Here is a 137949-nt window from a genome sequence, read left to right on the forward strand (position 1 = left end):
AATATTGTGCAAGTACAACAATATTTCAAATCATTGGGCGGAGTGTCGAAAAAAATTAGACCAGCACTATCTAGTGATCAATACTAAATTGTATAATTCGTTAATGCAATTTGGAAGTTGTCTTTGAACCACGTGTTTTTATAATGTATTTCTGACCTTTCACGATATTTATTTTTGTTTTTGAAGTTTCGCCAGCAGCGGTTGAATGTGGGAGAGACACTTTTTCAAATCAAATCAAATCAAAATATACTTTATTGTCCGAAGATTTGCATCTTATTGACAAAGTCCAATAAATACAATGTTGATATAAAAAAAGTACTAAAAAAGTATAAATGTAAATATAAAAAAGTTCCAAAAATGAATAAATATAAATATAAAAAAAGTTCTAAAAATATATAGATAAAATACCACCATGTATAAAGTGATAGTAGAATAGTAGTAAAAATATTAGTAATATATTATTAAAAGGATTCGCTAAAATACTCTTCCAAACTATAATAGGGTCTATCCACAAGTAGGTTCTTCACCGCCTTTTTGAAATGAACGTTGCTTAAATTTGCAGATCTCATTTCTAATGGTAAATGATTAAACAATTTACCACCATTGTAGTATATGGAATCCTTGATTAAATTAGAAGTTGGGATGGGAAGTCTAAAGGTATAATTGCTATTGTGAGTAGCATAAGGAGTAGAAGCAAAGTTGAACTTCGATTTATGTTTATAAATAAGGCAAACTGTCTCTAAGATAAAAAGTGCGATGACTGTTAACATTTTATTGGCAGTGAACAAATTCCTGCACGATTCTCTGGGTTTAACTTTACAGAGACATCTTAGTGCCCTCTTCTGTAATATCAACACAGAAGAGAGGAGGGATGAGTTGCATGCTCCCCAACAAGTGCATGGTAAACGGTCTTTGCGACATGGAAACCCAACTCATTTGAAACCACTCTAACTGCATAACATCCTGAGGAGATCTTACTCTTCAGTTGTTTAAGGTGCTCATCAACTTTCAGCCTATTATCAATGAATACACCGAGAAACTTTGTGTTTAATTTATTTTGCAATACGTCAGCGTCTATTAAAATGTCATCAAGCGAACATTTGAATGATATTATATTTGTTTTGGATGCATTTAGAGAGTAAATTTGCATCGCACCAGCTCTTCACTTTCTTCAAGTCAGATGTTATTATTTCAATTAGCTCCATTGAGTTTTTTTCTTTCCACAATATTGTAGTATCGTCCGCGAATAGAGTGAAACTACCAGATATGTTAATCATAGATATGTCATTCATATATAACAGAAACAAAATAGGGCCTTACACAGAACCCTGTGGTACACCAGATTTTATGGCCCTGTTCTCCGAGAGTTCCGTTGTCCTCACCATTTGACTCCGACCTGAAAGGTACGATTCGAACCAAGTGTTCGTTACACCTCTACATTGATATTTATGAAGTTTTTTAAATGAAATTTTATGATTAACGCAATCAAACGCCTTTGAAATATCGCAAAAAATTGCGGCGGCTACTTCACCAGCATTCAATTCAGAGTAAATTTCATATAAAAAAGAGAAGATACCATCATTTGTATCTTTTTCCTCTTGAAACCCAAACTGCCACGACTGATCACGTTTTAACATCGATCCATCAATGTTTACAAGTGAATGGCCAGCATTTCAAGCACCTGAGCTACTGAATTTTTGTCATGTCAGTATCAAATATCAAATAATTGCGAAGCTAGTTTCATAATACCATCTCTTGTTTTTTAGAATTATTTTGGTTGTCAATTTAATTTTGAACAGTGTTCGTTCTGTCGAAATAGTAATGTTTGTCTTACACCCACTATGAAGGTCCATTGATGTATTCCATTAAACCTTTCTGAACTAATATGAAGTTATTATTTATCATTCGATGTGTTCAATAATACATTTTTACCGAATTTTATATTTGAAATGTTATATTTGTAAAGACGCAAAAAAATTATAAAATAATTCATATCTCATAAAGGGTTATGACGTCGATCTATCGAAGTTTTTAGGTGAATGGCAAGCATTAGGGAGGGATAATTCAGTATCAAATGTAACCACCAGAAAATCAAACCTCCAAAAAAATCTAGCTTTGATTGTTTGTCATTTGATTCACTTGATTTTTAATTTTATTGGAAATTATATGCTTGCATACTTACATAGGAGCAATTTTTTTTAAATAATTCATATCTCATAAAGGGTTATGGTCGTTTATCAAAGATACAAATTGAGACGTGTTTTTCAGACACTCTGTATAAAATAAGATTTGAGTTTTGTTCTGAAATAAAAACCACTATAACTTATTTCAATGTTGCCAGAATTTGAGTTCGGTCTATCAGTTAATTCATGCGATAATAAATAATAAAATAACCATGGTTTGGCCAAAAAAAATTACAAAATAATTAATATTTGGATTTCGATGCAGAATTCAAAAATGATATAATATATAGGGTGTTCTATTTGAAATTTCCAACTTTCCACATCTGTAGATGTGGCAACAATGCGGAGATGAAAATATTTTCAAACGATAGATCACAGCCATGTACATCAGTAACAAAAATTTAAAACACTCATTTTTTTTGTTTTCTAGATACTTCTAATAGACCATCGGATATGGAATACCCTGTATAAACCGCTTATTCCAAATTTTATGCATCAAAGAGGAAACTTTTTTATTATTAATTTAAAAAAAATCAGTTAAAAGTTGGTGCTTATCAAAAGGACCTCTTAACAGGTAATCGAAAAGTTCGACAGAGAATTCACTGGTAATATTTCTTTGTAATCAAGTGAATTATTCAGACCTTGAATATTAGGAAGGTCCTCATTAAATTGTGTTATAATTTTTTTTCAATCTCACTGGTATGTCATCACCTCATTATTCGAATCATTTTCGATTAATATTCCATAAGTCCGTAGTTATTGAAATATTTGTTGTTTCATGAATTCATAACAGTATATAAGAGATAATTGCTTTTGATTTTCGTTCTTTTTTTGAAACGTTAAAATATTCCCAATGATTTTTTCTGTATTTTCAAAAATAGAGAGACTTCTGAATGACTTTTTAAAGTATTCTAAAAACACTTTATTGTGAGATTTTCAGTAGATAGTTTTACAAAAACGCAATACGTGTTTCGCCATATAATGGCTTCCTCGGGCGTGTTTTATCAACTACTGACTTTTTGAAAAGAATGATGTTTAATGCACAAACCAAGGACTCAATACAACTTTTCCCATCACCCATCATGGAATTCCTTGCGAAGCACCAACTTCTATCACAAATAACTTTTTTTGTGACATTCAGAGTAAAATAGGTTTTAACTTGTTGCATACTTCTTGTGACATACTGCATTTATATATAACACAGTTACATTCATTATTTTGCACGTTGTTGATTCACTTTTCTTGATGCAATAAGAATATGATGAAAATAAAAAAATGTAAGGAACCTACATCAGATTCTTGAAGGAAATATTGTAGTTCTATGAGTTGTGATATAAATAAAATATTGGTATCACGGAAATAAGAAATTTCATGTTTACAAAGATCATGATTAGCTTCTGCCCAAAATAAAACGATTTTTTTCTGGAAACATGGAGTTTGAGACCTATGTGGCTGGATAAAAAAGTGTTTCCATTCCAATACCATACCAAAAACATGTATTCAAGTATATACTCTTTATAATTACCACCTGTTTTGTTGAATTCGTTCCGATAAACAACCTATGTCGAGTACATAATAACATCTACCAACATTTCTTGGGTTGAAATATCAAGAAATTACACGAAATTTCTTCAAAACTTTGCTTGGGTTGAACTTCAATAATTCACCAGAACTTGGACACTTATCTTTCGATTTAATACTGACAATTCGTCAATAACACTCAAAACACCAAAAATTCATTAACTCACTTCTTAAGATATCCTAAAAGCACAGTATGAAAAATGAATGTGGAATTAAATATAAATACAAATATACCCTGTGTGGTCTATGATTACAGTTTACACAACACATGTTTTGTGACTCAAGTGACACTGCTTGACGATGTCAAGCCGGTACTTGGAATTCAAATGTTTATATTTGGAAATGAATTTGATATTGAATTAAAGTTTTTTTACATTATGGTATAAATTATAGATCTGAACAAAATACGCGCGACAGATTTCGAGTCTGGCACCGCATATGATATGTACAAAGTTGAAGTCATTTTAATTTAATATCTTGCATCCAGTTTCTGACAAAACAAAAGCAGATCTATTAAAACACCAAGGTTTCTATACATTTCGGGAAATCCAATACAAACCGATCATTACATTCAAGTTGTTGGCTAGTCGAAACATGATCGCAACAGGGGCCCTAGTGGTTGTTACCAATCAAGGTGTAGTGAACATAGCAAGTGTTCCAAATTTATGAGAAGGTACATTACATTTGATCAAGGCTAACAGTTCAGGGAAATTTATTCTGATGTTGATAATTTCGTAGAGAACATCCAATATGCAAGATGTTACGAGTGTGAAGGCAGCCACGAAAATGTGTTGGAAATTCGAGAATAGAACGATTTTATTCAATAGTAGAATAAAAAATATTCTGAGAAATAAATATCAATTCAATGTTCATGTCCCTCACAAATTATTTGGAATTTTTGATGGTCATTATACTAACATTTATTCAAAACAAAAATCAATAGCTTCTTTAATGTATTCATGGATGCTTTTTTGCATTTTTCTATGTGCTGAATTATTTTGCCGTTCCACCCTTATATTCTTTTAAAATGAAATTCAATAACTCCAGTGCAAGGCTGGCCACCACCCCATCGGAGGGGGTGGAGGCCAGCCTGGCCCAGCCGCGGCCTCACACGCCTCGACAACGTGATTCGCAATTTGTTATGACTTATTTACTAGTTTAGTGGAAAACAAGCTGATCTTTGAGGTCACAATTTGTTTACATAATCAATTACTTTATTGCATTTCACTGGTAATAAACGAAATGAGTTGATTTTCGAGTTTTTGATTTGAATAATTATCATGTGTATAATAAAAAACTTAGAAAAGAAAATGTAATTCACCAACATCTTTTATTAATTAGTAAATATTGCCGGGCAGCAAATCAACCCCCACCCACCCTTAAATTTATTCAGAATATAACCTAACATAATATAACCTAATAAAACCTGTATATCAGAAAAATATTCCGATATATAGGTTTTATTCAGCACATCTCATTTATGTAATAATAAAAAAATCCCTACCCATGATAATTGTGACGGAGTTATTGAATTTCATTTCAAACGCATGTAAGCGTGGTAGGGGTTGTTTTTCTGTCCGGCAAAAATTTCAATATATGCTAAAATGAATACATTCAAAGAAAACAATCCCCATTCTCGAAATATTTCAAGAAATTATAGATTTTGATTCAAAAATCATTATAAACGCAGTGGGGGTTGATTTTTTCCCCGACAAAATATATCAACATATGTGTCTTGTTCTGAAATAATAATGAAAAAAAAAAGATTGACCAAGTACTTGTTGATATTAGCTTAAAAATAAAAGATGTTAGTTGTCGCGCCCTCTAGTAGCATATGTAGCAGTTACTTTGTATTCCCGTTCCTTTTCTAATAAAGCAGTTTCTTGCTGATAGTTGAACAAGTCGGAGTGTTTTTATTGTTTCCTTCCGCCTGCTTTTTAATAGGTTATGGGCCCAGAACACCACGTGTAAATAAAAACATTGAAACAAGTGTTACCGCAGTTTGTTCATTCAGTAAAGTGAAATGTCGATCAACTATTTAAACAGTTGTCCAAAACTACTCGGTCGCGAGAACTTCGACGAGTGGAGTTTTGCACTGGAAAACATCTTTGTCTTGGAGGGCTTGACCAAATGTATTGATGGGACCGAGACGGACACAGTTTTAATCGCGAAAGCGAAGGCAAAACTCATCCTTACCATTGATCCCTCTTTATATATGCACGTTAAAGATGCCGCTACCGCAAAGGACGTCTGGTTAAAAATTAAAAACCTCTATGAAGACACTGGTTTTGTCAGAAAAATCGGGCTCCTGCGTACGTTAATATCCCTTCGTTTGGAAAGCTGTGAAAACATGGAAAGCTACGTCAACCAAGTCGTTGAAACGTCTCAGAAATTGAAAAGGACAGGTTTTAACATCGACGAGGAATGGATCGGTTCTCTGCTTTTGGCCGGTCTCCCAGAAAGGTTTGCACCCATGATCATGGCAGTGGAGCATTCAGGTATGAAGATTACTACCGATTCAATTAAAACAAAGTTATTAGACATGTGCACAGATGGCACCACCAGAGGCAAAAGTGGAAACGCTTTCGTAGCTAAGCGAAACTTTACGACACAACCAAGAGATGGCAAGGCAAAGACATTTAACAGAAAATTGTCAGACAGTTGTCAAAGTCAAAACGACAAATATCAAAAACAAAAACAAAAGGATTTAACCGAAATTATTTGTTTTAAGTGCAAGAAAACTGGGCATTACATGTCTCATTGTCCGGAAAAATCAAATTCATCACAAAGAAATGCCTTTAGTGCAGTATTTCTTAGTGGCAAATATAATAAATACGATTTTTACCTAGACTCCGGAGCCAGTAAACATATGACTCCTAATGAAAGTTGGCTGCATGACTGTTCAGAAGCAACTGTAAAAGAAATTTTAGTGGCAAACGAAGAAATTTTACCAGTAAAATTCTCTGGGAGTTTGAATATTGTCACAGATTGTAATGGAAAATCTCATGAAATAGAAGTTGAAGAAGTTTTGTGCATACCAAAACTAACCACAAACCTCATATCAGTAAGTGAGATTATTGCTAAAGGTAACAGAGTTATATTCACCCACGAAGGATGTTCGATTGTTAATAGCTCTGGTGTACAGATAGCTACAGCAAGCTTAGTAGACGGCGTTTATAAACTAAACTTGAAGATAGAACAATGCTTATTGGCCATATCCCCTGAAACGTGGCACAGACGATTAGCTCACATCAACAGCCAAGATATGTACAAAATGAAGGATTGTGTGAATGGATTATCACTAAAAGAGAAGGTAAACATAGATAAATCTAACTGCATAGTTTGCTGTGAGGGCAAACAAACAAGATTACCTTTTTCAAATACAAGTAAGCTTAGTCTGAACTTATTAGACATAATACATGGTGACATCTGTGGTCCCATGGAAAATGTGTCCATTGGCGGCTCTAGGTATTTTCTACTTTTAGTCGATGACTGTAGTCGCATGTCATTTGTGTATTTCTTAAAGTCTAAAAGTCAAGCTTTTTCTAAGTTTAAAGAATTTAAAGCTATGGCAGAAAAACAGAAAAGCAAAAAAATAAAAGTATTCCGCACAGATCAAGGTGGTGAATTTTGTTCAAATGAGTTTAAGACATTTTTAAAAACCGAAGGAATAATACACCAAATGACCAATGCCTACACGCCAGAACAAAATGGGGTTGCTGAGCGCCATAATCGAACCCTTATAGAAAAAGCAAGATGCCTACTGTTTGATGCTGGCTTAGAAAAACGTTTCTGGGCAGAAGCAGTCAACACTGCTAGTTATCTAAGAAATCGTTGTGTAGCAAGTGGTATTGATGGAAAAACACCATATGAAATTTGGGTAGGACAAAAACCGGACCTGTCAAAGCTCAAAATTTTTGGAAGTTCCTGTATGGTGCATATACCTAAGGACAAGCGTACAAAATTTGAAAAAAAAGGCAAAAAGACACATACTTGTTGGCTATTCAGAGAATATCAAAGGTTATAGAGTCTATAACCCAGACATTGATGACATAACAACCAGTAGAGATGTCATAGTTTATGAAGACTATACAAGTAAAAGATTTGAAAATACATCAGAAGTAGTAAACTATGAAGAAGTTGTTGGAATGTCAGAAGCAGTGGGGGATTTAGATTCCAATCCAGCTGTTGAGAATATTAGTGAAGGCAGTTCGTTCACTGACTTGGACGATTTAGATCCAGACTATATTCCAAACAATGCTGATGATGTTGAAACTCGAACAGAAGTAAGAAGATCTGGAAGAGAAAGAAAAGAAAAGAAATTTGAGGATTATGTTACTTATCTGAGCGCTGCAGATAGCAACATCTATTTTGAGGAGTTCCCAACCACATACTCACAGGCTATGGGTAGAAACGACAAAGACGAGTGGCAAAAGGCCATGCAGGAAGAGATGAACAACCTGGTGGAAAATGAATCGTGGGAAGTTGTCGACCTACCATCGAACGGTACATTGGTTGAGTGCAAGTGGGTATATAAAATAAAATGTGATACTGAAAATAATAAAAGCTATCGTGCTAGATTAGTGGCGAAAGGTTTTACTCAAAGAGAAGGAGTGGACTATGGTGAAACCTTCTCACCGGTAGTTAGGTATTCTACACTTAGGTTACTAATGGCATTGTCTGTAGATTTAGGTCTAGACGTAAGTCACTTAGATGTAACTACGGCCTTTTTACACGGACACTTAGACGAAGTTGTATATATGAGACAACCTGAGGGTTTTATCAAATCAGGATATGAAGGCAAAGTTTTAAGGTTAAAACGTGCCCTTTATGGCTTAAAACAAGCGTCACGTGTCTGGTATAAAAAAGTCGAGGATATATTGTTGTGTCTAGGCTATAGTGAATCAGCTCTTGAACCTTGCGTTTTTATAAAGCATGTCAATAGTTTTCTTACTGTGATTGCACTATATGTTGACGATTTTTTAATTTTCTCAAACAACATAGCCGAAAGTACAGATTTGAAAGAGAAATTGGCAGACCATTTTAAACTAAAAGACTTAGGTCAGGCCAAACATATTTTGGGAGTAAGTGTGTGCATTGATAAGAAAAACAAAGTTATAACCTTAGATCAAAGTAAATACATTGATTCACTATTGACTCGATTCAACATGATTGACTGTAAACCTATTGATACTCCTATGGAAAATGGTTTAAGCTTAAATAAGGGTGACAAAAACTGTAACTCATTGTTACCATATAGGCAGCTCATTGGTGGATTAATGTATCTCGCCGTAATGACGAGACCTGATATTTCTTACTCAGTCAGCTATCTTAGTCAGTACAATAGTTGCTTTGATGTTAGTCATTGGAAATCCGCAAAAAGAGTTTTAAAATATTTGCAGAAAACCAGAAATTTTTGTCTTAAGTATAAAAAGGGTTCTGGTCAATTACTGGGTTTTGTAGACTCTGACTGGGGTAGCAGCACAGTTGACAGGAGGTCTTATACTGGTTTCTGTTTTAAATATTCCGAGTGTGTTATTTCCTGGGAAAGCACCAAACAAAAAACTGTAGCACTCTCAACGACGGAAGCCGAATATATGGCCTTGTCTGAGGCATCGAAAGAAGCCGTTTATCTGAGGAACTTGTTAGGTGAAATTAAAGGCTCATTTAATTGTGTTCAGTTATACTGTGACAATCAAAGCGCAATTAAATTGTGTAATAATCCTGTATATCACAAAAGAACAAAGCATATAGATGTACGACACCATTACATCAGAGATGTTGTTACTAACAAATTTATAAATGTTGTGTACATTCAAACAAATGAAATGGTGGCTGACATCTTGACTAAGGCTTTACCTTCTGTTAAGCATTATAAGTTTCTGAAGACTCTTGGAATAGAATGATTTTTATTGTTTAACCTAGTGGGGGTGTTGATATTAGCTTAAAAATAAAAGATGTTAGTTGTCGCGCCCTCTAGTAGCATATGTAGCAGTTACTTTGTATTCCCGTTCCTTTTCTAATAAAGCAGTTTCTTGCTGATAGTTGAACAAGTCGGAGTGTTTTTATTGTTTCCTTCCGCCTGCTTTTTAATAGTACTTTGAGGACAATAAGTTCATTAATAAATCACAATTTGGCTTTGGCTTAAATCACTCAACTACTAGTGCAGCTACAAGGGTTGTGGAGAGGCTGATTGAGAGTCTTGAACAAGGTCACCATATGGGTATTACTCTCTGTGACTTGTCTAGGGCCTTTGATTGTGTTTCCCATGATATACTTGTATGGGATTAGAGGGGTAGCTAGTCATATGTATCTACTCGATCTCAAGCAGTATTTTATAACAACAGTTTGTCCAGTTTTAGGGATGTGAAATTTGATGTCCCACAGGGTTCCGTATTGGGCCCACTGTTGTTCATCATATATATAAATGACCTAAGTCCATTCTTATCTCCATATGCAAGTGTTCTATTTGCTGATGACACGACACTGATATATTCTCATAAAGATTACAGCTGCCTGATCTCTTTAGCTGCAGATGCCAAGGGGAAAGCCGAAAGGTGGTTCACTGCAAACAGGCTGAAACTGAACAATGATAAATCACAGAACTAATAGTGTTACCACTAATACATCTCTACTAGTGGAAAATAATGTAAAACTGCTAGGATTTATTTTGGATGAAAGACTCAGTTGGTCAAATCATATTAAGCAGTTGAACTTGAAACTGTCCAGCTCACTTTTCAACTTACGACAACTTCGCCTTATTACCAACACTAATACTCTTAGAATCGCTTACTTCTCTCTTTTTGAAACCCATCTTAATTATGGAATATTGCTTTGGGGTAGCTCATGTGCTGCATGTAGTATATTTCGACAACAAAAAAAGCTATAAGGATCTTGGCTAATGCCAAGTATAGAGAGACTGCCCGACCACTGTTCAAAAAGTTGAAGATCATGACTCTTCCTTGTTTATTCATTTTAAGTACTCTTGTGGAGATCCATAAGAATCTACCAAACTTAGTTACACAGTCTGATATTCATCAACATAATACTAGAGGAGCATACAATATCAGAATAACCAGATATAGACTCACCAAATCGGCAAATAATTCTTTAAATTTTAGCTTATATAATATACTTCTAGATGACCTAAAAAAGGCCAACATGTTCTGTTTCAAAAAAATTATCAAACTTTTTTTAATTGAAATTTCATTTTATACACTAGATGAATATGAAGAAAAGGTGAAACAAGGTGGAATAATTTGATTTATGCTCACTGAGACATTATCTTTAAATTATTTACTCTTATATGTATATTCTGTTCATATTCTATTGTGGTATATGTCTAGTTTTATATCTACTTAATGTTATTATCCAATGAACAAACTTTTGTGACTTGCTACAAATATGCAACTGTATATAAAGTGGTTAAATAAAGTACTCACTTACTTACTTACATGCTAAAATGAACTTGTGGCTGTTTTCACACTGATCGTGGATGGGGATTTTTTGCCTGATTACGTACTATGCGAGGTACTGAATAAGACCTATGAGCCAGAATATTTTGCCAGGCAGACAAACAACCCCCACCCAGCCTTAAATTCATTCAGTATAAAATTTAAAAATTTTATTGAAATATTCGTTAATGGGGATTTTTTTGCATAATTAGAAACTATGAGATATGCTGAATAAGACCTATATCTCAGAATATTTTGCTGAGCAGAAAAACTACACCCCCACCCACCCCTATTTTAATTTAGATTCAAATTCACTAACACAATCAAAATATTCGTGTCTTTGTATTAGGGTAAGTACAAGTATAGATTTGTATTAGGGTAAGTACAAACCAACCAACAAAATGTTGGCAACTCATTGATGGATTCTAGCTATATATTTATTGGATACAGCTTTTTGATATATGTTTTTAACAATAATGATATGTGTCTAAATAACGAACCGCTGCCTGTCAAAACCAAATTCAGTTTTTAATTAAATTTTGAAAATATTGTTGCTAGTGTTGCTTTTATAACAAATGGAGGTGGTAGACAGATACTTTCAAAATAATTATTGATGATAATCAGTTTCAAATGATGATAGTGTTTTAACGTAATTTTCTCAGATTGTGCACAATTAATGAACTTGGCAGTTGTTCTAGGATATTAAGCTACAGGTGATTCGTCTACTAGCCTGATGTATTTGTTTGAATTATTGAAGCAATCCATATCCTTGATTGTACCCGAATTGTGTGAAATTTCGACACCTGCAGTGTTGATGTAAACACTTTTTCACCATAAACACTTTTCCATTTCATATTGAAAACATAAATACAACAAACTTTTTCGATGTCGTGCCACCCGATGTTGCCATGTGTTTTTTCAGCTTATAGCTAATTAATGGCTTTTTATATCATTAAATATTTTGTGTTTTTATGTTAACTACTTATAAATGTATCCAAATACTGGAAATTCATTTTTGGGTTGATTGTGATGTCTTTATCCGTTTCTGCATGATCGTTTGTACACGTTGTTAATATTGAACTGAAATATCAACTCATCGTTATTATTGCATAGGTTGAATTTATGACTGAAATCTGGTGCAAGAACTTCCATTCATTCTTTCAGATTTGTATTTCATAGTTTTATATTTCAGAATCCTCTATGATTTGAAAAAGTTGGGCAGAAAGTGTACTGAATTGCTACTATCTGAGTGGGGTTGCTCAGGTGTAATTAGGCCAACAGTTGGCCATCTGTTATACCTTTTGGTTAACGCAAAACTTTTTAAAGCAGCAGATTACATTGCAAAGGATTTACTGCATCAAGGAAAACCAAAAAGACCCTGCAATGGCCCAGAAGCTAAAATTTCTCCAAGTTTGTTGCAGAAAGAGATTAGTCATGACCAGAAAATTCCAATAGACAATAATCATAACTCCCGAAACATACACCAACAAATTCCAGAAATTATAATCACTGATTCTAACCAAGAAGGTATGCCATGTTTCATTATACTATTAAGTTCATCCCTCACAAAATTGTTGGAATGTGTGTCACGAAAAAGATGAGACAAAATGCAATAAGCCCATGCGGCTTCATTGATTTCCACAGAATTTGGAAAAATGAACAAGTCAGTCTGTTTAAAAGTACAGCTGCCGGACTGTACGATTTCTCCCACCGGCCATGACTCACTCCGGTAGCTGTAGTAGAAAAATTATTCATTCCTGAAAGATTCTCATATTTTTCATTCACGAGTCAAATTATATTTATTCTCCTCTGGAAACATCTATAGTATTTTGACATGAAGTTATCTAGTCAGTGTGCATTTCAGGAAAGTAAATCAAAATTCAATGAATCTTGAAATATATCAGTAGTACAAATCTGGTTGACAAGTTTCTTAATATTTTGTAGACAAGAGTACAAATCTTGAGGAGTAAAAAGATTCATAAAAGAAACCATGATATTGTCTCTCAATTTAGTAATGGGAAAAATCATAAACTGAAGCACAAAGTTAAATTAACAAGAATTAATAAAATTCATTTAGTTTTGAACTAGTTAGTGATTTGTTGATTGGCAGTCTCTTTTACAGTATTACTATTAGTACAGTACAATTTTTGTATTCCTGAAAATTCCACACACTGTGGGCAAGACGTTGAGAAACTCAGTGAACTGAAAATAAACAATGGACAGTAATCTTGGAAAGCTGTGAGAATATTATCCCTATCATAGTTCAGATAAATTTTATGTTTTTTTTCTCTCCTGAACTTCATGTTATAATACAACAATTCATATACATGAATTTTCTTTAAATTATTTATTGTTAATTATAACAGGCACTATCATTAGCTTACTACCCTTATTTCCATTCAAATATCTCTTATGGAAAAATTCTCTGTGAGAATAGTGTTAACACGAATAGAGTATTTATATTACAAAAAGAAGCCGTAGAGATAATATCTGGAGCTGGTTTCTTAGACTTTTGTGTAAACCTTATTATTTAGCGTTGAGAATAATGACGGCTTCTTCTATTTATCTGTATCAAGTTTTGATATATATTCATAAAAATAAATCAGCACAAAACAGAAACTATTTATCTGTATAATTTTTGAATAGATTTATAAAGGAAATCAACACAAAACAGAAGTTGTGATTTTCATGATCATAATACAATATGGTAAATGCTGGTCCCACCCGGCATCGCCCAGTGAGATACCATCGCAACAGCTTAGGCTTTCGGGCTAACATTTTGTTGCTGTGCCGCTGTTTCCGGTTTCAAAGATGGGGTGGGAGCTGATTCAAGGGCATCATCCTACAGAAGTTATTCGAAAACCACTATTTTTCACAGTCAACATGGTCTTCCTAACATCAGTCTACAGAGAAATAGCGTGGTATCTGCAGTTGCTAAGAGACCCACTGGTAACTTCAAAATAGATTTCTGCAACATCAGAGGACTCAACTCAAATATAAACTTTGTGCACCAACATCTGCAAACAAATAGTCCTCATATTCTTGCACTCACAGAAACCAAAGTCAGTGCTTCAACAAACCCCGTCAATTTTCTATATCCCGGCTATGGTTTCTACTCCCGATTCAGACGTAACTTTGGAATATATCTTTTTATCAGAAGCGATATCTCCTGTCAACGAGAGGAAATTCTGGAACCCCAAAACTTTGATTATATGTGGTTCAAAATAATATCACAGAAGATCACTAAATTCATATGCTGCGTTTATCGACCACCAAGCGATACACAATAAAGTGCACTATTCTCTTCACTTGCAAACACCATTCACTTTCTGCAAATCAATCATTCCAATGTCGAAATTTCCATATTCGGTCACTTCAATGTCCACAATATCGAATACCTCCAATTTTCAAATATCAACATCGAACAAGGTGGCGAAGCTGAAGCTTTTGCAATAGGCAGCGGACTGGTTTCAACGCAGATACTATCCAGAAGTTAGTCAGGAAACAAAGACGGAAATTCACTCACAGATTAATATATCCTCAGGTCAAACAACCAGAAATCAAGAAATGGGTAACGCTAACATATTTTGGAAAAAGAAATAATCGCAGGTTTCTTAAACAATGTGGAAGTAGCATTCAGACCACATGCCTGGTTATCTCATTTCCTTTTCAATGCCAAAGATAAGGTCGACAAGTTGGAAAAAAAAAATCTGGAGTGTATAAGCTTAAGTGTCCGGAGTGTAATAGTGTTTATGTGGGACAATGCGGACGAAATTTCCAAAATCGGTATGCTGAACATGAAAGGTCCTTCAGACTAGGAAAAAATGATTCGACGTTTTCAAACCACTCCTTGGCATGCAACCACAAGTTTCCGAATCTAAACGATACGGAAATTCTGCACTATGCAAGGATGGGTTGCAAACTCATTTATTTAGAATCCTTGGAAATTTACAAGCATAAACATTGCGGGTGCAACCTGTTAAATGATCAAATCGATTTAATTTACTCTCCGGTTTTTAAATTGGCACATCTGCATTGTGAACTGTAAATTCAGGTACTCAATCAAATACCTGAATGGTATATATTGGCGAATGTAATGTATAAGTTTGAAAATGTCCGTATAGGACGAAACTGCAGTAACGTTGGTTACAAATAAAAGTGGTAAAAAACATAGAACGTAAATTGAGTTATCAGAAAACATTCGGAATGTATTCATGTAGAATATCGAATAATTACATAGGGACTTTTCATTCTTTTCACTTTTGTCATAAGAACTTTTTGGGTTTTCATTTTTATCATGGATTATTTAATTTGTAGCCAAAATTTATTAATATTATTATGAATTAATGAATAATTGGTTTTATACATTGTCAAATTTTAAAAATCCAAATAACTATGAAGAAACCTATGTAACCGGGAGTAACACATCCCGATTATCTTTAGGCTTGTTCCATGGGTGAACTACTATTTTTTGGGGATCACGGCATATTTTAGCTCAATTTATTCTGAATAGTATAAGCATGAGTGAATGGTGAAGAAAGAATCTCTAGGATTGGATCTGAGATCATCAATTAGTGAAGTAGAGTTCACGACCTTTAGCAGTTTTGTTGGTAATGGTTTTTGCAGTTTTTTGGAAATTTGATATGGCATATTTTTTGACATGCAATGCATTAACTTCTGCATTCATAGCAATTTTTGAAGATTTGCTGCTCTGCATGACTGGTGGCACCATTTGGGTTAGGGGTTGATTTGGGTAGTATATATAAGATAAAATCTTATTACTTTGTACATTCATTTCTATATTCAGCTAGTGTCAAGGCTCGTAATGTATGTGAAATTGGCTTTTTATTACCCTTAATTTTATAATTTGGGATTGTCATAAACCCTCTAGGGCTGGCATCCTTAAAGATTTTGTTGGATCAAATACAATTTGAAATTGCTCAGGATACATGATTTACAAAAGGTGAAATTAGGTTAACCAAAAAAACCTGTAAATCCTTTCAAAGCAAACACCGTAATGAATTCATATGGAACTCTTAGTTATTTTTTGAATTTCTACAAAGAACCAGTTGAGTTGTATGTGCTATGAACATCACCTCATAATATTGTCGTAAATTATAAATGATTTTGGTCGAATAACTCTGAGTTATATAAGAATATATCTTAGGCCTAATATATTATAATTTTTTCCAGCAATGGCTAAGGCTGCTACAACTTCGACTGCTACGACTTCGGATGCTGATATGATTGAGTTCTCTAGTAGTTCTGTTCATGAAAATATTGAAGCAACTGTCACTAATTTTCCAGTCGTGGTTGATCATTCAAATTCAAGTTTTGAATCGAATGCAGGTGTTGACCAAGAAGTAATATCATATTTCAGTGCACCAGCTGCTCCTGAAACAACAGGAGCACTGGAAACATCTGTTTCTGATTTGATTCAATTCTCCAATTTGATTCCAGTAGGTGTTGAAGAAGTAGAGTTTACTCCTCTGGTTGGAATTAATGTCTCAAGTGTTAACACTCCTGTATCAAACGAGAGCCCAAAAACTCTAAATTTCAATGACATGAATGAATTAGTATCGAATACCAAAGAAAACTGTTCTTATACTTTTAATATTCCTAACTTGACAGAGCTGAATTTCAATTCCGGAACTGGTTAGTGAATATTCCTCCTTTGCAATTTACCATGCATGCTTTTGTGACAAGTTTTAGATCCAATATACCTCTCAAATGCTAATCAATTTTGTATTACCTGGGCAAAGTTATCAATTGATTCATTTAGAATTGAATTAACCAAAATCAACTAGATTCACATAAAACTGCTTGAAGTGCGTATCACCAACCAACTTGACGATATCAGGAAATTGTCTGTATATAGTAAGTTATAGACACTATTATATACGAGGTTTGTTGAAAAAATAAGGTGAATGTTCAATTTCGCGGGCTATTTATATTCAATTAGCGATTTTTTATGTTGGTATACTCGTCTCGAACATATGTTCACAGTTTCGGTTGTTCAGTTTATTGGTGAGAGGCATACAAGTTAGAATTGTTTTGCGTGTTCGGCGATTTTCTGCTATCGAAAAAAATGGATAAAAGAATTTGCATGAAATTTTCTGTAAAAAAATGGAATAAAGTGCTCAAAATCACTTGAAATGTGTTGACAGTGACATACGGTGATTGTACTCTGAGTCAGAAAAATGTTTACTAGTGACACAAGCTTTTCACAGAAGGTCAAGAAGATGTAAATGACGACGCTCGCCCTGAACGCCCAGCACAACAGCAATCGATGAAAATGTTGAGAAAGTGAAGAAAATTGTTATGGAGAATCGTCTAATCACTATTAGAGAAGTTGCTGAGGATGTCGGCAAATCAGTTGGTTCATGCCATGCAAATATTTTTGGGCATGAAGCGTGTGTCAGCGAACCGTCGCCTGAGCATCGCTCAGGAATTGTTGAATGGCCTCAAAAGTGATCCAAATTTACTTGAAAGGATCATAACTGGTGATGATTCATGGGTATATGGTTATGACATCGAAACCAAAGTCCAATCTGCTCATTGTTTTGATCGATTACTGTGGCGTAGTGCATCAGGAGTTCTTGCCACATGGTTGTACGGTCAATAAAGAGTATTATCTTGAAGTTATGTGCTGCTTGCAATAAGCAATACAAAGAGAACGTTCGGTATTGTGGAAAAACAGTTATTGGCGTTTGCATGACGATAATGCACTTGTCACTGCTTGTTCGTAATTTTTGGGCCAAAAACAACACTGTAATCATGTCTCAGCCACCGTATTTAATCTTTTTCTGTTCCAAAAATTGAAGACAGACAGCATATACACGGGCTGGCCCAATCAGATGAAAGTATGACAGTGATATGTAGTGGTGATGTGTTTGATAAAAGCGAAGAATATGGCATTTGAATTCGTTCAAACACATACCATTTCATGTACACCAGTTAGATAGGCAATCAATGTTATTTTGTATCATTGTATCGGCCTCCTTTTCAATTATTTTAAATCATCAGCAAATCGCAAAGCTTCACTTTCATGTAAACAGTGAATTAGATCGTTAATGAAAAGGTTAAACAACAGTGGTTCCAAATGTAAACCTTGTGGAACACCTAATGAAAATGAGATAGTATGAGAATAGTAATGAATAACCCTGAAAATTTGCGTTCTTTCCGTAAGATAACTCTTGAGCCACTGCAATATTAATCCATCAACGCCCTATAAACAATGTTTATGAATCAAGAGCTCATAATTAACTGTGTTGAAAGCTTTGGGAAAATCAGTGTACACAGAGTCATCTTGTGAACCTTTTTTCAGAACATCCAATAAAAAGTCAACGTATGTAGTCAGACCCAGTTTTGCTGACTTTTTAGATTATATGGACGGAAAAAAATTGGTTAGCAAAAAGGTCATTGTATTATATAGGTATAGTGTTACTTTCCCTTTTTCTGCTCACAAATTTCCAAAAGGATTCAACATAATTAATAACAGAAGGAGTTGGATGTAATCTGCATAATACTGTCCTGCTAAAAATTTACATCTAGATCTTGAACTACTAAATGCTGCATAGCTTTCTGGACACCGTGCACTCTTGTAGATCTTGTGAACTGATTTCTTTTCATAAACTAGTTGCTTCAGATCAGGGGAGTGCCAGCATGGGAATTTCTTTTCACAGATTTTTTTGCGGAACAAATCGATCAATTATGGAATGAAGAATGTCATAAAATATAGAAACCATATCAGAAAACTATTTTCCATATAGTGCACCATCCCAATCGATTGCTTCAAGAGACAAACATATTGCTGCATCAGCGAGAAGGAAGTCATAGTGATGAAGGGGGATGATAGGAATCTTCTGGAATTGAAATGTCGACAGCCTTCAGTACGGTAATATCTAGTGGTGATAAGATGTGATCAAGGGTAACTCCTCTATGGTTGATTATGTCGTTGGACTGAAAAATATTGAGGAAAGCACAGATGGTGGATTTCATTTCAATATAATCAATCTCAGATTGAGTAGCTGGAGGCAGAGCAGAAGGAATGGATCAATAATCTTCTACATCCCATACTGCTGACAGAAGATTAAAATCTCCAAATAAGAAAAGGTTTGCACTAGCATTTTTATCAACTAATGGTGATGAGCTGATCAAAGTAAGATAGTAAGTAAGATAAAGTAGGTAAAGATTTGGGTGGAAAATATACAGTACCCATTATAGATTTGTTATTGAAAAGAACAAACAATTATTCAATAAAAGGATCAGACTGCATTAAATGAGCAGAAAATCATTTTAACATAACTATTTATACACTCCCACCCCTGCTAAAGACACTGGATTCAGTAGAGCGGTCAGTTCTATAGACATTGTAATTGAGAACCCCAAGTTTTGCATAAATAAATTCAGGTGACAGCCAGGTTCCAGTGAAGATAATGATACCGTAAAAACAATTGCTAACATTCAAACTGAAATCAATCATCTTAGTTCTAAGACCTCTAAAATTTTGGTAATGAAGGGAAGGGCTGCCCGGTTTTAGTTTTTTAATGATTTTCGGTGTGTTGTTGAAGTATTTGCTTTTGCTTGATAGAGACTTTCATTAGGTTTGCACAGCCTAATTTAACTCTGTTTCTTAACCCTTTCAAGGCAGCTTTTCAGATTTTTCTCTTTTTCATTCGCCATAACATAAAATTAACTAAAAATGGTTCAAGAAACTTACTAGAAGTGGTATAAATTTTGTTATTTTTCACAAAAAAAAATTATGATGTGGTTTCACCGATAAATCACAAAGCACTATTAACGGAGAAAATAAATTTCAAAGTTTTGTACTTTTATTGATGAACGTTTACAAAAATTATTTTTAATTCCTTGAATGGTATTTTGAAAAGCAATTTTTTTTATCGTTCAAGCACAAACCGACTGAACATGTAGTACAAGACCCTTTAGTTCTGTGCGGTTCATCTCTGGTACTACAAAGTGCACAACGCCTTGATGTAGAATATATAGGCATATGTGCTGCTGCATCCCATCTTCTTTCCAAAGAAATATTAGGCTTGAATTTGGTCACGGATGCAGCACTACTGTGTTTTCCTTTGTGTGGAAGTATACTGCCCGATCCTGCAAGCCCAGTAACAATAGAAAGACGAAAATTTTTGAGGTCCAAAGTTCGTTCATCACATCTTTCTTTGAATATTATGAGAGAATCAACGATTGTTACATCTAGGAAATGCCATAAAATTCTGTGCCACCACTTGTGGCTTTTCCTGTCTAGTTCGTATATTTTTTTGAGCATATCTGCTTTGTCAACAAACTACATGTTGGCATTGTAATCCTTTATGATCAAGGGGCACCCGATTATCTCTTTTTCTCCATCTTTTTTTTCGCTCAACTGTTTCAGGAACATCAGGTTTATGATGGTTGCTGGCCAATGTCACCACACGCTTATCGGCCCATTTTATATATGATATTCCATCATCTGTAATTCGCCAATCAAAGTATCCTCTTTTCAGTTTATTGTCTGGAATCAAGTCAGTGGGTGTTCCTTTCCTATTCTTTTTGATTGTTCCACAAGCATAAATTTTTTCGCCTTGTAACTGGCGTAAAAGTGGTAATGATGTGAAGTAGTTATCCATAAAAACATGATGATTTTTATTTATAAGCGACCTGGTAAGGTCAGTGACAACTCTGGGACCCAAGTTTTTTTCGGATGACTCACCAATCTTTCCAGTGTAAATTTGAAACTGATCTATATACCCACTTTGTGACGCACGAACCCAAACTTTATATCCCCATTTGACAGGCTTTTTAGGCATATACTGACGCAAATGAGAACGACCTTTGAACCGAATCATCGATTCGTCTATCGAAATGTCTCTTGATGGTTTATAGTGCGCAGCAAAAGTTTCAGACAATATATCTAATAACGGCCTAACCTTATACAGTTTATCATAACCAGGATCTCCACGTTTGGGTTGTAATATGTTGTCATTCAGATGTAAATTGTCTAGCAACCAATCAAATCTTATCCTAGGCATCAGGTTGGAGATATAAGAGTCCCTTAGTTCTAATTTAGTAGACCAAAAATCTCGGTGGCTCGGCAAATGTTTGATGCCCATAAGGATGTTGATGGCAAAAAAATTTTTCACTTCATTCATATTTGTCAGTTGGAACGCTTTGCCGGAGCTACTACTAGCTTGAGTGGCATACAGGTTAGTCTGATAAACGATTAATTCAAATAACTTTTGTGGAAAAAACGCAAGAAATATGTCAATAGGTGAATTGACTTCCTCAGAAAAATTGCAATGTCCGCATTCTTCCAAAAACTCTCCAGGTGATGTGTAGTGCGGTACAACGTTTTTCCAAACAAATTTGTCAATATTAAGTTTTTTACTAAGTTCTGCCAGAGCTATTAGGTCGTCCTCACTGTATTGCTCATTTTCACTACCTTCCTGTTCGTGAGTATCTTCTGGAAAAGGAGCAGGAAAAATAATATCATTTTGAGAAGGTTCTAAGAGTCTCAAATCATTATCTTCATCACTTCCACTACTAGCTTCGGATTCACGACCAGATGGAATTTCTTCAAATATTGCGAGGTAATCATCGTAGTCCATGTTTTCGAGTATCGCGTAACTCCAAAATCGATCTAAAAATAAAATAAAGTTGGATTTGTCTTGAATTTCATCATGTGGTTCAGCTGCTTTGTGGTTTCTCATCGAAACCACCATAATCACAATCACAGTACAGATTGTTGAAATGAATTTCACATAACCAATGAAAAATATCGAAAATATGTTCAATAATCATTGAAAATTTGACACCTACCTGCCATTCTGAGCCCAATACAAAAATAATATCAGTAAAACCGGTTTGTGTCGTGACACCTTGTTAAAACACGTAAGCTTACCATATGAATATCTAGGCTAAGTTCTCATCAGTTGCCACTTTTTTGTAGGTTTAAGTAGCTTTTTGTACACAGCAAACCAATTGATGAGTGTTATCCAAGATTGACAGGATTTGCAGGCAAAAACGAGAAAATTATGCTCATGATAAATAATGTTTCCTACATATATTTGATCGAATAACTCCTTCTCACCGCATCTTAATGCTGCAAGTTTAGTCATTCATTTGTCAAAAAATTGAATAACATTGTACAATAATTAATGTATGGAGCCTCGTTCTCGGTAAAGTTGAATAATACTGTTTACTGATTTAAATGCGATATGTTTCTTTCGCTATGTATATTCATGTACCTTTGAAAAGACTATAAACTTGAACTTTCTTTAACTAAATAAAGTTTTCCATTACAACTTTTTTGTTTTTCAGATTTTGAAGGTTGAAAATACCCAAAACATTTTTGAAACTTAAAAATTACCAAATTCTCTCAGAAAATGGAATACAAAACCAATAATGTTTGGCCTCAATGAAAGTAAACCACTAAACCTTGGCAGTTCCAAACAAGGTGTTGATTGAAAATTTCAAAACATCAATCTTAAAAGAAACAGGAGATTGAAAGTGAGGAGGTTAATGTAAAAGTAGTAGTAGAATATAGTAGAGTATTTGTTATGAATGATGAAAATTAATAACACTCGCCATGATGATAATTCAACAATTTTTACAATATTTTAAAAAATTCCAGTCGCGTTTTACTAACATCGTAGCTTAATCGGTGGTAATAGTACACACTGTACTAGAATTCTTATATACAACAGTAGTAGTTACCTCTCTTAATTTGTACTTGCCTTTTAATTCACCAAGGTTTTTCTAAACTAAAAAAAGTGTGCAATTAGAACCGGCTATGCCAAAAGAAATTTACAATCTCTAAGTATTATTTATGCAAATTCAAATCACCAATCACTATAGGGTTCCAAAATTATTTCATTACAGGAAAACTCCTTATAATAATTGCATAATAATGAAATACACGATTTCCTTATTTTTTTGAAAAATTCTATTCACCGACGACCGTTAATCGTCTCCCAAAATGAATAGATAGAACTATTTTTGTTGAAAAAAATTATCTGTTTCAAAAATTCTATACAAGAACAAACTTCAGCCTTAACTGAGTTTCTTATCGTACTATGAATATTTGAGCTTCAGAGTCGTATCATTTAATTGAAGAAACCTTATTATTTATAATAAGCATTACAACTTCAACATTCAATGAAATGATGAAAAGAACATTGGCCTAATAACCTGATACAGTTGCAAAATAAAATGAATACTAAAATCAACCCAGTGAGAATAAGTTATTGATGGAATTTCAATTAATTGTTTAATTGTAGAAATACTGGTGCGACGCTTATGGCGATTTGAAGTCACACCACCAATATTTGTTCGATCGTGACTGATACTTGAAATGAAATGAATTATTAGTGGTATATCGAAATATGGATTAATGTATACCAGGGTCCTCATTATATTCATTGTTCACAGTGCTTTCGATTGTGAATCGATAACCTTCAATTATACTATTCCATCCAAAATACTACCAACTTCAACATGAGAAGGTTATGTGAAGGTTATTTTTAAGATTTATACCTAAATAATTTCAGTTACAGTCAAAAGTATTGAAACACTTTATACTATGCCATCTTCTATGAAATCCTGACTAACATCTTTTGATTGATTGTATACTATGATATTACAGGGATAATAAAATCCATCATTCTGGTAGTGTAGATAATGGAATCTTAAAGCCACCCCAAATTCATATTTCTCAACTATGATCTTTTTTTTGGAGATATTGTAAAAGGTAACTTAATCATATAGTCTGGTTCACATGTACTCGATTTAGCTCTTTTTTGTGACATTTTTCAGCCCTGTCCAAAAATTACGACCAAGGTGTCATTCGATTCATATTTTTGCTTAGAAAGTTTAAGGAAAGGTCCGAAAACGCGCCGATAAAAATTACAAAAGTTATAAACAATTAAGTGAAAAAAAATGTGGTTTCAGTTTTTTCTTAATATCTCGGAAAATTTTCAAAATTTTGGAAATTTGAAAAAAGATTTAAAAAGATCAATGAATTTGCGTAAACAAAGTCCCGACTCCCAAAACTGTATCTCGATTATTTATAATTTTTACAAAGCCCTGAAAATAGAGCCAAAAGCGGGTAGTTTGGCTTCCGCGCGCCTTTCGTCACTCTGACATAAAAACAAAAAAAAAAAATTCAAACATATTAAATGTAAGTATTAAGGAATGAAAAAATTCATGTGATGTTGGGATACATCAATAAACAATAATCCGCAGCCAAAAAATTTTTATCCCAATTTTAACGTTGATTATAAATTGGTTAATTAATAACTTTTTCTGAATTGAAAGTTAATATAAAAATCCCTCTAATTATTAAACTAAAACCCTAGCATTTTTTTCCTTTGATAAAGTTATCCTTAATAGGCAAAAAAATAGATTACAGTTGCCAAAATTAAAAAATTTTTTTGCCTATTAAGGATAACTTCACCAAAGGAAAAAAAATTCCAGGGTTTTAGTTTAATAATGAGAGGGATTTTTATATTAACTTTCAATTCAGAAAAATTTATTAGTTACCAAATTTATAATTAACGTTAAAATTGGGATAAAATTTTTTTGACTGCGGATTATTGTTTATTGATGTATCCCAACATTACATGAATTTTTTCATTCCTTAATATTTACATTTAATATGTTTGAATAATTTTTTTTGTTTTTATGTCAGAATGACGAAAGGCGCGCGGAAGCCAGACTACCCGCTTTTGGCTCTATTTTCAGGGCTCTGTAAAAATAATAAATAATCGAGATACAGTTTCGTGAGTCGAGACTTTTTTACGCAAATTCATTGATCTTTTCAATCTTTTTTCAAATTCCCAAAATTTTGAAAATTTTCCGAGATATTAAGAAAAAACTAAAGCCCCTTTCCTTAAACTTTCTAGGCAAAAATTTGAATCGAACGACACCTTGGTCGTAATTTTTGGACAGGGCTGAAAAATGTTACAAAAAAAAGTATATGTGAACTAGACTAATAGAACTGTCAGTTCGTTTCAAAATATATAAGTTTCTAATGGGAAAGAAGAATAAAAACCTGGATTCGCAAAGTAAAAGTGAGTGTACCCCACTAGAAATTTGTAAAGTGACTAAAAAATCGATATTTTTCGAATAACACTTAATAACAAAATGAAAATAACTTGAAATTCAAATAGCTTTATGTCACACTTACTTTTAAACATCATTTCGTAATAGTTTCAAAACCCTAGTGTTTCAGTGGTCTCAAGTTCAATCTAAAGTCAAATCATATCTCCGACAGTTTTTCCACTTAATTTTCAACTTATATTTGAAATTGAATAAGTCAACAAAAAATTGTTTTGAATGCTATTTCAGGATTTTTCTTGTTATAGAGTTTAATGGTATTACTCTGATTCGGGATATCCTTCACAAATAAATTATTTTAAAATATTTTTGTTATAAGTCGTAGAGAAAGTATAGTATTATTTTATTTTCGAAAAATGGTCTTTACTAACATGTTTCATATACAACAAACTCCAATTGTTCCCGCATTTCTCGCACGTTGAATAATACACTATTTTTCCTTAATTTGTGTTGTTTCACTGGTAACAGTAGTTTTGGATTTCTTAGTTTGACATTCATAAATCGTTTAAACCGAATTAGCTGTCAAAAACAACATTAAATTCCATTTCCTATTATTAAAATTAATAGATCATCAATAAAGACTGGTTATTATGAAAATATTGCTCATGGTTCAAAATATTTTCCATTGTACGAGTATTATACATTTTTTTACTAATAATTTTTTTTAGTATAACATTATTTTTAAAAATCTTTCGAAGTGTTTTTTATTATTATTCGTTTCAAAGCAAAAAGTCGACTTGGAGCCTTTTTTTGAATTACCCAACTGCTGAACTAATTCTTTGAATGGTATGTCAATAGTGAATCGTCCATTACTATCACGTATAGTTGTTTTTACAAGGTTCTATTTAACTTGCAATTTTTGTATTTATGTAGGTATGCATGTTTGCATGTATGTATTGTTAGTTTGCGTCAAATCTTAAAACCTATTTTTGAAGCAGTTATCATCAACCGATTGAAATGAAAATTAACATATATGAAAAGTGAAAAATGATAGTTTCTATGTTTTGTACCTCTATTATAAAAGTCGTTAGCCGTTACTATGACGTAGTACCGGCTACATCCACCAATTTAATTGACATACACGTTTAGTTTCGATGACAATGCATGACTACCTAAGTGACTTCGTTCTACATTCAACATCACCCAAGAAGGCGGGTCGCCCAAGATGAAGGACCAGTTTTTAATGCTCCCTCATGATATATGTATCAAATGAAAAATGAAAAGAATAGAACAAGACGCCTTTCTCAATCCAATATGGCGGACTGCAAATTACTGCGAACTAGCTTCTTTATGAGCACCAATGATATGGACATCAAATGAAGGGGTTTCCTGATAGAAATGAAAAAATAACAATGTCACTTAAGTAAAATTGAGTTTCAAACCTTTTTCTTCCAAATGTATATTTCATAGTCCTGGTTGAACTAATGCCCATCTGTCAAAATATGGTTTGCAAATGTGGAATTGGTCTTCACATTCATGAAACTATTGGCTTGTATGAAAAACTGAAATGCATAGTATACCAATCCACACCAAGAACGCTGAATAATTAAAACAGATTATCCAAAGTCAAGTCGGCCCTTTTCCGGTTGCTTTACTATTAAACAGTTATAAAGGATTCGGAGTGTTGCTTCTTCCATTAACTCAAGCCAAGCTAGAGTAGAGATACGCAACATATGGAAACATATGGCGTAGATATGTGGATGACGTTTTGGTATGTTTTACAGGCACTAAAAGGTAATTAAATACTTTTCATAGGGATATTATCAAAAGTCATGAAAGCATTAAATTCACTATTGAAATAGAAGAAGACAATTCAATCAATTTCTTGGGCCTAACAATTAGCAGAATGAACAACAAACATGATTTTTCAATTTATTACAAACCGTCCTATACGGATATTACTATACATTACGATTCTACCCATCCTTATCAACACAAAGTAGCAGCTTATAATAACATGATTCACAGATTAGCCAATGTTCCTGTTTCAATAGATAATTTCAATAAAGAACTTAATATCATCAAACAAATTGTAGTTAACAATGGGTTCAAAGCCGAATTAATAAACAAAATACTTGCCAAGAAAGTCTAAGGAAAAACGATTCGAGACGTTTTTCCTATTGATGAGGTAGATAATCAAAATTATAGAGCTTTAACGTATTTGGACAACCAACGGAAAAAGTGGCTTCATTTTTGGGGAAACGAGATATTAAAATTGCATATAGAACAAGAATAATAGCCTCTTGATTTCACTGATATAGGAGTTGCCGCCCTCATTGGGTATCCAGTGAATGCAATTCTTGTTATCGCAGTCCACGTTTGGTAGCCTGGTTGTTGTGAGGCTGCTATGGATGGGTGTTTCCGGATCTGAAGCAGGTTCTGATGTTATACTTGGACCCAATTCTTCTTATTCTTTCCGACAATCCTCTGACGTAGGGAAGGACAAAAAAAAAATCTAGTTAACGACTTAGACAACTAAAGTAACCGAGCAATTGACATGTGGAACAGAAGTTAAATAGAAATTAAAGAAACTCTAGAAAAGAAAATCACACCTCAGCCAACATCACAAGCAAATCCATCTAAGCTCAACAAGAAGAAGATAACAGGTTTTTTATGGTTGATATATCCAAGATTTAGAGATAAATTCAGCCAAAACTTACACAATAGATCACAATATTGAATGTAGAGAAATCCTACAAGTAAATGAAACAAATTATAAATTCAAATTCAAACAACAAAACATTAGGAGTATTCAAAAAACATTGATGATTTCAAAATTATCCTACGTGACATTGACGTAGGCTTCAACTCACGGAAACTTGAAAAATATCAGATTCAAATTTGTATGAAATATAGAAATATAACATATATACTGGGTGTAACTAAATAAGTGTAAAACATTTAAGGAGGTGATTTCTCATTGAAAAAAAGATAGAATCTTTCATATTAAGAAATTTCATTGAAGCATCCCTTATTAAGATACAGCCCCTTGAAGGGGGTACATAAAATTTGTATAACAATTTTTTCCACAGGCACTAAAAAAGTTACAATATTGAAATTAACCTGACGTTTTGTACTACCAAAAAGAAACTTAGCCAGTAGTTCATTTGGTTTACCCCATGGTTGTAAGGGGTGGAAAACGCAACCCCTAAAATTTATTTCCAATGTAATTTTTTGTTTTATTATTTGTTTACCATTTGAAAATTTATTTCCGATAGCCCGTTTTATTCTAAACAAAAAATGTCTCTTGGGTTTTTTGCCCAAAATAAACCAGTTCGCAGCAAAAAATTATTTTAGGAACAACTACAGAGATACATCATCATAAATGCGAAAATACGAAACTAATCTATCTAGTAGGTCGCTATTAGCGATAGTGACAATTAAATTGGTATGACGCTGGTATTAAAATGGCATACACAAATGAGGAAATGGCTGATATGCATTACGTTTACGGTCTATCGCAGGGGAATGGGTTGGAAGCTTCTAGAAGATATGCTGAAATGTATCCTCAACGACAGCATCCTTCACATAGAATATTTGCCCGACTTCATCAACGATTACGAGAATGTGGTTCATTCGACAAAAGAACGCAGGGTTGTGGACGCCATCGACAAGTACGAACACCACAGCTTGAGGAAGCAGTACTTAATTTGATTGAAAAACAACCTACTACCAGTACTAGAAAGTTTGTTTTCCAGCTAAATGTTGATCATATGACGGTACGTATTTTGAATTTTATACCCTTACCATCTGCAACGAGTACAGGCACTGTTACCGCGAGACTTTCCGAACCATCTGGAATTTTACAATTGGATGCTGGAAATGATTAGAAGAAATTGTGACTTTCTGAAGACGATAGAATTCACAGACGAATGTAGTTTTTCTTGGGACAAGATTATTAATTTTCATAATTACCACATATGGGCTGATGAAAACCCTCACGCTATTGTCGAAACTAACCATCAAGAACAGTTTTCTCTTAACGTGTGGCTCGGAGTTATTGGGGATGATTTAATTGGGTCTCATTTTCTACCTCCTCGATTAAATGGTGAGGCATACGTTCAATTTTTAAGAGAAGTGCATCCAGTACTGCTGGAGGAAGTTCCTTTGGGTGTCAGAAGGGATATGTTTTTTGTGCATGATGGGGCTCCCGCCCATTTTAGTCAAGTAACACGTCAGCATTTAACTGAAACATATGCAAATCAGTGGATAAGTCGAGGAGGACCACAGAACTGGCCCGCTCGATCCCCGGATCTCAATCCTCTTGATTTTTCTATTTGGGGCGATTTACAGCATTTGGTTTATCATACTCCTGTTCGCGATGTAGAGGACTTAAGAAACCGCATCATCGATGCGTGCAGGGTAATCAGAGAGACTCCAGGAATATTTGAACGAATACGTGAATCAATGCGCCGACGTCTAGACGCATGCGTAATGTCTGAAGGTAGACATATTGAACATTTACTATGATTTCTACATGTTGTGTGTGTTGTTATTAATAAATTAATTTTGTTTATTACCCTTTTAATCGTTTAATGCAGGTACTAACTACAAAATAACAATAAATCCAGTTCGCATTTATGACGATGCATCTGTGTAGTTGTTCGAAAAATAATTTTTTGCTGCGAACTGGTTTATTTTGGGCAAAAAACCCAAGAGACTTTTTTTAGAATGAAACAGGCTATCGGAAATAAATTTTTAAATGGTAAACATATAATAAGACAAAAAGTTACATTGAAAATAAATTTTATGGGTTGCGTTTTCCACCCCGTACAACCATGGGGTAAACCAAATAAATTACTGGCTAAGTGTCTTTTTGGTGGTTCAAAACGTCAGGTTAATTTCAATTTTGTAACTTTTTCAGTGCTTGTGAAAAAAATTGTTATACAAATTAAATGTACCGCCTTTAAGGGGCTGTATCTTAACAAGGGATGCTCCAATGAAGTTTCTTTATATGGAAGATCCTATTTTTTTTTCGATGAGGAATCATCTCCTTAAATTTTTTACACTCATTCAGTTACACCCTGTATAATCAGGGTGATTTTAATCAAAATGATGGAGTAGTGATATACCTGCACTTTATTTTCATCTTATCTGTTCTAAAATTCACATCTATCTTGAATGTTTTCCAGATGAAGCAATTACGGAAAAAACTGTTGAAAAATCAGCTACTGAAGTATTACACTTTCATGATATTAACTAAGTTCAAAACAAAAAGCCTGGTTTAGCTCAAACAGAGATTTCCCCAACCGAATCTGAAGAACAGATTATAACTGAAAATATTTCAAATAAGGAAGAGGATCATTCCTTTAATGTTAATTTAGCACATGAAGATAGTGATGCTGAAAATAATGAAATTTCAGAAAATGATATGACAACCGACCAATCTAAATTACCGTCCACCGTTGTGACAGAGTCAAAAGACGTACATATTCGACCAATAGATCAGAAAACTATGGCATCTCGAGAGGACGTTATGGTAAGAGAAAAGGAAACGACACCAATTATATCAGTTACCGAAAAACCTGATTCAGAACAGTCAGCTGAACCCGCAGAAGTTCCTGAAAATGAAAACTCACAGTCGACGCAGATACCTACTGATGGACTCCCAAGTACTGAAAAAGAAACAACAGAAAAAGTTCAGAAGGAATTACATCAACGACCAACACTCCAGTGGTTTCTGAAAATGAAAAATCAACAAAATCCCGATGTAAGCGAATCTCTCACCAAAAAACCACAAGAAGAGGGGCAAAGCAAAGTAACTGAGACATCGGTAACAATTAATTTGAACAAGGAATCAGACATTACCGAACAACCAACACATGAGAATAACGAAAAACGAAATTCCAATGAAACTGGAGTTGATACCCTTGGAACCACGGACACGCCAATTAAATTAGCGACACCAGAGGTTAATGTCCAACCAAGTGAAGAAAACATTACTGAACAAGTCACAACCGAAATAGGAGTAACAAAAGCTGCTGTGGACGAAGTAACGAAACCAATCACTCACGACGTGGTAACCGAAATTCAATCTAGTCAAGGTGGACTAGGCGCTACTGAAGAAATTTTCTCAACTGAAGTAACACCTAAGAAAGAAGTAGAACTCACTGCTGAAGTTACCAGATATACTGTTGTCACCGAAACTTCTAGGTTAGCAGAAATTCTTGAGGTGGAAAAACGTCGTGACGAGCAAGCTATAAGTGAAATAACTCTTGATAAGCAATCTGAAAATAAAACTCTTGGAGTTGAAGAACTGAATTAAGCAGTTCCGGAGCGCCCTACAACCAAAAAATCGCAAGGGGAGTTGAAGCTTTATGTTACACCTAACTTGGAAGAAGGATCCGGACAAGTTAAACCATCTGAAGATGTAGAAAGTTCTGGTGAACCAGAAAACGAAACGGAATCTAACGATCAGAAAACCGAAAAACCCAAAGAGGAGTCGTCTTCTGAGAAGCCAGAAGTGGTATCCACACAAGCAACTGAAACTTCAACTACACCTACGGATGTATATCAAACATATAAACCAGATGTATCTCAAATTGGAATATCAGTGACTGAATCAAAACATCCCACAGAAAATTTTGAAGGCGAAGTGACCGACAAATCTACTTTATCAGAAAAGAATCATTCTGGTGAAAACCAAATTGAATCACCAGACATACCGGCGATATTAGTGACTTCTAAAACACCAGTAATTTCTGAACCAACATATTCTGAGATCACAACTCAACCTGAACAAGAATCAGAAGAAATCACCAAATCGCTTGAAACTGACTCAGAACATAAAACATCAGAAGAACCAAACGAGGTAATTACAACGGAACTTTCACAAACTACTGACAAAGTAGAATTACAGGAATCTGAAATACCCAATATATCTGACCAGAATGTTGATTTCACAGTGTCATCAACTCATGAAGTAACAAGTGATGTAACCCAACATGACGATAATGATGAATCTGAGTATCCTGGGAAGACTGTTTTTAAATCCACACAATCACCAACAATAATCTCCGATCTTGACGAAGTTACTGAGAAGTACTTCACTTCAGGTGAAGTAACTGTTGAACCTGTTGGTTTTACACAACTCTACAACAAACAATCAGAATATACTAGTGAATATCCAGAGCCATCAGAAGAATGCAAACTCACAGAAAAACAAGATGTCAAGAAATCTGAATCGACTGTAACAGAAGAAGATAATGGTATACCTGATGAAGGAAGTACAGCTCTGCCGAACTCTCAAAACCTGATTGAGTCCCCAGCGGGGCAGGCACAAAGTATGTGTTCTGCTGTTTCATCATTTTCCAAACGGAGGCGACAAAAACTGTTTTCTGACATTCCGAGTCTCTGCATATGATGATTCAAATGGCAGTGACCTGTTAGACATCTTAGTTCATTCCTACTGTAGTCCAACAACTGTTTGATATCAAGCGTCGAAGGGTGAATAAACGCCTTAGAGTGAGCCAATCTTGGAAGATTCTGCCAGAAGTCAATACATCTTCTTGCCATCCATGTGTTCAATCTTTGTTTGGCAAAGCCTAAAGCGATGCCAGTGACAGGTTCTGGTCCGATGAAGCTACTTGCAGCACCCTACTTTGCAAGGGAGACAGTAGCCTCATTGCCTTCCAGGTCAGTATGGCCAGGAATCCAGACCAGAAACAATCTCTTAAGTCTTCCTATCGAGAAGAGTCGTTTTTGGCAATTTTCTACCAATTTAGACGTTGCTCGGTAGGAACCAAGAGCTACCAACGCCGCCTGACTGTCCGAGAATATTTTTATTCACTTGTGTATGAGGTTGGATTCTACTAATCTCTCCGCACACAATTCAATAGTGTAAATTTCCGCTCCAATTTTCTCCTCCTGGTGAAGGGGATTATGACAGTTTTGCTGGGATTGACAGACATCTGCTCCCTCAGACACCAATTGTGAACAACGTCCATCGTGCTTTGGAAAAGATTACAAGTTACCCTTCCCGACGTGGACTTTGCCAAGATGACAAGGTTATCTGCATAATCTTGCAGATATACTTTTCTTCTGTCGGGGGCATCAAGCAGACTATCCATCAGGAGCGACCACAGAAGGGTAGATAGTATCCCACCTTAAGGGCAGCCTCTGGTAACCTTGAACCTAATGGCCTCACTTTGAAGAGTCGTAGTTGCAGTTCTGTTTACCAGCATGACATAGATCCAGGAGGCATATAATGCCACCCTCCTGATGTGTCCGCCCAGTATCCTCTCAAGTCCTTTCAACAGGAAGGATGTGAGGCTGATTGGTCGTACCGATTTAGGGTGTGGGTCTTTCCGACCCACTTTAGGTATATATACCCTCCTTGCTGCCAAACAACTGGGTGGTATATAATTCCACGCCAGATTAGCTCTATACAATTTCATGAGCATCTATGAACATTCAATTCACAGTTCGAAACAGATATAGAAAAACAGATAAATTTCTCAACCTGACCATTACACACAATCAGAATACATTTGAGTTCAATGTTTTCAAAAAACCTAGCTATACAGTCATTAACATCCCAAGTGATTATTCTTTCCATCCTTACAGTCATAAATGTGCAGCCTACAATTCAAAGTTGCACAGAGCATTCTCGCTGGCTTTGTCTGCTAACAATCTACCTAGGGAAATTGATATAATTACACAGAGAGGCCATAATAAGGGTTTCAACGCAAATACAATCCAGAAGTTAGTCAGAACACAAAGCCGTAAATTCACTTACACATTAATATACCCCCAGATCAAACAATCAGAACTCTAATTGCAGAAATCTTCAGAAAAAACAATGTGGAAGTGGCATTCAGTTCATCTGATTTCTTTCTCAATGCCAAAGATAAAGTGGACAAGTTGGAAAATCTGGAGTTTATAACTTGAGTGTCTGGATGTAATAAGATCCTTCAGACTAGGTAAAAATGATTCGACGTTTTCAAACCATTGGCATGCAACCACAAGTTTCCGAATCTAAACGATACGGAAATTTTGCACCATGCAAGGAAGGGTTGCAAACTCTATTATTTGGAATCCTTGGAAATTCACAAGAATACACATTGCGGGTGCAACCTTTTAAATGATCAAATCGATTTAGTTTACTCCCCAGTTTTCAAATTAGCATATCCACTTTGTCACTAGTAAACAAAATTCAGATACTCTATGGTCAGTAGATACAGACCAATGATGTATCTTGTAGCTCAGAGAATGTGAGCTGATGGTTAGTCTAATACCTCTTGCCTATTACTAGTGACAAAAGTTGGTTCCGAGCCCTCATTAATTACAGGCAGCCCTTCTAGTATATAATCACCTGTATGGTTCATATTCGTGCTGCCACACGCTGTATGGTGTGAATTGGAGTCACATCCCATTACGATTTGAAGTTTGTTCCTTTTGCTGTGGTCGATAAGTCGTCTAACCGAATCTCCCGGAAAGTAGGCGGAGCAGGCGATAATATCCGTCTTACCCTTCTTGCCCGATAGGGATGGATGGCTACCACGTCTTGGGTACAGAAGCCTGTAAGCAAAAAATAATTAATACCCTTCCTGATGATGCTCTGGGTTTTACCCCAGGGCACGCTATTACTTCACCGGTTACTCGGTTTGTATTTCCTGTCCGTGGTTCCTGCAAGAAAGCAAGGTCGATTAATTCGTCCTTGAAGTTTTCACCAAGGACGTATGAAGCGGCCTTGACATGTAAGTTTGCCTGCAAAACACTTGTAGTTGACGAAGTGTTGCAGCAAACTTAGAACTCCTCGATTCTAAGAGGGAGGAGATGGAGGATCCTCGAGGACACCTCCACCCTCCTCTCCCAGGATCGAGGGATGAGTACGCTCAGATGAGGTGAGGACACCTGCCGTCTCTGAGTTACCTGTTGGGTTTTTGGATCCCTTTGACGGGACGAAGAGCCAAGTCCAGCCTTTTTCCCTGGTTTTCTCGACGAGACGTTAGTCGTCTTCGTCTCCTGAGAACCAACTGTTTTCCCAGCCTTGGGATGGGTGTGAGCCGCTGGTTTGCCTCTATGTTTGGGTGGAGGTTTGATTGAACTCCTCCCCATAGGTGGATTTCCACTCGGCCCCGTTTTATTTACTCTAACGGGTACACCAGAGTAACTCGGTTGAGTAGTTTTCTGCTGGGAGGGTGTCCGGGTTTTAGGGCGAAATAAGACCTGCCCAAAATCAAAATGTGGTCTGAAACCCATCCTCACCAGCACGGCTAAGCATTCATCGTCAACAGCAAAGGTCCGTGTTTGACCAGGGCGTGACTTTTTTGTGGAGAATAGTCCACTGCAAGGTTGACAGACCACGGTTCATTTTCTTCTCTCTAGTGAAGACCTGGTCGGAGGTCAGTCTGTGACTGCCTCCGTCAGGTAGGTAAGCAACACTTCGGAAATTGGTCCCCTGTGACGCATTTCAGAGAAACGCCCTCCCACGGTTGAAGGGTATTAATCACACCTGCAAGCCAGTCGGCGCTAAACTGATCCTCACAGTCAACCTGAAACCATCCAGGCCGAAAAACGCAGCTCTGGAATTGTACATGTGGCCCATCATCTGAAATAACCTCTTCAGCCGACAAAAAAGCTTCCTGAAGAAATTCCACCTGATTGGCCGTTAATGAGGAAGTCGGATAATCAAGGTGCAAGATTCCCACCTTAATACCCGCGACAACCTTCCCATATGAGGGTTTTTGCACGTCAGCTACACCTGACGATGCCTCATATTCAGTCGTGCAGGGATTTTTCGCCTCTGGTTTCGGTGAATCATCATTTGGTCGGTGTACGCAGATTCTGCGTACACCGCTCAAGAATTTGGTGAAAGGCGTTTTCATAAGGTACTTCGCTCTTGAGGAAACGACTCAGTCGTTTCCTGGCTGCACCAGCAATGTTTTCTAAGGTTCAGTTATTGGATCAGGAGTTGGAGAGTTGAGAAGCTCTCGCTCCTGATCTGAAGTTACAGGAAGGTCAGTTGGAGTCGGAAGCTCGACATCCATCTCCTCTGTTGACTCAGCGTCAGAAAGAATTTTTGAATTTACTCTGTCCATTAAAGTCCCACGAGTAGCTAGCCCTAAAAACTTTCGCACCACTCTAAGACCGCTGCCTCAGGCGAAGAGCTCCCAGAACTTTCTGTCTTTTCTCTTTTCACAAGCCAGGAAGAAAATCACGAGTGCCTCGCCCCTCGCGTTTCTCAAACCGTTATCTTTTCATCGTTGTCCCCGTATGACGTAGGTCATCAAAAACATCTTTCGATGATTTCACAAAATTTTCAATTCTGGGATATTGATATGCCCATATTAACATTTCGAGCTACGTGATAATTATATCTGTCTGGGCATCTTTTCACGCCGATGAATAGTGTTTATATTAACACTCTCGGTCCCTCGGACATAATTTAACGTTTTATGAGAGACAGTTACGGCGTTTAAAAATAATCTGAATTGAAATATGTCTCTTCCCGAATTTATAATTTATATTACCATACATAGCTTTCGCTAGGTATTACAATCTCAAAGGTTCCGTTAGAGACAGCTGATAGGCTCAGTGTCATTCATCCTCTCGGCACAGATACAACAACCTTAGGATTAAGCCATTGTTGGGTGAATAACAGAACCACAACCCCTACATCCCAAGCCAATGCACTTGCAAAAACAACAGGCACAGTGATTCAGGCAGTGAAAGATGAACAAGGCAGCCAACCCGCCAATTACCTATCTAACTCCTATTTTGTTTCAGCGATTCCCAGTGCCACTAGCGTTATAAAATGGGATAATCATATTTTTGAAAAAACAACTACTGACCAAAAAATTGAGAAACGTGAAACTACAAGCCAAAGTGCCAGAGATCAAGCATCAGTTGCAACTATAACTACAAAACATGAAAAAGAAGAAAAAATTCCTGAATCGTTTACTGAAAAAGAGTCTGAGGAACCCATGCCATTACTTGATAATTTCGATAATGAAATTCCTGACGAGCATGTCGAAGAGCTTTATGTCATTCCTGAACATTATGGTACAGAAGGCTGTTCAGCTATTGGGTCTCAGACTACCGAACAAGCTATCAGTAAGCAAGTTGAAACCAAAACGAAAAAAAATTCGGTGACCAAATCCTCTCCAGATGGAAATGAAGAAAAATATACACAACAGCCTATCAAAAACTCTTTCGATGGGAAAAATCTACTTACAGTAACTGAGAAAAAAGACTTAAATGAAACAGAAGGAACCGAATTTTCTTTTGCAACCGAAATCATAATTGAAATACAGCCTGAGAAGGAATTTGCAAATGCAGAAATGCAAGTTCTGTAGAAAATGTTATCTCAATCATCATAAAATATGATATTATTACAAAAATACTTTTGCTACCTGAAAAATACTCAATAATGGAAGACATGACCACTTACCAACCCAAGCAAACTGTATCAAATAAAGCACGTGATAGACACCCTTCAGAAGACAGCAAATTAGGACCAGAAACTACAATCTTACTTATCCCCAATACTGATTATGAATTGAAAGAGTACTATAGAATTAGTAATAATGTTTAGTTACCAAGTGCATGGATATGGTGAAGTTTACAGAATAAACCTACAGTAAACAAACATGAATCCCACAGAAACTCGAGGTTGTACATGGGAATCCGGTGAGTACACATGTATCATAGCTATAAAATGCAATTTCCATGTCAGTTGGCAATTAAATAATTATTCCTTTTACATATGTATACCTTAATTGATGAATTTATTTGATAACACGAATTTAAATCATTTACAATTCAGGAAATCATGTACATTATTTCTCTGCAAACTGAATATATATTGTTTTATCCTTTTTTTGATGACACTGATAGAATTCGTCATGATTATTTCTTTTTTCAAGTTTTCAAGAACATGGTTGAATACCCTTTGGCATAAGTAATAGTGATTTCTCTGGCCAAGATTCCTTTTAGTTTTGTAGTTGTTTTCGTATACAAATTTGATTTTTGTCTAGTTTGGTAAGTGTGGTCTAATTTTTGTAGTATGTTATTTTTGTTTTTGTAGGTATGTAACATAATGTTGAAAAAGTGGAGTTGCCTCAAGTCATAAATCTTTGTTTCAGTAAATAGTCTTTCAGATGGGTAATTCCTCACTTTTTTATAGATAATTTTTAGGAAGTATTTTTGCAATATTATTAACTGTTTCAGGTGTACTTCTAAGGCACTTCCCCAAACCAGGATTCCATTATACTTTCCATAAAACAAGAGCTTCATGTACTCGAACAAAGGCAAGCAGTAATCAGATTCATGTGGGTCCCATCCTCATGAGGGCATCCCAGGCAATGAAAGAGCAGATCAACTGGCGAAAGCAGCCATCTCAAATCCATTGACTTATACTGAACTCAAAATAAATCACATTGACCTGAAATCTTTCTACAAACAAGAAATCATCAACAATTGGCAACATCAGTGGTACAATTCCACCTCTGAGCTAGCAGAAGTAAAAACAGTACTCCCATGGAAAAATATTCCCAAAAACAGAAGACACCAAGTAATCCTGACTCATTTGCGACTGGGACATACCCGCTTAACACATGAATACCTCATAACAGGTGGTGACAAACCAAGATGTGAAGTGTGTGGAACAGACCTGAGTGTAAAACACATTCTAACAGAATGCGTGCTATATCACATCGACAGACTTACTCATCGTATCCCACAAACAATGAAAGACATATTTGGTGAAAATTGTGACACTGAACAATTGATAGCTTTCCTCAAAGATATACACATTTTACGACATATATTGTATTATGCCGTTGCTAATAACCCTAGCGGATGATGCAACTTTCTTTAAATAAAAAAAAAATACAAATAAAAACGTACTTTGGTTGAGAAGAAAAATATAGAATGTGTTAGTTATTTAACTCGTTTTTAAGCCCAAAACAAAAAAAATTAAAATAAGTTTGAGAAACTAAATATTCGTAACAGAATGTCAATAAGCGCATTTCATACTATTAAGTTGTGTTGACTCAGTTTTCACAATTAAATTGTGTGTAATAAATCTGTAATATTTCTTTCATGAATATTTCCATCTAGCTGTAGCAACTGAAAAGGTTGGCATCTGTGAATCTTTTCATCTGTGGGGTGGGCCTTTTCAAATGTCTACCCAATGAGGTGCCTCCACCCCTGAATTATTCTCCTACCATAGTAAGTTGCTCAAATCTCAGTTCGATATTGTAAATTTAAAATTAAGTTAGTATAAGTTGAACCTTTGTAGAGAACAGTTGAAATAAACACTTGTCTGTGCTATCTTCGCTTTTCCTTTTATTTGACACAAGACTTAGTGCAAGCCTTGTGTGTAACTCAAATACGGACGATAAAACAATCGTACGTAAAAACATTGGTCCTTCGAGCCGGATTAGTGTAAAAATAATCAGTGTTGTTTCTATAATCTGGAAAGCAGTAAGCTTTATTCATCGCAACTTCGCTGTAATTGCACAGTGATCAACCATATTCATTTGTGTGTCATTCATCGGAAGCCGCAGGTTCGCGCAACATATCAGAGTCGAAAAAACCATCCAGTGTTCATCGACAACTTGAAGAAAATTATTGCAATTTTCATCAATCATCATTCATTTGCTGACACTCCGACGAGTTCCGACCAGTTCCCGGTTCCAATAGTCAATCATAATCTTGCCGAGTCAAGTTCAATTACAATTGGACAACAACAGTATCAGGAGATACATATTCAGCGTGCAGGTAAGTCAGTTGGTACCACCTGAAATATACTTTTTCCATAACTCCTTTTTACTTTATCGCATCTATTTCGTACCGTATTGTTATATACCATAATAAGATTCCAGTAATTATATTAAAATGGCCGCGGAACAAATCAAAGCCTTGAAAAACAAACGCGCAGGTGCTAAACGATCGTTAACCAGGTATTCAAATTTTCTTAAAGCATTTGATCCATCTAGGGATTTTCCCGCTCTGGAAAAGAGATACAAGGAAATTGAAACAACTCGCGAAAAATTTGAAAGCGCTCAATCAGAGCTCGAATCGCTCTGTGAGCTTAGCGATGAGCCTCACGAGTATGGAGATGAATTCGAAGATCTATATTTTGAAACTTATTCAATTGCTACGAACCTTTTATCTAACCAATTGCTTGAAACTACTGTCACAGCAACTCCTATAGATAGTCAAACTAACAATATTGCCAACCCTGACACTCAGGTTAATGTCGATTCAGCACTCACTAGTACCGTTTCATTACCATCCAATGTCAACCCTGCGTCAGTAAGCGCAGATCAGCCTCAGCAATCAATTACACAGCAACAACAGTTTGCTTCTGTTATTCCAAGCTCGCAACTTAGCGCAAACCTACCAACCATTGGTCTTCCTACATTTGATGGATCCATTAATACATGGTTGGATTTCCGTAACTTGTTTACTTCTTTAATCCATGAAGAGCCTAGTATCCCGCCTGTTCATAAGTTATTTTATCTTAAAGGCTGTTTACGCAAAGATGCCGCGCGAGCGATATCATCTATGGACTCATCGACTCAAAACTTTCGTAGCCAACCGCGTGGCAGACGTTCAGCGGAAAACTTCAAGCTGTCGTTGGCGCCACCTTTTTTCTCATGACAATCCCGCCGATTACATATCTCGTGGCCAGCTGCCTAGCGAATTCATTCGAAATGGTTTATGGTCACAAGGCCCTTCTTGGCTGCCTCTAGAGTCAAGTGCGTGGCCCGAAGGAGCTTTACAATTAGTCGAGATTCCCGAGTTAAAAACAAGCTCTGAAAAAATAACTGCTTATATCGCTTTAAATTCAACGGGGGCAAGCATTTTGGAACGATATAGCTCATTCGGTAAATTACAGCGCGTAGTGGCATATATTCTACGATTTATCTTCAACACGCGTAATAAAAACCAGCCTCGTCGCGAAAACTTATCATTGAAGGATATCTCGGAGGCTCATACGCTAATTATTAAGCTTATTCAGTGCTCGACATTCTCAAAAGAAATTAATTGCCTCAAGAGAAACGAAAGTATTTCCACGAATAGCCGGCTAATCCCGCTCAACCCCTATCTCGATGATGTCGGCTTACTCAGGGTTGGTGGGCGACTTCAACTCTCGGAGCTACCAGAAAAAACTCGGCACCCTATATTGCTGCCCAGCTCTCATCACGTAACAGATATACTTATACGCGAAGAACATCAACGTCTCGAGCACGCAGGTACCCAAGCTACCCTCTATTCTCTCCGTCAAACCTATTGGATTGTTAACGGTCGTAATACCGTGCGCAAGGTACTTCATCGTTGTATACGATGCTTTCGTGCTAAACCCCGCTTGGCTGATCACGGCTCCGGCATTCTTCCTCAAGCTCGGGTATTAGCTTCACGACCGTTCCTGAAAACAGGAATTGATTACTGTGGCCCTCTATTTATAAAAGAGAAGCGATACCGCAATCGAAACAAGATAAAGGTTTATGTAGCTATATATGTATGCATGGTCACCAAGGCCGTACATTTAGAATTGGTGTGCGACCTCACCACCGAGGCTTTTTTAGCTAGCCTTAGGCGTCTTTTTGCCCGACGGGGAAAATCCATAGAGATTCACTCCGATAACGCGGCTAATTTCGTAGGAGCTAATCGTGAGCTTCAAGAGTTATTCGAATCCACAGATCATAAAACTGCTATGCAAAAGTTTATTGAGCATGAACGTATAGTTTGGCATTTTATACCACCCAGAGCACCTCATTTCGGAGGGCTTTGGGAGGCCGCCGTGAAATCTTTCAAGTTGCATTTGATTCGATCTGTTGGCGACACACTATTAACTTACGATCAATTGGAGACATACGTTGTCGAAATAGAAGCGATATTAAATTCCCGACCACTTTCCGCCATGTCTTCCGACCCTAACGATCTCCTTCCCTTGACCGCTGGTCATTTCCTCATTGGTGGTCCACTGACTTCGTTTCCACAGGAAAATTTGGCGGACCTTCCTGCAAACCGCCTCTCAGCTTGGCAGCACGCTCAGAAGCTGAAACAGCACTTCTGGAATCGATGGCATCATGAATATCTCAACAATATCATCAGTCTTCACCGTCAAACCAAAGGACCTAAACTTCAAGTTGGCGATCTAGTTATCATGCATGAAGACAATCTGCCACCATTGGCCTGGGCCGTTGGCCGCATCATAGCTGCACATCCGGGTCCGGATGGCGTCATACGAGTTGCAACCGTGAGGACCAAGAACGGCGAATATAAGCGGTGCAGCAAGAAACTATGCCCACTGCCGATAGACTAGCGGTTCCCTAATGCTCTCATTTCTTTGAACTCAGTAGTTCAAGGGGGGCGGCAATGTTGAGTCTCATCTCAATTATTATATTGATAGTACAATTTTTATTAAATTCACATCTTTATTATTTTTATCATATTGCGCCTTTTAACGGGATTGAGTTATAAAATACCAAGCCGTAAGATTAGTACTTCGAAATTCTTAAGCATTTGAATTTTAATTAGATTTTATACCTAAGATTGTATCCCTCAAAATCCTTAAAAGCTTATAAATGGCCAGCTTATCTATTGCTCCGTAATCCATCACAAATCTAGAGAAATATTTGAAATTAGTAGAATTATGAAAGGACCCTATTGTATTTGCTCTCTTGGGTTTTTCTAATATTACACAAAGGATTAAGTCTGGTTCTGTAATATTTCTTTCATGAATATTTTCATCTAGCTGTAGCAACTGAAAAGGTTGGCATCTGTGAATCTTTTCATCTGTGGGGTGGGCCTTTTCAAATGTCTACCCAATGAGGTGCCTCCACCCCTGAATTATTCTCCTACCATAGTAAGTTGCTCAAATCTCAGTTCGATATTGTAAATTTAAAATTAAGTTAGTATAAGTTGAACCTTTGTAGAGAACAGTTGAAATAAACACTTGTCTGTGCTATCTTCGCTTTTCCTTTTATTTGACACAAGACTTAGTGCAAGCCTTGTGTGTAACTCAAATACGGACGATAAAACAATCGTATGTCAAAACAAAATCAACTAAGCATCATCTATTCATTTCATTTGCCATACATATATAAAACAAACAATACATACAAATTAACAAAATTTTACACACATATTCACAATGACTTCTGGTTGACTTTCTATTGAAACTTCAAATCCAGAACTAGTTTCAGTAACCCAGTCTATAGTTTTTAATTTAGCTTAATTTCTGCTATTTTATTCGTTCCATGGCCTGCAGCATTGGTAGCGACCTCAAGTCCATGATGTAATTCAGTTACAGCTTCTCGATAAGACATAGGCTGTAATTCAGTCATTCTCTCTTCTGAGTCATGATGAACTGTGGTCACAGGTTTAGTTACTGAAAGAGGTATAGCCTCCTCAGTGATAGATTCACGAACTCTGGACATATCTTTCACACTTTCTGATTTGTCAGTTATCACTTCATGGTATTTTGTTACTTTTTCTTCTCTTTCCACTGAATGTTCAGTGATAGCCGGAACTGATTTTTCATAACTGATCTCAGTTGATTTTTTCTCATCATAAACTGTTTTTCTGGTACTTCAGTTCCACGTTCTATAGCATCCGTCATATGATCAGCAGATCATGGATATTATGGAATTTTCAATTTTAGTGACAAAATCTGAAAAATTTATAGCTGTTACCTTTTCGGTTTCACCAATTGTTTCTGTTTTTTTTTCAGGTTTAAAAAATGTGGTATATACAGTGTGACCCATTTAAGATGGAAGCACCCTTATAAAACTTACTTTTTTTAACCGATTGGAATGATTTTTTTTTGTTAGGTAGATATTCAAAAAGTCTAATAGGACACCAAATATCATTAATAAATCTCAATTTCCAGGGCCAACTAATCTTATTTTTCAAGGTCAAAAATCTAAAAAAATTACTAGCGATTTTTTCAGAAAAACTCTGACTACACCACTGGATTTGTGACATTTTCAAATGGGTAACATGTAAATTACGTTGAAATGCGTCAATCAATAAAAAAGTTATAAAGGAATGAAATTTGAAAAATATGCCGTTTAATCAACCCACCAATTCATGTTCAGGAATTTTATGAAAATTCTGTATACTCCACTGGATTCAGGATGTCTTGAAATATTACTGATCACAGTTTCATCGAAATCTGTTCGGTAATAAAAAAGTTATAAAGGAATAAAATTTGAAAAATATGTTGTTCAATGGAATTTTAGCAACGTTCTTACTACACCACTGGATAGGGGCAATATTCAACAAAATATTATTTATTCAAATAAAATTCATGAAACGTTTATGGGAGAATCAATTTCCTTTCATAATGTATGTCGAACCATATCAATCAATCAGTTTATCACAACAAACTTTAGTGTCAATAATTTCAAATGAATCTACAAAAAACTAACTGTAAGTACATTTTTCTAATTGCTACAAACTAGCGGAAAACAATCTTTTATTCACAATCAATGTAAAAATAGAAACCAAGAAGATACCGAATTGAAAAATAAATGAGTGCAATTCATATTCTGGTGGCCTCCACCAAACTTCCATCCAATTCAATGCATTTATCATATCGCTTACGAATATTTTTTAAAGTATTCCTCAATTGTTGTGGAGTAATTGCATCGCAAGCTTGCTGAATTCTGGTGCACAGTTCCACTCGATTCCTTGGCTGGATTTGTGAACCTTTTGTGTAACATAACCCCAAAGGAAAAAATCGAGTGGAGTAAGGTCAGGCGATCTTGGTGGCCATCCAATTAATGTACTCCCCCTTCCTATCCAACGATTAGGGTAATTTTGATTCAGCCAACTCTTCACAACTCCCGCATTATGTATGGAACAACCATCTAACTGAAAATATAAATTTCTTGTTTCTGCAAGGGGAAGTTCATCTATTGCGTCCGAAAATTCATTCCTTAAAAATTGTAGGAAAATTGCGCCATTCATGTTGCCGTCGAAAAAGAATGGTCCAATTATCCTTTCATTCAGTATTCCACACCAAACGTTCACTTTTTCTGAATACTGCCTTTTACAGTTTATCACCCAGTTAGGATTTTCAGTGGCCCAATAGCGAATATTTTGTGATGAAAGCACTCCATTTGTTGTGAAACTAGCTTCATCACTAAATAAAATTTTCTTTAAAAATTGCCTGTCATTAAGATACTCGCCCTGGGCCCATAAGCAGAATTCCAATCGTTTTTCTTGATCACCTAGTTCCAGAGTATGTAAAAACTTTGGTTCAAATGGCCTCGATTTATTTTTCTTCAGACATCGCCTAACATTCTCCCTAGGTAAGTTTAAATGTAAGCTGGCATCCCTCAAACTACTATTTGGATTATTTCAGAAGTAATCTAATATAGTCTGGTTATTTTCGTTCCTTCTTCGTATATTGTTCTTTAAAATATTGTGGTTACTGCTCCAGTCCGATTGAAAACTTGGTTTATTTTATGTACCGTGCTGTTACTTATGGCTGGACGATTTGGGTGTCTTTCATTGAATATTCTAGTTACTTCTCTTTCACTCCGGTAATCATCACCGGAAAGACGTATAATTTCGATTTTTTCTTGAATTGACAATTGAGCCATTATCTGTTTTTATTTTGAAACACAAATTATTCAGTTCACTAATGGTGCGTAACAAAATGACAATTTAACAAAATGACAATTCATGCGCAAATAAATAGATGAGAAACTGTAAGTCACAGCTAACTTGTTTATTTCATTAATGCATTCTGAATAACAGGTAGTTAAAATTGCAAATCTCATTTTTTGCTATTCAACAAAAGGAAGAAATCACAGCTGATGTTACCTACTGGAATGATAATAATTATTATCCATTGCATATTTTTTTCGTTATAATTTCTATTGGGAGTACATTAGACTTGTCTTATATTGTTGAAATTGTTTTCATGAAGATTAACCAGGAGTTCTCTCCTGATTGTACTTGTTTATGTATCCACTCCACTTCGAGAAATACCTATAGACTATTTTTACCATCATGATTTTCAGATGTTATAATTGTACGACATTGCAATAATCACCCCAATAATTTTTTCAATAATCAACAGTGGTGTAGTAAGAACGTTGTTAAAATTTCATTTTACAACATATTTTTCAAATTTCAATCCCTTATAACTTTTTTTATTACTGAACAGATTTCGATGAAACTGTGACCAGTGTGTATTCAGAATTTTCATAAAATTCCTGAACATGAATTGGTGGGTTGATTAAACGGCATATTTTTCAAATTTCATTCCTTTATAACTTTTTTATTGATTGACGCATTTCAACGTAATTTACATGTTACCCATTTGAAAATGTCACAAATCCAGTGGTGTAGTCAGAGTTTTTCTAAAAAAATCGCTAGTAATTTTTTTAGATTTTTGACCTTGAAAAATAAGATTAGTTGGCCCTGGAAATTGAGATTTATTCATGATATTTGGTGTCCTAATAGACTTTTTGAATATCTACCTAACAAAAAAAAAACATTCCAATCGGTTGAAAAATGTAAGTTTTATAAGAGTGCTTCCATCTTAAATGGGTCACACTGTATAAGAATCAAACAATTTAATTGAATACATTAAAAAATATAAATACAAAATATTATATTTTCAACAAACTTAGGAATGCTGAAATCATTATTTGCCATCACTTTGCAAATTTTATCTTATTGGTAACATCTTTGTTGTTTTCTTTCAAAATACGAATACAATATGAAATGAATGCGGTAAATTCTCTGAAAATTTTTAGATATGATAACGTTGCCGATTACCAAGGCAATCAACAGCGCAACCAAAAACCCTTCTATAACTCGATCATGTGCACTGTGATTTAATACCAAAAGGAGATAGTAACACCACTGGGACATTAACATTCTACTGTGCTCTGGCCATAGAACTATAACTCTTAACTCTTAGTTATAGTTATAGTTCTGTAGCTCTGGCACACATACCTTTATGTGTCATACCTCTGGTGTCAAATTGATTCTTTCTTTTTGAATTTGAAATATTTTCATAGGAATTAGGAAATCCACATAGGTTACTTCAAATCTATAAAAGATCAAACTTAAAGCATAATTTTGTGCAACATTACTGTGGTGCTGACTAGTACTATTTTGTATTCATCAAAGTCTGCAATGGCTTCAAGATTATTGAATAAAACTGGTGGTAAAATTTTAAATTCAGTAAGATATAATACCATCTCAGAAGTAAAGAAAGTAACAAAAGCCGGGATCATAGGTAAACTAAATTATCTTTCAAAAATAAATATGAAAATAATTTTTATGTTTACAGTAGTAGGAGATGAAGTGCTAAAAGGTGTAATTCAAGATACCAACTCAAATTATCTTGCTGTAGAATTACATAAAATTGGGGTAAGATTGAAAAAGGTCAGTATATATGACTTATAAGTGGTTTGTTTTGATCAATTATATTCAGTTGCAATAATTATAGATTTCAGTTATAGGTGACAATATCGAAGAAGTCAGCAAAGAAGTTCGACATTTTTCAGACTCTTTCGATTATGTTCTGACAACGGGTGGGATAGGACCTACTCACGACGATATTACTTATGAAGGTATGCATCTTTAGAACCTATCTATTAATGTGGGACTCTTCAATAATCTCCGTAATGTTAAACAGAGAGGGATTTGGATTAGTCCATGAATTAATGAATCTACCCTTTTTTTTTTAATGAAAATGAAATTATAAGCTGTACACAAGTTCGTTTTCAGAGTAATAAAAATAAACGATTTCTATAATACTTCTATACTGATATCAATGATGGTGAGGCAGTGTAATTTGCTATTTCAGGTTCTTTCTACTCTCATAGAATATAATAAATAATACTTTTGAATACAGAAAACTGACTTTAAGTTCTTATAAAATAACAGCAACTTTAAACAAAAAAACCATAACATATTGAAAGCATGGCATATATGAATACTATGACATAGCATATTTGAACTGATGCAGAGGTGGTCTGTGCTTTTTTCGAAGCTTTTAATTACGTTCAGGGTTACTGCTACTGAAATACTAGGGATTGAGGAGAGTTTCATTGTTTTTTTCAGTCCTACTCATTGAACAGAAATCATATTGTCAAGACTACTGAATTTTTGGGAAAGGAAGGTTTTGGCTTTTGACTACTTATCAATATTCGTACAAAAAAATGTGGGAATCTTACAAAATAAAAGAAATCAATAAATTATGAAATAAACTATCCACAAAGATGTGTAGATCCGTGTAAAGAAGTAACTTTCAGAAAAGCTCTCTCGAAACAACTACTTTCATATAAACATTAAATTACACAAAACAAAAATACTTTCAAAATAACTACTTTTATATGAACGATGAATTATACAAAAAACATTTTATATTCAGTTTGTACTCCAAACATTCATCATAAAATTGAATCAGATATCATTCAAGGATTGCTACACAATATGAAAGAGGTAAAATTTCACTTACATGACACATTGTTATTCTCAATGGTGGACATCCGATGTTTCGAAATAAGACACTTGCACTCAATTCGTTCATAATTTCTTTCATTTAAAATACTGAATCTCCATTGGAAACTATCAAATCTTATGTTCCACAGGAAAGGGTTCTAGATTCAGTTCTTTTTATACTGTATATCAATGATTTGGAAAGTATACATATATTTGGTGGATTCACATTATATGCTGATGATACCATCATCATTCTGATTGTATCATCACCTGGTACAGTCAGAATCTTCATATCAGGATTTGAAAAAATTGTTAATAGAACCAAAATTTCCAAATGGTGCTAATGTAATATACTTTCTTTTAATATTTAAAAATATAATCTGATTACATTCAATTGTATTCTTAATCATTTGAATCTCAGTTCAATAAAAATAAAGGATGTAATCTGTTGAAGAACATTTTTCAACATCAACATGATATGGGTATTTTGCTGTTAAGTTGGTATTTAAAGTATCTCAATTTTTATTTTCAACTTGTCAGCCTCATTGTATATTATTCTCTAATTAAATTCCAATTGTGCTATGGTATTGCATTGTGCTGAATTTTCAGTAGTTACTTTAAAACCATGACCATGAAGTGAATATAATACAGCATATTTTTTGTCTCTGTTCATCATGAATTGGTCAAAAGTTATCTGTCTTTCAGTATTTCAAATTCATTTTTATTCAAGCGGTGGCAAAAGCATTCAATGAAAAACTTGTCTTGAACACGGAGCTGAAGGACATATGTTTGAAGTTCTATGATACAATTGATATAAATTGTCCTGGAATGAAAATGGCTTATGTAAGTATTTCAATAATTTAATAGTATTCATGTTTCATCTATAAAATAAAAAAAAAATTATTTCAGAATCAGTCTAATTTAACCCTTAACTGGTAACGTGCCGTCTGTGGGACTGCGCTCAAATTCATTTTTAGGATTATTGCAAAATGGTAAATTTCTAGAACCAATGTATTGTGTTATTTGCTTCCCCTGACGGCAGCGTACTACTGAGCTATCGATGATAGTTCTTTTCAATCAATCCCTCAGACGGCTCGGAATGGTTAATGTGACCATTTTTCATCAAGTGTAAGCAAGCGGCATGGCCGCAACATCACTGCAGACAACTGGTTTTCGTCTGTAGAATTAGCAGGTATCTTGTTGAAAAATAAGCTTACCTAGGTAGGTACATTGAGAAAACAATAAAAGAGGAATTCCACCTTGTTTTCTGAGAAGTTGGATCAAATTTGTACGGATTTCGTGAAGAATCTACAATTATTTGACATGTTGGACGAAAAAACAAGGCAACTATACTTTTATCAACAATACATGATAGAATATTTACCGATTCAGAAACAAAAATACCCGAAATAATAAAATATTACAATGTTGATAAAGGAGAAGTTGATTCTCCCGATAAAAATGTGCCAAGAGTTCTTGTAGTCGGCGTACACGGAGATGGCAATTAACTATTTTCTTTCGTATACTGGATATTTCTGTGGTGAATTCTTATATCTTACACCAGACCCCAGTGTTATAATCAAAACGAACAAATAAAAAAAAGTCTGTTTTTGCCAAAAAATTGGGGCTGCAAAGCTTGTTCAGGAAAATATGGAAAGGCGTCTGCAATATCCCCGTTTATCTCGTGAGTTACGTTTTGTTGTGTGCCGCATCCTCGGAAGACCTGTTGAAAATGTTCTTGCGGGAAATGAAAATTTTGCTTTGGAGAAGCGAAAAGTGTGTTTTTTATGTCACAAAACTACCCATCGAATGACAAAATATTTATGTGTGGACTGTAGAAAGCCAGTATGTTTACAGTGTTCCAAGCCAAAATGTACGAGTTGCACAAATAATCAATAAGTTTGGCATTCGCTGAAACATTTTTAGAGATGTGTTTCAAAAGTTTTTTTAGTATTCGTTTCTTCATGACTTCTTTTTGTGATAAATAACCTAAGTTTATTAAATTTGAAGTTTATGTACTTTTTTTGACTTTGAAATAAAACATGTGAATTTTTCAGTATTTTATTTTATTTAATGACATTTTAGTTCATGATTTTTTTTCTATTGAATAATATAATATTCCTGAAAGGGTGTGTTAGAGAGCATTATCAATATGAGCACTGTTGAAAATTCGGGCAAAAAAGAGAAAGTTGCTTTTATTGTACGTTTTCAAAAATTCCCATACTCACAGAGGGCACGTTACCAGATGTGATCTTAAATTTGACGTTACCACTTAAGGGTTAATATAGTTTGTATATGACTGCCTCATGATACTGTTAACAACCTGGTTTCTCAGAATGATGTTTTTTCAAATAATGTTTGGCAGCTATAGTTACTATTTATCTAAAATGTTATGAGAACATTTTCTAAATGTTTAATAATATTCAAAGACTAAAAAGGAAATATTTACTTGAACGGGACAACAGTTATAGTTATCACAACAATGGTTTAATAAATTATAAAAAAATATTTTTTATCCATTGACTATCAGCTACTTTTTTCCAACAATTTGTATTCTTATATTTCATGAAAAGATGTCACTATACTTTTTTAATTGTGCCAAAAAAAGTAATGATAAATTATCCATGTCAACAGTTCATTAATTTGAACTTTCAGATACCAGAGTCATCAAAGTTGAATTTCAAAGCAGGAATTCAAGGTCCAAAAATGAACTATCCAAATGTTTCCGTCAATAATGTATTCATATTTCCTGGTGTACCGGAAATGATGAAGAAGTCATTCAGCATCGTAAAGGAGGTATTCCAATCAAATGAAAAATTTTATGCAGAATTTGTTTATCTTACTGTACCAGAAATTGAAATCATCAATATCTTAGAAACTGTAGTGAAAGAATTTCCAAATGTAGAGGTTGGAGTATATCCAGTACTATTTAATAAGTAAGTTTTCCCTTCATAAACCTCATTGTGAATGTTTCAGTTCAGTGCATAGCTTGAGAGTTTGAAACATAATGAGTTATCAGATCATCAAAAGTTTCACTCAAGAATGATGTTTCATTGGACATATTTTGAAATAAATGTATCTAGTTCAAATGGAAAGGGGTATATTTTTAGGGGGGATTAGTGTTTGGGGAAAAAAGTTTTTAGCTTTTAGAGTATTCTAAAATATAAACAGCACCCATCTAAATTTCAAAATTATCAAGATTTAAATGGAGATGACAATAACCGCCTTTTGCCTTTCACCATTTTGTGAAATAATGTCCAACATAATTATAGTTATTGGTTTGACACGTATCCAAAGATATACTATGAGGTTCTTACTCAACATCCTCAAAAATTTAACATTTGGTCAACATTACCATGAAGAAGATCCGATATTTCAGCAAGACGGGGCTCCTCTTCATCAAACATTATCTGTATGGCAAATTCTGGATGAAACATTTCTTGGTAAATGAATTGGGGGAAGGGGTGCTATAGAGTGTCCTGCGGGATCACCCAATATCTTCCTTTGATTTTTTATGGGAAATCTGGAATTGAAAATTTGTACAACCCAGCCTGAATCTTTAAAAGATTTGCGGAATTGTATCAATAATGAATGCCGACAAATAATACATAATATTCTTCACAATGTCCAGAAACACTTTGATCAATTGTTGTACTATTGTATGAAGGTGAACAGCAGACATATTCAACACATGTTGAGATAACATAAGTATTAATCAATAATTTGAATCAAATTTCTCTGGAACCTACAGCTAGGGGATTGAAGTTACAGTAATATAATTGATATATAAATATGTTTCCCAGAAAACAAAAGTATACGCTTCAAGGACATTTTATGTTCACATACAAAGCCATAAACCATGCTGCGCTGGTTCTCATTGCGATTCAATTCTGAAGGTCATATATTTACATATTTTTTGTCAGTTCTTGCACAACGTACAAAGATCTAATTGAAAAAATGTTCATGAAATCTTTCTTAGTTACGTTAACTCTTTGTCCAAGAAAAGGAGGTCCAGAGTGGGAAAAAACAGAAACCCTGGGGGATACAGAGCCGTTTAAAGTAGAAAAAAGTTTCTCATTTTAGAGCTTATTTGAATAAACGTGTTGATATGCGAATACTCAAGGGTGTAAGTCTACATGGAAACATAACGATAGGTTGCTTTATAAACTATGGTCCAAAAATGGTTCGAAAATACGAAATGTTGGATTTTTAAGAAAAAAATGGAAATTATTTAATATTTTCGAAACCATTTGGCAATTTTTAGTGATATTTGGTAAGCAATGACAGTTGATAAAAGTTTATATTTTTCAATCAAAAAAATTATTTTCAACTTCAACAGTGACGTGATTTACTTCCATATTTTTTAAGAAAAAAAATTATACGTCTATCGATTTTTCTCGATTAAAATTAATTTTTGAACTCCAAGTTGAACTTGTCCCAAAATGTATTGGAAAATTTTATTGTATTGAATAGTAGGCAGTGACACTTAATAAAAATGAAGCTGCAATTTTTTTGATACAAAATGAATTCAACAGTGGCATGCTTTTGACTATTACCTTCGATATTTTTTTACCAGTACATTAAATGTTTGTTTCCAAATAAAGATTAGTTTTTACGCCCCCCCCCCGTTCAATTTGTACATGCCGTTTTTGAGTAAATATATTAGATGCATTTGAGAGGTGTTGTCAAGTTTATTCACTTCACTTCAATTTCTCAAACGCATTCGACAGTGGTAATCATGACTGGATCAATAAACTGGAATCTTTTGGATTTATTGGTACCATACTACTGTGGATTGAAGTTTTTTGATGGATAAAATTCAGTGGGTGAAAATTAAATTTTTTATCTCAAACAGATGTTCCATCTGGGGTGCTTCAAGATAGTCATTTTTCGCATAGAAAAATCATATGATGATTGTTTGAGACTTCAAGATGACCTTAACCATTTTGGTGGATGGTGCAGAATCTTTTGTTTGGATCATAATTTTGATTAATGTCTAGTTATCTAGGAACATTTCATCAACTCCCTCCCACTTAACTAAGTGAAATAATTCAAAGATCTTGCCTTTATATTCAATACAAAATTATAATTTTATTCTTTTATCATTAGAATATCTTACTTCAATGTCTAAATTTTTCAGGTTACATATCGAAAATTAGTAATAAGTTCTCAGTTAATATATTTAAACATCTTTTTTATTCATTAATAAGGTCGAATTTGGAATACACCTCTATAGTGTGGTGCCCTTTTTATTCTACAAAATTTCACTGGAAAAACTTAAAATTATTTTTTTAAAACTGCCATTTTCCAAATGGGTTTGTGGTTGACTTACTTTCCATTCGAAAACAGACACTTTTTCCAAACACCAGAACTTCAACACTATTCTCGACGCGCGTTTCACCGACTAAGTTGACTCCTTCAGGAGTTGAAGTACTCTAAGTCCTAAATCTAAAACTGGTTTCTATTTATATCTAACAGTATACACATTCACTATCCGACAAACATCAATGATTTCAGTGTGTCGGAAAGTGAAAGTATATCCTATTAGAATAAATAGAGAATAGTTTTACAGTTAGGAATTGGTTTATTTCATCTCCTGAAGATGCCAACTTGGTGAAACGCGAGTCGAGAAGAGTGTTGAAGTTCTGGTGGTTGGGAGAAAAGTGCTTGTTTTGAATTTATACTATACCAGAGGTTCCAAGTCTACCGTTCATCACTGTTTCTTCACAAAATGTTGTCAGGGCACTTTTATTGTCCTGAATTACTCAATTGGATAAACTTTAAGATCACAGTCAGAGGTACAAGGGATGATAAAACTGTCTTCATAGTTAACACTCACATTACAAACTATAGTTATAATTAGTCCTTTATCAAGAGTTTTAAGAGAGGCCAACGAGTCGGTTCTGATTTAAAAAAAATTATTTTAGGAAAGCATTCCGACATGTAGTAAAAAAATATGTATTTACATCCTAATTCATCATAATAAAATTAGTTGGTTAGGTTTTTGAATATTATGAGTGTTAGTATCCTTTTTACTAATGAAAAAAATGTAATTATAGGCGCCCTCCTGTTTTATAGGTACCTATGAATAAATTGTAATAATATCTTCCATAATTGTTTCATGAAGAAATTGTAGCATTAGAAACTTTTAAAGGTTCATATAGTCAGCGTGACGTCAGAGTTCCTTTTCCACATGTAAAACTAATATTCATGGAATCTAGATACCATTTAGATGTGTTTCCATACCGTTTTTATACTGCCTTGAACACCTTGTTATAGCTTAATCATTGGTTGAATAATGCATTTGTCAAATTTGGACCATTAGCAAAAGTACAATCAGGAGCCTTGGTGCAGCTTGAGAAAAGACATATAGGGCGTTCAAATGAAACCTGGACCCCCCCTGTAAGTCAGAAAAGGACGTGTAATCAAAAATTTCAAAGAACACGTCAATTTTTAATTCTAGGGGGACTAATTCTGATATGGAAATCATACCCAAAACTTCACCCCCCTGCGGTCAGCAACTACTCCCCCTATTTTTTTCAATGGCATGGGGGGTCGAGTGATACATCATTTGAAATATCTTTTGTCTCTCTATTACTTCTGTATTTTTTTTCAAAATTGGTCCATTCGTTATTGGGAAATTAAATGTTGAACGTTTTTTTTAAGAAAATTCTCTGTCGCTCATTTTATTGAGGCAGCAGATCGATTACAGGGAGCTATCATCTCTACGTATAACGAACATTGTCCCATAGCAAACCAGAGATCAAACAGGAATGTGCCCTGGTGGAATGAAGATCTGGCGAGTATGAGACAAAAAACTAGAAATGCCTTCAAATGTGCAAGGAAATCAGATTCATGGGACCAATACAGAAGGTCCCTAACTGAGTATTACAAAGTCCTGAGAAAATCCAAGAGAGATACGTGGAGAAGGCAATGTGAGGAGGTCGAACAGACCCAAGCATGTGACAGGCTCTACAAAATACTCTCGAAGGAACCTCAGGTCTCAATAAATAATCTGAACACAAATACGGGGGAGTATACAAAAACCGGAGAAGAGACTATTAGAGAGCTTTTCCGGGTACACTTTCCCGGGACAGAAATTACAAATCTAACACCGGAGTCCTGGGCCTTATTCAGAACTGTCAAATGACACGATGTTTCAATTTTGTGCTGCCCAACACCAATTCAATTGGTAGTTCACCAAGTACATTGGCTGGCTCCCCTGTTACAGTGCGTAACTTCCAGCTTGACGGTTCAATTCTTGCTGGTGTTTTGGCAAAGGTTGGCCCAAGAATGGTTCTCGTCGCACCTGTATCTAGCAGCATGTTGCAAAGCTCGTTATTGATGAGGCCGTCTACGAAAACACCTTTGTCTTGTCGTTGGAGAACGGCAACATATGCGTTTTTTACGGGGGCTTGCTGGGTACAGGTCGACGATTGCCCCTTCTCATCGACCCCCTCTAGTTTTCCTGATTTGGTGTCGATTCTTTGAAAGCTGGACATTTGCTACGCACATGTCCAATTTTCCCCACACTTCCAGCATCTTATATTTTTCCTCTCAGGCAAAACTTCTTTCATTACTTTTCTGATGGTGGCCTCAATATCTGCAGGCACTTGTCCATCTTCCTCGATAGCTCGAACTTTGCTCTGGCTCTTGCAGGATTGTTTTGCAGCTTCAAACTCCAGAGCGCTTGCCAGTGCATCCACGAGATGTTTGGGATGAGCTAGCGTCAAGGCCTGCCTCGTTTCTTGGTCGCGAAGTCCATCCAAGAATGCCTGAACTGCTAACCGCTCCATTACATTTTTGGGTGTAGAGGATATGCCAGACGGACCAATCGAGCTATGTCGGCTTCAAACTCCTGTAGGGATTCTTCTGATTTCTGGCAGCGGTTCTTCAGCTGTGAATGGTAAACGTGCTCTAGGTGGGCTTGTCCATACCGCAGTTCAAGATGCTTTACAAGTTGGTCATAGTCTTCCAGTTCCTGGGCCGTGAGGGTTTGCAGGATATTCGTTGCTTCTCCACGCAACGCCAATGTTAATGCTACCGCCTTTTCTCCTGCATTCAATCCATTCGTTCTGGCCGCAGCTTCAAATTGTCGGCGGTAATTTGCCCAAGGAGTTTTTCCGTCGAACTGGGGCGGCTTCATGAAGAGCATTTCTGGTTCAGAACTGAGTTTGACATCTTTCAGTTCCGGAATTGAGTTTTCAGTAACCGTTTCTGTGGGGTGGGCAAAATTAACAATTTGGTTTTGCAACTTGCTAATTGTTTTTTTATATTGCTGATTTCTGCCTCGAATTCGCCTTTAATTTCATTGCCTAACTTTTTTCCCATTTTCTTCATTTCTGCTCCGATTTCATCTTTGATTTCCTCTCTGATTTTGTCTATCTCTGTCTCGATGGTTCCTATCCTTTCTTCGAGTAGGCTTGCCACACTACAAAGCTCTTTCTTCAAGCCTTCTGCATCTTCTAGAAGTTCTTCCTTCAAGCTATTCGAATTCTCTAGAAATTTATCTTCCAAACTCTTCGAATTTTCCAGAAGCTTCTCCTCCAGACTTACCAAATTTTGTTGAAGTCCATCGAGTTTGCTCATTATTGAACTCCAATCACCCCCAGAAACTTCGAATAAATATGTTTCGGGATCTTCTCCTGATTCAATCAAGTTGTCCCATAGTCTCTTCTGGAGTACTGATTTTTTTCCGGAAGAATCTAGTTCTCTCTCCTCCAATTCTTGCTTCAATTCGGCAACTTTCAAGTCCACTAGGCGTACTTTCCTTGAACACATTTTATCTCTTACTGTCTATTTTACTCAAAACTGAATATGTCCACTTATTTAATGTCCGAAACACTTATTTATTTTCACAAGTCTATTTTTCGCGAGAAAGGTCTATCAGTTTATATTTCCGTCGTGCGGTACTGTCCGCTTCGCGAAACACCAGTCTATCTGCGCGAAAGTGCGAAAGATTCATAGTCAATTTCACTGTGATACAAAAATTGTCCACCAAGCGCTCACAAATTTATTTTGAAAATCCACTTCTGATCACCAGATGTAACGAATTAAAGAATTAACTGTCTTAATCAAATTTATTTTTAACAATATTTCACTATCACAACTGATTTATATACAACACTTAGTAACTAACGCTTAATTTATCTTCACAATTAGATTCTTTTCCTTAAACGCACGATTCGCTTTCTAAGTACAGACTACTCCTCGGGACGGAGAGCGACCTTTTTATATCGTCAACGAACGTTCCGGATTTCTCTGCGGATTTCGGGACCCATCCACACCTTTCCCGCTGGGTCGCGATCAGACATGCGTTTGCTGACTGGGACATCGGTCAGGGCCGGCTTCAGATTCATTACAGTATTATAAATTCTTGCAGCAGCTTTAGCATATTCATTATTTCGATAATAGGTTGCAACAATTTCTGTTTTTTCTTCAGTAGAATAAACCATGTTGGAACACAGTGAACAAGAATGCCTCTGAATAATAATTCGTGAAGTGACAGTGCCCAACTATCTACTTTTTGATCTGCGACAATTAGAATCAACAAAAACTACCAGTGCAGAAAAAACTAAGTGTCGTCCATTTCAAAACGTTTCAGAAGACCTGCGACAGAGAATTGTTCGGGAATGCCTATTTCTGACTCCGGACATCTTGAATAATGTACGGAACGCTTTCGAGAGTAGACTGTATTATTGTATGGAACTAGATGGAGGTCATTTTGAACACTTTATCCGTTGATTGTGTTGCCATTGATATTAATAATAATAATACTTTTATTGCAAAACGATCATTACAGGACACAGCAAACGTCAGGTACAGGTTTAAAAAAGCAAGTTAAAATGTATTTACAATGTCTATAAATTGGGGGGGATGAAAATATTTAAATATTGAGGTACGGTACAAATCTTAAAATGTTAAAACAGTATTCTAATACAAAGACAAGAATTTAAGTATATAGCTGAATTTAAAAATCTGAGAAGCACAGTTGAAAGAGTATCTAAAACTAATACGCGTTATTACATCCAACAATTAAAAGAATAGTAGCGTTTCTGCTTCAAGTAACTTATGACAGAACTCCTGAACCTCTTCAGACCTTTGATATCTTTCAGTACTTGAGGTAGTGAGGTGTATGCTTTGATTGCTTGGTAGTTTGTGCCTTTCTCATAATAAGTTGATTTATGGTAAGGGACAGATAGCTCATTTCGATGTCTAGTGTGGAGGTTCATATTAGTAGAAAATTGATCAGCATTTGTAGGAAACAGATGGGGATATTTCTTTACAAAGTTGATAAGGCCCAGAAAATACAATGAAGGCACTGTCAAGATGTCTAGTTCACACAAGTATGTCCTACATGGAGTATTACGACTCAATCCTAGTATACATCTCATAATTTTCTTTAGTGTTATGAATATTCTTTGTGAGCTTGATGAAGAGCACCAAAATATGATCCCATAGGAAATAATTGACTGAACATGAGCATAGTAATATGTTCACAAACAGCTGACTGATACTTGGTCCCGTAGATATCGTATAACTCCACAGATGGAGTTCAGCCTACTATTCAAGATGTTTATGTGTGAATCCCAGCTGAGGGTTGGATCTAGTATAACGCCCAGGAATTGTATATGATCTGATATTGGAATCGATTTGCAGTTAAATTTCACAAGTGGGGATGATTCAAAGTTATTTCTTTTACTGAATGTTATTAGTCCCGTTTTTCCAACATTCAACTTAAGAGCATTTCCTTGACACCACATGCTCATGCTTTGTGCGACAGTTGAAGCTTTTGTTGAGAGCTCCAACATATTACTTTCGTTGATTTCCTCAATAAAATGAGCGACGACGAACTTTTTGTTTTTTCTTAAATAAAACGTTCAACATTTAATTCCTCACTAACGAATGAACCAATTAAAAAAAAAAACAGAAGTAATAGAGGGGCAAAATACCTTTCAAATGATGTATCACTCGACCCCACATGCCATTGAACAAAATAGGGAGGGTGGTTGCTGACCGTAGGGGGGCTAAGCTTCGGGTATGATTTCCATATCAGAATTAGTTTCCTAGAAAAAAAATTGACGTGTTCCTTGAAATTTTCGATTACACGTCCGTTTCTGACTTACAGGGGAGGTCAAGTTTTCGTTGGAACGCCCTGTATATTTTGACAACATAAACTACGTTTGTTGTAAATTATTTATAGTCATCAATAAAAAATATGGATTGTTTATACTGACTCTGTCATCAGTTTCATAATGACCATTTATTTCTTGAAATATAAAAGTAGAAATACTGTCACTCCAACTCCCCTTCAGTTGACATGTTTATACAGTTGAACTAATTTTAAAAATTTGCATCACCTACTTGAGTAATAAAATGTTTGATTCATATCAACAATTTCATTATTCACGACAAGAACCAGTTATTACACCTTATTTGTGGTTAACAGTGGATCAGGATATAATTTTCAAATTTTGATTTTTAACACGCTTTTATTAGCTTCACCTATATGTATGTATGTTTGTTTGTAACTCTCAAGCTGGGGATCAGTATTTGAAAGAATTATCGACAGTATTGCTTGATCTATTCGCGGGCAGATGGCGCTGTACGTAACCTCCATAATATATCGACATTATTGCTTGATCTATTCGCGGGTAGGTGGCGCTGTACGTAACCTCCTTGATATAATTCGAACTCACTTCACATGTATTTTTTCATTTGAAAAAAGTATTTTTTTTTATTAACACGCGCGCCTACTGCCTTATTTGTAACCCTCCTTTGCGCGCCTGCTGCCTTGGGCTTGGTAGCTGATTTTCAGGCTCCCTCTCTGGAATCGGAAAATATCAATGGTCATTTTTCTAAACAATATACGGTTGATTGCTCCCAAAGTTTAGATAAAATAAATATAGTTTAAAAAGACTAAAAAATACGCTTTTAAAGAACATCGAACTAAAAAGTTAATTTTTCAAAAACTATACCTCACGATTTGATCTCCACACACTTTATTTGAAAAATATATCACATGTTTCGCTAAGACATTAGCTTTTTCAAGTGATTTATACTTCAAGTTGTTCTTACATTATTATTTATATACTACAGGTAACCATAATTGAGACTACCTCCAAAAAATTACCTAAACCTCTACCTAACGTACCTGTTCAATTATGATCACCTGAAGCATATTACCTCACATCTACATCAATAATAATTCTTTATCAGTTTTTTAGACTGCAATTTGCTTGATGATATTAAGTTCTTTATCGAAATTATCTATTGAAAGAGGAACATTGACTAATCTGTGAATCATGCTATTATAAGCTGCTACATTGTGTTGATAAGGATGGGTAGAATCGTAATGTATAGTAATATCCGTATAGGACGGTTTGTCAGGGACGCGCCAAGTAACTTCGGCGCCGTCGTGCGAAATATTGATAAGCGCCTTTATCAAAATTACCAGGGTAGAAATATTATAATCAATCACTCCTTCCCATTTCAGCGTGGAAAACTATGAATCTACCTAGATTTTTTTGAAGAAAACAATAAGTACACAGTACACTTATAAAAAATAATATATTAAACACTATATTGGCTATATTGCACAATAAAACAGAACAGAATAAAAACTATGTTAAAGTTATAAAACATTACTTAAAATTATTAAAAAACTGAAGATCAAATAAAACATATTCAGATTGCGATTATTTTTTAAACAAATACACTTATTATGATGAAAACCAACGGAAATTTCTTATAGAAATTGAACTTTTCTTGCTTTACCTTTGGCAAATTCATTAATTAGATTTTCAATATTCAGCTTCCTTTAACAACTCAGATTCTATAGAAATAATAGCAAGACTTTCTAGCCGCTCCTGAACCATTCTAGATCTTAAGTAATGCTTAATTAGTTTAAGTTTAGAAAAGAATCTCTCGGCTGAAGCTACAGAAATCGGTATAGTTAATAATAAACGTAACGCAATAGTAATGTTTGGGAATGAGTGGGCCAAGTTATTTTTTGCAATGTAATTAAGTGTTTCTACTAGAGATGTTACCTTTCCGTCGCAAATTTGTAGAAATTGTAATTCGGTTAAAAGTTCCGTTCCGTCTATGTCTCTCTCGTTTCGATTTTTGTCAGTTAACGCTTCTTCAACGCTTCTTCAAGTTTTTTACAAAAATTAAATTGATCTTCATCAGAATACTTGCCGAAATCCTCAGTATTCCACAAAAATTTGAAAACATCGGCATGGGAGTATAACAGCTCAAATCTCTCATTTACAGATGAAAGAGTAATATCTAGCATTCCAAAAAAACAGTTGACTTTGAATTTTAATTCTTGGTTTTCAATTGGCTGATCTTCACTTTCATAGGAAAATTGTTTTTTTATTCTTCGTGGCCGTAAGGTTTCTGCACTTTTGAATTTCGCATCTACGTCCAAGGCAGTTGCCAATTCTTTGGCATCTACCAGCATCTCACTGAAGCCTTTCTTCGCCACTTCGCCTTTCCGATAACGTTTTACAAGTCTTGCCGGGAATGCGCGGCGCCTACACTTCTAGAGAAGACAAGTAAGTAGGTAGTTTAAATAGCATTAATTTCAAATTTCACCACCGGTCAGCATTGGTGAGTAAAAAAATTTCACCATCGGTATTGGTAGAAACATTTTTTATGTTGATTTTTTGTAAAGTTTCAAAAAATCCTTAGTTTTGGATTGAATTTTTATTCAATTTTGCCAACTCAAAGGGCGCCTTTAACGCCTTGGCGCCGTCGTGCGCCGCACGACCTTGCCCATATGGACGGCGCGTCCCTGCGGTTTGTGATAAATTGAAAAATCATGTTTGTTGTTCATTCTACTAGTAGAACGAAAAATACTAGTATTATTGTGAAAAAAGCGTGGGCGCTTTGTGCCATATTTTTTGTATATCAAGCGCAGGTCGCTTTTTTCATAATGATACTAGTATATGCGTGCGTTATTGTTTTAAGCTATAAATATAAAATATTTTTAACTTTTTAGTTCGATGTTCTTTAAAAGCGTATTTTTTAGTTTTTTAAACTATATTTATTTTCCATTTTGAGTGTGCTGATTCATTTATAGATTTTTTCAATGTCAGTTTTTTGTTCATAAACTCCAAGGCTTTTCTGCATTAATATATTGCACCGCTATTTTTATTTTTTTTTCATACTGTTGAATTTATTTAAAAAAATATTTTTCTTTTCAGGTTCTACAAAGTTAAAGTAACAATAGAGTCATGTGAAGAAAAATCTACAAGACAGGCCTATGATAGAATGATATCTCTCATACCAAAAGATTTTATTGTTGATAGTGAAAACATCAAGTAGTTTTACTTGTTGGATTCAATAGTGAGATCAATTTGAATTGTGATAATATGTATATTAGATAAATTTATGTTACAAAAAGTACAGTTCATTCAATTGTAAATTGAAAGAATTTAGGGAAATTAAGTTTCACAGAAGATTGAAAACATTATATTTCAACTTGAAACCATTGAATTCACGTCTTACACGTCTTTATTAGTAGATAGCCGCTTCGTTAGTGAGTTCTATTGAGAGCCGGCTCTATCAATTAAAAGATGAAATGTCCTCCAAATATTGAGGGCTACTTTTCAATATGATTTCAATGTCAATTTCAGGTTCGCCAGAAACTCCAGCAACCGCAATAATGCTAAATATAAGTTTTATCTTCATTTTAATTTTCTTTATCAGCCCTAACACAAATATTTATATGCAACCTTTCAGTATTTTTACAAATATATTGCACAATAATTACAGTAATAATTACTACAGAAATAATCACTGTAATAGAAAGTTTTGAGGCAATAAAATGCACTAGACCTGTTTTAGTCAACTGGAATGAACACGGGTTCATATTATCGTTTCCTTATTCTGGAAATGAGCTCAATCGATCAAAATTTGTGTGAATGCATAATTTTAAAAATTGTTCTTTTCAGGAAATGTCATTCAAAATTGGTTAAATTAAGGTGAAATCTCTCGACCCAGGGTTTCAGCATTTTATTATTTTTTGCCGTTCTGTTTAAAGTGACATAGGATGACATAGTTCTCAGCAGAAATACGGGAAAATATATTTGACCTGAAGCTCAAACCTACAAAGTGCCATTTCATATGTAAGGAAACTGAATATCTAGGGCACTTAACCTCAGGGGACCTAGAGAAAATAGAAAATAGACCTAGAGAAAAAAAGAGGCCATCAGAAACTACCCAGTCTCAGATGCTTTTTTGGGCCCTGTGGATTTTTCCTAAAATTGATAAGAAAACTCATGGAGTTGCCCAGCGTTCAACACAATTAACAAAGTAGAATGTACCTAAAACTGAAACGCAGGAAGTCTTTTCAACCCCTGTAAAATGCTCTTATAACTACGCCAATATTAAAATATCCCAACTTCCAAAAACCATTTATCTCGACGACTAATGCCAGCGAAACTGTCCTCAGCATCATACTCAGCCAGGAGTGTGATGGCCAAGAATTACCTATCAGCTAGAGCAGATATACAGTAGATCATATCTACGTTGTGTTGAGATAATTCCAGATGATGAGTGTTACTACATTAGCGATGATGGTATTTTGAGCGTGAAAAAAAAAACGAAAGACATGATGAAATTTGAGCATTCTAGATCATAGTATAAGATATATTGCAGTTATAGCATGACGCCCTCTCATCTGCACACAATGGACAACATCGAATAATGGAAATAATGGCAAGATATTTCTAGGTATGGAGCAAGTCATCGTAACATACTGTAATGCTTGTCATATATGTAACTCATAAAAATGGCACTATCATCCCCCGCTGTTTTGCAAAAAATACTAATATTGTATAAAGGTTTCTGAAGAATTTTGAAGGTTATAGTCGGACCCTTAAACAGAACCAGGAACGGAATTGATTGAATATTTTTCACGGTTACAGCCTGCCTTACCTGGTACCCTGGTGCATATAGTACATAGCTATACCAGGCGCCACAATCACCATGTCACCAGAGCTTTCGTCACCGAGATCATAACGCGTCATGAAGCGCCTAGGCAGTTAAACGACATGGGGAGTCAATTTAATTATAGACTTTTTGAACATCCCCATACCCGCACGTCCCCCCATACCATCCATCTACGAACGGAATGATTGAGAACTAAAGTTCGAACCTGAACCTGATGCTACCACACGTCAGCGAAGAAATATATGGAATGAAAGTCTACCTTTTGACATGATTACCTATAGAATCCACGCAAAAGTTAGAAAAAACAGAAACAAAAGTAAAATATTAACCAGTTACCTTTAAAGTCATGATCAGGACCTTACCGAATTATAAAGCAACTTGGACCCGTAAACTTTCCCATAAAACCAATTAGTGTGGAAAAACAACATAGGGTACAAAACAGACTGAAAAAGTATAAAGGAACATTCGAAGATTCAGACACAACCGCAAGCACAGATTAAGAAGATGGTGAAATTGAAACTGAATGACATAAAGAAGAACAAAACTTGTATGCCACCAAAAACATTCAAAACCATCGCCTACAAATTCTACAAGCCATTTCAGAAGATGAAGAGGGCAGTGAAGCAAATTCCAAAACAAGCAACTCTGAAAAAATAATGCGAAAGAAGATGAGAAAGTCATAGACAAACTTTGAAAACGAAGAAGTAACCGAAAATTGTCACAGTTAGGTATATTACTAGATCCCGTAGGCCTGTAGAAGATCACGCCTAGGTTTTAAGAAAATATAGAAAAGATATAACTCGGAAAGGTCATTGGAACTGTACTTGTAGACATTGGAAGGAAAATTATTTATTGAAAAATAAAATCTTCAATATACTTTTAAAATTTACAACGCTGCAGGATAGAGATGGGTCGGTATTTTGGAGCCCGATTTTGATACCGTACCACAGTACTTCTTTAAGCTTACTTGTGACCGTACCGTCGCGGTATTCAAGAATGATATACGACGGTATTTTGCAAATAGTCTGTATCGCGTCGCTGAGTGTCATGAAACCGAATCTATGTGGGTAAGAATGGAACGCGATCGGAATATTATCCGCAAGCTATTGAGCATCTTTTTGGCATATTAATTATACCCAATTATATAAAAATGTGGAAACTTTCCTGGATTGAGATATCATTTTTTGCTGAATTGAAAATGGCAGTTTCGGTTGATTTTCAGATCAGTCAAAATATGATGCCACATTTTCTTAAAATTATTGTTTGGTTGAATTGAGTAAATAGATACATTTGAAAAATAAACTCCACCTAATGAACACGAATTATCTGAAGTACAATATATGCGTTATATGATACCTTACAGACTAAGCTTTAAAACTTCTAGAACGTTCCATATCGCTTGGTACCGTTGTTCCTTCTCGAGCAGTTTCGCTGTGGAGTATTTATCTCGGTATTTTGTCGCCGTATTTCCCAGTAGCGTTCGCCACTTCAGTATGTTGAACAAGTGGGAAGAAGAATGCAACAGGATGTCAAATTTTCAAGAATATCGCGGGTTTACAGTCCTTGTTATTAAATTGGAGAGGAACAGTACTCACTTCGTTTCAGTAACAATAGCTGGCGAATAATATGTGATTGTAATCACCGATGTTCAAATTACTCTGACTATTTGGTTATAGCTCGTTCAAAGACAAATGAAATCATCTTACAGAATAGGTCAAACTTCAATTGTCACAGAAAAGCAAAATGGCAATTTTTTTGTTATTGAAGATTACGAAAAATTGATGTACACTACCGAACTCCCTTGGATTATGAATTTAAAATAGGATAGGTCACCTTTAGCCAAATGGAGAAATAATAGAGCATACAAAGAAGCTGAAATCATTACATATGTCAAAATGAAATTTTTATATGCAGAACAGTCCAAACATAATCAGATGAATTGTGCTCAGACTATTTACAAAAGGTGTCTATTAAAGGAGGAAAAGTTGAAAAATTGACTACCTACTCATCGCTCTATTTTCACACAATTCTGTTTTTACATTACTATAACAGAAAATAGTGAAGTATTATATTTTATGGTTTTCAGCCCAAAGGAACAATAAGGAGAATGAACATGATCATGCATGAGAGACAGAATGTAATTTTATTATTCAATACCAAGTTTTTTTGACAACAAATGGGTAAGCATGGACCTAATACAAGTTATCACAAGGCTGTCCATTCTATTTAAAATAAAAAAAAATCTTATCAGAAAGTACTGAAAATGATATATTTTCAGGTAAATTTAGTTCGACCTTGATATCTTGTTTCGTTCAGAAGTCAAAAAAAGGGAGGACTATTTACGTCCCAGGTCCGAACGAAATCAACTTCACAGTTAAAACTTTCCAATCAGCAATAATTCTACTTTGATGTTCAATGAACTATGTTCGAAACACTTCTTTGCGATGACACATCCACCGCAGTGTAGGAACGGAATACTTTTGATTTCAACATGTAGGCTACGCAAATAAACCTTGCAAGTCGGCAGAAATTTTTGCAGGTCGGGTCTGCCAGTTATAGATCTCGACAAAATTATACATTTTCGACAGAAAAAATTTCCAACCCCTGCTCCTTAATTTCAAAATTCTCAAAAAAAATGAAAATACATTTTGCAGGTCGGCGTAAATTCTTGCAGGTCGGGTCTTCCAGACATGAATCACGACCACATTAATCATTTTTGACAGAAAAATTTTCGACAAACCGAAAATATAATTAGTGAAATGAATATAGTAATCGTGAATATAGTACCTAAATAAAAGCAAAACAATGTGGTTCAACTCAGGGAGCCGACAACGGAAATTAGCAAATATATATTAAAATAGGGAATGTAAATTTTTAATTGATGTATCAGAAATTAAATATTTGGGCGTGAACCTTACATCAAATTTATCATGGAACAAACACACCATTGGGATATTACTGAAATATTAAATACTTATTATAGTTTTCATCCAAAACTGAAATTCACTCTTGAAATGGAAGAAAAAAATTCGTTAGCATTTCTATATACTAAAATGATTACAAGATGTATACCGAATTTTAAATGTAGACTGGTATCATAAACCATTTTTTTATGAAGGATTTAAAATTATTTTTCGAAACATAAATTTCAGAGTAAAATCAACATTATAAGGAATTTAAAATCAAGAGTAATAGTCATTCCCAATTCTGAATTCCATAACAAAAATCTCCAATTAATTGAGAATTACGTAGTAAAAAATAATTTTCCTAGAGCTCCTATTAGAAAAATAATTGAAGAAAAAAGTTTCTGTTCCCAAAATACAAGGGTGAAACCCAAATATCACAAAGTTATCTACATTTGTAGAAAATTAATCTGATGAACTTAAGGCTTTTCTTCTCGAAACAAAAAACAACAACGCTACAAGAAATACAATCCAATATAGTGTACAAATTGAACTATGCTATGTATATGTATGTATATGCTATGTTGGTGAAACCGGGCGGTACCTATCTTAAAAGACAAGTCTCAAGATCGCATGAGAGACTCGAAGAAACTTAATATCACAGCCCTCCTTGAACATGAAAAAGAATATGGACACATTTTTATTTTGACCATCCAATGAAAATTCATTGTTATAGAGCTCTGAAGAAGTATTCAATTAAATTTGAAACGTCGGCAAGATAACAATTGTTTTTTAAAGAAAAAAATTGGTCTTGTGACCTTTCTTCATTAAATATACATAAGGAAATAAAGTTAAAGAAAATTCAGTAGAAAATAGATACAAAAACAAAAGGTATTATATATGACAAAATTCATACAGAATACCCTAGAAAAGCATGATATAATCAATTTTCCTATCAAAGCAGAAGGCATATTACCTTCCCAACAACAAAAAACAAAATTCATAGTGATTCCATATGAAACCAAATACACCAATGGGTTGGTCCGAACATTAAAAAAATTCAATATTAGAGTGGCTTTCAAAACTGCACGTACACTTCAACAAGTGTTGGGCAGTCCGAAAGACAAGACGTTGGAAAAGGGAAAGTTTAGAATTTAGGAAATAAACTGCGAGGATTGTGATAAGCAATATGTTGGTCAGGTGTTTTCTGGCATTTAATCGTATTCGAGTGTGTATTCGAAAACGATTCGTAATGACGTCATCATTAATAAGATTCGCCAGAATGGACTGATTCAATTTGTGTCAGATGTCAAATTCGATAATAAAAACAAACTTTTCAATTTTCTCTAACCTCAATTAGAATCAGATTTGTGTAAGTAATAATTTCGCAGCTTTATTTTGTAAATCCATACAACATATTTGATAAAACAATTCAGCACTTTATAAACTATAATGATCAAAATAAAGCAGAAACCGACAACTGACGTAACATAACGTCAAATTCCGTTTCAAAACCTACCTTACGCTAAGGCGTTTTCTGGCGCTCAAGTATTCAAAAAACGTTTTCATCTCTGATTGAAATACATTCATTCTGGTATTGAAACGATGACGTCACATCAATTGTGATTTGAAACGTATTCATGTTGATTCAAAACACATCATGAATACGTTTCAAATCACAGTTGAATGTATGTATTTGAATCAGAGACGAAAACGTTTTGAATAAATGAGCGCCAGAAAACGCCTCGGGTTTCTGAATGCCTTCGAAAGCTTTGAAATCGAAAAGTGCGAAATGAGTTCTATGAATAGCGACAAAGGTCCTACTTCGAACAGTCCTTTGTTGGTCATACACGTAATAATTCTAAATAAAAAACCGATAAATATAAGAGATTATTATCACTAACATAGAGAAAATACATAGCAAATTATTAAAACAGGTAATTTAGCAGAGAATCAATAACAGGTAGTAGTTATATAATACTAACCGGTGTAGGTAGGTAATGCTAACAGATATTAGTTAGTCCACTTGGATATAAAAACATTAACTGGTTTTGGGAAAGTGTTCAGTCATTGTTTAACAAAAAAGCATTTATATCGAATTGAAATAAAAGACAGTCAATATCGTGAATGTGGGCAAGAGGAAACTTTGAAACATATTTTTTCGAATGTTCAATCAGAACTGTACCAAAAGTGGATATGTATTGAATGTTTATAGAAAATGGAGTGGTTCCCCCTTAACTTAACAATTCTAAGAAATAGAAATCCGAAAATATTTGAATTAATTAACAATTTCTTAGCATATAATAATATAGAACTTTAGTAAAAAACAAGATACAGAGAAGTGAGATGAAAAACAAATTGTATAAGTAATAAAATGTAAACATTCACAATGATTTAAAAAAACCTATTATATAGTAATCCCATCTTTAACATTTTCCATCCTGGGCTCTCTTTATGAAGGGAAGATGGACGAATAGAGAAATCAAATCAACAAGAAAAAATGGAGTACAATATCACATTATACTATATAAACAAGACTCTTGTACTCCCCCGATAAAGTTTTTGTTATGGTTGGAACCAAAACTAGTGATGGGCATAATCGAATGATTCTGAGAATCGAATGATGAGTACTCGAATGATCCCAAAAATCGAAATATCATTCGAATGAAATCACTCGGATACTACGTCACTCGTCATTCATCGATTTAATTCGAGATCCGTCGATGCGAGCAATAAGCACGCAATCACTCGATGCTCATGAGGTCATGTGCCATGTGAAACGCCTACAATAATTGCGAAATTAGGAATGAAGTGGATTATTTTATGAGTTAGGATTGTTTGAATTTGTCGCACTAAGAATACAAACAGAGAACATTGAAATTGAAACAGTGGCAATAATTTTTCAGTTTGGAAGATTCGAAGCCGTTGTAACGAAATTTCTGTTATTACTCATAAATTCCATTATTTTTTCTACTCCTACTTATTGTGTAGTTGATACCTTTATTCCGTTATTATTACTGTTTTTATATTGAACAATGCGGCCTGGAGCTAGGAAATCTATTGTTTGGGAACATTTCGACAAAAAGGAAAATGGTCAAGTTCAGTGTCAAATTTGCAAGTTTTTTAGTACCTAACACTACCAATTTAAACCGACATATAATTGATTTTCACTTTTGTGAGGACTTTAATTTTTGGTTTATGTTTTCAATATATTTTAACAAGCCACCATTAATTTTCAATAAATGTTATCGTCAACAAATTTCTGAACATTCTCAGCCCAAACCTGTATTTCACCACATCCTACAAACAATTGTCGGTATATAGGCCGGCACTGCACTGGTGCGTAGCGGCGCAAGACTTTAATACTGCTTTCGACTATTTCACTCATTACTAATTTTATTCGATACATTCAACATTCGAATGATCTGAATCATTCGAATGATTCCATTTGATATCTCGAGATATCTCGAGTGATTGCAATAATCGAATGACCGATTATTTTTAATTCGAATGATCCCATAACTGACCAAAACTAAGAAGAAGAACCCAAATTAACCAATAACCTATTCTTGTAAGATACATCGTAAATCCGAAATATATCTTATTCCATATTAAAGGCCAAATAATTGTGATATAAATGAATATTTTTGGATTCCAGTTTAAAGTTTGATATAGATGATTGAGAGGAGACAAGGTTTAAGATTTTAGCAGTGAATTATTTATCAATACCGAAATGGATCCTTCAACTGAAATCAGGAAATTAGGACCCAAAGATGTTACTATGTTATCTTCGATTCTGGATCAGAATGACCAGTGGAGATGCTTGATGAGTATTATTCCAGAATTTCTTCAACGGAATGACTACAGATGTGATATTTCCGATAATAATCCTCCGAAATATGATTCTGAACATTTCAGGTAAGTAAATCAGAACTAATTATCAAAATAGGTTTTAAGTACATCTACATGAAAACTAGGGGTACTAGAAGTTGTTACCAATCGAGGTATATTGAACATAGCTAGGATTCTAGTTCTATGAGAAGGTACATTGAGTTTGATCAAGGCTAAGGGGAATTTATTTTTATGTTAATAATTTTACCCAATATGCGAGGTATTACGAGGCAGCCACAAGAATGTGTTGCAAATTCGAGGACAGCTACGATTTTATTTAATAATTAATAAAAATATACTGCAGAATGGTCTTTGAGAAAAAACATTAATTTAATGTTTTTGCCCCTCACAATCTATTTGGAATTTTTGATGGTCATTACCATACTAACATTTATCTAATGAAAAATAAATTCCTCCTTAAGAATTCAGCATTTCTCTATACTTTGAAGGATGTTCAATAATATTATGTTTTGAAATATTTTGCCGGGCAAAAAACAACCTGCACCCACCCTTATATTTATTCATTTAGAAAAAAATTCACCGACTCCATTATTATATTCGTGGACTGGGAATTTTTGGTATGATTACATAATCATTAGCAATGCCATACCCTTCTCGACACGCTTTTCACCAACCAAATTGGGGTCTTCAGGAGACGAAGAAAATAATTGTTATGTCAAGAAATTAGTTTTCTACCGTGCTAACATGCTTCGAGAGACAGTATTGTGTAGGAAAAGTGTTCTCAACAGAAAAAAGGAGTAACATTATCTAATAGAATTTAATGCTGAGACAATCCAGGTGATTGATAGATAGATACATTTATTTCAACAGAGTCTGAGAAATACGTCAAAAGGAAAATTGTACATATAAATCTAAAAATGAAACATTCAAATTGAATAGCTTCAAGTTTCAAACACGATTACAAACCTTTTAAAATGTGCGTCATATTGCCCATGATTACTGAAAGTAGAGATAAATATATAGCCAATTTTGAATAAAATTTGGTTGATAAATTTCCACGGGCCAGAAAATATTCATCAGTATTGAAGGGGCTCTAGATTACATAAGAATTTTCTTACAGATTTCAGAAATCTGTTAGCAACGACAATATCTTTTATGTTTTTCGGAAGATTATTATAAAATTTCATTCCAGCATAGATAGTGCTACGTTCATATAAGGATTTTGCATGAATGGGATATGAGAAGTCTTTTTTTCGTCTTGTCTCGTAAATTGCGTTTTGCGATGTATGTCAAAAAGGCCTGAATGATTGATGATTAATTTTATTGATTTATAAATATATATATATATATATATATATATATATATATATATATATATATATTTATTTATTTATTTATATATTTATAAATTTTTATTTGTATCATACAAATAAAAACTGTAAGAAATAGTCGACATAACACTCCAAAGAGGGGGGGCAAACAGCGGACACGTGTTTCTGGCTATTGGCCTCATCAGCGCGGTGCAGCCAAGTGTAAAGATGGGCAACACTTGTTTGCCGAAAGCAGGAAACAACATAGACGCACGGAGTCAACAACAGAAGCCAACCGCACATTTGTGGTTCTAGTTAGAAGACCTAGAATTCCTAGGCTACATCTAACATGACCACGTAGGCAGCTATAGCTACCTGCGTGACATCCGGGACCAGGATATAAATACAGAGAAAGATTTTATCGAGTGTGTATGATACAAATAAAAAATGTAACAAATAGTGGACATAGTACTTCAAAAAGGGGGGAAAACCGCGGACATGTGTTTCTGGCTATTGGCCTCATCAGCGCGGTGCAGTCAAGTGTAAAGATGGGCAACACTTGTTTGCCGAAAGCAGGAAACAACATAGATGCACGGAGTCAACAACAGAAGCCAACCGCACATTTGTGTTTGTGGATGTCACGCAGGTAGCTATAGCTGCCTACGTGGTCATGTTAGATGTAGCCTGGGAATTCTAGGTATTCTAACTGGAACCACAAATGTGCGGTTGGCTTCTGTTGTTGACTCCGTGCATCTGTGTTGTTTCCTGCTTTCGGCAAACAAGTGTTGCCCATCTTTACACTTGGCTACACCGCGCTGATGAGGCCAATAACCAGAAACACGTGTTCGCGGTTTGTCCCCCTTTTTGGAGTGTTATGTCCACTATTTGTTACATTTTTTATTTATATATAGATATAGATTGCTGACACAGCAAGTAGTTTGTTGATCTTAAAGGCTCCTCTGCAGGAATCTCTTGTATTCATATTAAAGATTATTCTGATAATTTTTTTTTGACATAGGAAAACTCTTTTAAACTCGTGACATGAACCCCAGATGATTATCCCTTGTTTCATAGGGGAGTAAAAATTCGCATAATATACTGTAACTAGTGCTTCAAGATCAACATTTTTTTTGGAACTCTCATGGCGTATGTTACCGAGAATAGTTTATGGCAAAGGTCTATCTGACTTCTCCAGCTTAAAGTCTCATCAATGTATATGCCTAGAAACTTCACTGAAGTATTACAAATGATATTTTGATTGTGCATAATTATGTTTTGTGGTATTTCTATACTGTTATTGACTTTGAACATGATACAATTTGTTTTTCCATCGTTCAGAACTAACTTATTCCCTAAAAAATAATATTTGAATTGTTCTATTATTTTGCTACCCTTTTTTATAATATCAGATAAATTCGCACCTGTTAATAGAAGATTTGTATCATCAGCATAATTGATCATTTGAGCAGTGTTTATATCTGCTATAACCTTATTAATATCATTGATAAATATAATAAATAATATTGGACACCCATAGACACATCCAAAGCATCAGATCTGGCCGTTTTGCATTTTTGATTGAGTTCTACTATTTGTTTTCTGTTTTTCAAATATGAATTGAACCAGTCGTACGATTTTCCACAAATTCCATATTTATAGAGTTTCCATAAAAAAAATTCATGATCTATGCAATCGAAGGCTTTAGATTAATCCATGAAAACTCCACATCATAGATCTCCTCTTTCCATTGCTTCTAGGACTTCATTGCTGAGATACATCAAAGCAGTTTCAATTGACTTATTTTTAAGATAGCCATGATGGTTATTAAAAAACATTTTGAAGTTTGTAAAAAATTTTACTAAACGATTTACCATTGCTATTTCAAAAATTTTTGATATACATGTTAAAAGACTGATTGGCCTGAAGTTGGAAATGTCCAACTTATCCCTTTTTTTGTGAAGTGGTTTCACTATCGCTATCTTCAGTTCATCTGGAAAAACTCCTTCCTCAAAAGATTTATTGATCAGGAAGGTCAGAATACATACAATCTCATGAGCACAGCTTTTCAGTATTTGTATGGGTACTTCATCAATACCCGTGCCTCTCCTGAAGTTGAATCGCTTAAAACCTATATTTTTTGGCCAGAAACACCTATCATAAATTATAGGTTATTACGCTTTGTACTTAGTGTCTGTAGTTTTTTTACTGCGACTTCTTGGTTTTCTAGTGATTGTTCTGTTTGTGCTTCTATATGTTTTCTTATGTTTTCCTCCTTCATATTATCGGGTACTTTGGTTATGAATAACCATATCTTTTTGTATTGATCATCATGCCCATGAAAATTACTATCACCTTCACCACTGCCAATCTGTTTATTTTATTTTTATTTTTATGACTCCTATGTGTGACATTGAAATCCTTCATTGCTATTATAATCTTCATTTAAATGAACAATATCTGTCATAAACTTTCTTTGTTCATTTTCTAGAGCATTTATTTGATTTTCAGTTTGTGACTTATTTTCCATTTTAGATTCGTTAATTGTGACACCCTGTATTTATGGTTTCTCACAATGTCTAATACATCCACATGGTGGATGTATCCTGGTTATTTATTTTGGTTTTTTAGGGATTTGTGTTTCTTCATTGGATTCTTCATTTTCTGTTGGAATTGTCATACTGTTTTTTATGGTTTGGGTTGGTCTGTCTTTAATGAATTTGTCTTCCAAAAATGCAATTTTCTCTTCCAGTAATATAATGACTCGTTCTTTGTCTGCAATAATGTATTCCTTATCACCAGAAATTTGCCTAAGTAATTCATTTTCCTCTCTCGGGAAGTCTTCTTCAGATAACTAAAGTAGGTCATTGACTTGTTTATCTGATTCATGCTTGCATTACTCTTTTTTTTGGTCACTAAATTGCTTGAGACACTTTGGATGGAAGTAATCATTACATTCATTACACTTTACTTTGTTTACTACTTTTTTCGAGCAATGTTTACAAGTAAAATTCTCGTTTTCTGTGGGAGCTGGCGACGAACAAGCTGCTCGGCCCGCCATATTGTAATGTTATAGAATGGAAAAAAATGTTGTGAAGGATCATGGCTCCATGCATTACTTTGTTAGGTAGCATATTGATTCCGTCATATTATTTTAATAGAAAAACATCTCGGCAACTGCAGCTACTCATCACATGCTTTTTGGGCATTTGTGGCAACCTATAGCATTCCTCTCAGAGCACTTCGAGAATTTTCATCAAATAAAATCTCATCAGCAGATTCTTGATGAATCATTGGAGAATAAGAGACCTGAAAATAAGCCGAGGTTCACCCAAAATATGATGTTCTATGAATGATAATTTTTTATGTGATGCAAACCTCACTACATATTGATGAATATATGTATTACTTTTATCTATTTATGATGATAAAGACGTTGTGACAATCGATTTTTAAGTATGTGCTGTTGAATATATACTGTGTAGCACTGAAAACGAAACGGATCGAATATCTTCAAGACACATGTGTTGAGAAAAATGCAGAAAAGGTCGATTTTGAATTTGAAGGGAACATATTTCTATCACAACTTCAACTGTCGTATCTCCTTTCCCGCCACTTGCTGACCACCACCCTTAGAATTTGAATAGGGATAGTACTAAGTGTGACACATCATTCAAAAATATAATTTTATTCGGAATTCACTCATGTGACTTGTTCGCCATCTAATTTGATTTTACTTGTTCAAATTATCTTTCGCATTCATTCATTTGAAATACAGAATAGTTGTTTTAACTGTAAAACTGCACCAAAATGAAAAATTATATAGTGAACAGTCACATGGATGAATTGCTTAGGAAATTAGGTTTTTAATGATTTGTCACACTTAGCACTTTCCTTAATCAAATTATTTGGGCGATGGTCACAAGGGGAAGGAGGCGACTCTAAAGATGTCCCCTTTGAATTGAAGTAGACAAGTTTTTGCATTATTTTCTTAAAGATTGTGTCTTGAAGATGTTCGATCTGTTTCGTTTTAGGTGAATCATACTGTATTTTTTATATTTGTATTAGTGTAGGTACAGACCAACCAACAAAATGTTGACAATTTGTTTGAAGGTGATTGACAATGTTTCATGATGAATGTCATTAGTTCGGACTTCTATTGTCTGATATTACATAAAATGATTTGAAATCTCTGAAAGAACTAATAAAGAGAAGAATTAAAAATGAATAGCTGAAAATAACAATTATATTAAGAAGAAAACCGGAATGAAATAATAATGAAATAAAATACAAGTAAAAATAGAACAATGAACAAAAAATTAAAATAAAATAAAAAGTTACGAGATTCCAAGCCAAGTTACTTCACGACGTTTCGATTGTTAGTATCCACATGCCTCTTCGGGTGATGACTGAGTCATCACCCGATGACAACTTGTTGATGTATTCTAGCAACACATTTATTGCATACAGCTTTTTGATAAATGTTTTCAACAATGTTATGTGTCTAAACAACGAAACACTGCCTGTCTAAACCAAATTCAGTTTTCAATTAAATTTGAAAGAGATTATTACTAGTGCTGCTTTTATAAAAAAAGATGGGTGCAGAGAGATATTTAAAAAATTATGAAGATAACTTCATTTCTGAAATAATTTCGAATGATGGTAGTTTGTTCGTAACTTTATCAGATAATGAATGCACAATTAATAAGCTTGGCAGTTAGTCTAGGATATTTACCTACAGGTGATTCGGTTACTAGCCTGATGTATTTGTTTAAAAGTTTTGAAGCAATCAATATCCTTGATTGTACCCGAATTGTGTGAAATTTCGAAACCTGCAGTGTTGTTGAATACAATTTTTTACCATAAACACTGTGCAATGTTTTTCATTTCAAATTGAGAACATGATACAACAAACTTCTATGATGTCGTGCCACTTGATGTTGCCATGTGTCTCTTCAACATCTAGCTGATTGATAAGATACATGTTGGCAACACTAATATAAACAAGTTGCCAACATTTTGTTGATCGGTCTCTACTCACCTTCATACCTTATGTGTTTGTTTTCTTTTACCGGACGATATAAAAGTTTTTCATATCATTAAATATTCTGAATTTTTATACTAACAAATAATGGAAATTCATTTTTAGATTGATTGTGATGTCTATTAGTTTCTGCATGTTTGTATACATTTATAATTTTGATATAATCTGAAATATCAACTCATCGTTATTACATAAGTCGAATTTAATACTAGAATCTGTGCAAGAACTTCTATTTACTCTTTCAGATTTACATTTCATAGCTTAATAATTTCAGAATCATCGATGAATTGAAAAAGTCGGGCAGAAAGTGTACTGAAGTGCTACTATCTGAGTGGGGTTGCTCAGGTAGAATTCGGCCAACAATTGGCCATCTGTTATACCTTTTGGTTAAGGCAAACCTTTTTAGAGCAGCAGATTACGTTGCAATGGATTTACTGCATCAAGAAAAACCAAAAAGACCCTGCAATGGCCCAGAAGCTCAAATTTCGCCAAATTTGTTGCGGAAAGAGACTAGTCATGACCAGAAATTTTCGACAGACAATCATACTGCCCGAAACATACACCAACGAATTCCGGAGATTATAATCACTGATGCTAACCAAGAAGGTATGTCATGTTTCAATATAACTATTAAATTCATCCCTTACGAAATTGTTGGAATTAGTGTCATGAAAAAGATGGGAGAAAATGCGATAAGCCCATGAGGCTGCATTGTTTTCCGGAGAAATGGACAAGTCAGTCGGCTCAAAAGTAGTAGAAAAAATGGTTCATTCCTGAAAAATTATATTTATTCTCTGAAAACACCTGTAGCATTCTGACTTTTCAGGTCAGTATGCATCCTGGAAAGGTAAATCTATATTCAATGAATCTTGAAATCTCGATAGTACAAATCTGGTTGACAGTTTCTTAACATTTTGCAGACAAGAGTACAAATCTTGAGGAGTAAAAAGATTCATATAATGAAACATGAGATCGTCTCTCAATTTAGTAATAGAAAAAGTCATAACTGAAGCACCGATTTAAATTCACAAGAATTAATAGAATTCCTTTTATAGTACATTGATTAGTTTTGGAATAGTTTACAGTATTACTATTAATACAGTACAATTTTGAACTCCCGAAAATTCCACACACTTTAGTCAAAACGTTGAGAAACTCAGAGAAAATAAACAAAGGGCAATAATCTTGAAAAGCCGTGAATATAATCCCTATCATAATTTAGATTAATTTTATGCTTTTTCTCCTGAATGTTATGTTGTGATACAATAATTCATATACATGAATTTCCTTTAAATATTGTTAATTACAACAGGCGCTATTATCAGCTTACTACACTTTTTTACATTCACATATCTCATACGAGAAGATTCTCTTGAAGAATAGTATTACCACAAAGAGGATATTTATTAGGGGCTGGTTTGTTAGACTGTAAACCTTATTAGCGTTGAGAATAATGATGGTTCCTTCTACATATCGGTATCAACTTTTGATAGATATTCATAAAAATAAATCAACACAAAACAGAAATTGTGATTTTTATGATCATAATACAAGAGGAAAACAATTATTAAGGGCAAATAGATTCAGCCTAAAATGGTCAAGCAGAAATTCTATCGACAATATCCTCTACAATATTCTACCTCCCTTTATCAAGGAGCTAAATAAATATTTGTTTAAACAAGTGTCTGAAAGATCTACTGATAACAAATTGTGATTATTCATACTGAAGAGTATGTAGCTGTTTCATCCAATGCTTTGATAATTATGTATATAGATTAATTGAAGCTTTCAATTTAAACAATTGATAAAACTCAAGCCAGAAAAATGATTATATCGACAACACAAATGTCTCTTAATATTAATATAAATAAAATCACATGGTGTAGGTAAATACAATGAGTATATAAAAATGAGAGGGGAAAAATAAGTATATATCATAGGTATAGATTAATGAGTATAATCTAATATTGAAGTTACTAGTAAGCTTATATTTAATACAAACTGAAAAAGGTTATTTGTCCATGAATTCTATTAATGATTATGGCTCAGTGTCACACAACACATTGAAAACACGTTTTTTAAACGTTTGTCTTATTCAATCTTCGTTGATAGTCAAGGGTAAACGGTTGTAAAAATGAATTAATGCATAATGCGTCCCATGCTCTGTATTTTTCAATCTGTGTTTAGGGACAATATAATTGGATTTCGGTCTGGTGGAATACTCATGTCTATATTTGTCATCTTCAAAATTCGATTTGTTCTCATGTACAAAAAGTACACAAACATAATAAATATATATAACATATACAGTAAGCATTTTGTTACCCTTGAAGGTACCACGACAAGAGTCTGTGTAATTCATATTGAACATTGTTTCCAAGATACGTTTTTGCATTATGAAAATACATTCCAGTTGTGTACTCTCTCCCCATACTAATATTAATATTCCATATTTCAGCAGAGGATAATCAGTCCCATAATATGCCGTTTTCAGTGCATCAATTTTCAAGTGACTTCTCAACACTCTAATTGCATAACACTCATTTGCTAGTTTTTTTGCGAGATAGTCAATATGTACCTCATAATTAAGTTTATCTATATAAATTCCCAACAGTTGTTGAAATATCTAGTCTTTCACTACTGATAGATCCCAATTTTGGTTTTTGGGCTTGCTGGCCTCCCTTCCAGTGGACTGTATACTATTAAATAATGCGAAGTAGGTAATTAACACACTTAATTCAGTCACACCTTGTTTACAGAATGTCGAATACAACAATTGTTTTGATCAGTTTAATTTGATGTGAAAAACACTATCACTAAGCTTATACAAATGAGAACCTTTGATATTCTACACAATAAACTAACACTTCTTACTCAACTGCAAATACACCTAATAGAGCTTTCTTACGTTATGCTAAAACCATACTGCTTGAAGGAGGGTCATCTTCAGCGATAAATAAGAAAACAGGAACCACACTATTGGTTCCCGAGGGTAGGTACGTATCTATCCCTTGACAACCAGACGCAGACAATTACACAGGGCGTAACAGTGTTCAGGAAACTCAATTTAAATTTTTATTTATATTCCCAACAACCTCCCCGCCGGCTGAAATATCGCTTTTAGCATAAATGAATGGCAGTGGCCACAGCTATGTGATTGACCGTGTATATATTCCGTTTACAGTGCGTATTTTTACTACACGGACCTTATTGTCTAAACCTGACATTACTTCCAGTATCCGAGCTGACCGCCATTCCAAGGGTAGGATAAGAACGTTATCCTCTTTTAGTAATACCAAATCATTTGTCTTTAAATTTTTTCATTCCTGAGTCCATTTTGGCCTTTGTTGTAACCTGTTCAGATATTCAACAGACCAACGTTTCCAACATAGCTGTCTCATTTGTTGACAATGATCGAATATTTTCAATCTGTTCTCATGAATATGCATTTTATTCAATTCTGGAAAAGATGTTATATTTTCACCTATCAAAAAATGACTAGGTGTAAGACATGAGTAGTCATTGAGATCAGTAGAGAGAGGGGGAGCGGCTTGGAATTCAAGATTGCTTCAATCGGACACAAAAAAATGGTCAAATATTCAAAACTTAAGATTGTGTTTCTCAAGATCCGTTTCAAATTAAACTTCGTAGATTTAATACCAGCTTCCTATAAGCCACCCCAATGTGGACTATTGTGGGGAATGAATTTCCATTTAACTTCATTTGTAGATAAAAACTTCAGAGAATTTTCATTTTGCCTGAGGAAAATGCGTACTTGTTTAAGTGCATTGTTGGCGCCTTTAAAATTAGTGCCGTTATCACTAAAAATAACCTCAGGACAACCTTTACGCGCAGTGAACCTCTTGAGTGTTAACAGAAAACCTTCTGTACTAAGACTTGATATAAGTTCTATGTGAATAGCTTTCGTAACCATGCTCACAAACACTGCAATACATGCTTTAGAAATAATTGCTTTTTTAGACGAGCTTCTTTCACTGAGATTGGATTACCAATCCGTAACAAAACACGCAATTTTTGGCTTTTCTTCTGATCTGTCTCAACGCATTGATTGGCCAAAACCGTTGGCGAAGATTAAAAAGGGTGGTTGGCGGACCTGCATGATGTAAATCTTAATGTTCCTTTTTAAAAACTGATGTAACAACATGACGACATGATCTCTACAGGAAAGAATCATTGGATTTTTCTGAGCAAAGGATAACTCCGACTGAGTTAACCTTCCTCCAACTCGAAGTATACCTTCTTTGTCTAGAAAAGGAGTTAATGAGCCATCGCACCTGATCTGATGGAAATTTTCGTCTTGATATCTTCTTCTTAGAGAAGTGGTGGCCTTGAATGCAGCTAGTGATGAACTTCAGAGATTTTTAAGTTCTTCAACAGAAAGTGAACCGGTCAATTTGTTTTTTGGCTTCAAACAATATGTGCAAGCAATAGGCGATAACTCGTTGCAAGTGACTAAATTTAGAAAATCTTTCTTCTGAAAAATTGTTTAACGAAACGAGAGTCACTGGGGATCTCTGTTCTGGAAGAGATTCTGTAAATTGTATTTGAGAGTAACCTGAGTATAAGCCGATGTTATAGAGAATGTCTGGACCATTTCACCATTGTTTATAAGAAATCAATGAAATTGGGTCAAAACCCCGAGAAATGTGATCTGCTGGATTTTGACTTGAAGAGATATGTTGCCATTTTGCATTTGATGTTAATTCTTGTATTTCAGAAACTCGATTTCATACAAATGTAGTCCACCTAGTAGGTGTATCCTTCAGCCAACATAAAACTATTTGCGAACCACACCATAGCACGATTTTTGAGAATTTAATGTGAAAAACTGAGCATAATTTATGACATAATCGAGCCATCAGTAGAGCACCGCATAACTCCAATTTCGGTAGAGTGATTACCTTTTGCGGAGCTACCCTTGATTTGGAACAAATAAAGCTACAAATTTTATCTCCGTTAGAGTGAATGGTTTTCAAATACAATCAAGTAACATTAGCCTTGAGAAATGAATCTGAAAACCCTGTAATTCAAATGTTTCAACTTCTTGTGGAAGATGAAACAAACGCGGAATTTCTAATTTGTCAAGAAGCGGGATATCCTTGAAAAATGTCTCACATTCTTCATGTAGATCCTGAGGAGGTACATCATCCCAATCTAATTTACGATACCAAATTTTCTTCATGACCTGTGAAACCTAGTGGATCGAAAAACCTGGCGATATAAAAGATTCACGTTAAGAAGAGAATGACGTCACAAGATGACAAGTTAGGGCGTTGCCAACATGTGCACTATTTTGAACTTTCAAATTTTTTTGTACTGTTGATTTGTTTTATTGATATTAACCTCACTTACTATTAACTTACTTAGTTGAAATACAAATTTGTTGAGACTGTTTCGACAATGCTTTAGGCATATTGAATATACGCAGGACTTATCAAAATAAACGATTAGTTCTGAAGAGAAATGAAAGACTGACTGTTTTCGAGTTTTTTTCAAATCGACAACGTCTGAAATTTTACTATCAGTTGAGCAACTTACAGAATGAAATTTTACTAGTTTCATTGCTATTGAACGCATTTCATTGGGAATTTTTATGTTGTTATGTTGGATATACAAAATTACCAAAAATGACGTGATTCTCTTAACGTGAATATCCTATATGAGAGAACATTTCTTTTCATAGGAGTGACATTTTTATTTAAAGGAAAACCGTAAATTTTAAAGTTGTCTAAAGAGGGTTTTCATGATATTCCTGAATTTTTGGACCTTTCACAATATGAAAAATAAAGAAATTCAGATCAACCGGGAGTCTGCTCAGGTTTAATAAAGTACATACTGAAAAGTTTACTTTATTGGTAGAATTGGAACCTCTGGCATAAAATGAATCTCATCAATACATTTTATTGTATGATTTTTCACTATTCAATCATAAAATGAAAATATGATGATGCTAACTTGGTTAGCGAGAAGCACTTCGAGAGACAGTTTTTTTGTTCTGATTCAATAGATTGAAAAGTTGATCCCGAAAAATTTCTGCATGATATAGACCTTTGCAGAGTTTTGTAGAAGGATATAAAAATTTTCTCCTTGATTGGAAATACGTAATATCAAGACATTTTATACCAATAATTACTTTCCGTAACATAAGTCATTTTGAGAAAGCTAAGTGAAAAAAATATTTTCAAACAGTTTATTTTATTTGTAGACAAAATTTATAAACGAGACAAGTTACCGACTAATTAGACTCTTCAAAGGTTTATATTGAGCAGTAACTTTTCGAAATGAAATTTTCAATTTGTCCTTCATTACACTTGAGCAGATTTTCTATTGATCTAGATTTATTCATTTTTTAGGTTGAGGAAGGTTGAAAACTTCAATAAACATAATTGTTTAATACTTTTTATCTTTTTGTATCCACCTCCTTTTCCATCTCCACTAAAATGGTTTTTCTTACCACTGCTTAAGAGTAAGCAAAATTGGTTATTTAGTTTGCATGATGCATGATTTTGAAAGGTTTGAACTATATTAGAATTCCATATTTTATTTATATTAAAGGTCCATATTTTGACTTTTATTTTAACAAGGGTATTTTCTTGCAACTTTTCAATTTTTATTTCTTACTGTCGTGTTCTCAGTTATAATGCATTATGGTGATGTATACTAAGCTCATTTTGATTTTTTTGTTGTACAGATAAATATATTTATCCACGTCAGAAATATACCTCTGCCTTTACAAAAAGACTTATTATCACCCAATCATAGCATTATAGGGACAGATGGAAAACCATATAGAGGAAAAATTTAATCTAACAACTGGATCGTGATGATAACAACTTGATGCTGCGGATGGAGTATCTTTGGTCAAGAGAACTACTTGTACGTCAGATCGATACACATCCAAAAACAATAGTTGTCAAAATACCTATGTAATTATTTTTTGAAAGTAAATTTTGTGGAGGTGTCAATATTTTTTGCTGCTTATCTGAGTTTTTAACCTTCCACAGTCTGAAAGTGAATGTGTACTATAAACCACTGAAAAGTCCAATTAATCAATAAGTTGTATTAATAAATTTTACCTACAAATTGAAAAATACATGAAAATAAAATAAAATTCATACAGGGTGTAACTGAATGAGTGTAAAACATTCAAGGAGATGATTCTTCATCGAAAAAAAGATATAAAGAAACTTCATTGAAGCGTCCCTTGTTAAGATACATCCCCTTAAAGGGGGTACATAAAATTTGTATAGCAATTTTTTTCACAAGCACTGAAAAAGTTACAATATTGAAATTACCCTGACGTTTTGTACTACCAAAAAGACACTTAGCTAGTAATTTATTTGGTTTACCCCATGGTTGTAAGGGGTGGAAAACGCAACCCCTAAAATGTATTTCCAATGTAACTTTTTGTCTTATTATTTGTTTACCATTCATTACTGATAGCCTATTTCATTCTAAACAAAAAATGTCTCTTGGGTTTTTTGCCCAAAATAAACCAGTTTGCAGCAAAAAATTATTTTACGAACAACTACAGAGATACATCGTCATAAATGCGAACTGGATTTATTGTTATTTTGTAGTTAGTACCTGCATTAATCGATTAAAGGGTAATAAACAAAACTAATTCATTAATAACAAAACACACAACATGTAGAAATCATAGTAAATGTTCAATATATCTACCTTCAGATATTACGCATGCGTCTAGACGTCGGCGCATTGAGCCACGTATTCGCTCAAATATTCCTCGAGTCTCAGGATTACCCTGCACGCATCAATGATACTGTTTCTTGAGTCCTCTACATCGCGAACAGGAGTACGATAAACCAAATGCTATAAATGGCCCCAAATAGAGACATCGAGAGGATTGAGATACGGGGATCGAGCGGGCCAGTTCTGTGGTCCTCTGTGATCCACTGATTTGCATATGTTTCAGTTAAATGCTGACGTGCTACTTGACTTGAAAAATGAGGCCCAATTAAATCATCCCCAATAACTCCGAGCCACACGTTAAGAGAAAACTGTTCTTGATGGTTAGTTTCGACATTAGCGTGAGGGTTTTCATCAGTCCTTATGTGGTAATTATGAAAATTAATAATCTTGTCCCGAGTAAAACTACAATCGTCTGTGAATTCTATCGTCTTCAGAAAGTCACAATTTCTTCTAATCATTTCCAGCATCCAATTGTAAAATTCAAGACGGTTCGGAAAGTCGCGGTAACAGTGCCTGTACTCGTTGCAGATGGTAAGGGTATAATAGTTGTTCCTTTAAAATTCGAAATACCGCCATATGATCAACATTTAGCTGGAAAGCAATCTTTCTATACTGCTTCCTCAAGCTGTGATGTTCGTACTTCTCGATGGCGACCACAATCCTGCGTTCTTTTGTCGAATGAACTATATTCTCGTAATCGTTGATGGAGTCGAGCAAAATTCTATGTGAAGGATGCTGCCGTTGAGGATACATTTCAGCATATCTCCTAGAAGCTTCTAACCCATTCCCCTGCGACAGCCATTTCCTCATTTGTGTATGCCATTTTAAAACAAGTGAATTATTAAAGTAGCAAATTAATTCGATTTCAAAAATTCACAAACTGACACCGTCATACCAGTTTCATTGTCACTATCGCTAATAGCAAACTACTAGATAGATTAGTTTCGTATTTTCGCATTTATGACGATGTATCATTGTAGTGGTTCCTGAAATAATTTTTTGTTGCGAACTCAGTTTTTGGGCAAAAAACTCAAGACATTTTTTGTTTAGAACAAAACAGGCTATCGGAAATAAATGTTTAAATGGTAAACAAATAATAAAACAAAAAGTTACATTGGAAATAAATTTTGAGGTGTTGCGTTTTCCACCCCTTACAACCATGGGGTAAACCAAATAAATTTATGGCTAAGTGTCTTTTTGGTAGTGCAAAACGTCAGGTTAATTTCAATATTGTAACTTTTTTGGTGCTTGTGAAAAAAATTGTTATCCAAATTTTATGTATCCCCTTTAAGGGGCTGTATCTTAACAAGGGATGCTCCAATGAAATTTCTTTATATGAAAGATCCTATCTTTTTTTCGATAAGGAGTCACCTCCTTAAATGTTTTACACTTATTTAGTTACACCCTGTATACCTAGCTTGTTCTAGATTCTAGATGGTTAAAGTTTTGGAAAGTGATCTCTTTCTGTTTTTAAAATCTAGTAGTCTACATGAATACACACATATAGGATGTTTTTAGAGAATTCAGTTTAGGAGCATATTTCCGTTTTCAACCTCTCCTTAGCAATGGTAATCAGGTACCATTCATTTCTACAGAATTGGTTGAAATATACATGTTACTTGCTAAAAGACTGTATGTGGATTCTTTCAGTATACTCATTTTTTAGTAAGTTGCATAGTCACCAATTGATTTCAGAATAAAATTGAGTGGAACACAAATTGTCATCGAGGAAGCTCACAAAAGAAATGAGAAAACTTGAAGAATCCATATATATTCTTTTAGCAGGTAATAGGTGTATTTTAACCAACTCTATAGAAATGTATCATAATAGGATACCATTGTGAGGCAAGAGGTTTAAAACAGGAAAAGAACCTAAATTAATTTCTCATAATACATTCAGTATGTATTTATGTAGACTATCGAATATGATATCTGGACGGATATCATACGGATATCATACGGATATATACGTATTTTCAATAAATTGATGGATGTAGCGTTACTACATGGTAGGTAATCGTAATGAAGAAAGTTTCATTTCTCTTTTCTTCAATACTTATTTTCGTTTGATTTGGTTTCTGAGGTGAACTTTTTGGGTTTTGAGAATGGAAAGGGATTACTTTCCGAAACGTTAACCATCTAAAGAAAAGTAAGTATATAAATTAAATTTTTTAGGGATTATTCAATTTGTAGGCAAAATGTATGTATATTACAAGTTACTAACCAATTGGCCTCTTCAGTGGTATGTATTATGCAGTTATCACATTGTGAAAGATTATAAATTCAGATAAGTAGCAAGAAACACATGTAATTGATGAGTACGCACCTTGAAAAATTTCTCGATACAATATTAAAAAGAGCAGAAATGTGGTGAACCAAAAAACGTGTTTATTCTATCGAAGCAAACACTGTAATGCCTTTTTAATAAACTTTCGTAGGTATTTTTTGGATTTGTACAAAGGACCATTTGAGTTGTATGTGATATGAAGATCACCTCATAATATTGTTAATCATATTGGTCTAGAATGAACCCTGAGATATATGATAACAGATCTTGGGCCTGATACAATTATTATTAATATTAATTTTTGATATCTGTATTATTTTTTCCAGGAGTGACTAAGGCTGTTAAAGCTTTTCCTGCTGATATGATTGAGTTCTCTAGTAGTTCTATTCATGATAATATTGAAGCGACTCTTAGTGATTTTCCAGTCATGGTTAACCATTCAAATTCAAGTTTTGAATCGAATACAGGTGTTGACAAGGAAGTTATATCATATTTCAGTGCACCAGCTGTTCCTGAAACAACGGAAGCAGTGGAAACATCTGTTTCTGATATGATTGAATTCTCCAATATGATTCCAGTAGGTGTTGAAGAAATAAATTTTGCTCCTCCGGCTAGGATTACTGTCTCAAGTGCTCCTGCAACAAACGAGAGGTCAAAAACTCAAAATTTCAGTGATGTGAATGAATTAGAAAGCAAAGAAAACAACTCTCATATGTATAATATTCCTGACTTGACGGGGCTGAATTTCAATTCCGGAACTAGTAAGTGAATATTTCTTCTTTGTAATTTGCCATGCATGCTTTTGTGACAAGTTAATTTTAATATACCTCTCATACTAATACTAATTATTTTGGGCGAATTTATCAATTGATTTATTTAGAGTTGAATGAACCAAATTGAACTAAAAGCACACAAAACTGTTTGACATGCGTTTCACCAACCAACATGACGACATCAGGAAATTGTCTGTACTGTTATATAGTAGGTTATAGACAAGATATACATAGTTTGTGGTGTAAGTGTTTGTGTTGGAATTCCAGTTTCATTTTACATCAATCTTTATGGTAGTATTGAAATATTTTTGAATATTGAATTGAAGCATTTTTTTAAATACACTTTTTTGGATATTTTCAACCACCGCACATGATCGGAAAAAAAATTATAATGGGAAACTTTCAGCCGTTGTGGGACAGAGATGAAAAAATCGATTGCTATCAACAAACTAGACCAGGGGTAGGTATTTGATTGTTTGAGAATGAGTGCGGCTATTAGAAAATCAGAACCAAAGGAGACATTCGTGCATCCTACCCATTTTATACCTTGTATTTATGACAACATGCTTAGCAGAAACAACTGGTATACAGATGGCTGGATGGTAGTCAGAATATACAATGTAAAATTGTAAAATTGTTATCGTTCTGTCACTCTTCAGATCTTTTTTTAAAACAGGTGTTTGTTATATATTTTCTTGCATTTATTATAAATCATCTAGATATGCATTCTCTTTCAACTCTTTTTTTAAATAACACCCTACTAGGAATCAGCTATTATATAATGTACATCAATTTATAGTGAAATATACCTATAATAAGGTGGGCAAGTGAGTGGTATGGTGTGAAAAGTTCAACTTCTACAATACCTCGAGAATCAACTGTTACTGGCTACCTTGTTTTTAATTGTAAAGTTGTTTTCTCCTCAACCTTGATAATCATTAGCAGTATTATCAGAAAGGCTTTACATATGTGATGCAATCGGCCGATACTTGATGAAAATCCGTAACATATTCAAAACACTTTTTGTGAGATTTTCACTAAACAGTTTTACGAATACACAACTCGTGTTTCGCTATACAATAGCTTTTACGTATAGACACAATGGCTTGACGCCATTGTATAGCGAAACACGTGTTGCGTTTTTGTAAAACTGTGAAAATTTCACGTCTTCTAGTTTCACAGGGAAATGGCAGAAAAAACAACTTCCAACGATGATTTTCCATTTGGAAATTTCAAAGAGTTCATCAACTTTTACAGCCTTTACCCATGCAGCTAGTTGATAAGGCACCATATGACTTTGCAACCTTCCGTAGAGGTTACTGGTGGTGTTGGCGGATGAGAGTAGGTTGGCATGTAGTTCTGAACTCAACGACGAGATTGCATCCATTTTTTTTTTAATTAAAATTTATGACTACCTATGAACACTTATTTCTGAACTTGCCCTGCTTTACTGTACAACAAATACCACTACATTACATCAATACAAAATTACATATCAAATGTAGTGCTTGTTTTTTACATTTATCGAATATAGACTTTTGAATACTTTTAAAAAGAAACACTTCTGTGTGATTAGTGAACTATTAAATGATATTAGACCTTGATGAAATAGTGGCACAAGTTATATTTGAACTGGTTTATGTAGCATATTATATTTCATTTGAAAATTAAACTCAATATGTTGTTTGCTATTCTCTGTGTTATGCTCATGAGAAATTATGTTTCCAGCATATATTTGATCGAATGACTCTCCTTTTCACCTCATCTTGATGCTGTAAGTTTGGTTCTTTATTTGTCAAAAAATTGAATGATACTCCACAATAATCGATGTAGGGAACTTCATTCTCGGTAAAGTTAAGTAATACTGTTAATTGATAATAATGGTATATTTTTCTTTCGAAATTTATATTCATGTAATTTTCATAAGACTATGAATTTGCACTTTCCTTATCAAAATAAAAGTTTTCCATTACAATTTTTGTTTTTTTTCAGATTTTTGAGGTTGTGAAAATACCCAAAACATTTTTGAAACTTGAAAATTAATGAATTTTCTCAAAAAATGGAATATAATAAATAATTTTTGGCCCTAATAAAAGTAAACCACTAAATCTTGACATTTCCAAAAAGTATTTTACAAAACATCAAGTTTAAAAGACACAGGAACCTGAAAGTGAAGAGGTTTTTGTAAAAGCAGTCGTAGAACATAGTAGAATATTTGTGTTGTGAATATTTTTTATTATAGAAAACCTAAATGCAAACTCAGAATTTACTTTTGTTTAAAGGTGATTGACAATGTCTCATGATGAATTTCATTAGTTCGGACTTCTATTGTCAGAATTTACTATTAGCGCAGGCGCTGGAAGTATTTGAGTATGGAAAATGTGAGGACCGGCAACTATGTTTATACTCCTATAAGTGAGACCCTAAACAATGAAAAACTGAATCTTGTTGGCACATGCGGTGGTCCCTTATCCATTCTCTGCACCTCATGGTAAATAGCTGCTGGAGTCTAAATACAAAATTCAGTCTGCCAAAGTTTAACTGACTGACCTGGCAGCTCCCAGCCCAAAGCTAAAATTACAAATTAACTCTTCTTGTTTCATAAAATTTATTCTATTGATAATAAAAAATTTTAGAATAGAAATATCAATAAATAATTAGAACTGTATTTTTGTGTATAATTTCAAAATATAACAAAAAATGGAATTGGTTAGTAAGAGTTTTGATCTATGCTTCAATTTTTTTTGACACTGCATATATTTAAACATTGACGTCTATTTCAAAAATTTCGGTTCGCAGGAGTTGTGTCATCTTAGCATATTTCCCGAATTAAAACCTTAAATACAATTTTCTTCAGAACAATTTTAAAATTTAATTTTGTAAAAACTTCAAATGTTAACGAACACTTTCTTGAAATATGGGAAATTTTTAAGTTATATAAGTTATAAAAACAAACTGTTTAAATCTGTTTAAAATCTGTTTTCCGTTAACCAACTGTCGCACTCCTACGAACGACAACTCTCAGAAGTCAGAACTTGTGCGAGCTAAGGACTAAGGAGGTCTTAACTTTCAACATGTTGTTTCTAACACTATTCAAATAATTACTGTGAAATGCTAAAAAGTCTTTCGAATTCAATTATGGCGGACAGAAGCGATAATTTTGAATTGGAGTGACACTTTATTTACAGGACATGTTTAAATTACCTCCAGAAGTCATGTACAATATGAAAAAAGGGATGCATTCCGTCAAGCGTAAAAAAAATTTGTAAAATAAAAAGATGTGCTAGTAATTAATGTTTAATTATCCTCAGAAAGAAGAAGAATATTTACAAATTGAAATTGGAATAAACTATAAATTATGATTTAATGGCCATCAAAATATCTTTATTGCATGTACTCCATCGATTTTGTTAACAGACATGAGAGGAGGGAATAAAAAATGGAACATAAAATTAGTTGCCAAGATTTGGATTATTCATGGATCACTCTAATCACATTAGTGGAATGACACTTTATTTACAGGACATGTTAAAATTACCTCCAGAGGCCATGTTCGATATGAAAAGAGAAATGCATCCCGTCAAGCATTAAAAACTGAATTTAAAAAAATAAAAACCTGTGTTAGTAATGCTTCGTTATCCTCAGAATGAAGAAAACTGTTTACGAATTAAAATTACAATAAACTATAAATTATGACTTGATCGCCATTGAAATAATTTTGTTGTATGTAGTCTATTGATTTTGTTAACAAATATGAGAGGAGGGGATAAAAAAATGGACTAAAAAATTAGCAAGATTCGAATTATTCCAAATAAAAATTTATTGATGAAATTGGGTCCTCACATTTTGCATACTCACTTCTTTCCAGAGTCCAGTCTATATTTAAATTTACTTTTCTCTCATCTACCTTGAGGTTAACATGTAGGGATTATAATGTGTATTGAATCCATTGTGCATGGTTTGTGTATTGAATCCATTGTGCATGGTTTGTGTATTGAATCCATTGTGCATGGTTTGTGTATTGAATCCATTGTGCATGGTGTGTGGTCCAATTATTTTTAGCATGCATCTATGGTTCAATAGAGTCATTAATTGAAGTTTGATGGTATACTATGATATTTCAGGGATAAAAAAATCGATCATTCGTCTAGTGTAAATAACGTAGTCTGCAAGCCACCTTATTCATATTTCTCGGCTAAGATTTTTTTTATGGAGTGCTACTCAAATTCGAGGAGATCTTGTGAACGTTAACTCAATCATTGAACTGACAATTCCTTTGAATTTATCTCTTAGCGATCCGATTTTTAACTCCCCAATCGTCGCAAAACGTCGCCCTTTCATGCGTTTCCTCAATCTTGGGAATCGGAAAAAGTCGCAGGGGACAAATCTGGTGAATAAGGTGGCTGATGTATGATTACGGTGTTGTTTTTGTCCAAAAAATTACGAACAAGCAATGACGAGTGAGCAGGTGTATTATTGTGATGTAAAAGCCACAATACCGGACGTTTTCTTCGTATTGCTTCTCGCAGGCGGCACATAACTTCAAGATAATACTCCTTATTGACCCTACCAGTTGAAAAATCCATATTTTCTTAAACCATATTTCAGAAAATTGCCTAAAGGCAAAATTGGTCATATAATTTTATAACTTACTAATAAGCAGGGTTTCAAATTGGGTTTACTTTGGGTGAAATTTAATTATCCTGGCATTGACTGGGAGATTATAACCATATTGTTCTATGGATAACAATGCTTATTCTCTTCTCTTTTCACCAATACTTTAATTGCATTAAATTTTTTTCAGCTAATTTGTCAGCTAACCATATTCAGAATTGATAACAATTTATCTTTTCTTGAGTTAATACTTACAAATGGCAGAAACTTAGTCAATACTGTTTCCTTTGAAAGCCCTATTTGTGATCACTGCAATTTTACAGATTTCTCTGATCAAATGCATAAAGAACGTTAAAAAATGTAAGAATTTCCTGAGAGATTTGTTGAATACAAATAAATATCTTAGTTCAATTGTATTACTTGATGCAGAAGGAAATGCTTCATGGGAATTTCTAGGAGATCAAACCAGCTTCATATACTATACATATACTATACATATACTGAAACAAAAAGTGTTGGTAACATTGGATTCATGTAGTTATATGTTTTCCTACTACTTGGAAACACTGCAGCCTCATGGACTTACTGCGTTCGTTCGAAAAGACTGAAAATATTGTAATTGAATGGCTTATTTTTACCTTTCTTTTTATGAAGAAAACTCGCAGAAGACTAAAAACTGTAACGCTAATATTTTCTGTGCAATCATGTTTTCATCCACTGGAACGACCTGCATATAGTTGTGCCCCATTAATTAATGCTTACTAAAATACGTTGAACAAATATTGTAATTTTGAAAGCTAACCTTCAATTTCATTTTTGATACGTTTGAGCGGTTATGTCGCCTAATATTCATTGGAAAATAATAATATATCTATGTACTACGGAGGTCCTGAAGGGTATACTCGATTTGTCGTAATGACAAGTGACTCCAAGCTATATGTAAATCTGGTTACACTAATTATTTCTTTTGAACCGATGAAATAATTGAAGGCTAGGCCACCAAAACAGAGTTTCACAGCGATAAAACACTTTTTCGCAATAGCTATAAAACTGACAGCTATGAAATTAATGTCTACGTTTTATTATTCTTGAATCATATGTCACTTTCGGGGCTTCGTTATGCATCACTCTTTCAATTACTGTTACTGACCTAATCAAATTGAACCAATGGAATCATATATTCAGATATAGTTGTGACTAAATATTGAAACTTTGCATAAATGCTTCTACAGAAATTCACACGTTTAATTTGACATTATGATTGTGACAGTTTCTAGACGGCTCTCTACTGAGACAACTCAAATGAATATGTAAATCAAATAAAACTCACCAATGCAATGAAGATATTCAATAAACCAAAATGAATGGCTACACTTCACTGATTCACATAACCTCACGAAAATAAGACAGTCCTTCAATCAAAAGTTCTTGAATACCAATATTTTTTTTATGATATCCCGAAATTTCATGATCATATTCGAAAGTTATTCCAATGATGAGACATTTTTAATTCGAACGGACATTTTGTTATTTTGAATTTGAATGAAATCGAAAAGAATACGCGATGTATTAGTGATGCGTCTATCAGAGTCAAGTAGGTTGGCTATTGTTGACAAATACGTTTTCAGTCATTCACATACGAACATATGCGAACATTTTACTTTCAAGCAATTGTTCTTGCTGAAATTTCTTGTTATTCAGGTAATAAAATTGATTCAATTTGAGAATTGTTATTATTTTGAATAGGAGAAAGAAAATAACTTTTTGTTTGATTTCTACTAAGTTTATTATTTTTTAGTAGAAAACAGACAAAAGTTATTTTCTTTGCCCTATATTCAATATGAATTTCTACAAAATAAATAGGTCACTAATCGAACATGACAAATGATATTTTGTTCTTATATTGCTGCATTCAGCAATATAAGCATATTTCATGAAATAGTTTCTACGAACACCTGAACATTTTCTCAGGTAAATTTCCATTTTTTTCAAACTCGAACTTTATTTTTGAGCACAACTATGCTTTTTGCTCTCATGGTATTGCTAAATAACAAAGTTTGAGGTCTTTTGGTATTACTTTTAATAAGATATTTACATTACAAAAAAATCCAAATAATTTAGATTGTAGATAGTTGCACTGTTTTATTCGGATGTCTGTTCTATATGGATTTTAAGATGAATATTCAAATAGAATATCAAAAATAAATAGTACCACTAATTTGAGTGTAATTTCTGTATTATAAAAAGTGAACTGGTTTTTACACCAATATATGGTTTCCTAATACAGGTTGATACCTAGACCTTACAGGATAATTATTATTATTATCCTGTTAGACAATCAAAAAGGTACACTGTATAGGATTAGTCAGAAAAGAGCTTAAAAATAAAACTTGAAATAAGAAGACAATTTACTAAGATAACATGTTTATTGAAATTTTCATTTTATTATTCAATCATTTTCTGACGAAAGTAATAGTTTTTCTCTAGTGGGAAAGATTTAAGTGTAATTTTGAAGCTGTGTATAGTACTAGAGTTTTTCAGTTCAAGGGGTAGCAAATTGAATAACCTGAGCTCTATTACATTGGAGGAGTTGTAAGTCAGTGCATTTTTACAATATGGCATATGAAAGTCTGTCTTACATCTGGTATTAATAGGTAGATAGATATGTTTATTTACTTCACGGAGTATTTGTAATCCTATATGAAAACAGTGACACAATACGTTGTCTGTAAAAGTACGTCACAAAATACAAAATCTTGAATCTACTTATATTTCAAGAATATGGAATTTCGTTGTCCGTAAAAGTACATTACAAAATACAAAATTTTAAATCTGGACTGTATGGACTGTATAAGTTAAAAATCAGCACGAGGACTTTCAAAAACTATTTATATAGAAGTAGATGCTAAAAAAATAAAAAACATCACCCTGAAGTTTTTGAATAAAACATTTTCATTTGAGTGAACCTTTAGCATCTTTACACATCTTGAAAAAATTCTTCAATTCTGCAGATATCCTGATCAGATCAGGATCTGATCAGATCAGATATAAACTGCTGGTGCAGTGAACAAAATTTTTACCTAAAAATTCCCCTAAAGGAATTCCTAGAATTTTTATTGAAACTTGTACCATTCTTTTTTGACACAGAAAAACTCCTGTATAATTCATCCCTTGAACTCCAAAGTGTTATTGCTAGCCTCATGATAGAGTAGAAATTTGCATAATAGAGTAGAGTACTTTATTTGACCATTTTACATACAGTTATACATTTATGGCAAGTCACAAATACAGAAATCCTTGATCAGAGATATGAAATATAAGTAAAGAATATAAGTATAAATAAAATCATAAATATAAAATCTTTCAAATATGTCGCTAAAATTAAAATGTAGGTAAGTTGATTTAATGAGGCCTTTCGTAAGTTAAAGATCCCGCCATTTCAATAAACTCAAGTTCAATAAACTTGCGGACCTCTTTTCATATGTATGATTTTCACCATGTCTTTCAAATTTGTCAACATTTTCATGGATCTCCAGTAACACTTTATAGACATAGAGTGTTGGAAGTGGCATAATGCCGAGTTGAGTAAAAAGAGGACGACAGTGATCTTTGTAACCTGCTTTAGCTAGAATTCTTATGGCTTTTTTCTGGCACCTAAACACACTTGAATGAACCCAAATGAGAATACCATAAGAAATAACTGAGCGAAATAATCCATAGTAGGCTCTTTTCAGCATCATCAAGGTGACCACATCTTTCAGATGCCTCAAAACGAACAAAACAGTAGAAAGTTTGCTGAGCATAGCTTTGATATGATCAGACCAGCTCAATCTATGATCAATAGTGAATCCTAAAAACTTAACACTTTTAGATTGGAAATATTGCGATTGGAAGATACGATTATATTTTGAGTTTTATCTTCATTCAAGATGAGTTTATTAGCAGCAAACCAATTGTAAGCTAATGCTATCTTCCATCATTAGTTGTAAGCTAATTAAGTCTTTACTAGAGGACATTAAAGTTGTATCATCTGCAAACAAGATACAAGATGCTGGTTTCATGAGACTGCATAGGTCATTGATGTAGATCAAGAACAATAGTGGACCTAAAACGGTTCTCTGAGGAACACCATGCTTCATTTCTTTGAGGTCTGACTTTACGTTGTTCACTTCAACAAATTGGCACCGATTTGTTAGATAAGATTGGACGAGCTTGAGAGCTGTGCCCCGGACACCATAGTAGCTCATTTTGTCAATCAAAATACTATGCGATACACAATCAAATGCCTTAGTCAGGTCACATAATGTCAAAGAAGAGTGTTTTCCCTGATCAAGACCTTCGACTATGTTCGACACTAGTTTGAAAGCCGCTTGGGTGGTTGACCTATTTCTTTGAAAACCATACTGTGAATTGTTGAGTTAGAACCGTTTTTCAAAATAGGAATAGAAACGATTTTTCAAAATTATCTCAATTACTTTCCCAAATATAGATATGCTAATTGGGCGATAATTATCCGGTGAAGATCTAGAACCTTTTTTGAATAAGGGTATTACTCTCGAAATTTTAAAAACGTCTGGAAATATTCCAGTTGAAAAGATTTCGTTTATTAGTAATGTTAGTGGAGCTGCGATTATATTAGCCACCGATTTAATAATTTGGCTATTTAGGTCGTGTGTATCGCGACAGTTGCTGTTTTTAAGAGACTTTATCGTATCATATACTTCTTTAGGACAGACAGGGTCCAGAAAAAAAGATCCGCATGGCGAGGGAAAGTTTTTTTTAGTTATTTATTTCATTGATTAAAAGATCGGGAAGAGCTTTAATAGTATTATCAGCTATACTGCAGGAAAAGTCATTCAAGAATTGTGCTGATAGCTATACTGGTTTAATTGCATTAATAGGGTTCCTTTTACTGTTTATTATATTACAAGCTCTGGAAATATTAGTGGAACTCAATATACATTTTTCATTTACTTCTTTTTTTCGTTTTTTTAACTGGACCTTGTACTCTTTCTTCATAGCCCTGAAAGCAGTCGTATAGTATGGATTTCGTGACATATTTGCTGCGACTTTAGCTGCCTTAATATACTGTTAATAATACTTCGAGGTCAACACATTTTTTAAGTACTCTTATCCCATATATTACTAAAGACAATCCACTGCATATAATGTTTATCTGGATTGTCCAACTCAAAGTATCATCAATGTTGATGCCCAGAAACTTCACAGAGGTATTGCAAATGATATTTTCATTATTAAGTGTTCTGTGATGTGGCGTTTATAAACTGTTGTTGGTTTTGAAAACGTGGTAGTCGGTTTTTTCTTCATTTAGAATTAACTTGTTCTCAAGAAAATATTCGTTGCATTTTTTGATTACTTGATTATACCTGGTAAAGAGTCACATTTTCATTTCTTATGAAACAGTTATGGTTATCATGTATAAAAACATCTAATTCGAATATATACAGGCATGGTAATGTTAGTATTTTGAAATTTAAAAAATGCTTTTACAGCTTGTATTTCTTGAGACTCCTGCTATATATTTTATAATCTGTTTCTGTACGACAAAAATATCTTTGCATAGGGAGGATGCTCCCCAGAAAGTAATACTATACCGAAGACGTCATTCGACTTGGGCATGATACAGCATTGTCAGCTGTTTCTTGCCTAAAATATTACGAAGATTTCTCAGAAGATAATTCATGGAGTTCAATTTTGATATAAATAAGTTTTTCAGCTGAGAAATTCATCCTACACCTTAAAACGTTACCGTAGAGCACAGAGAAATTTCATCATCTTCGATACTCAAGTTGAAACTGGCTATTTCTTTTTGTCTAGCCCGACATCTTATTAAGGTATTACTCAAATAGCAAATAACATTTGGCACTATAATGAAATGCTAGGAATTGATTAAATGACCCTCATCATATAAAGTAATAATTCGTCTAGATGCATATGAAAACATTAACTTAGCCCTAGGAATTAGTCTCAGTTATCTCATGATAATGCTAACTTGTTTAGTGAAACGCGCTTCGAGAGACAGAATATTTGTTCTGGTGTTTGAAAAGTGTTTTCAATAGATTTATTTCATGCAAATTCTATTCATCAGAAGTGAATGTTTCTGTAAATGCTATCTTTCAGAGAACTCAAGAGAAAAAGGTTAAGCACAGTGAAACCACTTCATAATGTAATAATTGAATTTAGAAGAATATTAATATAACATTAATGAAATTAAAAGCAATTTCATCTATTCAGGTTGCATTTTTACAATTTGATGATACTTATTTTTACAGAGGTAGAATGTGACCCCCCAACTTCATTAGAAGAGAGTGTGATGTTTCCTGCCATATCTGTGTCACACAATGAATGTGAATTCGAAGATTCGAATTTTTTACCAGCTTTATCAAAATTACATCTGAACAGTAATTTAGGAAGTGTTACTCTGGATATTTCTTCCCAGGGATCTTCAGATGATTCTATTGGTTCTGCTTCGTGTGCATCACCATTACCAGTTCTCTCATTGGACACTAGACTTCCTCATTTCAACTATTCTAGCTTGTTGACTGCTACAAACAATTTTGATATTCGCCCCTTCAGTGGACCCAACGAGGGAGGCAGACTGTTGGGTTCTGGTGAATTTGGATCTGTCTTTCTCGCACTGGGATTATTAGATAAACCTGTTGCTGTTAAGAAACTATTTCTGGAAAACGAAGTTGTCAGTGTTGATGATGAGGTGACTAAGCAATTCCGTAATGAAGTAGAAGTTTTGAGCAAATATAAGCATGAAAATTTGCTGAATTTACTTGGATTTTCGTGTGATGGTTGTACATACTGTTTACTGTATGATTTTATTCCTGGAGGGTCACTTAAAAATAGATTACAGGTAAATGAATTTTGTTGAGAGTAATATCAAGGTTGAAATTACTATCATTGCAAAAACAGAAGTAAGCCTTCACATCTTACTCCTGTGTTTGCTATGACCTTTAGAATTTTTCGGGTAAACCATCCTTAAATTGAATTTCTAACATTTTTCTCTATAATATATTTGTCTTGGCATATTTCAAGAGTTTAATGGAATGAATAGATATAGATTAAAGAGTTCATTGAAATGAAATAATTTACTTTTTAAGTACTGAAATTACTGATGAATAACATTTAATACAGGAAAATCATTTCATATATATTTACTGAAAACCACTCTTGCACATAGCAAGTACAAGAGTAGGACTTGAAATCTTCGAGACACATGGTTCAACCTCTGAAATTATTTTATTTTTATATTGAATGAGTACGAATTGATTTTCTTTTTTATATTTTCTTTTTTATATTTTCTTTTTGTTAGAAAAAATTGTGAATTACCCAACTTTGTATGGAGTTACTTCTATGACGTTCTAATACTTCAAATAATTTACCTTGCTAGTGCTATAACTAAGATCTGACGAGATCAAAATAACTTGTGTATTTGGAGGTTTGTATCAAGTCTATGTAATTGTTATAAACTTATAAAGAAACAAATAAGGCAGTGTATCTATAGAAATTAAATACTCAACTTTTTATGTTCTCAAGATTTTATGTAACTAATAAACCAGATTTTTTTTCTCTTCCGACATCTGTCCAGATCTTCCTAGTGAAAATGTTCACTTGGCGATCGAAACACGTGTCAATGGTTTGGTGTTGGGAAAAAACTTCAGTAATATTCATTAGATTGAATTGGTCGTTACTGGATGTAAGTCCATATTAATACTAACTGACAAAATTTATTATAAATTGTATCAGTTAGTGATTTTTCAGTATGAATAAGTGAACATGTGATCTAGAAGTCCTTACAGCTCAGTTACTCGAAAATGTGGAGCGGTGAATCAGTGGTTTTTTTACTATTCATCTGATGGAATTTATCACGCTCTTTCAGTCCCCAGGACAAAAAAAAGATTTTCGTTTTGAATACTGACCTTGACCTTCGGTGATATTGTACAGAATCCATCTGGAATAGATATTTCTCACTTATAAATGTTCGAATGTACTTCTTTCTGTGAGATGCCAAGAGCAGGTTTTATGTCGATTTTCTTCAATCATACCACTTGAAATTTTTTAGAATGTCAACTGATTTTAGCCGTCGTTCATGAGAGTGATTATTGATGAGTGTACTCGTATGTATAACCTTGACAAAATTTTGCAAACGCAAATAGTGAACAGTTTTTCTTGATAATATTTCATTTCCAAAAGTTAAACGAAGTGATTCTATATATTCTTGTAGAGTTAGGCATTTCTTAAAACAAAAAAATCATTCAACGAATACTTTTGCCAATGATTCCAATACAATTTCTTTTTTCAAACATTCACTGTCAGTTAACTATACTCTCAAATTCTAAAAAACGAATTTTTCGAATAATATGATGCCACATTTCTGAACAAGCATCCCCTAATAAATTTTACAAATTCAAAGTGGAAGAATATATACCCTAGTAAATGGTCACCTACTAATGACTAAAAGATACATATTCAATGCTTGAAATTTTGTTTTAATTTTTTTTTGAAAATTTAAAAAAATATTGAGGAAATATCAATAGTAGCAACTCTCAGAAGTTGAAACTTGAGCAAGCTACAGACTAACGAGGTCTTACGTTTTAACTTGTGATTTTGTATTGCAACTTGCATTTGCAATATAACGGGTTTGTTGACTGGTGGAAGAGGATGATAAACATCTCGAAAGACTACCCTGCATATGAATAACACTAAGTTTTGTTCAGCTTTTAACTTCTTCAAGAAGATATATACATATTTTATTAGATTTGCTTCAATTTTACATAATTCATCACTCAAAGTTATTTTCTGGTAATTCACTAAAAGCGTGACAATTTTCAAGTGAGTTTCTGCTACCGGAATTTTAAATCGATATCAGTAGAGAAATATTCTACCAATTTGAAAATGTTTCCAGTCTCAATGCATCTCTTGAAAAATTCAGTGTATAACAAAAGTTAGATAGACAAACTCTTTTAAAATATGAAGGCAACCATAGCAGTAAGAAAAAAAAATTGGTTGTCTACAATTTATCTAATAATTTTTTTTTCTCATTTACTTTGTAGAAATCATGCTCATGTTTGTCAGAATTTTGAAAAGAATTTTCTCTATTCCATAACCAACAAGGTCAGTGTTGCTAATGTCTTTGAAAACTCAATCTTGCAGGCAGGGTCATTGCTAAAAAACTTGTATTTATATTTAATATATTTCAATGGATAATTAAAGTCGATGTCTCTGGACTTCATCATACAGTTGTTAGGTGGGCACTGAGTGGTTTTCGTTGCTGAGTGTCAAAATGAGAAATATATGCATTTTCCATATTTTGAGCAAATCGGTTTCTAATTTTATATTGAAGTGTTTTTCTCGACCGATGACAAATTTTGATCAATATACAATCCTAAAATATACATTGAAGCAACAGATTTGTTTCAGATGTTCATTTAAGTTTTCATCGTTGAATGCCAATGACGTTTTACTGGAAATGATAGACCTTATATGTATGATGATTTTAAATAATTTTAAGTTATTTTATTATCTGAAAGTCATGATATTTCATTCGAGTGATATTCACTTCAAATTGTATTTATGAATTTTCCCTAGTATTGGAAAAGAAAGGTTATGGCTTTCTACTTCTTCATCTTGATACAAAAAAAACTTGGGAATCTTCCAAAGGAAGGAGGGAAGCAATCAATTTCAAAAAAGTAACTCTATACAAAGATGTGTATATCATGCAAAGAAGTAAGAAAAGAAGTAAGATTTCAGACACAAACTGGTAGAAAAACCCTATCGAAACAGCTGCTTTAATATAAACATTGAATTACATGAAAAAAAAACTTTCAAAACAAATACTTTTATATGAACACTGAATTATACAAAAAACACTCTTCTCTATTCATTTCGTATTCCAATAATTCATTATGGAATTGAATCAGATAGAAACCGCTTCAATAGAACTGACACAATACATCCACGAAAATATCGACCAGAATAAATATGTGGCAGGAATCTTCTTCGATCTGACTCGCGCCTTCGATACAATCAACCCTGAATATCTAAAAATTAAATTAGAAGCGATGGGCATCAGAGGACCAATCCAGTCATGGATCCAATCTTATATGACGGGCAGGAAACTCAAGGTTCAGATTGAGGATGAGTTTTCTAGTGAATTCGATACCTTCATTGGTACCCCTCAAGGAGGGGTGTTAGGCCCACTTTTATTCCTACTATATGTGAACGACTTACCCTCATATATAAATCATGGACGCGTATTCATTTACGCAGACGACACAACAATTATAGTTGCAGCTGATGGCCTATCTGAGCTGGAAATTGCAACACAAGCAGTCATGAGTAACTTCGCACAATGGTGCAAAAGAAACCATCTTATTATAAACGAGAAAAAAACTGTGATGATTGAATTTACTGCACCGCTGAAGAATGAAAACAATTTAAAACTATTAACTAGCACTAACACTATAATTTACTCATCCAAATGCACCAAATTTCTTGGAATAGAACTTGACCATAAATTGAACTTCAACAAACAAATTGACTGCCTATGTAAAAAATTGAATAAACTTTACTTCGCGATGAATGGTCTGAAATCGAATTTTTACCGATGTCAGCTGATTAACTTATACTATGCCTTAGTCTACTCAGCGATCAGCTGCAACATAATCGTGTGGGGCAGGGCGACCGAGATAACGAGAGTATTCATTCTGCAAAAGCGATTTATTCGCCTGATATTCAACTTGGACTATAGGGAATCATGTAGAGAGACTTTTAGGACAAATAGCTTGATGACTTGTACAAGCATTTACCTCTACAAGCTATTAAATTATACCCACCAGCACAAAAATAAGTTTCAAAAAAATAGTGATGTCCACCAATGCAACACTCGAAACAAAAACAATGTCCACTTAAGCAAATTCAACCGTGCACCTGAAAAAATCTCCACTCTATGCAGTAGGATATTTCTATAACCTGCTACCAGATGAAATAAAAGCAAATGAAAATATAGTCAAATTCAAATCCACCTTGAAATCATTTTTGATTGACAACTGTTTTTATTCCCTAACAGAGTTTACTGAACAATTACTAAAATGAAATAACATATTCTCATCCCCTACATAGCACCAGGCATTTTATTCCCAACTCTACATGTACGAACTTTTAAAAAATATGTATTGTATTATTGTATTGTTAGGTGTATTTTTCGTTTTTTATTAAGATGTATTGTAATTTTATCCTGATTCGCAACCGAACACGGTTATTAGACTTATCTCATGTCATGTAAATGATTCGAAGAGATCAATAAATCTATCTATCTATCTATAATATGAATAACATTCATTTACTCTATAATGTATAGAGTAAATGAAAGAGGCAAAATTTCACTTACATGGAACACTGTCATCGTCACTGTAAACATCCGATGTTTCACCGTAATACACATGCCTTATTAGTCTTCAGTCACAAATCTGGATAACATTATAAGAAAAAACACTATTTACGACTTTATGTCACGGAATGAGTTTAATCTACTACATAATTCTGTAGAAATCACAAATCCTCAAAAAATTGCAGATATCTTCAACAACTTCTTTATGGAAGCTCCAAAAAAAGTAATTAAACTAATACCTCAAGTCCACAACTTCAATTTTACGGGAAAAAGTATTCCTGATTCCATCATTCTATTGCCGTTTAGCGATGCAGAAATGTCTACTATAATAAAAAAACTAAAAAATAAATTGTCAACAGGTCCAGACGAAATTCCTGCCAGTATTGTGAGAGAATTTTATAGAGAGTTGGCCATACCTATCGCACATATAATGAACCGATCACTGGAAACAGGGACATTTCCTAGTCATATGAAGTCAGCGAAAATTACACCGATACATAAAAAGAAAGAAAAATGGAGTATCGAAAACTATAGGCCAGTATCAGGGATTTCTCCTTTCGCTAAGATCTTCGAATACTGCATGCTCGACAGAATCACTTCATTCATTAATAGATATAATCTACTGCCTGAACAACAACACGGCTTTAGAAAAGGAAAATCCACTCAAACGGCGACACTTGATTTCCATAACAAAATTCTCAACGGAATTGCTAACGGTCGAACACCAATAGGGCTTTTCTGTGATCTAAGTAGGGCCTTTTTGACTGCGTTCCTCATGAGGCTTTACTTAAAAAACTCTGGCTGGTAGGAATTAGGGGTACAGCGGCAAAATGGTTTACTTCATACCTGTCAGATAGAAGTCAATTCGTTCAAATATCTCATAATGAACCAGATGGGTCAATAAGTAGGTATCGCTCAGGACATGTAAGGATGGAAGTAGGTGTTCCGCAAGGTAGCGTACCATCTCCAATACTGTTTTCACTATACACTGCTGATCTAGTTGAATATATACCAGACTACAATATAACTATGTACGCTGATGATTCAGCCTTTATAGTGGACCGAGAATGCATCGAGGCCATTGAAGATGACTGCACCACATTACTAGGGAAACTAGAAGAGTGGTTCTCCGCCAACCGACTGTTTCTTAATTTGGAAAAAACCGAATTTGTGATCTTCCATACCAGGCAACGGGCTATCGTTAAACATGTTTCAGTAAAACTAGGCAATATCTACATCAACCAAAATATGCATGTGAAATTTTTAGGAATGACTTTGGGAGATACGCTTCACTGGCATGAACATGTAACTAGTATGATAAAAAAAATAAACACAAAAATATGTCATATTCGTTGTATCCGAAACACTGTTGATAAGGATTGCTTGAGAAATTTCTATTTTGCCAAAATTCATTCAGCCTTGGTCTACGGCATATTACTGTGGGGAGCAATGCCGGCAGCACATGGTCTATTCCTAGACCATGCCTAAAAAGCCTAAAAAACCTCATGCAAATCCCTATTCGCAGAATTGAATGTCCTTCCATTAGCCTGTCTCTATCTATTGGAAATAGTATGTCATATCTACAGAATAAGAAACGCACTTCCAAAATACTATGATGTACACCTATATCAGACTAGGTCTAAAAACCTGATCTATCCCAGAGTTGACAGTCTTGATCTGGTGTCACGAGGACCAAATTCGATAGGCGTAAAAGTATACAATAAGCTGCCAGAGAACATCAGGAATGAGACTACATTCTTCAGATTCTGAAGCGCTATGAAAAAATTCTTACACATAAATAAATCTATTTTATGATTTAAATGAATTTCTCGATATGAAACAATACTCTGACCACTGTATATATCGAGTGGTCCAACGAAAAGTATGCACCTTGCTTTTCTCCTTTTTTTGTAACTTAACGCAAAAATGCTCGGACAGGTCAATTTTGCTATTGAGGGGGACACATTTTAGATGTATTTTTCTACCTGTGCCTTCAACCCCCTAGCGAGGGTGAGTAACAACCCTAAAATTTTAAATGGAAAGTGGGGTCGAGTGATATATCATTTGAAAGGGCACAAAATTCTCTTTCCAATGATACCTAATTTGTTGTATTTATTTGAATAGTTATAAAAAAGCAAGAACATTTACTCGATATTTTTGGTGTTAATGAAAATGCGGAAAATCGGCATTTTTATCACTACTACATTCCTCAATTTCTCTCGTGCGTTTTTTGGTTCAAATAACAACAGCAGATAAGTGTACAAAAAGAATTTAGGCAAACGTTCATTGATTCAGTTCAGTTGCTTTCGAAATTATTTCAACTTTACTGTAAAAATGGTTTATTCCATTCCTGAACGAGTTGAAATTGTTAAACTTTATTATCAACATAATAGTTGTGCTAGACTTACTCCTCGCCTCTAATAACAGTCATCTCGGGAAAAATTGTGAATGATTCGTACGTTGCCAAGTTAGTTCAAAAGTTTGTCGATACCGGATCTGTCTGTAATGTAAAACACCAGCCACGGAAACGGATCAGAAATGAAGCAGTGGAAGTCGCTGTTTTGGGACATGTTGAATTGGATCATACTCAAAGTACCCGTCAGCTTGCTGCAGCCTCAGGTGTCTCCTGTTCGTCCATAATACGGATATTAAAAGCCTATAAATTTCATCCGTACAAAATTAAATTAGTACAGGAACTCAATGAAGATGATCCTGATAGAAGGCTGCAATTTTGTGAACAACTGAGCCAGTTACTAATTGATGATCCGCACCTATCCTTCAACACGTGCTTTTCCGATGAGAGTACATTTTTTTTTGAATGGAGCCGTGAATAGGCATAATTGCCGTTACTGGGATGACAGTAACCCACACTTATTCCGAGAGGTCCATACCCAGTACCCTCAAAAAATCATGTCTGGTGTGGCATATTAGGTAGTCATATCGTAGGGCCACTTTTTATTCCTGGGAATTTAACTGGTGAGGTCTACCTGAACATGCTTGAAGATACAATTGATCCTCTCATAACAGAAATAATTGAAAATGACCAAAATCATAATGATGATCGGTTTCATTTCCAGCAAGATGGAGCACCTCCTCACTATCTAAGAGAGTTTTTAGATGACCGGTTTCCTGGAGGGTGGATTGGAAGGAGAGGCCCCATCGAATGGCCTGCCAGGTCACCTGATTTATCGCCTTTAGACTTTTTCCTTTTGGGACACTTGAAAAATAAATGTTTTGCTATGCAGCCCGAGTCCATAGAAGATCTTCGCAAACGAATTACAGCAGAGTGCAGAAGTATAACACCTGATATGCTACAGAATGTTAGGAATAGATTTGAACAAAATCTATATTATTGTATGGAAGCAAATGGGTCACATTTTCAGCACTTGCTGAAGTAGGATTCTACTAAGTCAATTACACATTTCAAAGTACTGGGTTGTAGTTGTTTTTCTTCATAATACCTACATGTTTGAGTGAAATACAACAAATTAGGTATCATTGGAAAGATAATTTTGTGCCCTTTCAAATGATATATCACCTGACCCCACTTTCCATTTAAAATTTTAGGGTTGTTACTCACCCTCGCTAGGGGGTTGAAGGCACATGTAGAAAAATACATCTAAAATGTGTCCCCCTCAAAAGCAAAATTGACCTGTCCGAGCATTTTTGCGTTACAAAAAAAGGAGAAAAGCAAGGTGCATACTTTTCATTGGACCACTCTGTATGTGTTCATTATTTTTAAACTTTTTTACTTGTTAAGTTGTTTGTAATGTAATTTTATAATTGACATGTTCTATGCCCAACAGGGCCTATGAATGAAATAAATGATTCTGATTCTGATGTCATATATATATATATATATATATATATATATATATATATATATATATATATATATATATATATATATATATATATATAGGCAAGGCAAGTGTATTACGGCAAAACATCGGATATTTACCAGTGAGGATGAAAATGTTCCATGTATGTGAAATTTCACCTCTTATTTACTATATGTAGCAATCTTGTGAATGATATACGATGCAATTCCATAACGAATTTTTTTAATAAAAACTGAATAGAGAAAAGTGTTTTTGTATAATTGGGTGTTCATATAAAAGTATTTGTTTTGAAAGTTTCTTTCGAAACAAATAAAATATACCCCTTTCAATTTAAATTATGGTATTATATTCTGTTTCCTCATAAAATTTTGTTGTTCATTTTAGGAGCCTGAAAATGTACTGAAATGGAAGTCCAGACTCAGTATATCTATTGGAATATCAAAGGCAGTTTCTTACCTGCATGCTGCTTTTGCCACTCCCCTTATTCACAGAGATATTAACTCGTCTAACATTTTACTTGTTTCAGACAACAATCCAAAGGTAATGATTTTGACAAATGATAATTTTATTTCAATAATTTTTCTCACAATCTGACTGAAATATTTTTTTCATTAGTTGGCTGATTTTGGCTTGATTAAACTAATTCCCAATCAAAATAATGCTGTTGCGACTATGGTCTATGGAACATCTGCTTACATGGCTCGTGAAGCATTTGGAGGAGATATATCTGTAAAGCTGGATACATTCAGTTTTGGAGTTGTCCTTCTGGAATTGATCACATCTCTGCCTCCTTTAGATGATAACAGGACGGGGAATGATTTGGTAAGTCAACAACATTTCTCCTGATAGAATAAATATTTAATGAAATAGTTAGGCCCCCAAATAATTATAAAGGGATGAAATAACTCTTCTGAATCTTAATTTTTCTTAGCATTATCAAACAGAGCTTTTTTACATTTATAGGTAACACATATTGAAGAAACTATTGATGATGATAACATACTTCCTTTGGTAGATAATAGGGCAGGTAGCTGGGAAGAGGAAAATGTGAATTATGCTGTAGAACTTTTTAAAGTTGCCCAAAGCTGTTTGAAGGAAAAACGAAAAAGACCAACTATGGTGGATGTTAAAATGACATTAGATGAACTAACTAAAAATGTGAATCTTATAGAATTCTGATATTTCATTGTATGGAGTACTTTCAATTTTTTGCTAGACAAAGTATCAACAAATACCGTCCCTTTTCAAATTAATAATGGTGTTTCAACAATCATTATTGTGATATGGAATTTTAAATAATGAAGTTATTGATAAAAGAGAAATATTTAAGTAATTTCAATTGAAGAAACGATCTACTACATTCAACCAGTTTTATATGGATCTTATATTTTATAATTGAAATATTTTGTTCAATCAGAACATGCCAGTTATGAGCAACAGAAATAATATAATAAACTTATGTATTCTATTAAAATATGTTTATACTGATTATGAAATTTAATGAAATATTTTAATGCTTATTATTATACAATATGTTCAAGATAAGGAGGAACATCATGCAAAAATCAAAAACCACAAGACGTTAAAAAATTCAGAAAATTACGATCAGTGAAGTTGTTGCCAAAAAAGATAAATGAGTTGACTTAAGCTGTCTAGTACCTACCTGCTTGTTTCATCATTCAAGTCAAAATTATCAATTCGGTATATTATCTTGAAACACTATCACTGTATCTGTTCGATGCTTTCCATACCATGGTGCAAGTGGCATAAGACAAAAAAAAAGGATCATCCCCATTTGACTCCGGCCCTATGACACGTTGAGTTACAGTCAGCCTGTCAATTATGCGAAGACATCCATACAAAAGAAAAATTTAATTTAATAAAATAACTATAACTTTATTTCTTGGATCAATGGATTATAATACAGTCTCTTCGTTTTTGTATCTGTTACCGTATAACTATTATTAAAATGAAATTTCTGTTCTTTGCCAGAGTTGCTGTAGCATTTAATAGTGAACAAAGCTTGTATGATGAATTCAGTGTTGAAACATATGTAAAATAAATCAGATTTTTGCACTGTGATGAACAGAAATTAACTGATTTTGGGTACTGCAAGTAAATCTGGTCTTTTTCAAGAAATTATTTACAAAAAACACTTTTGGATACTGAGAAAAATCTCCTTTTCAAAATTGTACATACAATTATTCATAAAAAAAAATGGCTCAAAAATAATTCCTCATTTATATGAAACATAATAAAGGCTGGCTTTCAGAATTTGTAACTAGTGTTTCGATGAATTTATTCTAACTTCTGAAGGACTTATACTTCAATCAAAACAATCTGTCATATAGATTACGTAATATTTTGAATACTTTTTTGTACTGTTATTTATATAGACATGTTTCAATGTGAAAATATATTTATTTTAATATGTCTTTCTGTTTTTATTCCACACCTTTTTATTTCCTCGCACCCCATTCAGCATTGTTTCTATTACTATTATAGGAATAATAAAAAACTGATTTCATCTTTTCGTATCGCTCATGAAAGAAGGTTTGTTGAGAATGAGAACACATTTTTCCATAATAATAACGTGTTATAATTCAAGGTAATTCAATCATGAAAGAAAACTCTTACCTTCATAGAAAAATCAAATATCGAGCAGATATTTTGAAAAATGAGAAATAACACTTCTATGTTTTTCTACCACTTGTATTTGTAAGTGAAGTTTTATTTTTCATTTTTAACGCGCTTTTATCAGCTTCACCTGTATGTTTGTATGTATGTATGTTTGTCAGTTTGTTTGTAATTCTCAAGCTCGGGATCTCTATTTGACAGAATTATCGACATTATTGCTTAATATATACGCGGGCAGGTGGCGCTGTACGTAACCTTGATATAATTCAATCTCCCTTTTCATGTATTTCTTCATTTGAAAAAAGTATTTTTCTATTAACACTCCTTTGCGCGCCCGCTGCTTTTCTTGTGCTTGGTAGCTGATTTTCAGGCTCCCTTCCCGGAATCGGAAAATATCGATGGTCATTTTTCTAAACAATATACGGCTGATTGATTCTAAAGTTTAGATGAAATAAATATAGTTTAAAAAGACTAAAAAACACGCTTTCATAGCATACAAGACTAAAAAATGAAAACTGAATATTGTTTAAAAAAACTAAAAAACACGCTTTCAAAGAACATCTAACTAAAAAGTTGAAAATATATATTTTTTAAATAAGCTTAAAACAATAACGAACGAAAAATACTAATATTATTGTGAAAAAAGCGTGGGCGCTTTGTACCATATTTTTTGTATATCAAGCGCCCGTCGCTTTTTTCACAATAATACTAGTATTTCCTTCGTTATTGTTTTAATCTTATTAAAAAAAATATTCATGATGCTTTCCTACCACATAGTAACAGCTATATCCATCAATTTATCGAGCAGATATGCATAACTTATATATTATGTTGAGGGCCTTGTTGATATATTCCTTTCGAAACAAAATTATTCCATTACCAAATTGTCGACTTTTATGAACAGATACCTCAGAATGACAAAAATAATATTCAGAACTAATTATAATCTATTGGAATTTCAAATTTGAAATTGAATTTACTTTTCTTTCATAAATGCTTCTTCACTTCTAGGTGAGTGATATAATAAATCCAAATTTAATATACACAGGTTTTATTGGAGTCAAGTAAAATAGCAAATCTTCTGGTAGTCAAAATAAGAAGAGTTCAACTTCGCCCTTTATTTTGATATAATAATTAATTGTTACAAATTGCCTTGAAATATTTCCGTCTTCAAACACATTCCAATAATATATTTATCGATATATTTCACAATAAAAGAACAAAAAATGTTTCTCATAATGAATATTTTCACAAAATTAGGCTGAAGGCTTTATGGAATGGTTTAGGTTTTCAAATATGAAAGAGAAAATATATTCACTGCCGCTTTTTTTTTAATCTGGGAAATCGAGTTTTATTTTGTTAAATATTTTAGAAGAGAAGGATTTTGGCTTTCTTTTTTCCATCTTTATACAAAAAAGTGAAAAACTGCCAAAGGAAGAAAGAAAGCGATTAAATTCGAAGATCTGTAGACCATGCAGATTATTCACTTTTGGATACAAACTGGAAGAAAAATACCTCCCGAAACTACTTTCACATGAACATTCAATTACACGAAAGAAAAAGTACTTCGAAACAACTTGGATATGAACATTGAATTATACAAAAATAACTTTTCCCTATTCAGTTCGTACTTCAAACAGTTGTTTTTCAATTGAATCGAATAATATCATTCACAGGAACGCTTTTTTCCAGTTTGTACTTGAAAGTACAGCGCTGGACTGAGTCATGGCCGGTGAGAAGCCCCTCCGTCAAGATGTGCAGTAGATGTGTCAAAATCTGTTATCAGTCTGTTAGATTATTCGAGCCGTATTCATTTAGTGATGGAGTTTAAAAGTAACTTGCATAAATAGATACATAAATTTTATGCATTAGCTGTACCTTCTATACTCGATCTAGTTATCTTTGTAAAAAGTTTATTGTGAAGTTAATTGCTCTCATGTTTCCTTCGGAAGTTTCTTATACTTCCCTTTCAATTTGAACATAATTTGTATTCAGCAATTGAAAAGCTATTTATGGTTCATTGTGAGGATTGAAATATCTTTAGCTGTCACAAAATAATATCCATTATTGATGTCATGCTTTCTCCTCCAATCTACAATGAATCGGTAGAGGTGCTTATATCATACGAGCAGCAATTTGATTTTTTCTGACCATGCACATATAAAAAATGTTGAAAAAGAAACCGGTTCTCTAAGACTTAAAGAACCAAGTTACATTTTTTTCGAAAACGTTCTTTTGGAATCAACTTATAGGATTTGCTTCTTGGAAATTAATCCAGAACTTTCACCAGGTTGAACATAATATTAAATCAATTTTCGCTTCAATCAACAATCTTAGAGAACCTCTGGACACTCAGTTTTCCACTGCGCCTGTATAAGTGTTCATACAATGTCTTACAATTTCTCACATAAATCAGATTGTCTAGTATTTTTTATTGAACTGAATTTGTATACTTAACTAACATCAGAAACATAAAACCTGTGTCGTCACAGGAACCTCCTCAACCATAGCAAGAACGTTAATCTCAGTCTCCTCATTCATAATAAAACTGTTCATCTCTCGATTTACTTCTTGCTTGAAACAATTCGCGACATACGGAAAGTACTGATGGGATGGATGTAGCCAATTAGGATATCTTTGGGAATATAACTGAGCAAACTTCCTGGAATTTCTGTGACATTCTCCAAATATTGATAACATATCCATTTTTCACTTTCGGTGTGAATTATTTTGTTGAAACATTGAAATGAAATTTAACGAAAATCGGTAAATTTTAACAGTCTGCTCATAAACCTTGTCACTGTGATTACCTAAATGATTGTTTTGTTTTCCCAAGATGTGATAAATATTACTACTAAATATTATGCATCATGGCTATCCATGGCACAGTATTTTCCTTGGTAATGTTTTATGTTTGTGGAATTGGCCGCGGTGTTAGTGCGCTTGACTCACGATCGGAAGGCCGTGGGTTCGATTCCCGCCTCGACCAGATATTTTTCTCGAGAGAATTCATCTGGTTGAAGCTGGGATGATTCTCCAACCGTGTTAGGAATCACACATTAAAAGATAAGACCTCGTTAGTCCTTAGGTCGCACAAGTTTATCAACTTCTGAGAGTTGTCGTTCGTATCGGGGCGACAGCTGATTAACGGAAAAACAGAATGTTTGAGGTATGTTTTTATTTTTGATTCCAAATAAACTAGTATTGTTAGACTTAAAGGTTTTCGGTTTGCTATTTGAAAAATAGTAGTTGGAAAAAGAAAATGTACTTTTGCCAACTTATCTTAGTCACAGATACTTTACGCTACAGGGTATTCCATTTGAAAATTCAAAACCAGAAGTGACAGAATGATATACCTATGTGGTTATCAGATCTTATGAAAAAGTTTTTGCAGACAGGGTCAGAAGCAAAAAAATAAAGTCCAGCTCGCTATGAAGAATGAAGTACAGATTGTGATTTTGGGCCATGTTCAGATATATCAACACTTTAACGAAGATGTCTCCGATTGCCGTGACACGATAAATCGGAATAGAAATTTTATGCACAGAATATTTTTTTTTATTATTGTTCGTTGTGAATAATGAAGTGAATAGATACAACTGTCGATACTGAAGGAAAACTGATCCTCATTCTTTTTGAGAACTACATACGCAGCAATCTCAAAAATATCAATGTGTGGGCTGCTATCTTATGAGATCATATTGGGGTCTTATTGGTCATAAACAATTGACATTATTTACAACTTTCATACGATGAAATCAACTCCAGGTAAGATAAAATGATATAAAAAATGACAATCTCAATAAAATAAATTGATATTTCATCAGGAAGGGGCACCTTCACACAATGCTTCCGTTCGCAAATACTTAATCGAAGAATTTCCTGGACGGCAAATTGAGGGGTATCATGGAATAGCCTCCTCGATTACCCTGTCTCATACCGTCATCTGAAAACTGAAGTCTATATCCTTTGAAGGCTCAGGGAACATAATTATTAAGAGCGTTGGATTTTAACAATAATAAATGTTGGTAATTGGTAAGGAAGTTCAATTGTGTTTTTGAAGATGGTTCATTTTCATTTCTCGATATTGTATCCATAAAAATGCAAAACCCAAACAAGGTCGTTTAGTGAATAAAAACACGTTACAATCAAAGTATTGAACCTATTTTCTTCAAAAAAAATAAAATAAGTGGCTCCAGAGATGAGAGGACGAAGTTGAATAAGTAAGTGTTAATTATGAAGTATGCCTCATTATAGCTTTCTTGATATAAACTTAGAAGTGTCTCGCTAATTTCAGCTGCCAAATATATTTACAAAAACTTTGATGAATGTTGTCGATGGGACACCCAGTATATTTAAATACATTTTTCAGTATCAAATAGTTTCGGAATTATTTTTTCGGAAGTATTGAAAGAATAGTTTTAAATTTGGAGAGTGTAATGAAATGATTATTTCTGTAACCTTTTGTGTATGAATTCAATTCCGAAATTACTAGTTGAATCTCAAAATTTTGACTTCAATCTCGAAATAACGACTTCGATCTCGACTTTTTCCGAAATTTCGCTAATCAAGTCAAAATTTTCAAGAAACAAATAATAAAATGTGTTTGAATTGGTTTGTGGAAAATTGCAAAAAAAAATTATAATTTTAGTGATAGTCCTGTCTACAATTTTTATCGATTTATTTTTGAATAACTGTTAACATCAATGTTTTCTGATATTGTTTCTTTTCCAATCAAGCATTGAATAAATGATTGGGAACACGGTAGTAAAAGGTTTTTTCAAGTGTGATTTTTGTTTTTTAGAGCTTTGAAAATTAATGGAACATCAATATATTTATTTTCCCCTTTATATAAAATACATCTTCAAATATCAACATTCTTTCATTACCTATTTCTCTATACACATTCTAAGGTTTAGATGAGCACTCTATTTACAATATGCCCAAATTCTTTTTCAATATAACCCCACTATAACTCTTGTAAGACATACACATGCTCTGCACAGAGGCGTATCACTACTTGCCCTCCAATGCTGCTGGCGTTTGGTATTGTCTGAATAATTTGTGTTGTTTCTGAAAAAATGGCATCGCCTGATAAAAAACCAGTCATCAAGAGTGTGTCATAACATTTTAATGAAACATGAAATGAAATTATAAAGAAGTTATGTTCCATTTGCTACCCTAATTAAAACTAATTATAGGTACGACATTGGTGGACAAGGAGCTTATCGTAATCCAATAAGAATTTAGATGGGAAATACTATACCTGCGCGATCGCTCTCCATCACGTTTGACTCTTGCTATACATCTCTGGGAGGAGGGGAGGGAATAGGATAGGTATTGGAGGAATAGGGGGAAAAGCAGAAGGAGACTTCAATGTTGAGCCCTAGGATATCCGCAAATGAAAACGTCACCACATAGCCCTACGATACAGTATGGGAGACGCCCCCGCTAATAGTAACGGGTGGTTCTCTGCCCAACAGAGCATTATTTCGTTCTCTGCCTAAGGCGTCTCGCTTCCTGCCAACGCATACGAGAGAATTGTCAGGATGTCGCACTTCGATACTTGATGGCGTACTGTTAGTATTATTCAGTATTTAGGTATTCTCGTATCGCGGATGACTCGTGAACTCTCCTAGCTGGTGTTGTTATGAACTAAATACGATCGCGTTCGCGCCGTTCATGATAGATATCAAGCAATTCATATATGAGTCTGTGTTTACGGGACTGATTATGACAGCTTCTAAAATTGCCGGGACGCCCCTCGCAAGCGGGGTTTTCGGTAAAACGAATTTATAGAATTTATGAGACAGCCTTCTGATATGATCAGTGTCCGTCTCAACTCCTGCCATAACTAACAGGTCATTCAATGAAATGTATCTGTCACTATTCGTGCAAATACGGATCACCTTATTTTGCATCGTCTCGAGTCTCCGCAAAGGAGTCTTCTTGAGGCTACAGAATACGGGACAAGCGTACAACATAGCTGGTCTAATTACTTGCTTGTAAATTAGCAACTTGTTGTCAACAGTGATCTTCGAGTTCCGTGCAATGACCGGTACGTGCGTTTTACCGCCGCACCCGCTCGTTCCTGAAAATTCAGGCGCTTATCCAGGATAACACCCAGATATCGCGGGCTTCTTTGTTCGTCAAAGTAGTCACCCTTGACTCGCAACTTCTCGAAGATCTTCACATCCGTAAATTTCTTCGTGAAATTAACGAGTTCCGTCTTCCTTGGGTTAATCAGAATTTTATTCTTCTCGAAATACAACACGACCAACCTGTCGCAGTAGATCTGAAGCTGTTGCTTCGCCACCTCGCTAGAGAACGAATGAGCGTATATCGCAGTGTCATCTGCGTATATACCCACATTCGTTTTCCAAAATATAGAAAAGTCGTGCGTATATACGTAGGAGTAAAGGTGCGGTGACAAGCAGGACTCCTGCGGGATACCTGCTTCAATTGAATAATTCGCATATGTGCTTTGGTCCACTCTTACGCGAAAAGTTCAATAGTCCAGGTAGGATTCAAGAATCCTAATAAGGGCATGCCTACCAACCACATCTTGGCGACAAATCCCTCTATCCAAACTCTATCGGAGGCTTTCTGGATATCCAGAACAACCTGGATCAGTTGGGAAGCCGTATTCCGGCCTCGCCGGAACCCGAAGTGAGCTTCTTCCTATCTTCCAGGCGAAAATATCTTCTCAAGAAAATTTTATCGATGACCTTTGCCACTCAAACTAAGACGCGAGATCAGCCGATAGCTATCTATAAGAGATTTAAGTATTCCAGTCTTATGGATGGTACCACCTCCTCATGCTTCACCCAATCCGGATAATGTTGGTATCTGATGATTGCGTTTATTATGATGTGTACTAGCTGCACGAGATCCTTTCGCGGCAGGTTACGCAGTAGAACTGCCTCAATATCATCAATACCTGAGGCTTTGTTCTTCCTCAGTCGCTTGATGTTCGCAATCACCTCCTAGACGTCTGTGGTCCACTTGAGTAGAGTCGGCTTCGGTATTATTGGGGTCGGTCTACTTTTTAGGTTACTAAAAATATTAGACATTTCTCTGTCGTGCTCACAGTCATCGGGATTGAACTACATATTAACTAAGTGAAGGGGATAACATATCCCCTCAATGAAGAAGGCTCAATCCATGGAGCGTGATAAACGAGACTCCCAAAAGGCATGCTTTGTCTATCTCAACTGTTTGTCGAACTGATGAAAACACTAGATGGATCAACTGTAATGATCCGTCGACATGTGTTTCGAAAGTCACTGAGGTCATTTTGTCAAGCGTATATGCGTATGTTTTTGGTTCCCTTCTCAAGTGTTTTAAGATTTTAGAATTGGTATAAAAAAAGAGAAATGTTTGTAAAAATCTGGAATACACGTGTAGGACTAATCATAATCACATTTACCTAGTACTTTTAATATTTGGGCAACTAACATTGACACGTACTGACTGATGGTTTTGTTTTTACGTTTGCCCTTTCCGTTTGACAGTGGTTGGAATTCTGTCGTCTCAATTTTTTTTTCACCCAAGATTTTCATAATTTTCAGAGTTGTAGTTTCAGATCAACTACATGTTTAACTAACATTTTCTAAAGGTCGCCTCTGCGACTGTCTTTGCCTTCTGATCTGCTTTGGATACTTCATCTACCTTGATGTAATAATTTCTGCTGACTGTAAGGAGAAACTGTCCTAGTATGTTGACATACCCTCTTTGGATTGGTTTCCCAGAGATGGTGGTCCTTTTTGAAGAGCATTGGCATGTCAACGATAGTAGACCCAGTAAAAATGGTCAAAATTTTGAGTCGGAATACCGACCTGCTCGATTGCAGTGAAGCTGTTCAAGAATTTTTTCGAAATGTGCCTTTGGCAGAACGAATTGATACCCCATTTGGACATATCCTCAGAGTGTACCTTTGGTAGGGCGAACTGATAGAACTTGATTTGGGCTCCCCCATTTGAAATGCTACACACCACGAGAAGAATAGAAGGATTACCATAGAACACAGTTCCGTTAGTGACTGTACCAAATTTGGACACTTTCTTCCGTTTATTAATTTCATTTTATTATTTCTTTGATTCTTTTGTTGTTTCTTGTGGGGTTCATAAATTAGGTTTTTCCGACTCCAGTCTTACAGTTCTACAGTTGTGATCATTATCATAGGGTTCAACTTCTTAATCAATCAGGGATAGATTGATTAGACGAACCTTCCTGTAATACTTGATGAAACTGGTCAATACTTGTTGAAAATCTATCCTAACGTATTCAAATTATTGATTAAAAAAACACGTGTTTTACTTTACACCAGAGGTTCTTCGAGTGTGTTTAATACTAACTGTTAGTTTGTAGATGCTAATGTATAGTGAAACACGTGCCGCGGTTTTGTAAAGTATTAAGTGAAAACTTTCAAACCGTTCAGATTTTTCAAATTTCTCGTAAAGCATTTTTAGTAATTTCAGAATATTTTGAAGAAATTTTCGAAAATTCTAAAACTCTAACTACAATAGTTAGTTTACTATCAACACTCAAGAATAAACCTCCCATAATTTTACAATCTCAGTTAGCTTATTTGATTTCCTGCCATAACTGTAATAATGAATGTATTGGTCTAACATCGAGACAATCTTCAACATGAATGTTTATTGTTTTGTAATAATGAAAAAAAAATCAAATGTTAACATTCAATGTTATAAAAGGTAAAACTAAAACCTCTGGCGTAGAATATATTCAAATGAAGTAATTTTCCCGAACACCAGAATCGAATTATTTCAATTTTATGTAGTTTTAGCTGTTGATAGTAGCCTTTTCCCTCTTGAAGTCAATTTTTCCTTGGTACATGATCTGACGTTCATTTGTCACATACATTTTCTGAATTCTATGTCCTATCTCAATAGCTTAACAAGGTTGACATGTACGTGTTCGATTCATCTATCGCTTTTCGAATATTTTCAAATCTTCACAACTATTTATTGTTTTCATCTTCTCTGACATGTTTTTGTTATTGCGTAAAATTCTGGACACAGCTAAACTTGTCTACATTGTGTTTGCCTTTTTGAATTATAATTTTGTAATTATCAAATATGAATATTTTTATTTGTGAAATTATAAAACAACGATAAAAATAAAAAGAACAATAAAAATTAATTGGCGCTCCGGGGCGACTTCATTGATTCCAGTGGCGCGTTTGCTTTTTCAGCTACAGGAAAGCCCGGAAAAACCTGCAGCACCACATTATCTGAAGATTTCGATCTGCCAATGTCCTCTCTCTCGTAAAACAAAATGTAGGGTGTCTCCAAAGGCTCCAATAGATTCAATACATCGCCAGAACACTTCGTGACACGACTATCGTCAAATATGAATAACGTTGCAGCTTTCCCCTGAAGATAATGAAGAACATCATCGAACTATTGGTATACCTTGTGTTATAAAAGTAACTTTTGTTCTGCTGTATACCCAAATAGCTTATTAGTTTTGTTCTCAACTGATCAGCAAATACTACCCTTTAGCTAATTTTTATTCATATATAAGTGTTGGTGAAAATACCAAATGCTCGTCTCTCAAGAGAGACCTGCCCTGGCAAATGCCACGTTGCACATTGAAAAGTAGAACCACCAGACATCTTTGCAACACCTTCCGTTTGTTACTGTGCCTCAACTTCCCAAGAACTTACTGTCAATAAATGCAATCACTGAAAACAATGGTGAGGTGATATTCAAGAAAGAAGGTGTGATCATCTTCAAAAATGGCAAAGAAGTTATGTGAGGGCATAAAACCTCAAATTGTCTATTTGTGGTTGACCTCGGTGCTAAATCAGATTGTCAATTCTTACTCATTGTCCAAGAAGAACAAATGAAATGGCTTGAAGAATTGGGTCATATCAATTTTGAGTCAATGAAGAAAATTCCAATTCTGTGTGAAGGAATCCCATGCTCACTAAACAATTGCAAAGTTTAAACTGTGCCACATGTGCCTGTGACAATCTTATAAGCAAACCCTTCAACACAAAACGTAAAAGGGCAGAAAGGCTATTTCAAATCATTCACACGGATGTATGTGGGAAAATCACTCCACCCACATATAATAACAAGAATTATTTTATGACCATTATTGACGACTTCACCCATGTTGTTCTAATGGAAACAAAATATAAAGTGGAATATCTACTTTAGGAATACATTGCTGCATCTGAAAACCACCACAATCTGAAAGTCTCCAAAATTAGACTGGACAATGGTGGAGAATACCGCTCGAACAACTTCCAGGCTTGGTACAAAGAAAAAGGTATTTATCTGGATCATACCATACCTCATACTCCAGAACTAAATGGAACGGCAGAAAGGATGAACTATACTCTATGCAATAAAATGAGAGCACTGCTTCATCATGGTCATCTGCCAGATTATCTGTGGGGTACAGCCATAGAAACAGCAGCCTACCTTCACAACAGATCACCATCTTCAACCATCGATACCACTCCTATTGAAATGTGGACTCATCAAAAACCAGATCTCTCTCATTTTCAAGCCTATGGCTCACAATTATATGCCAAGAAGCTTGGATAAAAGAGGTATTCTGGTAGGATACACATCTAATGGATATAATAATAATAATAATAATAATTCCCCACCCCAGGCTCATACTCCCCACGGTTGATAATGCTGGCGCGCCCTCCCGAATGTATCGGGGCTTCGGGGGATAGGGTCTGACCAGCGTACACTACGGTGAAAAAAAAATATAAGTAGGGATGGCCACTAACACCCTTGGCCTTTGGTGAGTTGCGACACCACTTACCCGAGCAACTGGTGCAAAACTGGACCGGCAGCCCAGGCGCACCTGGGAAGGAGAACTCTATTCTCCCTCCGGTGCCGGCCGTGGTCCACAGGCTTAACCACCCGGTGGACCCAACACTTGGTTCCCAATAATCAAGGAAGGGGCCCCCACAATCGACCCGCTCGGAAGGGTCAGAGGCAAGGTGGTGGGGCCCATAACGATGATTTGCCTACCGATGACAACCCTGGCAATGAAAACGGATGTTTTGATGGGACGCATGAGCTAAGAGATAGCCTTATGCATTGCTATGAGAGTAGTGAGCCTGCGCGAAGAGGGTACATGGCGAGATTGCATGCTCTGTGGTGTGAAACACATCCGGAGCATGCCGCTTTTTCCGCCCAAAACCTTAGGGATTACGTATCTTATCTTCAGCGCCAGCGCTATTTAGCTCCTTCCCAGCCTGCTAACGAAATGGTAGAAGTGACAGTTCTACCACCCGTTGGCACGGTTGGAGAGGAGACTCGCACCATACCACCAATGGAGACGACAATCAGAACACGCTGGGCGCTCCACAGAATTAGGCCCTGATTCCACAAGAACTGGCTTGTTTGGATGCGGAGGCTCATAGGCTGACATCTGGCAAATCAACACCGCCGTGTATAGCGTCGTCCAATCGGTTTCCGAATCGGAAGGACGAAATCCCGGCCTTGCGGTTCGGAAGATTGAACGGCGTGTACACAAGATGGAGGCTAAGATCACGTTGGTTAGACAACACGCGTCTCGTATCCAATGTGTGATGGATTACAGGGCGGCCAACAGGCATTTCACGCCCGCAGTGCGGCGAAGAGCCACCAAACTACGACGTATCCATCACACTTCAAGTCAAGGCGTGCTGCTGACTAATAAACAGCACTGCTTTGATAGGATACGAATGCTAGTGGCTGCTAAGAAGTCACTAGTGAGGCGAGCGAGAGATATCGCGGAAAACCTTAGGTTTCGCGAGAAACCTTCTCGCTTATTCCAAGAGCCTCCACGTGTTGTGGATAATCCGCCGACCGCTGATCAGGTGGAATCCTTCTGGAAGGATATCTATGAACACCCGCAGCCACTCAACTTAGACACTCCAGCCCTAGCGCAGTTCGAAGCTTTCAACAGAGAGCTTCGACAGCCTGACCTCAATGAACTGCGCAACCCGATAACCCCGGATGATGTTCGAAGAGCTCTTGTGGGTTCCAAGAACTTTGCTGCTCCAGGCGCAGATGGTCTGAACACTTATTGGTGGAAAAAACTACCAAGCACCCACCGCCATCTGACCAAAGTTTTCAACTCATGGTTGGACGGAGAGCAGCCCATTTCGACAAATCTCCCCAAAAGCGGAGATTTGTCGATTCCTAAGAATTACAGACCGTTAACATGCTTGAATTCGTGTTATAAGTTGTTTGCAAGCATCTTATACACACGAATACACACCGCAGTTAACCGAGTGTTCGAACGGATATATGAGCAGAGACGGTCAAAAAGAGGAGTCGCTGGATGTAAAGAGAACCTGCTCATCGATAGATGTGTAACGCAGGACTCGATACAATATAAGCGTAACCTCTCTATGGCCTGGATCGATTACCGTAAGGCATTTGATACAATTTCACATGAGCTCATCTTGCATTTGCTCAGATGCATCTCTTCTGCATCTCACTGTTGCCATAATCCGTTTCGCTCAGAAACACTCGAGGGTATAACTGTGGCACCCCCGGAAACCGGAGGCACAAGCTCACCCATTTGATTTATATGGATGATTTTGAACTTTATGCCTCTGGAGAGAAGGATCTCCATCAGTCCTTGAGGGTGGTGGAAGAGTACACGCATGCTATCGGTATGAAATTCGGGATAGACAAATGTGCAATGGTCCATCTCAAAAGAGGACCATGCGGGGACTACGGAGAGGATGTGCAGCTTGTAGATGGAAGCATCTTACACCATCTGGATGCCAGAGAGACGTATACTTACCTCGGGGTGGAACAACGCCACTCACAAGTGAAAAACTCTCTCCACGGCAAGTATCAGCACAAACTTCGACAGATCTGGTCTTCTAAACTGTCGGGGAAGAACAAAGTTGCTGCAACAAATATGCTTGCCGTTCCAATCTTACTATACTCGTTAGGAGTAGTGAAGCGGACTCGGGAGGAGCTGTATCAACTCGACGTAAACACCCGAAAAATGATGCATCTCCATAGGAGTTTGCATCCCAAATCGTCCGTTCCACGGTTGTATTTCCCCCGACAATAGGGAGGCCGTGGACTTTTGAGTTTGGAGTGTCTACATGACAGAATGGTGCTGGATACAGTCTATAAAGTCGTCAGGAGTTCGGATCCCCTTCTCTGTATGGTCCATGACCATGAGAGAGCAGGAATTGGAGCATTTCTCTTTAGGGCAGCTGCCCGAGCAGCTGATGAACTCGGTATAGTTTTCGACACTGAACGAGGTGACCACAACTCTGTCACCGAGATGGAACCTGTTCAGAAAAAAGCTCAGATAAAAGCCGCAGAGATCACCTTACTTCTGCGGAAACACATGGATAAGCCAATGCATGGGGTCTTCTTCAATAACATTGGAGACCTTGGCTTAGCAAAGCGCTTTTCCCAGGTCGAGTGGGCTGAAGTCGGAAACTGAGGGGTTCATCATGGCTTGCCAGGATGATGTCTTCAACACCTTAGTCTACCGCAGTCGTGTGATGGGTATAGAGGTTCCTGACACAAGGTGCAGGGCCCGCCGCGAGGTGCCCGAAACCCTGATGCACTTGCTATCAGCAAGTCCAGCATATGCGGTATCGGCCTATATCCACCGACATAACGCGGCCCTAAGAGTGCTATATTACCATCCACGGGACTCTTACGGTATTGACGAGACACCGGTATTGCTCTACGCTCCGGGGGATATCGAATCCGTTGTGGGGAACGAGAAGTGCCGAATTTATTGGAACTATTCGTTCCCCACCTTCAGGCTCATACAAGCTAATAAGCCTGATGTGGTCCTTCTCGACCATCAGAGCAAAACGAAATTTGTCGTGGAGTTTTCAGCTCCTGGCAAGACGAATATCGTCAGAAAAGAGAAGGAAAAACGGATAAAATATCGAGATTGTCTCTTCGAACTCCGCAGACTCTATCCAGATCACGCTGTCAAGATGGTTGTTCTGGTGGAATTATGTCCTCTCTACTCTCGAATCTTAAAATCAAACCGGCTTGCCGCACTAAGGCAGAAATCTTTGCTGCACAGATGCAAAGGCTGTCATTCTTGGCTCACGGCGCTTGCTCAGGGCACATGATTCTCGGACCCAACGATCACTTTCCCCATGATGTGTGGAGTGGTAATTGGTTGATAATGCTGGCGCGCCCTCCCGAATGTATCGAGGCTTCGGGGGATAGGGCCTGACCAGCGCACACTACGGATAATAATAATAATACTAGTATTTTATTATGTAGAGATTACAAATTATCACATAATTCGAAGAAATAATGTAGTAAAATCTCTGTCTTGCTCATCACGAGGCGAGATTTAGCCTTCGGCTACTCTTACATCTAACCCCCTGATGCTCATCTAGAGTTGATAATACCATATGGCCTTGTAAATTACAAAATTAAAAATAATACTAACTAAAAAACCAGACATTACTGAGTTTGTTCGACCAACATTTACCTACATTATTCACTGTGCAGATAGTAAGGATTCTTTTATAAACTTTTTAAATGCTCTCAAATTTGAGTCCCTGTTCTGAATAGGGATAGAAATGAAATTTTTAATAGCAGTATAGGTAAAGCTCCTCTGGAAAGTAGCTGTCGAATGATGTGGCATCGTGAGTAAGCCTTTGTGTCTTACATTAATAGAATGTGTATGAGATCTGGGAAGTAATCCCCTTCGATTAATATCATTTTCATTTTTCATCATTTCATAAACATACATGAATAGATGAAGTCGTCTACGATTTTCCATATTGAGCCCCATTCGAACTCTCTTAATTTTTGAGATACGTGGTCATACCGACGTAATCCTTAAATGAATCGTACGTCAAAATTCTGAACCCTTTGAATCCTATATTCAAATTCATCATCAAGACAAGGACCATACAAAAAATTATAATAGGTAAACTGTGAAAGGACAAGGGTTTCACACAGAGTCTTGCGCAAATTTACATTGAGAATAAACCGGTTGCTGTAAAGAGTTTTCAGTGGAGTGAAAGTTTTTTTAAGAATGCTATTTACATGAGATTTGAAACGGAGATCGTTGTCTATTATTAAACCCAAGCTTTTCGCCGATTCAACGGCCAGTAATAATACATCATTGATAGCAACTGCCAAATTTGTATGTATAAAATCGTATTGAATTTTTGGTGAGAAAACTAATATTTTTGACTTGGACGAATTTAATTACCAGTTATGAGAGGCAATTTTTTAAATATAAGTTCAAGATCATCGTTCAGCAAATTCTGTGCATCATTCAGGTTTTCTTTAGGAAAAATAATTAATAACTGCGTATCATCGGCATATGCCTGAACATTGCAAGCGGTTATGGATTTTAGAATATCAGCGGTATAGATAATGAAAAATAGTGCACCGAGAATATTTCCTTGTGGTACTTCAGCTTTAATTTCAACGTAGTCAGAGTTTCTTTTATTCGATACTATTTTCTGTTTTCGATTCGTTAGATATGACTTAATCATTGCAAGTAAAGTATCAGAAAAACCGTAATATTTAAATTTAGCATATGATAGAATATGAATGATAGTATCAAATGCTTTGGAAAAATCTAGAAGTGTTAACACACTAATGTTTGTTTTGTCCAAATTAGCAATCACTGTATCTAGAACCTCAATGAGAGAATTAGATGTATTCACTTTTTTTCTGGAATCCAGTTTGACATAAGGGAATTGGTGAATTGATTCGAGCATATTCTGAAGTCTGGGAAGACATAACTTTTTCTATCACTTTTGACAGGCATGGTAGAATACTTATTACTCGAAGGTCTGCTAAATTTTTAGGGTTTGCCACTTTCAGTGGGAGTCCTATCACTATTTTCCATAAATCAGGAAACTGATTTGTTTCTATGCTGTAATTAATGAGATGAACTATAAATGGATCAATGAAAGGGCTGCAGTATCTCAACATGATTATAGATATATCATCTATACCGTATGCTGTACTTTTTATCTTAAATAAAGTGTCATGAATCTGTTCAACGGTAGCTATTTTGAATTCCAATTTAGGTTTATTCGCCTGACAAGAATGACTATTATAGAATTGAATTGCTTCATTATAAGTTGAATCGCAACATTCCCCCCAACTTTGAAAAAAATAATTATTTATTACTTCAGGATCAGATAATTCTTCAGGAATTGTACTATTCTTACCTCTCACAACTTTGAAAAACCTTAAAGTATTTCAAACTCTCCTACTATCATTGACTCTACAAAAACTATTTAAATATGCTATTTTTTCATTTCTTATCGAGGAGAGGGCGAAGTTGCGCAATAGTTTATATCTTTCCTAGCGGCGGCTTGTCAGAGGAGGCAAGGGAGGTTTAGCCTCCCCATAAAATTTGAGGCTATTTATCGCAAAAAATTAAAAGATATTGACAAATAATTATGACTATTTTTTTCTAAAAATGCTTGGGTATCATTACTTTACCATTAATTTTTAATATAAATACATAATATGCCCGAAAAAACACTATCACTCACTACGTAGTACGTACCACACTGTACCCTGCATCAACAAAACTCAAATGCACCGTCCATGAACGAATAACGAATAAACTATCAACCCGAAATAATAAATGCCATACGTTGCAAGGGAGCCAAGCCTCCGACCGCTTTAAAAAACACAGGCTCTACGAGACCGATCCAAGCAGCGACATACGTCCCGATTTGTAATTTCAGTTGCAGAAATTATAGCGTCATAGGAGGTTTGTCTCCAGTTGGTCTCCGTTAGTGTATGAATGCGTTTGTTTTTTATTTAATTATTCGGACGGGTTACCGTGACGAACCGAGACTGAAAAATATTCCGGTGAATCGTTTTAGTGTGTCTTGATAATTTTTGTGTATAAAACAGGCAGTATTATATTATAGCAGGGCTTTTTGGTAATATTTTTAATATGTTCTCAAAGTGTTTCCTTTCAATTTCAAGGTGTTTTCAGGTTTTCACTTTTCGGTAAGTTTTTTTTTTCATTTATTATGGATAAGTTGGACAAAATTAAAAAATATGACGATATAGTCGATTGGTTGCTGACAAATAATTTTAATTCTTTATCTTATGATAATACATTTTACATTATTGAAACTCTGGGAAGGCCTCAACCAAATTTAATTTTAATTAAATTGTCAGATAATCGACAAAATCGTGGATTTAATATTAGTTGGTACGATAAATGCGATTGGTTAACCGGCTCCATTAAACGAGAAACACTTTTTTGTTGACCCTGTGTTTTATTTTCCGTACAAACCGAATACCAAACGTGGTCTAAAATAGGATACCCCGATTTAAAAGAATTACCTCGTTTTATGGGGCAAATATGATTCACAATTTGACACTTTTTTAAACGGTAGCGTTTTTTCGGGCACCTCAAAAACCATCCAGAATGGGCTTATTATAGACAGTGTAGCCATACATTATTAAGGAAAATATAAGCAAAGAGATTGAAAGTGTTTCTTTTTTGCATGAGAAATTAAATGAAACTACCGATATTACCTGTACATCACAACTTTCAATCGTTTATAGATATGTCAAAGATGGTAATGTGATAGAACGATTTTTGGGTTTTCATGATGTTTCATCTGGGCGCACAGCTGACGATTTGTTTAATATTTTACGTGTGACACCTAAAATTTTAGGCAAAAGTTAATTGCGCAAACATATGATGGGGCTGCGGTCATGGCCGGCCATTTAAATGGTTTACAAACTAAAATAAAGTCCATAGCTCCTCATGCACTTTTTAGGCATTGTCATGCCCATGCCCTAACTTTAGTATTAAGCAAAGCGTGCAACAACATAAAAATTTTCGCGCCTCCGGCGGGCACGAGCCGTCACTGATCTTTCTCTGTCTTGATGGGTTCTTGTCCTTTTATATTTATTCAAAGCATTATTTCTTTGTGACATCGAAATTTCAATATTTTGAGTCATCCACGGAGCTTTTGATTTAGTAGCTCTAACCGTTGTTTTAGGTGCATAGTAGTTGAAGACATGAAATAAGAACCCATTGAATATATCAATTTTTCTATTGATATCATTTTCTGCTAAGAGCTCGTGTCATGGTAACGTTTTTAGAGATTGGATGCATTCTGTCGCATTGAAATTAACATAATCCCTAAATGTAACAAATTTGACATTAGTTTGTTGTATTCCAAGATCAAGTTTACGAAAAACTAAATTGTGATCTGATATTGAGTCAGCACTAACTGTTCCTGCATCCGATACCATATTTTTATCAGAAATAAAGATGTTATCAAGAGTTGAGCATGCCCTACCGCCAATTCTCGTTGGTTCGTTTATCAACTGGGTAAAGTTATAAAAGTTGAAACAATCTGTAATAGGATTTGCTATACGACTCAAATCATGGTTGAAGTCCCCAACACAAATAACATGGTCAGTAGCTGAAATAAAGTCAGTTAAAATATTGTCCATGTCCCTAACAAAGTCTATAATTGAATTATTTTTAGGTGGTTTATATATAAGGCCCAAAATGAAATTAGTTTTGTTAATTTCAAATTTAACCCATAAATGTTCACAGGGTTTATTGGATAATTCAACAACTATATTTAATAGCTGACATTTAGATAGAACGTACAAGGTCCTTCCGGTAGTACATGGCGTTCTCAATGTCCTACCACCATCAACTAGATTTAAGAGGCTCATTCGTCCTTCTGGCAGGCCGGCAAGTGCTACCATTCGATTCCTCATGAAATTTTTAACTAGCGAAAAAGTTAAAAATGTTAATTTTTACTCGTTTTTTTTTAATTTGACCTTTTCTTACTATTCTTGGGTATCTCAACTCAATTTCGAGCGTAAAAACCATGTTTTGAGGTAATTATAAGCTTCGCCTACATTTAAAAGCTGATAGGCTAGAAAAACCGTGAAAAATAGTGGGGGTAGGCTTTTGAACGGTAGCTCTACCTTCAGTACAAGCTAAGATGTCTGCAACTGAACACCGCGTCTTTATGTACGCCTATTTTGACACCTATTTTGACCCTCCCGATTCGGGAAACTCTTGGAGCAGAGGAAAATTTGGTGAAGAATTTGCATCACAACAGTGTTAAGGCTCTGTGGTTTCGAAAGAGGAAAGTTTATACGGGTGAAATGGGACGTAGACGGCACCGTATCAAAAATAAAAAGCGGCGACGTTTAAAAGACCACCAGTACTTCATCTTTGATGAACATTGACGGTAAGTTTGAAAATTTTCTATCTACTTCATATCTTTATATCTTTTACTTTTTATCTTTAAAAACAGAGCACGTGAAGAGAAACGTGTGTTATTAATCACACGTTGAAAGGTAAGACCTCGTTAATCCTCAGCTTGCACAAGTTTCGACTTCTGAGGGTTGTCGTTCGTAGGGGTGTGACAACTGGTTAACGGAAAAACTTTGGTAGTCAACTTTTACAATCGTTCTTATGTTGCAGAAATGATACAAACCAACAAACGGTTATCTAATTTGAAACCACTCCGCGAGTCAAAAAGAAAAAAAACTGTGGAAAAACGTGAAACACAGGTTGCTGACAAGGACAGCAGCAGTTCTCCATCAAGCTCTTTGGAATCCAGCGAAGTTGAAGATGAGACTGATATGAAGATAGTGGAAGCACAATCATTGAAAACAACGTGACGGCTCATGAAACAAACATAATTAATTTATTTTAAATAAAAATGTGTTTTTTTTCGTGTTTTAAGTGTGAGGTTTATTTGTAAACATTTTTTTCGTTTGTAAGACTAGTATAAAATCAAAATATATTCCTGTTAAAATTGTAAGACTGATTATTTTGAATAAATTATAAAATGTTTTTTTGTCGTTGATATTTCTTTATGCATTCCTAAAATCCCAATAATAATAAATGAGTCTAAGAAGTCCTACCTAGTACCCAGCGTACTGCCGGAACGACAATGAAATTGAAAAGTCGACTCGACTTTTCAATTTCATGCTGACAGAACATGAAAAATTTCAACACCGATGTACAAAAGTACTTCCGGCAGGACCTACCAGCAGGACACGGGCGTGTACGTTCTATCGTTCTATCATTCTCTGTTTAAAAAACAACAAACAACAATATCCCATGATATTGTTGTAATTGGTATAAAAAAGTGGAAAACCTTGCATCATCACCTATCAAGATTGAAAATTTTATGAATTTATCCAAAGATGATGAACTAGCCCAAGCTGATGAAGAACCAGAAGATCACCCACTTAATTAAATTGTTATTTTCAGCTACTCATTTTTAATTATTCTTCTTTAGTTGTTTCAGGGATTTCAAATCATTTTATACAGTGTCACCGATAAAATCCGCATCAAATGGGAAACTTTTTTATTTATCGTTTTATGTGAAATTTGATTTTGGCAGTAGATTTTGCTTAGGAAATGATGTCAAATGGCGTCTACAAAATAGGTCACGTGATTTCCTTAACCTGTCAAAATTGACATTTAAAAAAAGAAACATCGAAAAATGACATTATTCTTCAAAATATCCAAAAATATCAAGGGATAAAAACATTTTCTTTTGTAATTTTATACCCACACACCAAGTTTCAAACCCATAATAAGTATTTTATATTTTCACTATTTTTCCGCATTCCTGCTTTTTCTACTTATCAAAATTTAAGCACACCTGTACTTAATCATTTATTTTAACTAAACTCGTCACCGAATTTCTTTTTTTGTAATATAATAATATTTTAAGAGCCTCTTTGATGTTAAAAACAAATTTTGAAAAATAAAAGTTGTCAAACTTGATGCAAAGTTCATCTAGTTTCAACGAGGCTTTCAAAACTATACAGTACTTGAGTTTTTTAATGAGCAAATGGCCTCACAATATGAATTAGAACAAAACGGAACATTAGGAAACATCATTTCGTGATTCTTGAAGCCCATTCAATAAAAGAAAAAAACTCATAGTATTTACATTTACCTACTCCGCTAACAACATTAATTTATAAAACTGGGTAGGCTGTGAAAAAATATGAAACTACATAATGTTTTAGAAAACGTCACCGTCACTGAATAAATTAATGCCCGTTAGTTCAATGTAATGTATGAAAATTGAAATAATATGTTATCTATTGAAATTGTGCTAATTTGTGGTGAAAACACATTGCATCGACAAGTGGCTGATATTTTTAACGCAAGGATTTTAAAAAAAATTAAACTGACTGGTTCAGTTGAAAATACTTTTAAAAAACGTCATAATCCATCACGCAATAATGATGAGGTTCAGTTGGCTGTCTGCCTGGATGTTATCGAACAGGGAAAATCAAGTATTACCAATATTGTAGATAGAACTGGCGTTAAAAGAGAAAGCGTAAGAGCAATTTTACATAAAAATAAATTCAAACCCTACAAACCCAAATTTATAAATACCTTAAAGGAAAGAGATTTCGATGTTCGACTAGATTTCTCTTTCTGGTACCAAGGAGAAGTAGAATTAAACAGAAAATTTCCTTATAAAACCCTATGGACCGACGAAGCTACCTTCACATCGAACGGCGTAGTCAGTTCCCAGAATTGTAGGTGGAAAATTGTGAGGAAAATCCTCATTTTGTGATAGAATGTCGGGACCAATATTCATTTAAAACAAATGTGTGGTGCGGTGTTTTAAATAATCAGGTAATGGGACCATTCTTTTTTAGACACAATTTAACTTCTCAGGATTATTTGCAATTTCTAAATACTGAGATCAGTGATATAGTGGACAATATGCCGGTTGAAATAAGACACAGTCTGTAGTATCAATGGGGCTCCTATTCATAGTTCAAGACAAGTCAAAGAGAAACTATTAGAAATGTTTAGGGGCAAAGTTATTGGGCGAAATATGGAGCAAATATGGAGCAAATATGGCCGCCTAGGTCGCCAGATTCAACCCCACTAGATTTTTTCTTGTGGGGTTACTTAAAACAAATCGTTTATAAACAAAGACCTTTTCGTGACGTGAATCACCTAGAAACTGTTATTAGAAACTCTATTTTAAACATAAACCCTGTGAGTATCAGCAACTCAATAAAAGATGTATCAAGAAGGACAATTATCTGCATAGAACGCGATGGAAGACATACAGAAATGTAGTGTATTTAATGTCGTGAGTCTTTTTTTCGTGTTTTTTTGCTATTAGGTATAGGTACATGTTTATTTTCAGTTCCTTTTAATTAAGATTAAATTCCACTGTATTTTTTGTTAAAAAACAATAAACACTCTAAGATATTGTTTCCTAATGTTCCGTTTTGTTCTAATTCATATTGTGAGGCCATTTGCTCATTAATAAACTCAAGTACTGTATAGTTTGGAAAGCCCCGTTGAAACTAGATGATTTTTGCATCAAGTTTGACAACTTTTATTTTTCAAAATTTGTTTTTAACATCAAAGAGGCTCTTAAAATATTATTATATTACAAAAAAAAATTCGGTGACGAGTTTAGTTAAAATGAATGATTTAGTACAGGTGTGCTTAAATTTTGATAAGTAGAAAAAGCAGGAATGCGGAAAAATAGTGAAAATATAAAATACTTATTATGGGTTTGAAACTTGGTGTGTGAGTATAAAATTACAAAAGAAAATGTTTTTATCCCTTGATATTTTTGGATATTTTGAAGAGTAATGTCATTTTTCGATGTTTCTTTTTTTAAATGTCAATTTTGACAGGTTAAGGAAATCACATGACCTATTTTGTAGACGCCATTTGACATCATTTCTTAAGCAAAATCTACTGCCAAAATCAAATTTCACATAAAACGATAAATAAAAAAGTTTCCCATTTGATGCGGACTTTATCGGTGACACTGTAAAGTAGACAATGGAAGTCCGAACTAGAGAAATTCATCGTGAAACATTGTCAATCACCTTCAAACAAAGAAATTTATATGCATCTGCCTGGAGGATACAATGTTCATGGAAAAATCTGCAAGTTGAGAAAAGCTATCTATGGACTCAAACAAGCCCCACAGCAATGGTTCAGACGGCTCACTGAATTCCTCAAACAAGAAGGGCTGAAACAGCTATTGACTGATCAATGTGTCTTCAAATCTAATTCAGGATATGTTCATTGAACCAAAGAATTACTTGGGTATCCAAAGTAGCCAAAGAGAAGATGGAATATTCATCAATCAAGAACAATATTATCAAGAAGTTATTGCAAAGTATAATTTGGATGGATACACAAAGAAGAAAAACACTCCTATAGCACATCAAGACTACACCCATGAGGAAACGAAGAATAATGAATCAAGCTTCCCATACCAATCTGCAGTCGGAAGTATGATTTATGTATCATGCAAAACCTGTCCTGATATTGCATTCGCAGTAAATTTTGAAAGCAGATCTACCAAGAATTCTAAAAGAATCCTCAAATGTCAAAAGAATCATCAGGTATCTGAAAGGAACCAAAACATGATATACTGCATTCCAACAAAAATAAAAAAAGATACACTCTGGAGGTTTATTGCAACTCAAGCCATGGAGGAGACAAAAAGGATGAAAAAACTACCACTGGTTATCTGATGAAATATGAAAATGGACCAATTGGTTGGTGCTCACGAAAGCAATCCCTTGTCATCTACTGAAGCTAAATATGTAAAATCCGTCCTTGAAGAATTGCTCGAACACAAGATCAATGTTGTTCTCCATGTAGACAAAACAAAATGATCAAGGCCAATCAGCTTACAAGAAAATGCATTTATATAGATCTAAATTATCATTTTATAAAATACGAATTTAAGAAAGGATGGTTTAAGATCACTTATTGCCCTACAGATCGAAATGTAGCTGATATCCTAACAAAACCTCTTGAAACTGTTAAATTTGCCTTTCTCAGGGAACAGCTGATGTGTTCTTGAAACTGTACTCCCATGTGCCTTATAAAACTGTACTCTTATGTGCTATTTACTCTTTTTTGCATTCATTATTTAATATGTTGCATGGTCAATGCTATATATTCTATCAGTATTGTATGTCTAATCATTTCTTATTTTCAGGGAGTCTTAATTGCTTATTTGTAATGTTTTCTATGTTGAATGTTTATTCGTTCATATATTTTCTGTTGAGGGAGTGTGTTGAAAGTTAAACAGTGTCTACCGTTTCAAAACAACATCAAATATAAGTTGTGTCCTATAAGGTTGTCATACTGAGATGTCATATGCTTGTCATTACTACTGTCATTATCTTTATCTTTTGTCAATAATAGAAAGCAATGCCAATAAAACTCTATCAGTTATTCCTATAAGTAAAAGAAAAGGAGTCATGCTCTACCTCATCCAATATCTCAAGAAATCTATTTGCTCAAGCCAGAATCAATCAATATTCAAACAAGGATGACCACCGACAGATCGATTTTGAAAGATTGGCTCTTCGTCAAAACCGGGTGGGTCCGTTCAGACTGAATGAACCGTATGAGTATACCGAACAAACAAAATTCCTGCCAGTCGTTGCTGAGACTTCGAGATATAATCTTCGTTCTTCGTTCACACATACCACTGATGATGTCTGCCGTAATAGCAGCCGATACGTTTGGTACTACAGGTCATATTCGACCACGGATTACCAGCTCGGATTTTGTGCTCTCAAATCATGACTCCGACTGAGAAAACCTATGTTCTTATAAAATTATTTTTATTACTGCATCCATCCACAAAAAAAAATTAACCCAACCTCTCACTAAATTGTCTTTTATTCTGGTTGAGCTGTTCTTACCACATTTTAGAGGCATCAGGCTACATTTTTTTTTACTTATAGTTCTCAGATAAAACTAGTTTCACATAAAAAACTGCGTATCATTAAAATAAAAAATGAGATATATATTCACACATACTATGAACACCTTGTATAATTTTCACTCATTTGTCTCAGGGTATTGTTTGAACCACTGTTGCTGTTAATCGTCATGAATAAAAGATATGGCGAAATGTAATGAGGTTTTTATTCGCCTTGATGTATTCATACACAAAAAGTTAATTTCTATTTCCGTCTGAAACGATTCGGTACATTCTTGAATGTCCACTAAATAATGTACACATGTTTCTCTAGAGAATACATTTCATTTATTCGGGAATGCCTTCATTTTTCCGAAGTAGACCTAAGAGAATTACTTGATAGAGATTAAAAGAGATTGGATACTCTGATATTCCAAATAGAATCCGTTTTTTGCTTCATTTTTTACTTTTCTCATTTATATTGAATGGGTTACATCGATAGGATTATTTTTACAACTCATTTCCTCTTTTTAATGAAGGTGACAAATTTTGTATATATTGAAATAGCGAAGTTCAATTAAAAATCCAAATATATGTATATATGAATATATAGACAGGTTTTTTCAGCCTATTGGGCATCGTCAGTGCCGGAAAGGCGGTCCTCGATTGAAGACAAAATGTGACGAAATCCATCTTGATTTGTGTCAGGTTGAAAATCTCTTCCCGTACCCTTTTAACTGTCTTTCGCCATGGGGGCGAGTGGTTCAAATCTCAAGGTGTTGTTTTTGCTAACGACATAGAGGTCAATGACATCTATGCCGCTCTGGCCTTGTGTACCCCTTCCTGACTGGGGTGTTGATGAACAAACTGTTCATTTTAACAGACGTCGTGGGGCCTTCACTCAACTGAGCGACGGGGCCTTCTGAATCGAGTGGAGTCGTCTATAGTGTAATCTACAGCTTCCCTAACTAATGGGTTATCATGAGTTTCCGCTGACTCGAAAACTCTCTGAGTCCTCAACTGAATGGACTGCTGTATGGTTAACAGCTTCAAGTCTCTGCGGATGGCTTCATTCCGCACGAACCATGGAGCATTCACCAGCATCCTAATGATTTTGTTTTGCAATCTCTCCAGAATGGAGAGATTTGTCGGAGCGGTTTGTCCCCAAACGCCTGAAGCATACATGATGACAGGCTTGAACATCGTGTTGTATAATAAAATCTTGTTCTTAAGATTCAGCTTTGATTTACGATTTATCAGAGGATAGAGCTTGGCTGTCCTCATTTGCAACCTGCCTTTGATGTAATCAATGTGATTTGCCCAGGTGAGTCGGCGATCCACCCAAAGACCTAGGTTTTTGACTCGCGTTTGCCATTTGATCTCCCTGCCTGAGATCGTGACTCTTGTGTCTGGAGAAACGTTTCGCCTCCCCAAATCTATCGCTTGAGTTTTATCTGGGTTCACCCGAATCTTCCACTGTAGGTACCAGCGTTCGAGGTCGTCCAATGCGCGTTGCATGTAGACGACCGCCAACCCCTGTCCCATGGAAGAAGCGAGGAGAGCCGTATCATCGGCGTATAGGGAAGTCTTCACGTGATCGAACCTCGGAAGGTCGCTCACGTAAAGGCTGTATAGTAGTGGAGACAGCACAGCTTCTTGAGGCACTCCAGCTTGGATTTCTCTGACCGGAGACAGGGTTCCTTCAACTCGGACCTGAAATGATCTGCCTTTCAGGAAGGACCTAATCCACCGGATCAGGCCCCGAGGCAGGTCGAAATCGAGCATTTTATGAAGTAAGCCTTCGTGCCATACACGGTCGAAGGCTTTTGAAATATCCAGGAGGACTAGATGGACAGTCTTCCTGTTATTCAGCTCTGAGATGGCATTTTCGACCAGTCTCAAGGCCTGCAGCTCGGTGGAGTGTGCCCTCCTGAAACCGAATTGTTCGTCAGGCAGAACATTTCGGTCTTCAACTTCTTCAGTTAGCCTTTGCAGCACAACACGTTCAGCCAGCTTAGCCGCTGAGCAAAGCAGACTAATCGGTCGGTGATTCTGGGGAAACAACGGGTTCTGGCCCTGTTTCGGAATCATGA

The 137949-nt window shown here is 34.8% G+C and overlaps 5 protein-coding genes across 18 annotated transcripts; 4 read left to right on the forward strand and 1 right to left on the reverse strand.

Annotated features, from left to right (window-relative positions):
* Positions 1–12264: 12264 nt before the first annotated feature.
* Positions 12265–31609, forward strand: LOC111515905 (uncharacterized). Of its 9 annotated transcripts, XM_074175292.1 has the most exons (4): positions 16285–16873; positions 18904–19333; positions 22544–22732; positions 30472–31609. In XM_074175292.1, exon 4 carries the CDS (start codon positions 30711–30713, stop codon positions 31602–31604), a length of 894 nt encoding a protein of 297 aa, XP_074031393.1. In that variant the 5' UTR covers positions 16285–16873; positions 18904–19333; positions 22544–22732; positions 30472–30710; the 3' UTR covers positions 31605–31609. The 9 variants fall into 9 exon arrangements, with proteins under 9 accessions (XP_074031391.1, XP_074031393.1, XP_074031397.1 ...); XM_074175290.1 differs by lacking the exons at positions 18904–19333; positions 22544–22732 and adding an exon at positions 12265–12745 and having other exon boundaries at positions 16412–16873; XM_074175296.1 differs by lacking the exons at positions 18904–19333; positions 22544–22732 and adding an exon at positions 16931–17095.
* Positions 31610–35733: 4124 nt separating this feature from the next.
* Positions 35734–63468, forward strand: LOC111510412 (FAD synthase). 2 transcript variants are annotated; one of them, XM_074175300.1, is made up of 6 exons: positions 35734–37972; positions 47616–47710; positions 47775–47898; positions 49503–49615; positions 51428–51708; positions 62983–63468. In XM_074175300.1, the coding sequence occupies exons 1-6, from the start codon at positions 37933–37935 to the stop codon at positions 63101–63103; spliced, it is 774 nt and encodes a 257-aa protein (XP_074031401.1). In that variant the 5' UTR covers positions 35734–37932; the 3' UTR covers positions 63104–63468. The 2 variants fall into 2 exon arrangements, with proteins under 2 accessions (XP_074031401.1, XP_023022093.2); XM_023166325.2 differs by lacking the exon at positions 35734–37972 and adding an exon at positions 47426–47561.
* On the forward strand, positions 40833–43016 carry LOC111503828 (uncharacterized). The gene has a single exon (XM_074175467.1). It carries the CDS (start codon positions 40833–40835, stop codon positions 42618–42620), a length of 1788 nt encoding a protein of 595 aa, XP_074031568.1. The 3' UTR covers positions 42621–43016.
* Positions 52313–66529, reverse strand: LOC141482282 (uncharacterized). 3 transcript variants are annotated; one of them, XM_074175303.1, is made up of 2 exons: positions 66328–66529; positions 52313–60599 (listed from the first exon to the last, which is right to left on the reverse strand). In XM_074175303.1, the coding sequence occupies exon 2, from the start codon at positions 57551–57553 to the stop codon at positions 56957–56959; it is 597 nt and encodes a 198-aa protein (XP_074031404.1). In that variant the 5' UTR covers positions 57554–60599; positions 66328–66529; the 3' UTR covers positions 52313–56956. The 3 variants fall into 3 exon arrangements, with proteins under 3 accessions (XP_074031404.1, XP_074031403.1, XP_074031402.1); XM_074175302.1 differs by lacking the exon at positions 66328–66529 and adding an exon at positions 60751–61052; XM_074175301.1 differs by lacking the exon at positions 66328–66529 and adding an exon at positions 60927–61051.
* A 3935-nt stretch (positions 66530–70464) lies between these two features.
* Positions 70465–110941, forward strand: LOC111510410 (interleukin-1 receptor-associated kinase 4). Of its 3 annotated transcripts, XM_023166322.2 has the most exons (8): positions 70465–71206; positions 71294–71553; positions 78113–78444; positions 88186–88620; positions 99540–100129; positions 108892–109047; positions 109123–109329; positions 109471–110941. In XM_023166322.2, exons 2-8 carry the CDS (start codon positions 71369–71371, stop codon positions 109684–109686), a joined length of 2121 nt encoding a protein of 706 aa, XP_023022090.2. In that variant the 5' UTR covers positions 70465–71206; positions 71294–71368; the 3' UTR covers positions 109687–110941. The 3 variants fall into 3 exon arrangements, with proteins under 3 accessions (XP_023022090.2, XP_023022089.2, XP_023022091.2); XM_023166321.2 differs by having other exon boundaries at positions 70466–71553; XM_023166323.2 differs by lacking the exon at positions 88186–88620 and having other exon boundaries at positions 70482–71553.
* The last annotated feature ends 27008 nt before the right edge of the window (positions 110942–137949 follow it).

Source organism: Leptinotarsa decemlineata, unplaced genomic scaffold (genome assembly GCF_025532065.1).
Source record: "Leptinotarsa decemlineata unplaced genomic scaffold, Ldec_3_MD MMD2_tig00001019_RagTag_RagTag, whole genome shotgun sequence".
In the NCBI taxonomy this organism is placed as follows: Eukaryota; Metazoa; Arthropoda; class Insecta; order Coleoptera; family Chrysomelidae; genus Leptinotarsa; species Leptinotarsa decemlineata.

What these genes read in the sequence shown, in the direction of transcription:
- LOC111515905 (XM_074175290.1), top strand. Translation starts at nt 30,711, where the DNA reads ATGACAACCGACCAATCTAAATTACCGTCCACCGTTGTGACAGAGTCA.
- LOC141482282 (XM_074175303.1), bottom strand. Translation starts at nt 57,553, where the DNA reads ATGTGTTCAAGGAAAGTACGCCTAGTGGACTTGAAAGTTGCCGAATTG.
- LOC111510410 (XM_023166322.2), top strand. Translation starts at nt 71,369, where the DNA reads ATGGATCCTTCAACTGAAATCAGGAAATTAGGACCCAAAGATGTTACT. An exon ending in CACTGATGCTAACCAAGAAG is followed by an intron (nt 78,445 to 88,185) that starts GTATGTCATGTT and finishes TATTTTTTCCAG; the next exon opens with GAGTGACTAAGGCTGTTAAA. An exon ending in CACTTAAAAATAGATTACAG is followed by an intron (nt 100,130 to 108,891) that starts GTAAATGAATTT and finishes TGTTCATTTTAG; the next exon opens with GAGCCTGAAAATGTACTGAA.
- LOC111503828 (XM_074175467.1), top strand. Translation starts at nt 40,833, where the DNA reads ATGCCGCGCGAGCGATATCATCTATGGACTCATCGACTCAAAACTTTC.
- LOC111510412 (XM_023166325.2), top strand. Translation starts at nt 47,459, where the DNA reads ATGGCTTCAAGATTATTGAATAAAACTGGTGGTAAAATTTTAAATTCA. An exon ending in CTGGAATGAAAATGGCTTAT is followed by an intron (nt 49,616 to 51,427) that starts GTAAGTATTTCA and finishes TTGAACTTTCAG; the next exon opens with ATACCAGAGTCATCAAAGTT. An exon ending in TATCCAGTACTATTTAATAA is followed by an intron (nt 51,709 to 62,982) that starts GTAAGTTTTCCC and finishes TTTTCTTTTCAG; the next exon opens with GTTCTACAAAGTTAAAGTAA.